This window comes from Mustela putorius, unplaced genomic scaffold (genome assembly GCF_011764305.1).
Source record: "Mustela putorius furo isolate JIRA1106 unplaced genomic scaffold, ASM1176430v1.1 tig00000151_pilon_pilon_pilon, whole genome shotgun sequence".
Lineage (NCBI taxonomy): Eukaryota > Metazoa > Chordata > Mammalia > Carnivora > Mustelidae > Mustela > Mustela putorius.
The window spans coordinates 2,759,629-2,903,807 of NW_025421296.1; the positions used below are offsets into that span (position 1 = coordinate 2,759,629).

The window sequence follows — 144,179 nt, forward strand, 5'->3', positions numbered from 1 at the left end:
AAGCGGGAATTAATATGTCAAACCCTATGTCAAAGTCCAGAAGGATGGTGTCTTCAGGATCCATGCAGACCTTCCGCAATAGTCATTGTCAACATCAACTGGGCATCAGATCCTTTGGTGGAGCTTTTTATGGATCCAGATGCCAGTGCCTCATCCCAGGAGATCTGGATTCGGTTGGTCTGGGGTAGAGCCTGGGAGGCTATGTTTTAGAGTCTTAAGTCTGTGGTGCCCCAAAATGTCAAACGTGGCTTATACGTTGATAATTAAAACTACTCAGTCCTCAACTGACAACACGGCCTGCCAGTGATCGTACTGTAAGTGACATTTCTAATGTGTTTCCCTAAGAATACATGGCCTCTCACACGGCACACCCACACCAATTTGATGAACTTTGCTAAACAATGTTCACTACTTTTTTTGGAGGGTCATGATGGACATTCGTACAGTAAAAGCTCTTAGTTATCCTAGACTAAAAGAATCTGTTTAACTCTTCCTCAGTCATATTCTCCAAATTTATGTGACCATTATACTGCCTCAGTATGTAATTTTAATTAAATATGCTGTACCATGAATGCTATCCAGGGTACACCTGCGAGGACATGAATCTAGAAAAACAGAGGTAATGAAGGCATTTGCCTTTTTTAGAAAGTACCAGTGGATGGGTGGGAATCTTGTAATTACCATCAGCACAAACACGATGCATCCATTCACATGAGAAACAATGGTCCCAGGATTTTCCAACCTAGAGAGTCCATTAAAAGTGTATATTTTAAGTCACAGAATCATAAAACTTCCATCCAGATGGTCTTTCTCGTATTGATCATGGGTGGGAGGTTGACGTTTGCAGAGTGCTCGCTGCTTCCCACATACTCTGCATGTTTCGTGTTGCTTCCATTTTATTGCTAGTCTACATATGATCACTACCACCATCAAGATGAAAAAGCCGAGACAAAGCAGTTAAATGGCTTGACTGCAGCCAGGTGCTTGTGAAGTCCACACCTAGTGTTTGGACAGTGCCGTGTGTTTGACAGGCAGTGTTTCATTTAATCCTCCCACAGAATTTAGAGGATCGACATTAATGTGGGTGAAATTGTCCAAAGTCCTTCAGCTCATATGTGACAAAGTGGGACTGTCTCCACAGACCATGGCCTTCCTAACTCCCAGGGCACCCCATTTTTATCTTCTCAGTGTAGAGCTTAAGGATATAAACGTTGACAAAGTATGAAATTGATGGGTTAGTACAGAAGCCAAATGGATGATTAAGGAAAAGAAGTTCAAGGAGTGAATGCTACCAGCAGGGAGAAGAATAGAAATATTAGAATTTGAGTCTTACTCAGGAACAAAGAGAAAAGTCATATCCCACTTAAAAAAGACATTTTGCCAGGGGATTCAGTTATCTCTGTTTTAATTAAAGTCTTTCTATGTGTTAAAAACACTGTCTTTTTTGAAGGGCCCTCTCTCTGAGTCATAGTTTCTCAAATTCAGTTGTTAGAGTCAATATATGAACAACTCATGAAACACAAGTGCTTGGTGACCACAGGGACAGCTGCCTGGAGTCTCCTTGTGACAGCAACATTGATTCAGAGCGAGGGGAGCAGCCAGCAAATGAAGTAGTTAATAGGAAGGCTAGACTCCAAAGTGAAAAAAGATCTCTACGAAGTACCAGAAATCCTGGCGTATTCTTTCCAGGGATCAGTGAATTTGTCATATAACTTTTATTCCACCATCACCCACCCCGCCCCCCAGCCATTCACAAGTGAAGTAATCACAAAAATCAGTAGCAGTGTTCACTTAGGAAAGGGAATATTTAAATAGGGACTGCTGGAGATTGGCAGAACCATCTTCTTTCTGCTTCTGAAATTATCCTGACGGGCACGCCTGGGTGGCTCAGTCAGTTAAGCCTCTGCCTTCAGCTCCAGTCATGATCCCAGGGTCCTGGGATTGGGCTCCCTGCTCAGCGGGGAGCCTGCTTCTCCCTCTCCTGCTGTAGCTCCCCCTGCTTGCACTCTCTTGCTTCCTCTCTCTCTGTCTCTCTTTCTCTGTCAAATAAATAGTAAATAAAATATTTTAAAAAAAGAAATAATCCCAATGTGTTCTGGTCCTCACAACTTCCCAAATTCCCCCAATTTTTTTTTGTTATAACTTTACTGAAGGATTACTTACAGATTAAACAAGCAGAAGATTTTCAGGGAGGCACCTGATACTTCCCTTCACCTGTAATTCGGGCTCACAATTGGGATTTTTTTGTTTTGTTTTGTTTTTGTTTTTTGTTGGTTAACATTACTGCTAAAGAGAGGAAAAAGAACAAGATTAGTATTTTTTGGTAGCAAAACCACTGAAGCTGAGATGCCTCCTTTCCTGACAAGAAGGGATTTTCAGGGATGCCTGGGTGGCTCAGTTGGTTAAGCAGCTTCCTTCAGCTCAGGTCATGATCCCAGGGTCCTGGGATCGAGTCCCACATCAGGCTTCTTGCTCGGCAGGGAGCCTGCTTCTCCCTCTGCCTCTGCCTGCCTCTCTGTCTGCCTGTGCTCGCTCGCTCTCTCTCCCTCTGTCTCTGACAAACAAATAAATAAAAATCTTAAATAAAAAAAAAAAAAGGGATTTTTGTACTCCTTGAGATTGGGTAACTCAGGGTTTCTCCTCCTATTTCTTTTATAATATGAGACAAAATCACTTCTTTTCTAAAATTAATTATTATTATTTTTTAACGTTATGTTAGTCACCATATTGTACATCATTAATTTTTGATGTAGTGTTCCAAGATTCATTGTTTGCGTATAACACCCACTATTCCCCGCAATACGTGCCCTCCTTAACACCCGTTAATAGGCTCACCCCATCCCCGTCCCTTCTAAAACCCTCAGTTTGTTTCTCAGAGTCCACAGTCTCTCATGGTTTGTCTCCCTCTCCGATTTCCCCCAAATCACTTTTCCTCTCCTTCACCCAATGTCCTCCATGTTATTCCTTATGCTCCACAAGTAAGTGAAACCATATGATAATTGAGAGAAAGATCACTTCTGAAAAATATTGTCCTTAGGTGTTTCCCTAATGTAAGACTGAGAGGACCCAGCGTGCACCCTCTTCACTGCTTTATGAATGACATGGTACAAACAAGTAACCCTCACGCATCAGGCACTCTGGGAGCAGATGACAGAGCCAGTAAATGAGAATTCTCACTCTGCTGTGGACTTTGTAGGGGGAGCAAGGCAGCTTTCCTGCTTTATCTCTATGTTAGCCTTTCTGCCTGTAAAATGAGGTCACACCATTAATCCAGCTCACAGAGCAGTTGTGAGAGAAGTGAATAAAAACAACACTACTGTTGAGTCTTTGTATGAAATGCCTGCATCCTAGGTGTTTAGCAAGATTTATTATTATTGTTAGAAACCATTGTACATTAACAGATTACCAGGCACATCTCACTAAAAGTTGGTAGGGAAATGAAAATATTTGTGTTTCTATCAATGGTGTTAAAACAACTGGGTATCCACATAAAAAAAACAAAATCTAGATACAGACCTTATATCCATCATAAAAATTAGCTCAAAAGGGACCACAGACCTAAATGTAAAATGCAAAACTGTAAAACTCCTAGAACATAATATGGGAGGAAAATCTAGGAGACCTTGAGTGGTGACTTTAGAGATAAAGCACTGAAGGCATGATCTATGAATGGAAGAATTGATAAGCTGGACTTCATTAAAATTAAAAATTTCTGCTCTGCAAAGGCATTGTTGAGAAAGGAAAAAAAAAAAAAGCCACAGACTAGAAGAAAATATTTGCAAAACACATCTGATGAAAGATTGTTGTCCAAAATATACAAAGAACCCATAAAACTCAACAATAAGAAAGTAAATAACCCAATTAAAAAATTGGCCAAAGACCTTAATAAGCACCTCACCAAAGAAGATATACAGATGGCAATTAAGCATACGAAAATATGCTCCACATCATATGTCATCAGAGAAATGCATATTAATACAACAAGATACCACACTATTAGAATATACCACTATTAGAATGGCCAAAATCCATAACACTGACAACACCAAAAGGTGTTGAGGATATGGGGCAGTAGGAAGTCTCATTTATTACTGGTGGAAATGCAAGATGGTATAGCAACCATGGAAGACAGTTTGGTGGTTTTTTATAAAAGCGAACATACTCTTATCATATGATCCAGTAATTGTAGTCTTTGGCATTTACGCAAAGGAATTGAAAACTTATGTCCACACAAAGACCCAAACATGGATGCTTATAACACTTGTATTCATAATTGTCAAAGTTTGGATGCAACCAAGCCATCCTTCAGTAGGTGAATGAATAAATATACTGTGGTACATCCAGACAGCAAACTGTTTTTCAGCACTAAAAAGAAATGAACTACTGGGGTGCCTGGGTGGCTCAGACATTAAGCATCTGACTTCGGCTCAGGCCATGTTCCAGGGTCCTGGGATCGTGCCCTGCATCAGGCTCCCTGCTCAGCCGGAAGCCTGCTTCTCCCTCTTTCACTCACTCCCCTTGCTTGAGTTCCCTCTCTTGCTGTCTCTCTTTGTCAAATAAATAAATAAAGTCTTTTAAAAAATAAATAGAAATGAACTATTAAGTTACAAAAAGATATGGAGGAAACTTAAACATGCATATTACTAAGTGAAAGCAGTCAATCTAAAAAACTACCTATTGTAGGGTTCCAACTATGTGACATTCTGCAAAAGCAAAACAATGGAGGACAGTAAAAAGCTCAGAGGTTGCCAGAGGGTTGGGGGAGGGATTATGAGCAGAACATAGAGGATTTTCAGGGCAGTGAAACTACATTTCTCCAAACCCATAAAATATGTAATACCAAGACTGGATAAACATAAACTATAGTCTTTGGGTGATACTGATGTGTTAACGTAGATTCATCAGTTCTAACACGTGTTCCACTGTGGTGGGCTATATTGATAATGGGAGAGGACATCTATTTGTGTGCAGGGGCAGGGAGTGTATGGGAACTGTGTGTCTTCTGCTTGGTTTTGCTGTCAACCCAAAACTGTTTTAAAAAATAAAGTCTGCTAAGAAACCCATCTTTTGTAAGTGATAGCTTCACTTTATTTATTTATTTATTTATTTATTTATTTCAGGTAAGCTCTTGGCCCAACATGGGGCTTGAACTCGAAACTCTGAGGTCAAGCCAGCCAGGCGTCCCCACGCCTTTTTAAAAATCACATTTTTCTTTAAAATAAGGCTCCAATATTCACCTGTATAAAGTTGTACATAATCAGAAAGAAATCCTGGTGAATGACAATGCTATCTTCATCTGTCATTTAATCTGTCAGTTCCCTAGTTGGTAGGAATACTTCAAAATCACTCAACAAAAATAAAAAATAAGTTAAATGATTGGTATGGGGGTTAGTGGGTACACCAGGAAACATAAAACTTAGCTTATCAGACAATTTCAGATTTCTTTTTTGTTTTAAATATTTTATTTATTTACTTAACAGAGAGAGAAATCACAAGTAAGCAGAGAGGCAGGCAGAGAGAGGGGGGAAGCAGGCTACCCGCAGAGCAGAGAGCCCCATGTGGGGCTCCATCCCAGGCCCCTGAGACCATGACCTGAACCGAAGGCAGAGGTTCAACCCACTGAACCACCCAGGCACCCCCAATTTCAGATTTCTTAAGGCACGTGTGTTGGACCATTTGCTGAGGTAGGAATCTGTTAGGCTCTGGCACTAAATCATTTGTCCCATGTAAATATATATCATAATCATCTATGTTGCCTATAAGTTCATACTCAATTAGATGAGTTATAAATGTAATTATACATTACAGTTATTCATTCCCACATGTTGCTATCAGTTTTCCAGAAGGACTGGGCTTTAGAAGTTATAACAACTATGTCCATTTCTATGTGACTTTCTTGTATCTTCTGTGTCTGATAATCTGCCTTATCCAAAACTCACTCACTGTTCACTACTAGCTCTTAATGTGTGAACAGCCTTTTCTTCTTAAGATTCCTCCATTCAGCTCCACCTCCTTGTAGTCTTTCTTCACTGTTCCTGCCAGAATACTTTTCTCTGTTTACCACTTTGATTTGACAGATATATTTGTTATCTATTGCTGTGTAACAAACTATCAAATGTAGATGCTTCAGACAGCACTGATCTATTACCTACAGATTTGGAGGTGAGAAGTCCAGCACAGTGGGGCTGGATTCTCTGTTTGGGATGAACTCAAGGCAGAAATCAAAGCATCGGCTGGATTGAGTTCTTGTGTGGAGACTCTGGGAAAAAATCAGCTTCTAAGCTCATGCTTATGGTTGGCAGAATTGCAGATATTTGCAGTTGCAGGGCTGTGACTTTTGCCTCCTTGCTGGGTGTCAGCTGGCAAGGGCTTTTAGCAACTAGACCCCGCCCATATTCCTTGCTTTGTGGCCCCTCCATCTTCAGGCTAGCAATGATGAATTGAGTCCTTCTCATGCTCCAGGTTTCTGATTTCCTCTTCTGCTGCCAGCCAGAGAAAACTCCAAGCTTTTAAAGGCTTCAGGCTGTTAAGTCGTCTACATCTTTTTTTTTTTTTTAAGTCATGTACATCTTGATAAGATTCCTTTCTTAAAGTCACCTGTGTCATATAATCTAAGCATGGAGTAAAAGCCATCAGATTCATAGTACTGAGGGTTATTCGGGGTGGGTGTGGGACTGAGGAGAGGAGGCATGACATCTTCAGGGCCAGTTAGAGTCGTACCTACACAGCACTCCTTTCCTCCCTAGAACTTTATGATGAATCCAGTCTGTGAGCTTTAAAAGCCTTCTGCAGAGTACCATGGACAACCTATATTCCCTTTTTGTCCCAGTCTGACTCTGTCACATGTCATTGTTCTCCTATTTTCAACCCTCCCTCAAGGCAGCATCTCATGGCGCAATTCCCAAATGTTCCCAAATGCTCACTGAGTTCCATTACACCAGTCCTCAGAAGCTCCAGCTGCTCAGAGCTTGATCCTTGGGGATCCTAGTCCTGTAAACAATCCATGTTGTCAGACACAGGGGGCACCCTGCTGGTTTTCTATGAGGATGGGCTATGAATATTAAGATATATTACAGTTATTTTAGTATATGTGCTGCCGAAGCGAGCACGATATATTACAGTTATTAAGAACAAAACCAACCAACAACAAAACCGAAGACAGCACAATTCCCAAACATTTAGTGCCTATAGTCACTTGACTGAATTACTTAAAATCTTAAGAGCTATGGTCCTAAAATTTCTACTAAGAGACCGGAAATTAAGTTTTTGCAGTCTGCCATCTGGGCCTTGAATGAAAGAGAATATTGTGTCTAATCCTCAGTTCCAGTTTTGTTCAGAGGCAAAATAAAAAAAAAAAAAGGAAAGAAAAAAATAAAAGAGGTCTTTTGTAGGCAGGCCCTGGGAAGTGGTATGTTGTCTTGTTCTAATTTATTACACTTGCTCATTTGTCACAGCACCTGGGTGGCCCAGGGATGGGTATTGTATAAAATTATAGACCAAAATGCTTTAATTCATTTTTGGCAAGGTGCTTCCTGATTTAGATTTTTAATAGACGTAATTCAATTTTTTCAGTACTTTTTTATTGTTGCAAATAACTGAAAACCTGTCTCAAACCACCTTAAGATTTAAAAAGATTGATTTTTTTCTGTCACTGAAAAATAGAATAATCCAGGCTTTGGGGTTTCATTTAGAGCTTATTAATGATATTAAGGATCAGTTTTCACCGTGTCTCCACTCTACCTTCTAAAATGTGATCTTTATGTCAGATCTGATGCCCTCTACTGGTTATAAGATGACTTGCAGTAACTCACAATGCAGTGTGCCGTTTCTGTTTACATCTAGTAGGAGGAAGCAGAGTTCTAAATAGGCAGAAGAACTATAATAAGTTATGAATAAGCCAGTTCTCCAAATGGCAAAATTATCCCATTCTTGATATAGATATGGAAGATGAGCTCTGTCTCTGCTCTCAGAATTCTCATAGCATGGAGATTTAAATTCTGTCATTGCTTGGAATGGATAATTCAATAAGAAAAAGGTCAATACCTGAAATAGAGTTGGAATAATATATATGGAAAAGACCTTTCCTGACAGCAGGTTTCTCTCTCTCTTTCTGATTTAGCACAGTTCCAGAAAGATTTATACTACTATTTGGCGACACCTGAGAGTGAGCAAGACCTTTTCTTCCTCTAAACCTTATCTGTCAATCCAAATCTTAAGAAAAAGTTCAAACCAGTCTCACCTTTGTGCCTTACAGAGCTCCAGTAATCAGGGAATTTTCTCACCAAATACCCAAGCTTTGACGTGGGTTTCCCCCTTCATTCCTCTACAGTGGCTCCAAAGGTCCCATCATGCTGCATGAAGCCCGTGCATCTTTGGCAGCTTCTGCTGAAAACCACTGGCCAACAAGGGCCATGGCCTCATACCCAGGCCTGATAAAACCATAGTGTCAAAGGTATGTATTCAACATAGGAAGACGATTTCTCAACATTTTGCCCTCAACTCCTAAGACTTCCTCTTCAAGACTTCTTGGAGGTCTTATAAAAGACTCTATCTCCTCTATTTCCTCCAGTGGGATATTTTACCTGGATTATTATCACAACTATTTTGCTACGTGCAATGAAATTAGTGGTGATTCCATTTGTTGAAATCATATGTAGACGGCAGTGCTCTCTGCCTTATTACCAAATGAGTACAGTGTGCCCTTCAATAATTCTTTAAACTCTCAAATGCCAAGGAAATAATATGCTGGAATATTACTGAGCTGTGACTGAAGAACCATTTGTGCTAAATATGACAGCGCACAAATGATATTTCTCTATAAAAGTTCAAACTACATTAATCTTTTAGGGAGGTTCATTGACTGAGAAGATGGCTTAGATATAAAATAAAGACACTGAGGGCTCACTGAGGAGAGCTTTTCTGGTCAGGATGTCTAGGAACAAGTGTAAGGTAAGGTCTGTAAGTTAACCCTTTATGATTAGAAATGTGAACAAGAGAATGCAGTTGTGAAGGGAAGAGATTCAAACGCTAATGCATGTATTTCAATATGAGGGAAAAACACGCTTCCAGGTCTGAGAAATACAGATTAAAAAACAGGGATTAAACAACCAAGACAAATAGACAATATTATTGTTGTGGGAATCTGGAGGAGACAAATGTGTTGAGAATTCCCAGGTTGATGCTTATGGTCCCAGCCCTTACCCATTTGCTGTTTAAAAGAATGGGAGGAGTTTCCTGCACAGTCTCTCCAATGCCATCTCGTCTTTCATTTTCCCTTATCTTAGGGCTGCACAAAGAGAAACAATCGCATGAACATCTTCTTTTCCTGGGTTTCTCGGAATGTCGGTGAGTCAGGAGGATAGCAGCACATATCAAGAGGTGAAAACGGGTTAGAGCTTTAATTAGCATTAACAAAAGTAGTTTCAATGTAAATACGAGATACTATTAGGTTCCTCGGTACTAGTTTTTCTAAAATGTATGGAACGTATAAAGAACAGCACGGCTATTTTTCTTAAATGATAAATGTAACATATATTTATTCAATGTATAAAACATGTTAACAGTATAGAAACACACAGAGGGAAAGTCACCTATCCTCACAGCGCCCAGAGAAAACCATCACTAACCTGCTGGCGGGTATCTTGCAGTCTCTATTCTGTACAGATAGAGACACAGTATCATTTCATTTTATTTTTTAAAGTTTTTATTTAAATTCCAGTTTGTTAACATACAGTGTCACATAAGTTTGAGGTGGGCAATATTCAATATTCAGCACTTGTGTATGACACCTGGTGCTCATCACAAGGGCACTCCTTAATCCCCACCACCCATTTCACCCATCCGCTCACCCACCTCCCTTCTGGTAACCATCAGTTTGTTCTCTGTAGTTAAGAGTCTATTTTTTGGTTTGCCTCTATCTCTTTTTTTTTTGTTAGAGTGTCATGATTGACTTTTACTCAATAATGTTTTCCCCTATGTCAGTAAATAAGTAAGGTAAGTCTCCCCGCACCAAATGAAGGAGCTTATTATTAATATTTTTATTATAAAAGTATCATATTATTTATTGTAAATGTAATATATACTTTTCCAAGGAAAAAGTAAGCACCACAAAAAGTTCTAAAAAGAAGTAAAGACCATTCGAAATCCCATCACCCAGTGATAAACCCAGTTAACATTTGGAAAAACATTCTTTGATATATCTTTATCATCGGAGTGATAAATGGGTCCTCCTCAATTTCTTTTTTTTTTTTAAGATGTTATTTATTTATTTGACAGATCACAAGTAGGCAGAGAGAGAGAGAGAGGAGGAAGCAGGCTCCCTGCTGAGCAGAGAGCCCGATATGGAGCTTGATCCCAGGGATCATGACCTGAGCTGAAGGCAGAGGCTTTAACCCACTGAGCCACCCAGGCGCCCCTCCTCCTCAATTTCTTAAGGTGACCAATCAGAGTCACTTCTGAGGCATTTCTGAAATTCATAGGAATGTAGTTGGAAAACCAGTAGATTGGAAGATAGCTAAGACCTACTTCAGTAATCTCTGTAAGGAATGATGGCAGCGCAAAATAAAGTCAAAAGAGACATCAGAAGGATATTGATGAGGGAAAAGCTACAGGATACAATGACGATGTGGGAGGAGGAGAGAAGTCTGTGGTAACTCTTAACATTTCTGACTTGAGTCCTACTGAGGAAGAGGGAAAAGAACCCATGCTCACATGAACTACTCACTCACCCGTTTTAGACAATGAGGCTTTTTTGTGTTTCTGGCCATGAGCTCTTATTCTGATTGTTTCCTCCACCTGGAACCCTTTCCCTATAGATCCTACTTCATCAGCATCTTCTCCTCTACCAGCTGGATCTCTGCTCAGACTTTATCTTCTCCATGAGGACTCCCTGAACAGATATCCTCTCTTACTTACCATATTGATTCCTCCTTACCTTACTTAGTCTTGTCTTTTTGTTTTTTTGGTAGCACTTAACGCCTGCTACCATTACTATATAACTTATTTATATATCATGTTTTGTATTTGTTTGTTTACCTCAGTAGAATGTAAACACCTTAAGGACAAGGAATTTTGTTTGCTTGGTTCCCAAGTACCCAGAATAGGGCCTGCTCAATTACTATATGTTGATGACATTAATTAAATAGCACTGGAGGGTACAATCATGAAAGTGGGTAAGAAGAGAGGAGAGGAAAGATTGGAGAGCTCTTATATGGATGGAATCCATAAAACTTAGAGAAAAAAAAAATGAACTAGAGATGTCCTTAAGATCCCATATGAAAGTGATTCCCTGCCTTTTCACTATTGAATTATCCTGTCAATTATTTTTAAGTCTTTTCCCAATAACTTACAACTTACTAATAGAGATTCATAGAACTGGGTCAAAAGAGTCTATTATTTTTAGGCTAAATATATATTGAGTACTTGAAGCCAGAACCAATTGACCTATTGATTTGAGAGCCATGACAGAAAGTCCATTTACCTGCCAAGTTCTGATTTTCCGTGTCAGAAAGAATCCCTGCACTATTGATTAGCTGCTTCTGGGTGCCATCAGTGTATTTTGTGACTGGATGTTTCTAAATAAGGATTAAGGTAGAGACCATGACTTTTAGATACCAATTAATGCAGTAACAGAGACCAGTATTGTAAATAAAGGTTTTCTATGACACGAGCCACAGGACAGTATGTTGACTTTGCCATTCAGCCTCACTTACTACAGGGAAGTCATTTAATTTTTTCCCCAAAACATTTCTGTTTGCCTTTGAGTCTTGCCTGTGGCATTAAGATGGTAAAGAATATCCCTGCCTAGACTCTTCACTGTCAGTGATTTGTGGTGTAACAGTGCTAATAAGCTACTTGATGATGGGTAAATATTTTGTAATCTTTTTCCTGGCTTGCATATCAAAGAATCTACTCAGCTTCAGTCTGCAAGCTTTGCTCTCTCCCTGCCCACCAAAACCCCTACTACTTGCACTTGGATGCTATAAAGCCAATAGATCAAAGCCCCAAATATTCGTGTCCATCCTGGACTAGTGAGTTCTGTACACCTGAATGCTGTAGTGCAGCTCAAATATTTGATACTCGACCTACCTTTTCTTACTTACATTTTCAGTCAAAAACACCCTTATGATAAAGTTTTCCTGAAGAGCCTTGCTTTTCCCTTAAACTTCTATTCACCAACTTTCCACTCCACAGTTAAAGACATCATGCACTTCTGATTACTTAAACCAGGAACATAGCAGTATCCATAATGCCATCACTATCTGCACCACCACATGCAGTCCAGTCAGAAACCCTCTCTTCAGATGTCTTAACATTAACCCCTTTACACCTTCACCTTCCTGCCTTTGAGAGAATCTTTCCTCTTTAACCTCTGATCCCCTCTGACTCATTGGCTGTAGGACAGCAAAGTCACCTTCTTAAAACATAAATTGGATCTGATCAACTCAGTTTGAGCCCTTCCATGACTTTTTTACATGTATCCGCTTTGGAATACGGGCCCACTGTATTTTTGGGACTTTGGACCATGCCTCATATGTAGTTTGTGCTCAGGAGGTACTCTCAGAATGAAGAAAGCTTGATGACCTAGACACGTTTCTAAAAAATGCAAGGTCCTCATCCATTTTTTTTTTTTTTTGAATGATCACAGTAAGAGTTGGAATGGACCTTAGAGATTATCTGGTTCAACCTCCTTTCATATCTAATTTCACAGTGTGTGCCTGGCTCAGCATTTTGGAGCTATTTTGTTGCTAGCCTCTGCTTCAAGTTCCTGTCTGATCAGTCTCTGGTCCTATGTATGCACTATCTACAGTGCCTCTTGGATTGGGTTCTTTTTCATTGCTTCTGCAGCTAGACCTCATCCTGTCTCTTTTCACTTTGTGTTCAGATTATTGAGACGCATAGTAGCTCAGTGTCTCTCTGATTTTCTTTCTTCCAGTATTTAAGCAGATGTATCTCCCCAGGTAATTATCAGTCTGCTGTTCTTCTACTTAAGAACATACCTGACTGATCAAATCTGAATTCCTTTGCTTGAAACGAAGGTGCAGGAACCATCTCATCTTCCCTCTACCTATTCATGCCACCTCACAGACACAACCTCTCTTTTCCTGGCAAGCCTTATGATAAAGAGGTGCTGGTTCCTAGATTTTTTCAAGGTATTACAACACTTTCCTCATGATCAAGGTCACGACTTTGTCTCAAAGACCTAATTCCTAATGAATCCATTTCACATAAGTTCTTAAAACATAGGTCATAATACTTAATATCACTTATTATTTACTTGCATTTTAAAGATATTTCTTATGCAACAAAGTAGCTTGAGGGGGACCCAATGGCAAGTGTACCTTTAAAAATCGGAGATAACTGTGTAAATACTAGAAAACTTATTTCCATAAGGAGCCTAAGTCTTCTACGGGATGTGGCAGAGAGAACTTTTGGATTTATTATTGGGTTACTGAGATACTGGGATAAACATGTCTCTATAGAGAGGAGAAGTAAACGTTATTTGTTTTTAAAAATGTTTATTGATTTATTTGTTTGAAGAAGAGAAGCAGGGGAGGTGCAGAGGGAGAGAGAATTGAAAGCAGACTCCACACTGAGCATGGAGCCTGACTTGGGGCTCCATCTTATGACCATGACATCACGACCTAAACTGAAACTGAGAGCCTGATGCTCAACTGACGGAGTCACCCAGGTGCCTCAAAGGTTATTTGGTTTAAAAAGAAAAACAAAACAGGGCACCTATATTGGCTCAGTTGGTTAAGTGTCTGCCCTTAGCCCAGGTCTTGATTCCAAGGTCCTGGACTCGAGCCCTTTGTGGGGCTCCCTGCTCAGCATGGAGTCTGCTTCCCCTCTCCTGCTGCCTCTCCCCCTTGCTCGTAATCTCTCTCTCTCTCAAATAAGTAATAACAAATCTTAAAAAAAAAATAAAAAAGCAGCTGTCCTGGTAAGAGAGGGAATTAAGGTAAAATGTGCTGTCTGAGATTCGGTCTTGGTTGACACCAGGGCAATGTATTTCTCGTATTTTCCCAAACAAGGAATAATTCAGGCAAGTTCATCATCTCTTTAAAAATTTTTAAAAAATATTTTAATATTTAATATTTTAAAAAATATTTTATTTATTTAGTTGTCAGAGAGAGAGAGAGAGAGCACTTGTGTGAGCACAGGCTGGGGGAGGGGCGGGCAGAGGGAGAAGCAGACTCCCACTGAGCAAGAGCCCAGGCAGGGACATGATCCCAAGATGTTGGGATCATGACCAGAGCTGAAGGCAGATGCTTAACTGACTGAGCCACTCAAGCATCCCTCTTTAAAAAATTTTTATATAAATGTGTGTAATTGGGGCACCTGGGTGGCTCAGTGGTTTAAGCCTCTGCCTTAGGCTCAGGTCCTGGGATTGAGCCCCGTGTTGGGCTCCCTGCTCAGCAGGGAACCTGCTTCTCCCTCTCTCTCTGCCTGCTTGTGATCTCTCTCTCTGTCAAATAAATACATAAAATCTTTTTTAAAAAGTGTGTAATTAATAAACTCTAATGTTTGCACTGGCAAATTTAACTTTTTTTTTTCACCTAAAAAAACGCAAGGCCAGAGCCCAATGTGGGGGCCTGAATACACTATTCCAAGATCAAGACCTGAGCTGAGATCAAGAGTCAGAAAGTCAACTATGTGCAAGTAACTCCTCAACCTATAGATTTGCTGAAGTGTGAATGGGAGTCAAGAACATTGTGGAACTAATTTGGAGGTGACTATCTGAGCTCTGAAAGAAAGAGCTTTCAATAAATATATCCTATGTGAATGAATTGACCTCAACCAAAGAGTAAATCTCTTGGAGTTTTGAGTGTTGTTACTTTGTGAAAATATCCCTTAAAACACTGTCCATTGCCAGTTCTGTGTTACTGTTCCTGAATGTTCTTAAGATTTGGAAGGTCAGGGGCGCCTGGGTGGCTCAGTGGGTTAAGCCGCTGCCTTCGGCTCAGGTCATGATCTCAGAGTCCTGGGATCGAGTCCCGCATCGGGCTCTCTGCTCGGCAGAGAGCCTGCTTCCCTCTCTCTCTCTCTGGCTGCCTCTCTGTCTACTTGTGATTTCTCTCTGTCAAATTAATAAATAAAATCTTAAAAAAAAAAAAAAGATTTGGAAGGTCACAGGACATATCCCTTAGGGACATCAAGACTCTATAGTGATGAGTTTGGTAGTTAGAGCTCCCCATGCCAATCAGCCAGTGGAGACATTTTGGCTTAAAGAAAAATTGATACTTGGTCTTCGTAAATATTTTGTTCTCATGGCCTTGGGACTTCCTGATCATATAGCTATTTTGAGGAACATTCCTGTTAAAACTCATAATAGTCCTCCAAAAAATGGAAACATGTTTTCCCTTCACCTTTCTTTTTATTTATTTTTTATTTTTTTAAAAATATTTTATTTATTTATTTGTCAGAGAGAGAGAGAGAGAGAGCAAGCGCACAGGCAGACAGGGTCAGAAGGAGAAGCAGCTCCTTGCCAAGCAAGAAGCCTGATGTGGGATTCCATCCCAGGATGCCGGGATCATGATCTGAGCCAAAGGCAGCTGCTTAACCAACTGAGCCACCCAGGCATCCCTCGTCTTTATTTTTAGAAGACCAGTATTTTTTTTTAAATTTTTTATTTTTTATAAACATATAATATATTTTTATCCCCAGGGGTACAGGTCTGTGAATCGCCAGGTTTACACACTTCACAACACTCACCAAAGCACATACCCTCCCCAATGCCCATAGCCCCACCCCCCTTCTCCCAACACCCCTCCGCCCAGCAACCCTCAGTTTGTTTTGTAAGATTAAGAGTCACTTATGGTTTGTCTTTTATTTTATTTATTTATTTATTTATTTATTTATTTTTTTAAAGATTTTATTTATTTATTTGTCAGAGAGAAAGCGAGCGAGATCAAGCACAGGCAGACAGAGTGGAAGGCAGAGTCAGAGGGAGAAGCAGGCTCCCTGCGGAGCAAGGAGCCCGATGTGGGACTCGATCCCAGGACGCTGGGATCATGACCTGAGCCGAAGGCAGCTGCTTAACCAACTGAGCCACCCAGGCGTCCCTGGTTTGTCTTTTAGAAGACCAGTATTATGGGAATAAAGGAAGCAGTTTATCCAGGAAGAAGCATATCCAGGAAGAATCTGAATCATTCTTTGTAATCAAATAATTTCCTGCTTTGATAACTCTATAATTTGGCTCTCACCAAATAAACAGCAATATAAAATTCCTGGTTCATATATTGCATTCTGGGTTGCCTCTTGAAATACTTCAAAATAGTCTTCTCCTATTGTAAGACTGGATTAAATTTTTCTAAACAGCATGAACTTATCCACCATATTTCATGGAAATGTATCTTAAAAATGCCAACATCTCAGCACATTTGGGTGGATCTGTCCACTGGCAGGGCAAAATAATCACTTTCTTTAATCTTTAAAACCAGCTGTTCACAGACATTAATTGCCATGTCACTTACACTCCTTGAAACAGTGTCATTTGACAAAGACACACATTTTAATTTGTTTGCTGCGTCTGGTCCTATTACACTTGATACCTAGCCATTGTCAGTAGTAAAAGATTCTCAGATGCTTAACTGACTGAGCTTTAGGTGGTTGGCATTGTTGTGCAAGATGTAATGATTCCAAATAGGGCATTTTGAGAATAATTGCATTCATATAGCATTAGTTTAGAACATAAACCTTTTTTAGTTGAAAACATCACATTTTCAATTAGAACACAAAATCAGTGCTTTTTTGTTTTTTGTTTGTTTTTTGAGGATAGATGCATTTATTTTTGAAGTCAGGCAGTGATGTAGAAGGCTGTGTATCTTCATTTAACTAGCCCTCGTAATGCATTGACATTTTCATAAGAAAATAAATAGTTGCATACTTAATGTCTGGGTCAGCATATTTTTCCACTTCTTTTTTTCTTTCACTACAATTTTGAGTATCATCCAATAAAGTAAAGAAGCTATTTCTCATTAATTATTATCTTTAGACACTTTTGCATAAAAATGCATAATGTATGTAAACCCATAGTTCCTTAAGTTACAACAGAATCCTAATGCCTGATTAATTGACTTATTTTTTTCATGTATTTATTTAATATACATTTACAGAAGAGTTACTCTTTTCCAGGCAGTGTGCTAGATTCCAGTAATATAAATAAAAATATAAGATTTCTGTGTACCTCACAATCTAGAAGGAGAGAAAAATTGTAAAGATGGAATTATAATACAACAGTAGTGAGACAGGGAACTATGGTTGAGGTATGCGGACCCAGAATATCTAATGATTAATTCTACCTGGAAAGCTCAAGGAATTACACAGTGATAACCTTAGCAGTCAGAGTTCGGTTTGCAACTTTTTCTGTCCTATCTTGGCCCTGCAGACAGAAAACATCTGAACACCAAGAGTCTAATGACCTTGGTTGAGTGGTAGAGATTTGGGGTGCCTGGGTGGCTCAGTGGGTTAAAGCCTCTGCCTTCGGCTCAGGTCATGATCCCAGGGTCCTGGGATGGAGTCCCGCATCGGGCTCTCTGCTCAGCAGGGAGCCTGCTTCCCTTCCTCTCTCTCTGCCTGCCTCTCTGCCTACTTGTGATCTCTGTCTGCCAAATAAATAAATAAAAATCTTAAAAAGAAAAAAAAAGAGAGAGAGGTAGAGATTTTATGACCCTGTTGACATGCCATAGCCAGGGCAGCTGGACTAGTGTGGAACGCAGGTAACCTCGCTGTCCCTGCTTACCGAGAAGCACTGACTTCCACTTCTGTGGCTTTGGGTCTCAAATCCCATCCTCCTCTGCATTCAGTGTCTACTGGCATTCTCATCTCCTGTCATTTTACTGGCCTATTTCTAGTCATTTGGGGTTTAAATATCTTCTTCAGCAGTCCTTTCCCTGGCCTTTTTTTTTTTTTTTTTAAGATTTTTATTTATTTGACAGAGATCACAAGTAGGCAGAGAGGTAGGCAGAAAGAGAGGGGGAAACAGGTTCCCTGGCGAGCAGAGAGCTTGATGTGGGGCTCGATCCCAGGACCCTGGGATCATGACCTGAGCCGGAGGCAGAGGCTTTAACCCACTGAGCCACCCAGGCGCCCCTCCCTGACCCTTTAATCTATATTAGTCACTTCTCAAAATGTTCACCAAACTCTTTGAACTTTCCACCATAACCTTTCTAGCAGTTTATAATCACAGCTTTATTTATATGTCTGTTGATTCATATGGCAAGGACAGTGTCTACCTGTTACTGTGACATTTTCAGTACCTAGCACACATAGTACCTACTTGGGGAATGATTGAAGTATTTGTGATTTATACAGCAGCACAATCTTGGATGTAATGTACCTTAAAAAAGGAGACCATACCCTTCTGAAGATGCCCCCCCCCCTACTTCTTAAATTCTTTAGTCTTTCTTATTTCTTGCCAATGGGTACTTTACCTTTGTGGTTGCTCTGAGCTGAATTAATTATGTACCTAATCAATTGTGAGGGTCCATACTGCAGGGACACCCACCGAAGAGCCCTCCCTGTTCTTTACCTAGCAGCTCCAGTCTTGGCTTGTGTGAATAATGACATCAGGACTGTTCATTATCCGTCACTTTATTCTTTTTCAGGATGGTATAGGCTTCTGATCCTCTGAAGGTTTGCCAAAGGTGTTTCAGCCTGTAAAGTTTCGAGGGGTGTGCTGGTTGGGCTGATGATACGAGTATTCTGGCATTTTATTTTCATTAACAGTAGTGATTGTAACTAACATTTGGTAGCAACGGATCATTTACAGGATTCAGTCTGTCGTACACTAGTTGCCTCAGGGAAAAAGTTTGGGGCAGGGAGTCTGATGCGTGGAGTTGAAAGGATTAAAGAAAGCATCAGTAGAGTAATACCCTCTTATCCGTGGTGTTGCTGCCCCTGGTTTCAGTTACCCATGGTCTGAAAATATTACCTGGAAAATTCCAGAATTAAACAATTCATAAATTCTAAGCTTCTCGAGCCCCTGGGAGCAGCGTTATGAATCTGCGGGGTGTGCTCCGGTCCCGCCCCGGACCTGCAGCCGCCCTTTCCCGGCGCATGCGTACTGTGTGGGCTGCTGCCCGCTTGGGTTTTCAGATCTCCTGCCTCGGGGACTGCAGGGCCTGTGTTTAGGTAACCTTTATTTTACTTAATAATGGTCCCAAAGCACAAGTCAGTGATGGTGGCAATTAGCATATGGCAGAGAGAAGCCTCAAAGTGCTTCCTTTAAGTGAAAAGGTGAAAGTTTTCAACTTGATAAGGAAAGAAAAAGAACCCTACGCCGCGGCTGCCAAGATTTACGGTAAGAACAAATCTTCGTGAAATTGTGAAGAGGGAAGCGGAAATTTGCGTTAGTTTTCTTGTTAATCTCTTACTGTGCCTAATTTATAAGTTAACTTTATCATAGGTATGTCTGTATGGGAAAAAGACGGTATATGTAGGGTTTGGTAAGAGTTCCTGTTTCAGACACCCATTGTGGGGTCTTGGAATGTATCCCCTACAGATAAGAGGGGACCACTGTACTAGGAACAATCGTGGGGGGGGGGAGATAGTCCTTGATAAAGATCAAATTAAAATGAAAGAGTCAGGATTTGGAAATGAGAATCTGAGAGAAGTCAGTGGTACGATAAGCCAATTCTTGTTATTTTTAAGGATTGATTTATTTGAGCGAGAGAGCGGGAGCACTTGAGCGCCAGGGCAGGGGAGGGGCGTGAAAGGTGCAGGGGAGAGGAAGAGAGGAGCTCAAGCCTACTCTGCGCTGTGGAGCCGGGGACTCCATCTCACGACCCTGAGATCACCACCAGAGCTGAAACCAAGAGTCAGCCACCCAACCAACTGCACTACCTAGGTGCCCCACAAGAAGCTGATTCTTTAACATGTGAGAGCGGCTCATAGCAGCAAGACTCGTTGTGTACTATGGTCACAAGAACGAGTCTTTCTGGAGGGAGAATGGGCCCCTCCCTCTGGGTTAGGATTGGGCTCCTGCCTCTTGGATGCAAAAGGTCCCTCCCTCCTTTTTTTTTTTTTTTTTTTTAATAGGAAGGATTTTTTTTTTTTTTTTTAAGATTTTATTTATTTATTTGACAGACAGAGGAGATCACAAGTAGGCAGAGCGGCAGGCAGAAAGAGAGAGAGAGAAAGAGAGAGAGAGAGGAGAAAACAGTCTCCCTGCACAGCAGAGAGCCGGGTGTGGGGCTGGATCCCAGGACCTGGAACCATGACCTGAGTTGAAGGCAGAGGCTTTAACCCACTGAGCCACCCAGGTGCCCCTGGTCCCTCCCTCTTTACATAAGGCAGGCGGTGCCTCTCACCAGCCACTACTTTCCCTACTACAATTGTTATACATTATTAGGAGCACAGTATGGAATGTCTGTTTTCCCTGCTAGACCTTGCAGAGAAGGGATGATTTTGTGCCTGAATATCTCTATATTCCTAAAGCCTAAACAGATTCTGAATAAAGGGTGATATCCAACCTATGTGGCCAATGACTGAATATGGACAGAGTCCCTTCCAAGCCCTAAAATGTGGTCACTGATTATGGCACTATGCAGAGAGACCCTCTTCTGGTGAGGAGGGGTGGACAGAAAATGGCGAATTACTTCTACACTCAGCATTTGGTAGGTTCCAACTCTTTGGCTTAGTCCCTTGGTGAGAACAGGTCATGGCTCATCTCCTTAACTCTGGCAACGTGCATCAGCTAGTCTGAACAGCCTTCTGCCCTCCGTCTGGTTCCCTGTCTCCACTGGAGTTCCTCCTGGAAAACTAGCTTTCAGTCTCTGTTAGCTCAGAGCTTTGCATAATGGTCTAGTTTACCTCAAATTTACCTATAACTCATGTGACCACCTCACTCTACCCTGTCCTCCTGACTTTGGCACTTAGCTGTCTGAGCTTGGGAAAGTTGCTTTACTTCTCTAAATTAAGTTCTTATCTCTAAAATGGGAACCATAATATCCACTTCATATGTTTTGTGTGAGGGTTAAATGAGTTAGTGTATGTAAATTATTTAGCACAAGGCTTGAGACGTAAAAAGATTCCAGGGGTGCCTGGGTGGCTCAGTCAGTTAAGTGTTTGCCTTTCCCTCAGAAAATGATTCCAGGGTCCTGGCATGGAGCCCACATCGAGTTCCTGCTCAGCAGGGAGTCTGCAACTCCCTCTCCCTCTTCCCTGCCATTCTCCCACCTGATTAGTGCTTGCTCTCTCTTGCTTTCTCTCAAATAAATACATAAATAAATAAAGATACCAGCTGACAGTGTTAGCACTGTACCGGTAGCAGAGGCTTCTCAAGGATCTGGTATGAGAAATGTTAAAGTCCTTGTGCCCAGACTGGGCAAACCTGGCATTCTCTAAGCCTAAATCTGAACTGGATGTGGCACAGACTATACTGCTAATCGACTCACACCCCATATCCATTCTCTCCTTCAGTTCTTCCTTCAGTTAAAGAATTCCCAAATTTCAATGGGTGCATGGCTGTCCAACTAGTGACTACATTCCCCAACCTCTGGCCAATGGGATAGAAGCAATAGAAGCAGAAGTCACATGTACTAGTCTACTTTCTCCTTCTTGCAGACTGTGGTGTGGTTAGTCATCTCTAAAAATGCAGATGAGGGCAACACTCTTGGATATAGAGGAACAAAAATAGAGAAGGGTTGTGTGTACCTGAATGATTTCATGGAGCAGAGCTGTCAACCCCCTGAATTGTCTATCTCCTAATTAGGTTGTTATGGGAGAGAGAGAAGTGTCTTCAGTATTGTTGTATTTGGGAGTCTCTATGGTAAACAGCTTGCTACAATATGACTAATACACCAGCCTGGTGAGAATGTGATTTGGTTGGACTCCAGGAGAAAGAAGAGGAAGTAGTGGGAGGGAACATAGGACAGCAATTAATATACTGAGCACCTATGTTTTATTCTCTTTTTTCCTCTTGTAGTCATGTTAGTGAAAGTAGACAGCATATACTAACACATTCATGTCATTTCTGCATAAATCAATGAGAAGTCATGTGGTATCCTGTGGAATACCACAGGAAAAGAACCATATACCTTGTGTGTTGTATGAGTTTTTATGACGTATGTGAGAAATGTGTGAAAGAAAAGCAAAGTATGTGGCAGCTTCCTTGAGGAGATAGCTTGGAATGCTCCCTCACTTGAACAGCCCAGACAGTCCCCTGGCTGAGATACTTTCTGAGAAGTGGGTATTCTGAGAGAGGTGGCAGTTCTTACTGCCTGAGAGGGAGATATGTCAGGATAGATTGGGGGGAGGGATAATTGACCTGAATGTGCCAGTTATAATTTTTAGCAGAAGCACACCTCTAAAGGAATTCACCTCCAAAGTCAATGGAGTGTCAACTGACGAAAACATTTTTGTGTTCTTGAGCCTGACTCCCACAAACTGAGTTACTGACTGAGGCAACTGAGAGGGAGCGAGAGGGAGAGCCTTGAAAAGCCCCCTGCAGGAAAACTCAGAGTGAGGACAGGTCTGGCCTCAAGGTTGATCTTAACAGAAAGAGAATGTCTCTAGCCTGGTTAAATTAATATAATCTTATGTAGGTTGAAGAGAAATAAGTGTTAGTGACAGAACTGATGCTCTGGAAGCTGTCAAAATCCTGTCCAGAGTTGACAGGGAGCTTTTGTGACCGAGCCAGCAAGTGACTGTAACTGACGGATAGGACAGTGTTTGGGTATGAAAGACAGCTTTAAAGAAGCTGGCTAACTAGAGTCCAGAAGAGTATACCTCACATAAAGTGCTTGCAGTTTCTGTCTGCAATTGCCATGTTGACTATTTCTTATTCCAGTAATGAATTTAATACTAAATTCCTTGTCGGTTTTAAAATAAAGATTTAACTTCTGATGGTTGGTAGAGTTCTGTTTCTTCTTTATTTACAATACCTCAGCACATCAACTTTACACAAACCTCAGTTGCGCACTTCCAGCTGCGAAATTAATTGGCACCTGGAACAACCTAGCAGAACTTAGGTCTCAGCTAAGCTGCTAAGAGCTTAAAGAGGTTTCTGGGGAAAATAATTACAAAAGAGGCGAGGTGGAGGCTAGGAAAAGAAAGGGGAGGAAAAAGAGTGTTGCATAGGTTATTGCAACCTTGGGAAGAGAAAGGTCGCTGAGGCAAAGTACATGCATTCAGGAGTTTGAGTTGTCTTGCCTCCCCCTTGGGAGGAGATGTCAGCCTCTGTGAGGAGGGCCAATGGGACTCCAGGGAGAGAGTTTGAGACCTCTCAGGAGCTGGGTAGAGCCAGGTCTGCTCATTGTTGTAAATATGCAGGGAATTTGAAAGTAACTCGGGAATGTACTTTGGGAGTTATCCTTAACTATGGGAGTAATTTAAATGAAGTTTACCACTGATTTTTCATATTTTAAACATCTGCAGTACTCCACTGCAGTGATAACATTTTAAAGTGTGCTGTTCTTATGGTTGCGTCTATTTGCTTCTACAGGTGGATAGATTTGTAAATAAGACAAGGTTTTTGCTTGCATGTTTGGGGCTGATCCCAAAGTCATCACAAGAGCAATAGCCATTGAAATCACAATATATAGATAGGCTTCACATTTATAAAAAAAATTCAAGCTGGAGAGAATTTAATACCATGACTACTAATACAAAATCATGTTATTTTTTAAATTGTTTTTTTTGTAAAAGACTTTATTTATTTGAGAGAGAGCGCGAATGAGTGAGTGCATACCTGAAGGTGGGGAGGGGTAGAGAGAGAAGCAGACTCCCTGCGAGCAGGATGGGTGGATGAGGCTCAATCCTAGGACCCTGGGGTCATGACTTTATGAGACTGACGCACTGCCTACTGCGCTAAGAAGGCACCGGGGTCATGACTTTAGCTGAAGGCAGCCGCTTAACTGACTGAGCCACCCTGGTGCCTCCAAAATCATGTTCTGTTACTTTATTTTTTAAAAAAATATTTTATTTATTTATTTGACAGAGATCACAAGCAGGTGGCGGCGGGGGTGGGGGAGGGTCCCTGCTGAGCAGAGAGAACCAACGTGGGGCTCCATCCCAGGACCCTGAGATCATGACCTGAGTCGAAGGCAAAGGCTTAACCCACTGAGACACCCAGGCACTCCTGTTACCTTATTTTTATATAGAACTTTTATAGAGATGATCTCCACTGATTATTATGGGAACCTAGCAGTTGGTATTATTATTGCCCAAATCCCCACTATTTCCTGGAGGTTGGGGTGTGGTCTTCATGGCTGTGGGCATAAGGAGCAGTGACAGGGTTGGTGGCTGGAGCAGAAAGTCCACATCAAAGACAAGGGTGAAGGAAATGGAATGAAACGGAATGAATGAGCCAAGCCAAGCTTGAGGGAGGCTAACGTCCAAAAATTCAACAGGGGTGTTGAAGCGTCCTCAAAACCCAAGGAGGCTGGAGCAGCAGATAGCATCAGGAAAGAAGGGTGCCCACCTATGAATGAATGGTGAGGTAAGAGCACGAGGACAGAGTCTAACACAGCAGGGCCCCTTACCTTGCACAGACAGACAAGACTCATGAGACCCTGAAAGCTTGAGTGAATTTTCCATTCACACAATAAGAAGCAAGTCTGGGGCGCCTGGGTGGCTCAGTCATTAAGCGTCTGCCTTCAGCTCAGGTCATGATCCCAGGGTCCTGGGATTGAGCCCCACATCAGGCTCCATGCTCGGCGGGAAGTCTGTTTCTCTTTCTCCCACTCCCCCTGCTTCTGTTCTCTCGCTTGCTGTGTCTCTGTCTGTCAAATAAACAAAATTTAAAAAAAAAAAAAAAAAAAGAAGAAGCAAGACTGGCATTGACATTTACTTTGGCTGATTCCCATGTCAGTGTTAACTTGCAATATGTGATAGGACGTATTTAAGATATTTTTTATGTCCTGATTTATATTTTTGCCCTTATTTAACTATAAGAGTTTTAATAAGATAATCACCATTTTTGTATAGTTTAAGTAAAATCCTTCCTCTTCTTAACTTCCTCTTCTGAACTTTGATTTCTTTCTAATTTTGGATTGGTCTACATATATAAGTGTACAATGACATAAAATTTTAAGATAAAAATGGGTATACGAGTTAGTAATTGTAATCAGAGTATCCCAAATCCTCCAACTTTCATGTTTTCTTTAACATCTGTTTCGAACAGAGCCATTGAAGCTTTCATCACATCAGATGTTGGAGGTCCAGTGATCTCACCAATACTTCTAAAGATTGCTGGTGGAACTCACATTCTCTCCGACTTTTTTCCTGTCACCTCACACCAACTCTTCATTTCCATGTTCCTCACCGCCTCCTCTCCTTGGGTTCCTGGCCCTTTCCCACTCCATAGCACTCTACCTGTGACCCAGCCCATGTATCTTCATTGCCCAAATCACCACTGTCAAGTTTCTGGGCACGACAGACTTATAGGAAGGTTTTTAAGGAAAATAGGAATAAGGAACAATTTTAATATCAGCGATGATTTTTTCACAAATTGCTTATTATTTATTTATTTATTTATTTATTCATTTTAAAAGATTTTATTTATTTATTTTACAGACAGAGATCACAAGGAGGTGGAGAGGCAGGCAGAGAGAGGAAGGGAAGCAGGCTCCCTGCTGAGCAGAGAGCCCGATGCAGGGCTCGATCCCAGGACCCTGGGATCATGACCCTAGCTGAAGGCAGAGGCTTTAACCTACTGAGCCATCCAGGTGCCCCACAAATCGTTTACTAACCACTTTCCAACCTGGATCACCTTTTACTGCCATAGCCTGCTTGTGGGTCTTAAACTGTTTAAATATTGTCAGCTTCTTTTCATAGCTCGTCGCCCCTCTTTTCCAAGTTTGAGCCCCTGAAACCTTGGAGCTACCCAGGGACAATGCCCCAAATTTCTACTCTTTTATTACATAATTTAGATTCCGTTCTGTCTCCCCATGTGGATAACTCCCGGCCTCACCTTTTATTGGGTTATTCTGTACAAAGGGAGAAATCCTGGCCCTAGGGTATGTGACACAAAGAACTGGTAAAAGCTTTGAATTGGTAGGCAGAGTATCCCTCTCTCCCCCTGCCCCCCACCAAAGGTCATTAGTGAAGAAAAGATTTATTTTCAGATTAAAATTTATTTTCATCATTTCAGGAGCGATGTTTCATCTTTGTTTTTGCTGCCATAGTTTTTCTTTCTATTAGGTGAAAATCATAGTAATACGTGTTGCTTATCACTACTCATTTTACATTGTGGGAGACACAGCCCTTAATGCCTTCTTTTCATTTATTGCGTTGAATCATCACGAATGGCACATGAAGCCAGTGCTGCTATCGCTCTGCATCTTACAGTGGCTGGAGCTGAAGCTCAGAGGTTCAGTGTCTTATCTGAGCTGTGCAGTTGCTGTGTGCAGAAAGCAGCATGGGAACTAAGCCTGCCTGACTGTGAGTCCTTACTCTGAGGTACTCTGTTAGCTGACATGCCGAGTACAGGTGCACTGCACCAGACATTTGTATCGTGTACACTGTACTCTTCCCAGCATCTTTTCCTGAACTTCTGTGTATGTATTTAAGAGATGATTTATGAATTAAAAAACTGTTATAAAGGGGTGCCTGGGTAGCTCAGTGGGTTAAAGCCTCTGCCTTCAGCTCAGGTCATGATCTCAGGGTCTTGGGATCGAGCTCCACATCGGGCTCTCTGCTCAGGGGGGAGCCTGCTTCCTCCTCTCTCTCTGCCTGCCACTCTGCCTACTTGTGATCTGTCTGTCAAATAAATAAAATCTTAAAAAAAAAACTGTTATAGGAAGAGAAGAGGAATATCATTCAAGGGAAAATACTCCTTGCTGGAAGACAAACAGAGATGCAGAGTTTGGTTACAGTGTCTCAGCATTCTCATTCCATTTATCTGGCATGCAGATTCCAGGAACACAGAATCTTGTAGAGGACAGCTGATAAATGGATTAGGATGGGTGGGGGGGAGACCATCTACTGTGCAGAATGATTTGTTGTGAAGTACCTGTAACATACAGAGTTGCAAAGTAGACTTTGGGTAAACAAGCTTCATTGCTCTGAAACTTTCTCGATAATGATATACAATTACTGAAAGTTATCTTTAGGGTTATTTGGAACATTTTTTTAAAAATTTTATTTGGAATAGCTTTAAAAGTCATTTGCCCAATTTGCTCTGAGTACTTTTTGATGTTTATCTGTGTTTTCTTACTTCTGTCTAATGATATTTACACTGATTTTTTTGGTAATGATGGGGTAACTTGAAAAAAAGATGAAAGGCAACTTTGTCCCCCAGAAATTTGGGGGGCTGGTATTGATGCAATTCTGCTCTATAAGGCAGAATATGAAAATCTTTTACCTGCCTCTGAGATAGGTATTTACGAAGGCTTATATAAAAAAGGTGATTATGCATCACAATGTGGATACACTGAATGCCACTGACCGTACACTTAAAAATAGTTAAAATGGTTAATTTTGTTATATATGTGCTTCCACAGTTAAAAAAAAAGTGGTGGGGGTGGGGAAGAAAGAGAAGAAGTGCATCCCTAATCTCGTCATTGTCATCTTCCCCTATTATTCAGATATATTTCTTCTGGGAGACTTCTAGGTGTGCCCAGGACTCTGAGCATTGCTGAATCTTGACGTTTTAAAACAGCTTAATGGGGGTGCTTGGGTGGCTCAGTGGGTTAAAGCCTCTGCCTTTGGCTCGGGTCATGATCTCAGGGTCTTGGAATTGAGTCCCGCATTGAGCTCTCTGTTCAGCAGGGAGCCTGCTTCCTCCTCTCTCTGCCTGCCTCTCTGCCTACTTGTGATCTCTGTCTGTCAAATAAATAAATAAAAATCTTAAAAAAAAACCCCCACATCTTAATGTTCTGGTCTCTCCCATACCCAGTTAAAACAAACCAACCACACATAAAACTACATTAATTCTTAGTGGTGGGTGTTGGGATATACAGAGAAGTATAAGATGAGGGTCATGTTATCAAAGAGATGACAAAGGGTTGGAAAAATAGTTGCAAGTTTAGCCACAAAAACACACGTATAGCTAATGTTCCATATAAGGCTTTTAAGTGGTAACTGATTAATGTTGATTGTAAGGGTTTAGGAGATGGGCAAGGAAGAGAATGCTAGAATAGTAGGACCATCAGAGAAGAATTCATTGAAAAGGTGAAACATGAATTGGTGCTTAAAAGATGAAGAATTAGGGGCGCCTGGGTGGCTCAGTGGGTTAAGCCTCTGCCTTTGGCTCAGGTCATGATCCCAGGGTCCTGGGGTTGAGCCCCACATCAGGCTGTCTGCTCAGCGGGGAGCCTGCTCCCCACCCCCCCACCCCCCCCCCCCGCCGCCTGCCTCTCTGACTACTTGTGATCTCTCTCTGTCAAATAAATAAATAAAATCTTAAAAGAAAAAAGATGAAGAATTAGATTGGTGCAGAATTCATCACAATGAGAGACAAATTGTAATTTTATCTAAGAACAAGTGCTCATTTTCTTCTTTATGTGAACTCCATTCTCTCCTTTGTTTTTTATTTTTAAAAAATATTTTATTTATTTATTTGACACAGAAAGAGAGAGAGAGAGAGAGAGAGAGAGAGAGAGAAAAATCAGGGGGAACAGCAGAGGGAGAAAGAGAAGCAAGCTCCTTGCTGAGCAGAAAGGCCATGGAGCTTAATCCCAGGACCCTGGGAAGGCAGACGTTTAACTGAGTCACCCAGGCACCCCTCTTCTTTGTTTTAATAACATCATCTGGATACCTTAATTTATTATGCATTTAAGAATTCATTTCTTAGCGCCATGTGTCTTGCATATAGCCTGATTCTTATCCATGTATTGGGGTACACTATAAACAAAGTAGAATCTCTGCTTTCATGGAACTTACATTCAAGTGAGGGAGACAGATGATAAAAAGTTTTGTGAATGAAATATAGTGATAGCTGTAGGAAAAAAGTATATTAGAGGAAAAGATATAAATTGTTAGGGGATATTGGAGTATAATGGGGTGGCCAAGGAAAGCCTCGCTGAATATCTGAATTTTGAATGAAGATCTGAACACAGTAAGGAAGTTACTTAGGGGAAGAGCATCCTGGACCAAGGGTCCAGCACACACAGAGGTCATGCTGTAGACGTGTTCCTGATGTGTTTGAGGAACTGCAGGAAGGCCAGTGTGGCTGGAGTAAGGAGCAGGTGAGAGTGTCAGAAGATGAGATAAGTGAGGCAATGTTGAGCCCAATCACGTAGGGTCTTTCATGTCATAGTAACAACTTTGAGTGAGTTAGGTCATCTTTGCAGGATTTGAGTACAGAAATAATATGATCTGACTGGGTTTAGAGTAGATTCTTCTGAAAAGGACTGAAGGAGAGACACTGGTTAGGAGGTCATTGAAGTAAACTAGAAGAGAGGTGCTCTTTGGTGAAGATTGGTCAAGATGGTGAGCAGTGTTCAAATTCTTGATGTATTTTGAAAGTAATGCTGATAGAGTTTGTTGAGAGACCAGATGTAGGAGGTGAAGGAAAAGAGGAGTTAAAGACCTCTTGCCTTGAGTGACCATAAGGATATAGTGTGGAGAAAAGATCTGAGCAAAAGAAATTTGGAGGATATAGAAAGTAAGGTTCAGACATGGAGTGGCTGGTGTTTGGGTCACTGGTGACTTTGAAAAAAGGAGTGTCAGTGCCATAGTTGGGATGAAAAACCCAAGTGACAAATTCAAGAGAAAATGGGAGAGGAGGAACTGGTAGTAACTGAGTATCATTTCAAGGAGTTTTGCTGTAAGAAGAAGGAAAGAAAAACAGAAGTATCAGAAGGAGAGAAGTCAGGTCGAAAGAAACTTAAAAAAATGATCTCAGAGTAATGTGTGCATGTTTGTATGCGAATGGGAATAATCTAGTAGAGAAGGAAAAATTGAAAATGCAGGAGAGAATATCATTGTGGGGGAAATTCCCTTGTCAAGCACGGCATTGGATATAAGGAATGGTTATAAGAATTTGAAGTAACCTGAGAGAAGGTAGTGTATATACACATACTTGAAGGTAAGTGGGAGGATGAGAAAGTGGCACATTTACTTCAACACATTTTATGTTTATTTCTTTGAGTCCTTTATGAACCTCCTTGAAGACAAAGACTACTACTTCATCTTTAGATGTGGCCCCATCGCTCAACAAATGTTTCTTGAATGAGTGAAAATGATAAATTCAACATTTCTGGCTTTAAATACAGATAAATGAAAAGCTGGGTTTTAAGCATTAAAAGAAACAAAGTGGAACCTAATATTTTTAGCCTTCCTCCATGAAGGCTAGGATGTTAGAGTTGGGAAGATATAATGAAATTTTTATTCTCAAAAGAAAAATTTTCATGATTATCATCTAAGTAGATATTACTAAGAAATGACTTTTAAAAATTAACTGCTTTATTGAGATATAATTCATATACCGTTAAGTTCACTCTTTTTTAAGTGTACAATTCAGTGTTTTTTAGAATATTCACAGAATTATACATCTATTACCACTAATTCCAGGAAGGAACCGCAGAAAAGAAACTGCATAGCCATAATAGTCATTTCTGTCTCCCAAATCAATGGCAATCTCTAATCTATTTTCTGTTTCTATGGATTTGCATATTCTGGACATTTCATTAAAAATGGAATCATAAAGGGATGCCTGGTCCACCCAGTTGTTTCAGTGTCTGCCTTCAGCTCAGGTCATGATTTCAAAGTCCTGGGATTGAGTCCCACATTGGGCTCCTTGCTCAGCAGGGAGCTTGTTTCTCCCTCTGCCTGCTGCTCCCCCTGCTTGTGCTCTCTGACAAATAAATAAATTAAAAAATATATTTAAAAAATGGAATCATACAACATGTGGCCTTTGTGTCTGACTTCTTTGACCTAGCACATTTTCAAAGTTCTTTTGTGTTGTAGCAGGTATCAAAACTTCATTTCTTTTTATGATCAAATAATATTCCATCATGTGAATATACCATGTTTTATTTGTCCATTCATCAGCTGGTAGACATTTGGATTGTTTCTACTTTTTGGTTGTCATCAATAATGTTGTTATGAACATTTATGTACAAGTTTCTGTGGGGACATACATCTTAAAGTCTCAACCTATTATAGCATCAACTCAAACTTCACAATCTATTCTAAATATTTTTATTTATTTATTTATTTATTTTTAAAAAATATTTTATTTATTTATTTGTCAGAGAGAGGGAGAGTGAGCGAGCATAGGCAGACAGAATGGCAGGCAGAGGCAGAGGGAGAAGCAGGCTCCCTGCCGAGCAAGGAGCCCGATGTGGGACTCCATCCCAGGACGCTGGGATCATGACCTGAGCCGAAGGCAGCCGCTTAACCAACTGAGCCACCCAGGCGTCCCTATTCTAAATATTTTTAGCTCAAAGGTTCAAATATCAGTTTAAATCATACAAATTAGGTATGGTGAGATTCTTGTAATAATCCATTTCAGGGCAAATTTTGTCTTCATCTGTGGATCTATGAAATTAAAAGCAGATTATCTGCACATAAATATAGTGGTGGGACAAACATAGCCTAACAGTTACAGACATTCCTGTATAAAAATGGAACAAAAAAAGGAGGCACTGGTCCCAAGCAATTTTTCTGGCTGGAAAACTCTATTAGGTTTCAAGTTGTGGGAATAATTCTCTGTAAATCTTGACTCTACCCTCTGGGCACTCAATTCTGCCCTCAGAATTATCCTTTCTTTTTTGTCAAAGGTAACATGTCTTGCAGCTGGGTTGACTCCTGCTTGTAAAATTTTGGGTGTCTTAACAGCCTTCTTTCATTTTGTAGTCTCTCTGTCCTTTGGGTCCAAGCTAGTCTTGCTTCTGCTAGTATTTAAAATTCTCAAGAACCTTGTAGGTCTCCTGTTATGTTATGGGATTCGCTCCATATTGGTGAGGATCCTCCAAGATATTTCTTAGATAATCCCATCTTTAGTTTTGGCCTCTACTGAGACAGCTGAAGGGATTTATGCGGCACAAACTTAATCTTTTTAAAGGGCCTTTTGTGTGATATGTGACTGAATATTCTGACCTTTTGATTGATCTGAGGCATTAGCAAAAGTTTATGCAGCCACAGACTCAGCTTTTTCTTTCCTGAAGGTACATCCCTTAAATTTTAGCATCTTTGGCAATCTGATAAAGCTGAAAATTCCCCCAAACCATCAAGTCCTGGTTCCTTTTTTGCTTAACTCTTTCTCCCGTCATTCTTCCAACAGTCTGTCGACACGATTTAGGTACTGTGTGAGGTGATACATGTTTTCCTTACCACACTTCCTCACTTCTTCCAAGGCTTCACCAGCAGAGTTGTTAGTACCCATATTTCTGCTTTTCCTATCCTGCATCTCAGAAACTTTCCAGCCTCTGCCAACTGTCCATTTCAAAAGTTACTGCCACACGTTTATGTATTTGTTGCATCAGAACCCCACTCTCATCGCTATAACCTCTGTTAGCTTTCCATCACTGCTGTAAAAACTTACTACACACTGAGTGGTATAAAGCAACACAAATCTATTACCTTGCAAATTTGTTAGAAGTCTGGCACAGATCTTACTGGGCTAAAGTCAAAGTGCCAGCAGGGCTGATTGGGTTAATGGGAGAATACTACTGCTGGCATTCTCTGGCTTCTAGAGGCTGCCTGTACTCCTTGGTGTTTGGCCTCCTCCTTTATCTTCGAAGCTGGCAACAGGGGTTTCAACCCTCCTCAGGTGGCATTCTCTGACATCCTTCTACTTCTGTTTTCCACTTTAAGCCCTCGTGATTAAATTGGGTCAGCCCAGATAATCCAGGATAATCTCCCTATTTTAAGGTCATTTTATTAGAAACCCTAATTCTCTATGCAACCTTAAATCTCTTTTGCTATGTAACCTAACATATTCACAGGTTTAGGGGATTAGGACATGGACATTGTTGGGGTGCCATTATTGTGACTACCATGCTCTTAAAATCTCTTTATTTGTTGTAGGTCTATTAAGATTTTTCTTTTCTTTTCTCTTTCTTCCTTTTATTTTTTTTAAATCAATTTTGGTAGTTTGTGTCTTGCTAGGAATTTGTCCATTGCATCTAGGTTGTCTAATTTCTTGGCATACATTTGTTCATACCATTCCCTTATATTCATTTTTATTTCTGTGAAGTTGACAGTGATGTAATTTACTTTTATTCCTGGCTTTAGCAATTTGAATTTTTTTTTTTTTGGCTTTGTCAGTGTATCTAAAGTTTTTCCAATTAAAAAAAAATCTTTTAAAATGGAACAAATGGGGTGCCTGGGTAGCTCAGTGGGTTAAGCCTCTGCCTTCAGCTCAGGTTGTGATCTCAGGGTCCTAGAATCAAGCTCCTCATTGGGCTCTCTGCTCAGTGGGGAGCCTGCTTCCCCCTCTCTCTCTGCATGCCTCTCTGCCTATTTGTGTCTCTCTCACTCTCTGACAAATAAATAAAATCTTTAAAAAAAATGGAACAAATAATCCTAAAATTTATATGGAACCAGAAAAGAACCTTAATAGCTAGAGGAATGTTCAAAAAGAAAGCCAAAGTTGGTGGCATCACAGTTCCAGACTTCAAGCTCTATTACAAAGCTGTATTCATCAAGACAGTGTGGTACTGGCACAAAAACAGACACATAGATCAATGGAACAGAATAGAGAGTCCAGAAATGGTCCCTCATCTCTGTGGTCAACTAATGTTTGACAAAGCAGGAAAGAATGTCCAATGGAATGTCAACTAATGTTTGACAAAGCAGGAAAGAATGTCCGATTTGTTGTCTCTTCAACAAATGGTGTTGGGAAAATTGGACAGTCACTTGCAGAAGAACAAAACTGGACCATTTCCTTACACCACACACAAAAACAGACTCAAAATGGATGAAAGACCTAAATGTGAGACAGGAATCCATCAAAATCCTTGAGGAGAACAGGCAGCAACCTCTTCAACCTCAGCTGCAGCAACCTCTTCTTAAAAATATCAGCAAAGGCAAGGGAAGCAAGGGCAAAAATGAACTATGGGGACTTCATTAAGATCAAAAGATTTTGCACAGCAAAGGAAACAGTCAACAAAACAAAAGATAGCCAGCAGAATGGGAGAAAATATTTGCAAATGACATATCATCTAAAGGGCTAGTATCCAAAATCTATAAAGAACTTAGTCAAACTCAACACCCAAAGAACAAATAATCCAATCAAGAAATGGGCAGAAGACATGAACAGACATGTCTGCAAAGAAGACATCCAAATGGCTAACAGACAAATGAAAAAGTTCTCAACATCACTCGGCATTAGGGAAATAAAAATCAAAACTACAGTGAGATACAGAGTCAGAATGGCTAAAATTAACAGGTCAGGAAATGACAGATGTTGGCGAGGTTGTGGAGAAAGGGGAACCCTCCTACTACACTGTTGGTGGGAATGCAAGCTGGTGCAGCCGCTCTGGGAAAGAGTGTGGAGCTTCCTCAGAATGTTGAAAATAGAGCTACCCTTTGACCCAGCGGATATTTACCCTAAATATACAAATGTAGTTGTCTGAAGGGGCACGTGCACCCGGATGTTTATAGCAGCAATGTTCACAATAGCCAAATGATAGAAAGAACCTAGATGTCCATCAGCAAATGAATGGATAAAGAAAATGTGAGAGATCTATCTATCTATCTATCTATCTATCTATCATCTATCTATCTATCTATCTATCTATCTATCTAAATACTATGCAGCCATCAAAAATACTGAAATCTTGCCATTGCAATTAAGTGGATGGAACTAGAGGGTATTATGCCGAGCGAAATAAGTCAATCAGAGAATGACAATTATATGATCTCTCTGATAGGAGGAATTTGAGAGATAGGGTGGGGGGTCGTGGGGGGCAGGGAGAAAAAAATGAAACAAGATGGGACTGAGGAGGGAGACAAGCCATAAGAGACTCTTAATCTCAGGAAAAAATGTGAGGGTTGCTGGGGGGTGGGATGGGGAGATAGGGTGGCTGGGTTATGGACATTGGGGAGGGTATGTGCTATGGTGAGTGCTGTGAATTGTGTAAGACTGATGGTTCACAGACCTGTACCCCTGAAGCAAATAATACATTATATGTTAATTTAAAAAATCTTTTCAAAGAAACAACTTTTGATTTTGTTGCTTTACTCTGTTGTTTTTCCATTCTTTATTCCATCTATTTCCACTCCAGTCTTTATTATTTCCTATCTCTTGTTTACTTAAAATTTAATTTTCTTTTCTTTTCCTAAAACTAGAGAAAAAAAAGGACTTTTTAAAGAGATTTTATTTATTTGAGAGAGATAGAGAGCACACAAGAGAGAGCACGAACTGGTGTGTGTGGGGGGAGTGGACAGATGGAGAGGGAGAAGCATACTCCCGCCTGAGCAGAGCACCCAATATGGAGTTCGATCCCAGGGCACTAGGATCAAGACCTGAGCTGAAGGCAGGTACTTAACCATTTGAGTTACCCAGGTGCCCCCAAACAAAATAGTTTCTTAAAGTGAAAGATTAGATTACTAATTTGAGATCATTTTTCTTAAAAAAAAAATATTTTCTCTTTTTTTTTTTTTTTAAGATTTTATTTATTTATTTATCAGAGAGAGAGAGGGAGAGAGAGTGAGCACAGGCAGACAGAATGGCAGGCAGAGGGAGAAGCAGGCTCCCTGCCGAGCAAGAAGCCCGATGTGGGACTCGATCCCAGGATGCTGGGATCATGACCTGAGCCGAAGGCCGCTGCTTAACGAACTGAGCCACCCAGGTGTCCCAAAAAATATTTTCAAATTTCTTTTGTAACTTCTTCTTTGACCCATTAGTTATTTAGGAGTATGTTGTTTAATTTCTACATATTTGTAAATTTCCCGTTTCTTTCTATTATTGATTTTGAATTTTATTCCATTGTTATCAGAGAATATACTTTGTATGATTTCACTCTATTTCCATTTTTCAGACTTGTGTTAATGACCTAAAACATGGACTATTCTTGAGGTTTTGTGTACACTTGAGAAGAATGTGTATTCTGTTGTTACTAGGTGGTGTTTTCTATAGATGTATATTCTAGTTTATAATTTTGTGATAGTATTGTTTATAGTATTGTTCAAATCTTCAGTTTCCTTGCTGATATTCTATTGGTTCTTCTATTCATTATTGAAAGTAGAATATTATATTTTCCAGCTATTATTGTTTAATTTTATATTTCTTTTTTTAGTTCTTCCCTTATTGCTTTGTGGATTTTGGGGCTTTGTTGTTAGGTATATATGTTTACAACTATTTTGTCTTCCTGACAGATTGATCTTTTTATCTTTATAAAATGTCCTTTCTCTATTGTAACAATTTTTGCCTTAATGTCTGTTTTGTCTGAAATACATAGTTAGGTCTTTAGGTTACTCTTTGCATGGTATATCTTTTTCCATTATTTTTTACTTATTTGTATTCTATTTCTTATTCATATCTAAAATGAGTCTTTTGTAGACAGCATATAATCAGATCACTTAAAAAGAATTCACCCTGCCAATTTCTGTATTTTGATTATTGTGGGTAGTTCATTACATTTAATGTAATTACCAGTAAGGTAGGATTTATGTCTGCCATTTTGCTGTTTGTTTTCTGTATATTCTGTTGTGTTAAGTAGATATTTCCTAGCATGACATTTTAATTCTGTTATTGTTTTTTTCACTATGTGCTTTGAGTTATTTTAGTAGTGGTTGTCTACTACTAAATTACAATTAACACCTTAATTTAAAACCATGTAGTTAGATTAATACCAACTTAGTTTTTTAAAAAAATTAAAAAAAATTAAGTAGATATTTCTTAGCATGATATTTTAATTCTGTTATTGTTTTTTTCACTGTGTGCTTTGATTTATTTTAGTAGTGGTTGTCCACTACTAAATTACAATTAACACCTTAATTTAAAACCATGTAGTTAGATTAATACCAACTTAGTTTTTAAAAAATTTTTTTAAAAAAATTTTTTTAATTTTTAATTTTTTATAAACATCTAATATATTTTTATCCCCAGGGGTATCCCCCAGGTCTGTGAATCACCAGGTTTACACACTTCACAGCACTCACCATAGCACATACCCTCCCCAATGTCCATAACCCCCACCCCCCTTCTCCCTACTCCCCTCCCCCCAGCAACCCTCAGTTTGTTTTGTGAGATTAAGAGTCACTTATGGTTTGTCTCCAACTTAGTTTTTGTAGCATACAAAAATTGCGCTCTAGTGAAGCCCTATTCTTACCTCCCTTTCTTGTACAATTCTTGTTATACAAACTACATCTTGACTTATTATAATATACCAATACAGTTTCATAATTATATTTATATCTAGTCTTTTTAATTAGGAGAGAGAAGGAGTTACAATCTAAAATACATTTATACCACTTTTTATATTTTCCTATTTATTTTTAAAGGTGCTTTTAAAATTTTCATGTGGATTTGAATAACTGTCTAGTGTCCTTTTATTTCAGCCTGAAGGACTTCTTTCAGTATTTCTTGCAGGGTTTGTTTTCTTGTGACAAATTCTCTGGTTTTGTTCATTTGGTGTTGAAGAGAAAAACTGTCCTGACAGCTTGGTAAAATAGTAAGAAAAACTTTACTCAAGACTATTGCGGTAGGGAAAGAATATTGCAATAGATGGAGAGATTGGGCTTAACTCTGAATACAACAAGGACGAATGGGGATTTATAACCAAAAAGCAGAGAGTAAGTGCCAATAGATAGAAAATTACTAAGAGGGGACATTAATAGTAGAGAGATTCTTGCTAAACTGACTTAGGATTCTTGCTAATTGCAGATCAAGATTTAGGCCTAATTGAGAAGAGGGCTCAGAGGTTTGGTCAAGGAGAGAGTCTTTGTCACTGGGAATCTTGTAATTTAGCTTTCATCTTTGAAGCATAGTTTTGCTGGATATGGAATTCTTGGTTGACAGTTTTTCTTTTAGAACCTTGAAACATCATTTCCTTGCCTTCTGGCCTCCATGGTTTCTGGTAAGTCAGGTTTTAATCTTATTAAGAATCCCATGTACATGATGAGTTATTTTTCTCTTGCTGTGTTCAAAACTCTTTCTTTGTCTTTTGCCAGTTTGATTATGATATGTTTAGGTGTGTATCTCTAAATTGATCTTACTTGGAATTCTTGAACTTCTTAGACATATAGATTAATATTTTTCATCAAATTTAGGAAGCTTCTAGCCATTATTTCTTCAGACATTCTTTCTGTACCTTTCTCTCCCTCCTTTTCTTCTAGGATTCTCATAATTTGGTATGATGTTATGCTTGAAGGCATCCCATAGGTCTCTGAGTCTTTGCTCATTTTTCTTCATTCCTTTTTCTTACCATTCCTCAGCTTGTATAATCTTCATCAATTTGTCTTCAAGTTTGTTTTCTTTCTTCTTCCAGACAAAATCTGTTGTTGAGTCTTTCTAGTGAAATTTTCATTTCCATTATAGTACTTTAAAACCACAGAATATTTATTTGGTTCTTTTTTCCTCCTCTTCTTCTTCTTTCATCTTCTTTTCCCTCCTCTCCCTCCTTCTTTGTTCTCTTCCTTCCTTCCTCCTCCTCCTTATTCCTTATGATTTCCATGTGTCATTGATGATCTCAGTTTGCTGAGATGTTATTCTTATAATTTTCTTCAACTTATGACACATGGTTTCTTTTAGCTCTTTGAATATATTTATGGTAGCTGCCTTAAAGTCTTTTCTTAGAAGTTCAACATTTAGACTTTCTTAAGGACAGTTTCTGTTACCCATGTTTTTCCTGTGTGTGGGTCATACTTTCCCTTTCTTTGCATATCTTGTTTTCTTTCTTTTTTTTTTTTTTTTTTGTTGTTGTTATCTGGACACTTAATATAATATTATGTGGCAAGTCTAGAAATCACATTCCTCTGTACACACCCATCGTGAGTTTTTGTTGTTGCCTTTTATGTGTTTATTTAGTGACATTTGACCTATTCTGTAAAGCCTGTAAAATTATATATAGCCACTGATGTTTCTGCTTGGTTACCTTTGTGACCATCTAATGAATGGACTGATTCCATAAATGCTTTGGAATCAGTAAGGCTTCCAACCTTTGCTAGTGTGTGTTTGTGTGTGTGTGTTGGGCATACTTTCAATGCTCTGGCAAGTTATTTACAACTCTGCCTTAGCCTTTACTTTTTACTTGGTTTGGGTCTCGTGATAAGCCAGGGGTATGAGATTCTGGCCTTCTTAGGTATTTTCTGAGCATATGCAGAGCCCTGGGTGTGTACACAGCCATGTTCATATACACAATCTTCTTGCTTGCCAGAAATATTTCAGAACTTTTCAAAGCCTGTATGGACATGTTATTCCCCAGGTTTTCATTTTAAGTATTTTGGTCAGCCTATTTGTTAGCCCCAATTGGTAATGCTCTCTCAGGCAGCAGCAATGTTATACCAGTTGCCATTGGTTGTCTTTGACAAGTGTCCTGTAGATAGGTCTGTTTGCACAGAGTGAGTTCTGAGTCATGTCAAATAAAGACAAGCCCTGTATAGAGCTTTTTTGGTAAGCAGCAAGACAGAGCAAATGGTGACAGTTTTGTGGGGACATATCTTTTTTTTTTTTTTAAGATTTTATTTATTTATTTGGCAGACAGAGATCACAAGTAGGCAGAGAGGCAGGCAGAGAGAGAGGAGGAAGCAGGCTCCCCACTGAGCAGAGAGCCTGATGTGGGACTCGATCCCAGGACCCTGAGATCATGACCTGAGCTGAAGGCAGAGGCTTTACCCACTGAGCCACCCAGATGCACCTGTGGGGACATATCTTTTGGGGGAGTTCCAAACCCATTCTGTTTCTTCCAGTGACTGCTAGACTACCATTTTTCACAGCTACCATAGAACTTTTATTCTTACAGTTTCTTTCTTTCTTTCTTTTTAAGATTTATTTGACACAGAGAGAGAGGGAGAGACAGTGAGAGAGGGAATACAAGTAGGTGGAGTGGGAGAGACAGAGAAGCAGACTCCCTGCTGTGTAGGGAGCCAGATGTGGGGCTCGATCCCAGGACCCTGGGATCATGACCCGAGCTGGAGGCAGACACCTAATGACTGAGCCCCCCAGGTGCCCCTACTCTTATGGTTTCTGACTTGCAGCTTTCTTTAAGAACTACACAGGAAATAAAAAATGAAGTTGTCATTTATTATATTAAGGAAGAAAAAAATAAAAGAAAGTATTATGTCTTTTTAAAAATGATGAGTCTTTAGAATAGGAAACAAATTGAAGGTTGATGGAGGGGAGGGGATGAAGGATGGGTAACTGGGTGATGAACATTGAGGAGGGCACATGATGTAATGAGCACCAGGCATTATATAAAACTGATGAATCATTGTCCTCTACCTTTGAAACTAATAATACACTATATGTTAATTGAACTTAGATAAAAATAAATAAATTTTAAAAAATGATTAACCTGTTCAACAAGGATTTTATTAAAGAAAAGTTAAATATCATCTTTCACCCACCACCAAAAATGATACTGATTTCTCCCCAGTGCTGGGTAAATGACTCTCCATGAATTGCAGAGAATCCTTGTTTAGAGAGATCTAATTCCCTTTTAATCGATTTAGGCATGGAGGAATCTAGAATCATACCATTTCATAGAAACATTTGAGTTTGTTCTATAATAGATAACTTAAATGCGTTCACCTGAGACTAATTTTCTATTTCTGAATTCTGAATATGTAAGAGTATTCTGAGTATGTAAGAGGATCACAACAATTGAAGATCTGGTTTTATAGCCAAGTAAATTTGATTAGGTTAACATCTAAGTTATAGGCTATAAGATGAAATTTCTAGTCGGCATCATCCTTGAATTTGCTCAACTCAGTAGACAACAAAAGCAACAACAAAGCTTGCAAAAGACCAATATATAAACAAACAGCCACAAGCATAAACATCTGAACTCTACTGGGATGAAGCCAGAATGATCAACAATTAATTTTATTTTATTTATTATTTTTTAATAATTTGGAAGTATTTTTTTAAAGTTTTTATTTATTTATTTGACAGCGAGAGATCACAAGTAGGCAGAGAGGCAGGCAGAGAGAGAGGAAGGGAAGCAGGCTCCCTGCCGAGCAGAGAGCCGGATGCGGGACTTGATCCCAGGACCCTGAGATCATGACCTGAGCCAAAGGCAGCGGCTTAACCCACTGAGCCACCCAGGTGCCCCAACAATTAATTTTATTCTGGAGCTTGGGGCTCCAGAATTTTTAAGGGGCTTGGAATTTAATTACAAATTGTATGATTTGGGGAACACCTAGCTGGCTTAGTCAGTAGAGCATAGGACTCTTGATCATGGAGTTGTGAGTTCGAGCCTCATGTTGGGTGTAGAGATTACTTAAAAATAAAATCTTAAAAAAATTGTATGATTTGGCCTTCTATTTTTTAAGTGTGACTAGTCCACTTACTTGAGTATAAGATGGTGTGTGTCATTGAGTGCCTAATATCTTGGGTTAACCTTTAATCAGTGACTAAACTTTTCAGTCAGTCAAATTCTTAATTTCCATATTCTTTTTTGCCTCTTTTAAACATGAGAAAAATAAACTAGTTGTTTTCCTTCTTTTTTCCCCTGCCTGTGCTTTTGGTAGTACTTTAGATCTTAATAATTCAAAGTCCGAGATTTAATAATAATTTTCCTTGATGGGAAAATGAATAATTAAATGATGAGTAGTTAAATGACAAAAAGTTATTTTTTTTTTAATTTTTATGTTTCTGTAGGAAAAAGTGACCACAAGCAATCTTATTCAACTTTCTAATCAAATCTGGTCCTGGGTTCTATTCAGATCTGGGTCCAGATATACTTTTTTGTCCTAGGTACCTTAGCGGACCAGAAGGTCAAGGTAGCTTTTCTCAAATTTGTTACTACACAGGGATTAGTCCCAGTGCAAATTGGAGTTTCTTTCTCATACTTGGTACAACTTTGTTTGTACTCACTTATTAACAGATCTGATAAATATTTATGTAAGCATTAAAGTGATCAGCACTTTAGAAATATATAGATCCACCTGATTACCTGTGAGAGTGAATTATAATCAGTGTTGTTGGTGAATGATAGTTTTGGTTATACAGAAAACCTTAAATACAAGTTTCCCTCCCCAGCCTCTCCATAGAAGCACATGAATGTGGCTGCTGGTTTATGGAGTGGGGAATATCCATTAGTCTCTGGTGGCTTGAGCCAACATAAATGATTCCTTAGAGCAGTGAGATGGAAAACTAGAAATCTAACTAGCTGTATGGCAGACAAGGACTAGACTTCCTCCTATAATTAACATGTGAGATGGAAGCATTGCTCCTTGTGAGGCTTGATGGCCTCTCTGCGTCATGTAGCTCACTGGGTGTGAATGATGTCTGCTTGTTTATCCGGAAATCTGAAAGTTTGCCTTTGTCTTATCTTTACAGCTCATTGATCCTCCATCTCCTTTTCAAATCTCATTTAAAAGGTATTTAGATATTTTTTCCTTGCCCATCTTTCTTAATTTTACTCTGCCTCTCTTATAGCCTCATGATTCCAATGTCTAACATTATTTTTTTCCAGGGTGTTTGCCAATCTTCTTCTTCAACTCAAACCTTCATATAAAATATCTGTAAATTTGGCCAATGAAACTTGACTAGGGCATGGAAATATAGTTGTCTAAATTTTAGTTCAGGACAGTAAACTTACATTTCTAAAATGTAAGTTGGTCACTTAGGACCTTGCATTACCACAGCCACTAATAGTTTCATAAGTTAAATTATTAATACAGTGTGCCAGTAACACACTGATGTTCTGAATAACACTTGTTATTCAAAAACTATTTATAGATTAAAATATGCAGATGTTTTGAGATGAAATTATCTTTTAAGAGCATGGCCCCTCTTTTTATAGTAAGGGGTTATTCTAGCCAGAAGAGGTGGTAGGCAGTAATGAATTTATGAGGTTATAAGGCAAGGTGGTAACTATGGAGAAGTGTGGAAAGGAGTTTGTAAAGTTCTCACTAGGATTTCCTGCCATTGAATTGAAGGGAGTATACTTTAGCAGTGCCTTCTAAAATTTTAATCTCTTGTAGCTTGTGTATGCTTGTTCTTTCCCTGTTAAAAAGGCTGGGGGATAGAGGTCTAGGAAGGGGATCATGAAAATCACCTGTGGTTGCATCCCTATTCATTTTAGTCTCGGGGCATTTGAAAGTGAGTGAGACAAACTTTGAGTTAATTTTACCAAATGTGTGCATTCTACTGGATATAGATTGAGGTCAGTTAATTAGTCATAGTGGACCTACTGGGGACCCTTGTCCCTGGTGTGTAACTTCAGTCACAAATAGAATAGAGACTCTGGCTGGATGATCCACTATCATTGGGAGGTATTATTCTAAATAGACTGGTTTTAACCCAAATATCCAAGTCTGGAGCATGAGCTGCTTTTTTTTTTTCCCTCAATGACTTATTATTTCTTGAGCTAGTCTTTGTTTACTAGTAGTGGACTAGCTAAATCTCTTAGGTATATGTTAGGTAATCCAGAGAAAGAAGTGAGGGTGCATGTCTTTTTCTGCTGTGAGCGGGCTGAACATCTCAGTTTCTGGGTTACTTTCAAAGTTTGTGAATGCCAACATGTTTGTCTGTATTATTCTTGGCAATATTGGTCCTGGAGAGACTATTTCTTGGATGGATGCTGCACTGCAGGAAATAAGGGTTTCTGGCCAATGTGGTACCATTCCAAAGGAGCTCTGCCTTTCAGGGAGAGGCTTTCTGTGAAATGTACTGTGCCATTGCTTTGAGAGATGTCTGTCAGCATCTCAAGGAGACTAATTGTGATCAAGTGCCTGGAAGTAGAGATTTAAGGGCAGGTGAGAAACCCCAATGGATTTTCCTCCATACCCATACCATTTGCAAAAACAAATCAGAATTTAGGATCTGGGAGCTTGAGTATCAGTTTTCCTCAGAGATGGAAGGCACAGCCTTAACTTATTCTTGCTCCAAAGTGTTATTTATTTGATGCATAGGTCATCTTTTTAATATCTCTGTGGGAGAAGTAAGACATAGGATTTAATTTGCTTACTTGTATTGGGGTTGAGGGGGAACTTGGAAAAGTAAAGAATCTCCAATTGTTTCTTCTTTGTAGAAGAGCCTAAAGAAAGGCAAACCCATTGAAATGGAAGAGATAGATATGTACCATGGTATGTTGACAAGGTTTTCTAAATTCAAACAGTTGAGTTCTAGGATCCTATGAGGCCTCCCTGAAGGTTTCTTGAAGGAAGGTTGGCCGTGGCTGATACTTAATCTCTGCCTGTTCTGTTACCTCCAGACTTTATCCTCATCAGTGTTTTTGGAGAAGAGATTTTTACATCCTAACTCCCTATGTTTAGAATAATGATGAATTGAGCTGCATGTATTCATCCCCGTATTCTTTTTTAAAAATATTGTCTTCATTTTTATGAATCTTTCTTTATCTCCTTATTCTTTTTGTCAACATTTATTGATACCTATTGTGTGAAAATAGATATATGTGAATTTTCCTCTGCCTCAGTGATAGACTGTTTTGTGCTTTTAGTAAGTCAGTCACCCACTGGTATCCGGTGCCTCTTCAGAAAGTGGAAGGTCACTTTTCTCAGAGCAATAGCATGAGGGCTAATTTTTTTTTAAAGAACTAGGTTGCCGGGCCATAGGTTCTTTCTCATGCTGCTTCATCTAGGTGTTTTTTCTTGTTCAGGATAAGCTTTCATGAGTTAAAATGATTTCCCAATGGTCTGCCTTGTCTCCTCAGAGTATCTTTCAGTTCAGTGCCCTCAGATGATGATGAGTATGCTGGATATGAAAGCTTTTGGCTGAGGCTGAATAAGCTCCCTCTAAGACAGATGTTCAGTCTGTAGAACTGTAATAGAAAATCTATTCAGTGTCTCATCAGCCCCAGGTTGATGATGTGATTCAACTTCAGGTGCTTTGTCTTCAGTGTAAACTTTTTCATCTCTTGCTTTGAAGATCGAATGATGGTTTCAAATTGGATTTAGGATGCTGATGGAAACCAGTGCCTACCTCATTGCTCCTGGTGGCCTATACGCTTGTCATTCTTGTCAGCCAGAGAAAAGGCCACTTTTTACTTCTTTAATCCCCTTTTTGTTTAACATTTCCCTTCTAGTTAATATTGCTTTCTTTCTGTAATGTCCACAGGACAACCCCTTTAGTTGCTGTGATAGGCTGTAGTTATCCCTCGACTCGTCTTCCTTCTTATTTTACTTCCTTTCCCTCTCACCTGGTCCATTTTGTTCTGGTAGGAAGAACTCAGTGCATTTTTTCAGCATCTACATTTTCAAGGTAAGTCCGTATTCTCTTTTTGAAATCCTTCTTCTTTAGGTTTAGTTGAGTATGACAGATGTTTCTTATAGGTAGGATCAAGGTCACTGTGAGTCAGTATACACAGATAGATCTATACTAGTTGTTGAAATATTGAAATATGTCTGAACTGGTCAAGAAGTGACCCCTTTCTTGAGACCCTGGATACTCCTCACATGTTTTGGCTTCCTTGGCCCCTCCTCTGGAATCATTCCTTGGAATTCCCCATGAAAGGGTATTTCAGACCCTACTTCAGTGCTGTGGCATCCGGGAGTTCATTCTGATTGGTTGGTGCCCATACTAACCAGTTATAAATACTTTGAGCATTATCCCTCAATATGAATAAAATAGAATTTATTGGCAGAGCTTTCCAGACTTTAACATAGATACCTCTTCTGAGGACTAAACCTTTTGTTGAGAAGCTTGACTTCCAGGATTAGATACCAAAATGGAGGTGAATGTCATATTAGAAAACAAACAATATTCATGTCAATCCAGTAGTAGTTTTAAAGCAGTTTCTCAGACCTAGGCTAGTGCTTTCATGGTTTTCTTGATAACATTCCAGTGTCCCATTTCCTAAGACAGTATTTGGAACTAACTTGACTTTTGAAGTTTTGGGACCATGGGAGATTACATGTTTAAGAATAGTCAACTCGACATCATTGAGAAAAAGTTCTGATCTTTCTGAGTGATTTTTGGAAAGCTGTTTAGTTACCACCTTTTTGTTTAGTGACTTGGCAGGACTTAACCAGCTTCCAGGAATTAAGATTTATCTTTTTCCAGTAAAAAACATTCCTCCTTTGTTTGGCATTTAAAAAATGTGATTCAATTTGCACTGTACACATAAGCTCTAGAGTTACATTTCAGAAACCTGCAAGCAAATGGAATGAACTCGCTTTGTGTGTCAATATGTGGTTTTATGGATGGGAAGAGATGGGCACATGCCCATTGCAGGCCCATTCATTCCTCTCATGTTTGAAAGCTTCACTCTGAAATGCCTTTAATGGAAGATGTTTGTGTAATATAGAGGTGGTTGTTCACTGTACCATCACTGATGTGCTGCATTTTGACCAAATGACTAACTTTGTAAATAGACTGTTTATGTCGAGTAGGAGAAAAGCTTCTCCACCGAAGTGCATTTTTAATGATCTACTTTAAGAGTAAGTGGGTTTAGAAGTAGCTGCCCAGGAATACGATTGGCTGGCACCAGTGCCACTTCCCATAATTACCCAATAAACCATAAGGGCTTTGTTGGCACATTTATTCATGCCTGTCATGTCAGACCAGCTGCCACCCAGCATCCTAAGTCCACTTATAATATCCTCTTTAAAATCTTTGTGGAGAAATTTGGTGCCTACATACCTTTGAAAAATCTTTGTGGAGAAATTTGGTATTGAAGCGCTACAGATTTCATGATGAAATGTCATGTTGTTTTAAAAATGAGTTAATTTTTTTTCTAAAACATTATGAAATTATGAAAATTATGATCTAGACTAAGCTGTTATATTGAGTTTTAAAAAATGTTTCGCTTTAGTACATTTAGGATAAGTACTAAAAATGTAGATGTAATTTAACCTAAAAGATGCAAATTGTAAATTCCAATTTGAAACCCATTCTTGGAAACTTGTGGGAACAATGTATTAAAAAATTAAAGGAATAAAAAGAAATTTAAATTGTATCCTGGAGGTAGGAAGTAACCTGCTCAGTTTCTATGGTTAAAAACAACAACAACAACAAAAAACCCCAAAGAAACTATAATGTAAGAAATCAGAAGAGCAACCTGTACACTAAGTATAATTAAAGTATTTTCTGATTTCTTTTTTTTTAAATTTTCTGATTTCTTGATGAAATATTTCAATTGTATGGTAGACCAAGTCTGTCGTAAATGATTCTTACACCATTTTTTGAGGAGTAACAGGAAAAATATTGAAACTATAATAAATATGGTACATTTAGAGGAAAAACATTTCATTTTCTGGGAGTATAGTGATTTTGGATCTTTCACTTACGCCTTCAGATCTTCCTACTAAGATCTCAGCTGTGTTTTTATTGATTGGCAGGTAAGTAAATGGCAGTCTGTGGGCTCTGCCATTCATTGTTGATATGTAGAGTAATTCAACCTATTTTCTCAGACTACTGGACAGTCTCTACATTATCATATAATTAAGTGGGACATGGGAACAGTGACATATTGAATAAAGAACATGGATATAAACTGAAAGATTAAGCTCTTACAATAGCTGAGTAGGCTTTCCAGAAAAGAATAGTTTTCACTTTAAGAAACTATCAGAGTGACTCTCTGTAGCAATACAAAGTGAAAATTCAGTATTTCCCCAGCAGAATATCCACTCCATGGAGATGAGGATATTGGCAATGTGCTAAAATGAAATAGAAGAAATTAAATGCACTTGACAATAATTGGCTTAAGAAAATTCAGGAGATGTGCAGTAGCAGCAGAGCACAACAAAATAACACAATTAGGGACATATTAGCCATATGTCTCTATTACATCGAGAACACAGCAATATAAATGACCAGGTGATGACCTTCACCCCAAACTGGAAGGTGGATGACAAAGTCCATGTTGGTTTGGAAACTTAAATGTGGAAAAAAAAAAAAAAGGACAAAAAATCAACAAAACATTGGAATGGCAGTGGTCTGCAGCTTAGAGCTGATGAAGACTTGATATCAAGTTCAGTAAAGGTTCAATACTAGAAAAAATTGTCTTGGTAGGTGCTGTGGATTAAATGAAATTAAAAGTAGTTTTTATTAGATCTCACCAGGACCCCTTGTAATTTAAACTTTATGTCAGGAAATATTTATATGTAGCATGTATTATTACATCAGAATAAGTTTGCCCTTGGTACTCATGGATGAACGACCTTCTGCAGCCACTGCATCTTGTGCATTTTACAATTAGAGCCATGATCAAATGGCCCTGTAATTGTTGGTTTGCACATTTCTCTTCTGACTAGCATCTGGTCTTCCATTAGGTGGGCACAGTGTCCTCAGAATCTAGCCTAGTGCCAAGTACACTGTGGTTACTGAATAAAGTCACTGAGTGAATGGTTTTAAGGTGACTTCAGTTATGAGGCTTGGTGTGTCTGCAAAGACAGTTGACTTGCTCTTTTGGAACCTTCTCTCTATCTCATATGCATTTTGTCTCTTTTTAAGGTTTGTCTTAAGGGAGGGCTTGGTCATAATACTGTGTGGTTTTCTCATATTCATTCTGTGGGTTGTTACCAAACTCCACACAGCTAAAGTAAATATGTGCTAAAGAAGTAAAGGAAGGAGGAAAAGATAAATTAATGAAACAGTTTAAAGAAATAAAATCTCCCAAATGTTTTATGAGTAGTGGCAGGGAGAAGAATTAAATTATAAATATACTTACTTATAAATATGTTTATAGAGTTATAGGTTAGATAAGTTCTGCAGAAAAACTTAAGAATATATAAGTGTGTGTACAATATCTAATATTTACAAATATATATACAAATACCTAATTTAACACAATTGGAAATAGAATCAGAGATCTGTCCTTCTGTCCCACATATTCCGTCTCAATTTTAATATGAGTACTGGTTGTACAAGTATTTCAGACGTGGGCAAAATTTCACATTTTATCTTACTCTTCATTTTTATGATTTCTGTTTTGTTTGCAAAAGAAATAAAGGTTTTTATCGACCTTTTAATAGATGCCAGGTGTAGCTTCAGAATACTTGGTTTTTGAGTATATATTGGGTTCTAGGTAAAAATTTTTTCATTCTTGTGTTTTGTGTTTAGTTTTCTTTATAGAAAAGGGTATTCAGGGCACCTGGGTGGCTCAGTCAGTTAAGCGGCTGCCTTCAGCTTCAGGTCATGATCCCAGACTCCTGGGATCGGGTCCCACATCAGGCTCCCTGCTCAGTGTAGAGCCTGCTTCTTCCTTTCCCTCTCCCTGCCACTCTGCCTACTTGTGCTCTCTCTCTGTCAAATAAATAAAATAAAACAAAATAAAAAAAGAAAAGGGTATTCAGGTTTGCATCGATATATTTTACTGTAATACTAGTTTCAGATTTAGTAACCTGGCTTAATAACTGCTGGGGCAATCATAAGCCAGAAGGGGAGGAAACAGGTTTTTGAGGCAGATGAGTCTTTATTTAGGTTCCAGATCTTCCCTTTACTACATGAGTGATCATAAGGAAACTACTTAATACTTCAAAGTTTCAGTTTTCTCCTTTGTGAAGACAAGATGATATATTCCTCATTGGGTTGTTGTGATGAATAAATAAAATAACATAAAATACGATGGAAGTATTCAATTAATAACAGATCTTAGTGGAGGAGAACACTTTTCTTCATTTTAGTGTTTGTCTTCCTAGTTACTGATAGGAGTGCTATTGTTTTACCTCTTGTTACCTGATGTTCTCTGTGACAGTGGTAATACTATAATATTAATAGATCATACTTTTTATTACATTGATTCATTATATGCTAGGACTCCCTCAGGTCCAGGTGCAATGTAATGCATTTAAAGTTAATGAATTCTGATTCTGTCAGAGTAAGGCTCCTGTTTTTGCTGAATTTTAAAATCTGATTTGAGGAAGAATGGAAGTACTGATGAAGAAAGTGATTTGAACCCTTTGAACATCAGGGTTATATTAAAATATATTATCATTATCACAAAAGAGTTGATAGATTGAAAGTTATTATGTTCTCAGGGAAGTACTATATACTTTAAGTAAGTTTAACTTTGAAATAACCTAAGAATATAAGTAAGTATTATCAACCCCATTTCATAGATAACAAAACTGAGGAACAGGTAGTCTAATCTTTTCCAAGGTCAGAGCTAGCTATAAACTGAGGTCAGTGTCACTTCAATACCTATCTTCTAAACCATTGAATGGCTGTTGTTGTTATTATTATTTTTAAATTTATATCATTCTTATGCCTCCTAAGAGTGTTTAAATCATTATCATAGAGCCCTAGAATTCTAGAAGTCCAAGAGATTTCTTGGGATGAGCTTATTCTCTTTTCCTATATATCACAAGCTACTATATGGTGTGTGTGTTTGTGTGTTTTATCTTTTTTTTAAATATTTTATTTATTTTTTGAGAGAGAGAGAGAGAGAGTGCACAAGTTGGTGGGGAGGGGAGGGAGAGGGAAAAGCAGACTTCCTGCTGAGCAGGGAGCCTGACTCAGGGATTGGTCTCAGGACCCTGAGATCATGACTTGAGGTGAAGACTGAGCCACTTAGGTGCCCAGGGCGTGTGTTTTACCTTAGTGGATGCTGCTTATATTCTATCAATTTAGACTCTTGCTTTAGCTCATCCATCCCTTGAATGTTGTCCTGGATGACAGAAAGGAAGTTTCTAGGTTATCCAGTTGTAATGGGGTTCTGACTTAGGGTTCTACTCTGGATGTAACTATCTTATGAGGACTATGTCTCAGATGTTCCTCATCCTAATGGCTTTCCTGACTTCTTCAGCCAGGCTCAGCCCTTAGTACTTGGCAGTAGTTAGCCAATCTCATATATTTTTTTATCTAACCCATCATTCTTCTTTGTCATATTCCCTAATCCAGTCTTCTAGAATCCTGTTCCAGGTCCCCAGTCCTGGCCTGATCCCTCTCTTCACTTATCTTCTGGTCATAATTTTGGCATCTTTCTGATGAATTACTGTATTGGCTTCTCATTTCTCAGCCTGATAAGTTCTTACTCCTTTGTTCATATCAAACAAATCAGCAGTCAAACTTGGCCTCTGCTACCAAGGGCCTGGTCTTGGTGCAGTCACCATCATCAGTGTCACCATCATCATCGTCATTGTCAATGTCATTATTTTTATTCCTCCTTTTCTCCCTTTTAAAATTTTCCTCTATTTTTTTTTAAGACAAAAACACTCCCTAAGTCCCATTAAGGAAAAAAATACAGAAGTTTCCTTCTAGTTTCTTCACCCTGGTAAATATACAAAAGGAAGGGCTAGAGAAGGGAATGGAACCACCTGGGATTTCTCTATTTCAAGAGGAAGAAGTGCCCTTGAATGATTTCATTGTCCATGGAGTTGTTTAGAATCTTCCCACTGGCTAGTTATACTATTAATATTTACTTCCAGTAGCATATATCAGTTTCTGTTTCATGTAGAGATCTAAGGCACTTTGGGTTAGGTTCATTGTTTTGGACTTCAGTCCCTGAAGTCAGGTTAAAATGAATATTGGAGATAGTTTTGGGAGACAAAAAGGCATTTTTTCTTGCCCCTTCCTTTCAGACAGCTTCAAATGGTTGGAGGCTAGGGAGCAAGGGGGAGTTAAAAAAATAACAACAACAAAAAAGAAACACTGCAGTTCTACTGTGTCTTTCTTCTTTACTTTCACTTGGAATACTTCACTTATGATCAGTCTGGTTATGAAATGTGTTTTTTTCCCCCACATCAAGCAATTTCATAACACCAGGTAGAATTTAACAAATTTTTTTTTAGAGTAGGCTCTATGCCCAGTATGAAGCCTAATGCAGGGCTTGAACTTACGACCCTGAGATCAAGACCTGAGCTGAGATCAAAAGTTAGACAGTTAACCCACTGAGCCACCCAGGTGCCCCTAGAATTTAACAGTTAAGCTCAACAATTCTCTCAGTTTTGGAGATCATGTCAGATCCCACAGGTTAAATGGTTCAGTCCCATGGGACTGCTACCCACTTGAGAAGCCATTCACAAGTATTAAGTTCCCAGGTTACCCACAACTTCTTTCTGACATGGCTTCTTTCATGACATGAATCGTTTAAGTTCCCATGACCTCCACCCCCTTGCATTCAATTATTTGCTAGAATGCATTAGCTCACAGAACTCCCAGAAAGACTTATTTACATTTACCAGTTTATTAAAGTATTCAGATGTATAGCAAGATGAAGAGATACACAGGGTGAGGTCCGGGAGGATCTTGGGGCATGGAAGCTTTTGTCCATGCAGAGTTGAAGTGTGTCACCCTCCCAGAATGTGGATGTGTTCACCAATCTGGATGTTCTTGGAACCCCATACTTTTAGGATTCTATAGGGATTTCATCATGTCTGCATGATCAATTATTAATTCCATTTCTAGTCCCTCTCTCTTCTCCAGAGAAGTTGGGGTAGGGTGGTTTTGAAAATTCTAGTCGTGGCTTGATATTTTTGGTGACCTGCCTTCATGTGGGAACTCATGAAGAACAAAAGATGCTTCTTGTGCTTTGATTTATCATTAGAAAACTACAAGGGTTTTAGGAGCTCTGTGCCAGGAACTGAGGGCAAAGACCATTATATATGCTTTTTCTTATCTCACAGTGGGGTCTTGGATAAAGCAATGCCCACGTCATTTGTTCTAGTTGAAATGTGGCTGAGGTTTTTGGGCTGTAGTGTACTGTTCAGCCAAATGGGCAGAAGAGCTGATCAGCTGCTTCAAATTGAAGACCAGAGTGAGTAATTACATCTGAGTGTCTGTAATCCTGGAACATGATCTGTCAGTCATGTGAAGCTGGAGAGGGATTTGGTTGGCATTTGTCTCAGCTTACACAAAATATCTTTATTCACTTTAAAATACCTTAACTCACTTACACAAATATCTTTTTTAACTGAATTAAGTCTGAGTTAATGAATGGAAGTTGAGTTTGGTTTCAGGGTTAAGGTAAGATATTTGAAAGTAGAATTTCATATATGGCAGAGGAGTTTAATTTTTCTACGGAGTTGCACTTCATATGAATGTATATTTCTTGCCTCTGAAAGATCTGAAGCCATACTGGGACACTCTGATGCTCAGGATTTATCCATTAGATTAGGTGGAAGGGTCATAAAACATTCTGCAGAAGCCAGCACTGATATATCACTCTTGAAAGGTGTTAATTTGGTTCTCCAGCTCTGATTTGTTTAGTAGAACATATTAATTGCTTGGTGGACAGAACTAAACCATTTTAGGCTTCAAAAAATTGGAAGCTTTCAAAAATAAATAGCTTGATCATTGTAGAACATTCATTTTGATTACAGCAGCTTATTTGATCAAAGGCAGTATAAGTTTATTCTCAGAATTTTTAACAATTGCTTTTAAAATGGGATTTGATACTGATACTATTCAAATGAAATACATCTTCCTTCAACAGCTAAATAAAAATGGTAAGAATAAAATGCTGTCACTCTGTCTCTGAGGGCATTATCACATGAAAGCATAGCAGTCAGGAAGAAGGAAGATGTTTTGGCCCACAATGTATATCAACTGAATATTATAGTGATTAATTTTTAATATAGATACCTGCCCTTTATTGAGTTTTTACCTATTTTATACCTGTACAGTACCTTGTGTGTCTTTAGTGAGTCTTTACATGCCTTAAGTTATTTAATCCCCAAAAGACTCACCTATAAATATAATTCTCATAATACAAGTGAAGGGACTCTAGGGTAGGGAGGTATGCCTTGTCAAATGTCAGATATAGCAAGTGGTGGGTCTTTCTGATTCCAAAACCTGTGCTTTCAACCCCATGACTTAATCATCTTTAAATTATTCCACCTCCCTAGGAGGATCTCATTGTAATGAAATAGTAAACAAGTGTTGGAGAGGATATGGAGAAAGGGGAACCCTCTTATACTGTTGGTGGGAACACAAGTTGGTGCAACCACTTTGGAAAACAGTGTGGAGATTCCTTAAGAAATTAAAAATAGAGCTTCCCTATGATCCTGCAATTGCACTACTGGGTATTTACCCCAAAGATACAGATGTAGTGAAAAGAAGGGCCATCTGTACCCCAGTGTTCATAGCAGCAATGGCCACAGTCACCAAACTGTGGAAAGAGCCAAGATGTCCATCAACAGACAAATGGATAAAAAGACATGGTCCGGAGTGCCTGGGTGGCTCAGTGGGTTAAGCCTCTGCCTTCAGCTTAGGTCATGATCCCAGGGTCCTGGGATCGAGCCCCACGTTAGGGCTTTCTGCACGGCAGGGAGCCTGCTTCCTCCTCTCTCTCTGCCTGCCTCTCTGCCTACTTGTGATCTCTCTCCCTCTGTTAAATAAATAAATAAAATCTTAAAAAAAAAACATGGTCCATATATACAATGGAATATTATGCCTCCTTCAGAAAGGATGAATACACAACTTTTGTATCAACATGGATGGGACTGGAGGAGATTATGCTGAGTGAAATAAGTCAAGCAGAGAGAGTCAATTATCGTATGGTTTCACTTACTTGTGGAGCATAAGGAATAACATGGAGGACATTAGGAGAAGGAAAGGAAGAGTGAATGGGGGAACACCAGAGGGGTAGACAAACCATGAGAGACTGAGGACTCTGAGAAACAAACTGAGGGTTTTGGAGGGGAGGAGAGTGGGGGGGTTGGGTGACCCTGGTGGTGGGTATTAAGGAGGGCATGTATTGCATGCAGCGCTGGGTGTGGTGCATAAACAATGAATCTTGGAACACTAAAAAAAAAAAAATAGCTTCATAAATATACAGTACTTAAGATACAGAAAAAATACCACTTCTACCATCTAACAAATTTTAAATTAAATTTTAAAATAACTAAAAATATTGTTGAGATATAGGAAATGCTCTGTATCAGTCAGTTAATTATACCTTTACTGAGGTATAATTGACAACATTGTTATTTCAAGTGTACAGTGTGATACTTTGATACACGTATACATCATGAAGAGCTTCACTATCGAGTTAATTAGTACATCCATCACCTCACATATTAATTTTTGTTTTTATTTTTGTTTTTTGGTGAGAACTCTTAAGTTCTGCTCTCTTAGAAAATTTCAGTTAAATAATACAATATTATCAACTATAGTTACTATGTTATACATTAGATCCTCAACCTTATTCATCTTATAATTGAACTCTCTTACCAGCCTCTATCTTCCCCACTCCTAACTCCTGATAACCACCATTTCCCTCTCTATTTCTGTGAGGTTTGTTTGTTTGTTTGTTTGTTTTTGTTTTTTTAGATTCTACATATAGATGGTACCATGAAGTATTTGTCTTTCTTAATCTGGATTACTTCACTTAGCATAGTGCCCTCTAGAATCATCCACATTGCAAATGGTAAGCTTTATCCTTCTTTTTTTAAGACTGAATAACATTCTATTGCATGCATATCTATCTATTTATCTATCTCACATTTCCTTATCCAGTCATCTATCTGCATATACTTAGGTTGTTTTTTTTCTTTCTTTCTTTTTTTTTTTTAATAAAACACAAGTCTGGTTCAAGTTTTTGTTTTTGTTTGTTTTTTAAAGATTTTATTTATTTATTTGTCATAGAGCATGAGCACAGGCAGACAGAGTGGCAGGCAGAGGCAGAGGGAGAAGCAGGCTCCCCGCTGAGCAAGGAGCCCGATGTGGAACTCGATCCCAGGACACTGGGATCATGACCTGAGCCGAAGGCAGCCGCTTAACCAACTGAGCCACCCAGGCGTCCCACTTAGGTTATTATAAATAATGCTGCAGTGAACACAGGAGTACAGACACCTCTTTGAGATAATAATTTTGTTTGCTTTAGGTATAGTCCTAGAAATGGAATTGCTGGATCATACAGTAGTTCTATTTTTAATTTCTTGAGGTTACTCATTACTACTTTCCATAGTGGCTATACCAGTTTACATTCCCACCAATAATATGTAAGTGTTCCTTTTTTCCCCCCAGGTCCTTGCCAGTATTTGTTATCCCTTGTCTTTTTGATAGTAGGCAACCTAGTAGGTTGATATCTCATTGTGGTTTTGATTTATATTTCCTTGATGACTAGGTATTGAACTTTTCATTTACCTGTTGGCCATCTGTATGTTGTCTTTGGAAGAATGTCTATTCAGGTCCTTTGCCCATTTTTTTTTTAAAGATTTTAGTTATTTGATAGAGATCACAAGTGGGCAGAGACGCAAGCAGAGAGAGAGAGAGAGAGGAGGAAGCAGGCTCCCTGCAGAGCAGGAAGCCTGATGTGGGACTCGATCCCAGCACCCTAAGATCATGACCTGAGCTGAAGGCAGAGGCTTAACCCACTGAGCCACCCAGGTGCCCCCCTTTGCCCATTTTTTAAACTTGGTTATTTTATATCTTTTTTAATTTTTTGCTATTGAGTTATATGAATTACTGGTCTATTTTGGATATTAATCTCTTATTGGATATGTGGTTTGCAGATTTTTTATCCCATCTCATAGGTTGTTTTTTATTTTGTTGATGGTTTCTTTTGTTGTACAGAAGCTTTTTAGTTTGATGTAGTCCTAGTTGCTTAGTTTTTATTTTATTGCCTTTGCTTTTTGTGTCAAATACAAAACAAATTCTTAAATCTAATGTTAAGGAGCTTACCCCTTATATTTTCCTGTAGGAGTTTGATAGTTTCAGATATTATGTTCAAATCTTTAATCTTTAATGCACTTGAGGTGACTTTTGTTTACGGTATAACTAGGGATCTAGTTTCCTTCTTTGGCATGTGGCTACCCTGTTTTCCCAGTACCATTTACTGAAGAGACTATCCTTTCCTTATCATCTAGTAGAGTATCTTGGTTGGCAGCTTTTTGTTTTTTGTGTTTTTAAATTTCAGCCCTTAATATATCATTCCACTCCCTTCTTACTTCAAAGGCTTATGCTAAAAAAATCCATAGATTGTCTTATGGGGATTCCCTTTGTGTGTAACAGTTGCTTTTCTCTTGTTACTTTTAAGATTCTCCCTTTGTCTTTTTTTTTTTTTTAAGATTTATTTATTTATTTATTTGAGAGAGAGACAGTGAGAGAGAGCATGAGCAAGGAGAAGGTCAGAGGGAGAAGTAGACTCCCCACGGAGCTGGGAGCCCGATGCGGGACTCGATCCCGGGACTCCAGGATCATGACCTGAGCCGAAGGCAGTCGTCCAACCAACTGAGCCACCCAGGCGTCCCTCTCCCTTTGTCTTTGATTGTAATGTGCCTTGGTATGGTTCCCTTTAGATTTACCTTTTTTTTTTTTTTTGTACTCTTTGGGCTTCCTGAACCTAGGTATCTGTTTCTTTCTTCAGGTTAGGAAGTTTTTAGCCATTATTTCTTTCAATAAGCTCTCTGCCCTTTTCTCTCTCTTCTCCTTCTAGGACCTCTGTAATGTGTATATTGGTCTGTTTGGTAGTTTCCATAAGTCCCTTGAGCTCTCTTGACTTTTTTTCATTCCTTTTATTTTTTACTCCTTTAATGGATGAATTCCTCTGTTCTGTCTGAGTTCACTGATCCTTTCTTCTGCTTGACTTAATCTGCTATCGAACCTCTGTATTAAAATTTTCAGTTCAGTTATTCTACTTTACAGCTCTACTTTTTTTTTTTTGTATTTCTTAATAATTTCTCTTTGTTGAAATTCTCATTTTGTTCATATATTGCTCTCCTAACCTCAGTGAGCATCTTTAAGATTGAATTTCAACTTTTTATCTGGTAAATCACTTAATATCTGTTTCATTAAGATTAGTTTCTAGACGGGCCCCTTGGTGGCTCAGTCAGTTAAGCATCTGCCTTCAGCTCGGGTCATGATCCTTGAATCCCAAGATCAAGCCCTGTGTCAGGCTCCCTGCTAAATGGGGAGTCTGCTTCTCCCTCTCCCTCTGTTCCTCCCCTGCTCATGCTCACTCCTCTCTCAAATAAATGAATATATAAAATCTTTAAAAAAATACAATTAGTTTCTAAAGATGTGTTTTATTCTTTTGTTTGAAACATACTCCTCTGTTTATTTTCTTTGACTCTCTGTGTTGGCTTAGGCACATTACATAAAATGGCCACTTCTTCGAGTCTTGACAGACTGATTTTGTGTAGATGAACCTCATCAATCAGCCTGTCCTGAGCTGGTTGCCTTTCAAACCTCTGTGACTCTACACCTTGCTGTCTTTGTTCTTAGTGGCTCCCAGTAGTTGAGGGTATGCTAAGGCCCATCAGTATCCTAAAGGGGAGGATCACAGTCAGCACCTATGTGCAGGCTGATTAAAAACTGGACCCTCAGGCAGTAGCTATGAAGGTAGTTAAGACCCTTCATGGAAAAACTGGGAGCTAGGCATTTTTTTTGCCTGCTCCGTCTGCACTGAACTTGAGTGTTATAGCCTCTGGGTGGGTTCGTCTGTGACAGTTTAAAAACTGTTTCTTTGTTTGCTATAGTCCTGTGAGATTCATGAATGTAAACCCACTGGGTATCAAAGCTAGGTGATGGGGCACCTGGGTGGCTCAGTAGGTTAAAGTCTCTGCCTTCAGCTCAGGTCATGATCTGAAGGTCCTCGGATTGAGCCCCACATCGGGCTCTCTCTGCTCAGCAGGGACTCTGCTTCCCACCCCCTCTCTGCCTGCCTCTCTGCTTACTTGTGATCTCTCTCTGTCAAATAAATAAATAAAATCTTAAAAAAAAAAAAAAAGCTAGGTGATTTGGAGTCCCAGCTTTTAGGTGATAACCAAAAAATTCTGTTCAGTAAGTGGATAAACTCCTTGCAGGGAGACATCGGTGACTTGGTCTGATTGTTGGAGTGAGTCAGAGGGAGAAGGCAAAGAAAGTGTCCACCAGCTCTTTCAGACTCCAGCCAAATGCGTGCTAATTAGCAGCTAGATCCTCAGACCACAGCTTAGAAAGTATATAGTCAAATCCCTTCTCGTGAAAGACTGGGAGATGGGTGTTCTGTGTGCTGCTTCTGCACTGGCCCCTGGGGGGATAGCCATGGGGAATGCTCACATGCTTGTTAAGGACTGCTACTTTTTTGGTACAGTCCTGTGGGACTTGTGGATCAAGCCCCACTGGATTTTTTGGGGTCTGTCCCTTCAGTCTTCAGGGAGAAGCTGGCAGTTGGGAGGTTTGCTTCTGATTGTATGGTGGTGTGCTGGGCTGGGTTTATGGTGAGTGTGTGTTTCAGACTTTCCTAATTTCATTTGCTAATGCGTAGAAGTCACTCAGTTTCTGGTTTTTGTCTCAGAGAGAATTGCTCCATATGTAGCTGTATATCTGGTGTGTCTATGGGAGGAGGAAAGTTCAGGGGCCTCCTACATTTCCATTTTGATCCCGCCCTGCCAAGTGATCTATATCTTGATCTGGATGTGGTTCCTTGCATATAGAATTGTATAAAACTTCATCGAGCTGTACACTTTGAACTTGTGTGTTTTACTGTATGTAAGTCGTACCTCAGTAAAAATGTCAAAACAAAATAACTAATTTGATGTGCTTAGTATATTATTTATTCAACACTGATCATGTATACATCATGTGTTTGACTAGCCATGGCTTATAGTGCGATATTTCTCAAAGTCTGACCATCTAAGGGATGAAATTGCCCACTCTGAGAACGAGAGGGGAGAGTTAAATTCAGGAAGTTATGGCCCTGGTGTCTTCTTGCAGACTTTAGGCTAGGATTCATTACACTCCTGCTTCTTTTATTTTCTCCCTTTCCTTTCCTTGGAAATAGGTTGATATGAGACTCATATTCAGAGTGACTATTCTTTATTTCTGTAGTGTTTTCTCTCAAGAAACAAGATAGGGTTTCTGTTAAGAGAGAAATTATAAGGAATATGTTCCTTTTGTACTGTCTTCATCCTGCCTCTATAGTCTGTGCTGTCTGATAAGCTCAAGGACTAGCTTTTCACAGCAAGGGAAATGGAGAGCTCGGTGGAGCAGTGTTATTCAGCATTTCTTCTTTCCTACTACGAGAAAATTCAGACAACAATTTGAAATGACAGAATTGTCATGACTATGCACTTTACAAAATAATTTAATGTTCTATAAATACTTGGATCTCTAGAGATAATTGCATATGTGATTGATTATGAATCCTTTGACAGACTGGTGGTTGAAAAATTGTAAAGATTTAGCAGTCACTGTTAATTGAAATTTAGTTAAACATGAAGATAATAAAGTATCTCTGAAAGAAAATGTCCTCAAATGGGAAAGTATGACTTATTTTATAAATATTTCAACTTATACCTAATTTTTGGGAAGCTGTTCTTTTAAGGGAGATATAAATGTGTTGTGAAACATTATTAAAAGAAAGAACAAACTATTCTTTATTTACATTGTAATTTCTATTGTTATAAGTTAATCTTATAAATATCTAATTACTATAATAAGTGACTACCATTTATTGAACACATACTGTAGGTCAGGCTCTGCTGAAGCATTTCATCTAAGTTTTCTCAATCCTCTGAAATCTCTTGAGGTACACTTTATTATTATTTCTATTTTATGGTTGCTGATCCTGAAATTCTTCAAAGTGTTGATATATTTTCTGAATCAGTAAAGAAAAGTGAAATTAGTTATCATTCTACTGCTATGTGGTTTTTATATTGTGACTTAGAAAATTATTGCAGAATTGCATGAAATAATTCTTTGTTAAGCATAATGCTGGCTTAACAAGAGAGGAAGTATGGAGTAAATGTGACTCCAGGACCAATGCCATTGCGTAAGTCCTAGATTGCCACAGGCCAAGATAAGAAACCCCTGTGTGCTGTTGTTCCTTGTTAGTTGAGGGTAATATTCACCTTCTCTACTTCACAAAGGTATTCTGATGGTACAATAAATTAATACGTCTATAGCTTGTAGAACAGTGGCTGCACAAAGTCATCTCAATAAATACTCATTTTTATTGTTATTCAATTACCTAAAAATACCAGTTAATGGCAAGTTGATGTAGTTTGTTAATGCCTGGGATATTATCTGTTCTTTAAAGGGGGACTGAGAATTTGAGTGTAGTATAAGGACACATGAATGATATAAAGATATGAACCAGAAAAATACTATTTAGTTACATTTTGATTTGTTAAACATCAAGTTTCTCTTGATGGCTAGATCTGTTGGTATATTTTTTCTTTCTTTTTTTAAAAAAGATTTTAAAAAAAAGATTTTATTTATTTATTTGAGAGAGAGATAGTGAGAGAGAGCATAAGAGGCGAGAAGGTCAGAGGGAGAAGCAGACTCCCTATGGAGCTGGGAGCCTGATGCGGGACTCAATCCCAGGACTCCGGGACCGTGAGCTGAGCCTAAGGCAGTTGCTTAACCAACTGAGCCACCCAGCCACCCAAAAAAGATTTTTATTTATGTAACAGACAGAGATCACAAGTAGGCAGAAAGGTAGGCAGAGAGAGAGGAAGGGAAGCAGGGAGCCTGATGTGGGGCTCAATCCCAGGACCCTGGGATCCTGAACTGAGCTGAGGGCAGAGGCTTTAACCCACTGAGCCACCCAGGTGCCCCTCTTTCTTTCTTTGTAGGAAGTAGGAGGAAGACAGGAGGGAGTTAGAATGTTGAACTCCACAGCTATAATACAACTATAAAATGAAAAAAAAGTGATTTGGAGTCCAGACCAGATTTTACTATTTTCTTACAGTAGTAGATAAACGTGGTACCCATAAATTTGCCTCTATGAACTTCATTTGTAAATGGGATAATGATAATCTTAAAGCCATTTAGGATTTTATCGAAATAGTGAATAATTCATGTTTGTGATGTGCTTTGAGCATTATGAATGCCTTTGCCTAAAATAAACTAAAATGTAGAATTCTAGTAAATATAAAAGGGCCCATTTATTTATAAATTAATCACTTTTGCGTGTCCCTTTTTGTCCTCTAAAGATCCAAAGAGTAATATTTTCTCTCTTGGTTTGGCACAATAGAAGAATGTGTTATTCAAAATTCTAGTTGTGTAAGTTGGGAGAAAAAGTGACATTTATCATTTAATTAGTTCTTTTGACTCAGGATCCAAAATTACAGTCCAAGTTTCCTAATAAGCTGAAGAATGTGAGCAAATGATAACATCTTGCTAATAATAATAATAAAAAAATCCTTAAGGGATACCAGCAGCTTGTGTTCTGATTTAATTATTAGTAGGATATTTTCTCATATGTTTATATTTATATACAGTAGCCCCTTTGATGCTTCACGATTTTATTTAAGATATAGAAGGTTCTGTGGGTAAGAACAGGCTAAAGCTATAGATTGAGAAACTTATTTTTAAAAATTTGGCTGTTGAGACCTGTACCCCTGGGGATAAAAATATATTATATGTTTATAAAAAATAAATAAAAAATGAAAAAAAAAAAAGAAAGCTCTTCAAGGCAGAAGAACATGAAAAAAAATTTTGGCTGTTGTTTCTTTGTCCATCTTTTTTTGGGTGGGGGGACAGACGTTAGTCTCTAAGTCTCCTTTAAGATTAAAAAAGTCATGATTTCTATGATTCTATTGCTTATGTACAGGGTATTTGTTTAAAGTAGGAGAGAAGATGAATTAAATGGTGTGAGGTTGGTGATTGGTATTTGGGTCAATTATTTCAGAAGGGAGATAAAGTCTGAAGAGATTATTAAGAATTTCTGTATAGATGCTATTTTGGGAAATGTAAATAAAATAAATATTAAATACATCTGTAGGATTAGCTGAATTCCAAGGATTTTTAATTAAAAAGATCTGAGATCTTTTCTGTTTGTTTTCTTTTTGGTCACAGTTCACGTGGTGCTTTTTAGGATAAGGCAGAGTGAGAGAGAGAGTCCCTGCATGTACTTTGGTGCCAATATAAGCCATGTGAAATAGCAGTCAATGCTGGTACAATTTCAAAGAATAGCCTAGTGCCTAACCTCACTGGTAGTACTTGGTTTAATCATCTCTATTATTTTATTTTGTGATTTTAGGGTGTTTTAACCACAGAATGTTGTGTGTGTGTGTGTGTGTGTGTTTCCTTTTAAAGTTTTATTTAAGTAATCTCTATTCCCCTGCACAGGGCTTGAATTCCCAAGTCTGAGATCAAAATAGTTGCATATTCTTCCAACTGAGCCAGCCAGGCACTCTACCGGTAGTATCTGGCTTACAGCTCAACTCCCTGGACTTTGAATTGCTTCCTCTTTGATATCTGGCTTTGTAGCTAACTCTGAACTCTGCAGTGCCCCATGAGGCTTGCTATATGTGTATGCGTGGATGACCCTGATTCCTATCCCATAAGATAGTCACGGGGTTGTCATAGAAGGTTTGACATATACCTCTTACTTCTTTTGGGGACTTGACATTCCCTGCACCATTTCTGCTAAGTGTTTCAAAACTGAGGAATAAGACTGAAGTTAGATATTTAGAGACCATGGATTATAGGCCAAGTGTATAATGAAGGCATTAGTAGGGGTAACAAAGATCCCCCAGACCTCAGTAGATTACATCAGGGGAAAAAAAAAAAAAGACTGCTCATGGGTTGCTGGGACTCTGTTCATACCTTGATTTCACTTATCTTATGATTCCACCAGTCAGAATGATGCTTCAAAATTTACTATGGCTGAGAAAATGTAGAGATGAAAGCGTCACTCTAGCAGTTAAATGCTGGAGCTCAGAAACGACGCATTCTCATAGTTCATTGGCTAGAACGATCTGCATTGCCCCATGTAAGCACAGTGGCGGTAGGGAAGTGTAATTCTCCCATATTCTAGAAGCAGAGCAGAGCTGGGTTTGAGTGAATCTTGGATGTCTCTACCTCACCATTCTTCATTATTAATAATATTGTATATTCACACACAGTACATTTTATACATTGCCTAGGACTTATTCAGAATATCTGTAATGTAAACATTTGCCATGACATATCTGTGCCCAAAACACATACATCGTTATGTGTTATTGACCCATGTTTGATATAGCAGATGCTTTAAATGGATTTTGTATTGGCGCTGGATTTGCATGGATCCAATTACATTCTATAAATATGCAATTTATTACATCATTTCTGATCATGGGTAAATCTGCGAGGTGAGCAACTTCAGTTGTGAAGAGGCAGCTGCCTGAAGCTCGTTGCCAGCCTGAGAAATGAACCAGTTCTTGGTTTCATTTGGATTATGTTCTAATGAAATGCATCCACCCTTTGCCCCAGCCCAGTCCTAGGAATCTCAGGATGATATGTGAACATGAGTCGAGTTCCCTAGTCTTCCTTCTTCTTACTGAAGTGAGGAGGTAGGAGCACGTTTCTAGACTTTTCACATAAGGAGACCGAGGTAGGCTGATGGCTAGGGGTGGTGTCTAGCGCTCCAGAGAATGGTATGAGCTTTTACTCCTGTGTCTGAAGCCACAATATGGAATTTGTAAATTGGAGAGAATCTTGCTGGCAAATGGAAGTTTTGCTCTTCAAATTTTTTATAACTTTTGGGGTATAATAAAGGTCATCCAATTTTTCAGATTCATCCATCTAAACTTTTTTGGTCCATCTGTTTTTGTCCTGGCACGCACAGTAGTAAATTCTTCATTTCAGAGCTGCTTCACTGCTCTTCCAGAACAGAGAAAAGAGAGCACTCAGAATTATTATTAATTTCTAAATAAAATGGGCCAGGTCTTATGCTCTCCTAAAAATGGAAACAGTTTTTTTTTTTTTTTTTCACAAACCATACAGGGGGTAAGATTTTAGTGTGGTTTGTGGGAGAGTGGCTGTCAAACTCTTTGTATGAAAAGGCAATTAACTGTTTTTAAGCTGGCAGTGGGGCCCTGGAGAAGGGGGAGGAGTGGGAGATGAGAGGGTCAGGTTCTGATTCCCTTCGGCAGTCCATGTGGCTCTTTCCTGGCAGAGCGCCCCTTGATGTCAAAGTGAGCGGTGTGCGCCAGAAATGAGGCAGTGTGAGCAGAATTAGATACCAGGTCTGAGCGGTTTGCATTTTTCTTTCTTTTCCTACCCCCATGCCCCCCCACCCCAGTGTTTTGTACAATGCCAGTTTTCAGAATAAAGGAAGTTTGCTTTCTGCACAGACTACCTCTTACAAAATTATTTTGAAAATGCTGCATTAAGCCCTAGGGGACAGTATTTTTGGACATGGAGCTGAGTGCAAAGTTCAAGTTGAAAAGGGACAAATTGAACTAGGGTTTCTATTATTAAACTTGGCTAAGTTGGAGCCTTATCCTTAAATTTGGTAAGTTTAGCTGGTCATTTGGAACCAGCAGGGGAAGCAAGGTCAGTGACTCTCTAGATATTTGATTTTGTCTCTCCCGTCAACCCACTCGGTGTCCTTGGAGGAGACTCTTCAAATCGAGTTCTTCATTTACGAAGTCAGAGTGGGTAGGGGTACAAAAAGAGCCCGGAAAAATGCAATATTTAATCAAGACGTTATAATGCTTTGGTAACGTGGTATACATTGTACTGTGCCTAATAAATGATTTTTAATCAGGAAGATGCTTATGAAAAGGCTGAGGAAATATGGTAATTAGCATTATGGGACCAGACATAATTAAGTACAAATGGTGCCTCAAGGTCATCTGGTCCTAACATTTGCTTCATGGCGGGAGCAGTTCCAACCATCATATTGAGTCCTTTCATTTGACTCTGCTGATCATATTCTTTCCTGGTGGGATGAGGAGTGTGTGCATTTGTAATTTAATATTGTGATATACTGTAATATATATAGCTGTATTTTTAAGGTCTTCCCCTGTACCAGGCATTGTGCAATGAATGCTTTGTAGATGTTAACTCATTTGATTGTCACAACAGCCTTATGAGTAGAATTTAAAAATAGAACAGTGTTTACTGTTCTCATAATAAATAATTGATTATAATAAAAAATTGAAACAATTTCACACTTACTTAGAAGAGTAGTACAAAGAATTTTTTTTCTCAAACCATTTGAGAGCAAGTGGCTGACATGATGCTCCATAATCCTGAATGCCATGTGTATTACCTGACTTCCATTGACATGGATGATACATTATAGCCATGGAACTCACAGACCCATTTAAGTCTGCCATCCTTTACAGTGAAGGGATTCAATCCCACGACTGAATGTTGCACTTGGTGGTCATGTCTTTATAGATTCCTTTAATCTGGAACAGTTCTTCCTTCTTTTCTTGAGTTTTTGTGATCTTGACACTTGTAAAGATTTTTGGCTACTTATTTTGTAGGATGCCCTAGTTTGTGTTTTTCTGATAATTGCTCATGATTAGATTCAAACTCTACTTTTTTTTAGAAGGAATATCACAGAATTGATGCTGCGTTCTTATTGTATTCTATCAGACGGCACACAATTTAATTTGTCTCATTGCCAGCAATAACCTTGATCCCTTGATTAAAATACTTGTCAGGTCCATCATTGAGTTACTCTGTGATCCCCTTTGTAATCAAAAGTATTTTGTGGGGAGGTGCTTTGAGATTACGTAAATATTCCATTCCTCATCCAACTTTCACCCAATAGTTTTAGCATTCTTTGTTTTCTCAGGTGAATTAATTACTCTCATGATTACCAAATGATGATTTTCTGATTCTGTAATTCCCCCCACATTCATCAGATGGCATTCCATTGTAAGGAAAAGCTATCTCATCTATGTATGTAAGTATGTATGTATTGTGTATGTCAGTATAGACTCATGGATTCTTTCTTTATTTAATGGTTTATAATCTACTGGTATCATTATTTATTTTTACACTCACACAGTTCCAAATGGGCCAGTGGGAGCCTCTTTAAGCTGGCTTCTATGTCCTTCTGATGTATGCCCATCACTCTGAAAGCACTTCTTTACCATCTGAGACAAGATATTGCAGGTTCAGCTTATATTTTCCCCACCTCAGCCCTGGAATCAGTCATTTCTACAAGGAACCCCAGGTTTGTTTTAGTGGAGAATAATATGTAGTGATCAGGATCTGGGTGTTAGGTGTGTTCATTACTATTGAGGTGTCGGGATTTTAGTCCTCTCAGTTCATGGAGCTCTGGAGTATGTGTATATATGTATATACACACAGCTACTAGACTTGCTTCTAAAAGTATTTATCTATATTGAAAATCTTGAGTTCACATCAACACTTAAAATCCAAATTCATCAATATCATAGCATTATAGTTTTCCCCCTGGTTCCCATTTTCTTCTATATGTTTACATATTTGACCAGTCTCTCCTGTATGTACAAATCTTGCCAGTTAGCATGTCCCTTCCCTCCCTCAGATTTCTACTTTACTCTTTCAGTCTAATGTCTTTTAAATTATTTTATCATCATCATCATCATCATTATTATTTTTTTTTTTTTTGAGAGAAAGAGAGAGAGGGAGAGTGAGAAAGCATGCATGAGTGGTAAGGAGGGGCAGAGGGAAAGGGAGAGAGAGAATTTTAAGCAGGCTCAATCTCGCAACCCTGCAATCATGACCCGAGCTGAAATCAAGAGTCAGATGCTTCACCAACTGAGTCACCCAGGTGCCCCCAATCTAATGTCTTTTATTTATTTATTTATTAAAAACTTATTTATTTATTTGACAGACAGAGATCACAAATAGAGAGAAAGAGAGAGGGTAGCAGGCTCCCTGCAGAGCAGAGAGCCTGATGTGGGGCTCAATCCCAGGACCCTGAGATCATGACCCAAGCTGAAGGCAGAGGCTTAACCCGCTGAGCCAGGCTCCCCTCTAATGCCTTTTAGATTGAATTATTCATAAAAGGAAAGAGGGAGGCAAAGAAGGAAGAAAAATTGCTAATTTTCAATTTAAAGCCAATACTGTAGAACTTGTTACTAATTCTTTCTTTGGTGTCTCTTCCATGTATGAGAAATAAAGTTATATTTTCTCCTAGCACATATTCATGTTAGTATAAGCATGTTGCTCTAATTAGGTTGCTTGTCTCTATGTGGTAAACCAAATAATGGTGGTTTAGATGAGACAGAATGTTTTTCCAGCTTATACACTAAGCATTTATTGGTTAGGCACTGTCATAAATACCCTATGATAGTACCCATTCTTGATAATGCTAGCTTTTTAAACAAATTCAGACATGTTATCTACTTTAGACACCAAAACTCAGGGTTTGCTTATATGCTTTATATAAATTATGGCTCATTCTGGCTCAGTAGTGCTAAACTCACTTAAATTGATATTTTAAAAAGATAAAAAACAAACATATTCATCAAATGTTAATTTTGCACAATGGCTACATTTTACATAATTTAGCCTGGCAAAACTGTGGATTGTGAGTTTTCTGTGTCAAGTAGCATTTGTGGATTTTTCTTTCTTTTTTTTTTTTTTTTTGTGGTTCATCAAACTGTAGTTTAAGATGCAGTCATATAATAACAGGAACCCAAACTGAGAAGAGGGTGGGGCAGTTCAGAGGAAGCCAAACGTGGAAGAAAAAGCTCCTAAACTCCAAACATTACTGCAAGCATTTATGTATGCTTTTTATGTAAGATGACTTTATTAACACCACATCATGTACCTGTATGCTTATTGTGACACCACCAAATCACCTGATAGAATTCTTTCCTAATATAAAGGCCTTTCAGATTTATGGAAATATGAACTCTGGCTTGATAGTCAACAGACTTCAATGCTAGTCTTGAAATTTTTGTTAGTGAGAATTTCCTTTGATTTTTTTGTGCTTGTTTCTACCTTGCAAGATGGAAGCAACAGTACCAGCTTACACTTTTTGTTCAAGTATATTACTAACTTAAAAGGGATTTGTGACAGATGCGAGGGACACCAGAGATTGTGTAGCCTATGGTTGTATAGCTTTTTGAAATCAATAGGTCTCTTTTTTTCTAAACAATCTGTGCATGAGAGTCTTTTTAATAGCTATAGCTAAAAGGTTAGGGTGCATTTATTTTGCTAATAACATGCTCAGGCTGGGGGCCTGAGGTTTGACAGGTCTGGCCTCACCTTTCCTTTAGGACCCCTGAGGTCTGTAGGGTACTGTTTGAAACGCCCTGAGGTCTTCCACTTCACTTCCATTTTATAGTTGAGAAAAACCCAAACCCAGATGCAAAGTGATTTATCAGAAGTTGGACAGAGAATTTGCACTGAAGCTGAGATCCAATCTCTGGTCTTTTGACTCCCAATCAAATATTCCTTCCATTAAACAAAGTTTTATTGTTATTCTCCCTTTTTAATCTTTTTAGAAAGCTCTAAAATTCTTTATCTATATGTAGCTGGCATCATGATTTTTAATCTATCATTCTCTTCTCTTTTTTTAAATTACAATTTAGTTATCTGAGAGAAAGCATGAACATGTGGGAGTGTGGGAAGGGGCAGGGGGAAGGAATCTTCAAGTAGCCCCCCCTGCTGAGTGCGTGGGGGTGGTGGTGGGGGTGGTGTGGGGATGGGGGGTGGGATTGGCGGGGGTGCGCATGGGGCTTGATCCCACCACCCATGAGATCATGACTCCAGCCAAAACCACGAGTCTGATGCTTAACCAAATGAGTCACAGAGGCACTCTTCTATCATTATTTTCTGCTTGCTGAAGTACATAACCATTTATTGTCACAAGAATGCTCATTCTTGGTTGAATTGCTGCCACTCAAAACAATATGGCAAAGAACTTTGTAGTTATAGCTGCTCACTACTAAGCTTCCTAGTTCAAAACACTATTCTCCTCCTGTTTTCTTTTCTTTCTTTTTTTAATTTTAAGATTTTATTTATTTATTTGACAGACAGAGATCACAAGAAGGCAGAGAGGCAGGCAGAGAGAGAGGAAGGGAAGCAGGCTTCCCGCTGAGCAGAGCCCGATGCGGGGCTCGATCCCAGGACCCTGAGATCATGACCTGAACCGAAGGCAGAGGCTTAACCCACTGAGCCACCCAGGCGCCCCTCTCCTTCTGTTTTCTATTACTAATATTTGGGGTGATATTTGATGCCTCCTTTTACTCATTTACAAAATCTAAGTCACTATAAATTATTTCAGATGGATGTTGTACTTCTTTCTAACAACAAACTTAAACTGAATGTCAGCCGCATGTCCTGTTTGCGTTGCACACTGAGAAAACAGATGAATAAGACCCAAGATTCAGGCAGTCTCTCCTCCTCCTTTCTCTCCTCTCTACCCCCAGCTGTCCTCTTGATGAGTTCACAAACTACGGGGAAAGTGAGGTCCCGATGATAGAGGCAAACTCAGCTAGACGATGAAATCTTCCTCACGTAGGAATCTTTTATTCCTGATTTTACTCCTTCAGTTATTTGTGGGTTTCAGTTAGAATGGTTCACCAACCCTGCTCTCATATTATATTGTTGATCTCTTCTGCTATTATTTTCCAGTGAATCAAAAGCCAAGTACTGATACGAGGGCTTAAGGACTTTCCATTATGTTTCTGCCACCCCTCCCATGCCAATAAGAGCATGTAGCTTCTGTGGCCTTCTCCCTTCCTTTTGTCCCTTAATCAGACTCTCCTATCAAGCCCTACTTTCTTCTTAAAGGAAATTTTTTAGTCATTCCCCACCCTCCCCCAATCAGTGGTTCTCATATATTTTCCATCATGTTTTGTTTAGAAACATTGGTTTGTACATCTACCACCTTGAATCCTTTCTGACCTTCACAAAATCAATTCTGTAAAAGCTTTTATTAATCCAGTTCCACCTACCCCTACAAATAAAGGCATCATAATGTTGGCATTGCCCAAGAGTTTGCACGCATTAGAAAGTAATATGACCTTTTATTTTGACATTTGTCCTATTAGGTCTTTAACATTTTTTTATATTGATGGAGGTTGATATAAATAGCCCTGGGAAATTATTGTATTTTGTGTATGGATATTTAGGACATTGTTCACAATATTATAGTCATAAACTTTGTAAATTATGTGACTGATCATGTTTCTCTTTTTGCACTTGTTGCCCGTAAGCTCAGAGTAAAATGTGTGGCTAATCAGAAAGTGGCTAGAACTTCACAGTTTGCTGCTTTTTTCAACCTTACCTAGTGGCTTTACCTTTATTTTTCTTCCCCATTATCCTTAGCTTCCTAATATCCTATGTATTTTTTTTTTTAAGATTTTATTTATTTGACAGACGGAGATCATGAGTAAGCAGAGAGGCAGGCAGAGAGAGAGAGAGAGAGGAGGAAGCAGGCTCCCTGCTGAGCAGAGAGTGCAGTGTGGGACTCCATCCCAGGATGCTGGGATCATGACCTGAGCCGAAGGCAGAGGCATAACCCACTGAGACACTCAGGTGCCCCTCCTCTGTATTTTTTTAAGATTTTATTTATTTATTTATGAGAGAGAGAGAAAGATAGTGAGATGGGGATGGGGAGCCGGGAGAGGGAGAGGCAGGCTCCCTGCTGAGCAGGGGTCCCCTGTGGTTTGATCCCAGGACCCTGGGATCATGACCTGAGCTGGAGGCAAAGTGACTGAGCCACCCAGGTGCCCCAGCATCTGTGTTTTTGTTTAATCTCACCACAAATAATTTTTTGTACATTTAAACCACCTTAATTCCCGTTTGAAAAAAGATGTAACAAAACAAAACATGATTGCTTATTAGACTATGGATTTAAGTAGCTAACTAACTGGGGAGCAAGCCTGTAATTCTTGACATTCTGTGTAGCTTCATCTCAGGCATGGGACTCCAGTGTGCACTTGGGTATGTTGGCCAAAGAGCCAAAGAGAAGACATTTCACATACAAATTAATACTATTTATTTGAAAAGATTTTAGAGAATTTTTGGAATGTGTGTAAGGAGGCTGCTTGTTTCTATTTGGAGCTTTAGATTTTTATGTTTTTTTTGTTTGTTTTCCTTAAAAATCTGCCCTAATTACCTTTCCTCTGGAAGAACTAGTTGTATTACTTAGAGAGTTATGTTGGATGATCAATACGCAAATTTGCTTTGAAGTTGTCTTAGAGGTATACATTATCTAAAACCTTCTTACCAGTGCTGTAGTCTAGGCTGTTGTAAATTCAAGTGTGCTGTCTCATGATGTTGAGGAAACTGCAGTTGGAAAAGTGGATGTGTTCTGTTGATGCTAATCAAAGTGACAAATAGCATTTCACTGACAAAAGCATCTGGTAAGCAAAACTTTTAGGAAATGACTAGGAAACTTGAGACTGAAAAAAAAAAAAAAAGAACCCAAACCCTTGATCAGTCAACAGGCACTTACAGAGCGTGCCTGGTATGTAAGGAGCTTCTTGCTACACATGTGATTTATAGCAAATAAGTTATATCAGATGGTATCTCTAAGAGGATTTTCTACATTTGCATGCACAAGAGCAACTGGAAATAATGACTTTAATTATTCAATAAATGATAGGCATTAAAAAGTCTAACCTTATCCAATGAAAACTGTTCGGAGCCAGAAAAAAATTATCAATATCCACAAGCTCTGCTATTAGACTGCATGGGTCAGATATTGGGTCTTGGGGGGATGCTGCCCAGTGAGCACTGTCAAAAAATTATTTATGGAACCCTGGGCTGCTTTAAGAAATATAGAAATTTTTTCAGTTAATAGGTGAGAGATCATGATGATGGCAACATCAAGTGACCACCATTTCTATAGCCTTACTCTGTGCCAAACACGGTGCGTTAGCACTGTACATTTATCACCCCAGTTAATCCTAACAATAACCCTACGAAGTGTGTTTTATTATTTTCATTTTTATGGATGAAGAAATAAAAGATTAGGGGGTTTAACAGACAGGGTAGGTTAATACCTTAAAATTGTGTTGTTATATAACACAATCAAGGTCTATTTCCCTTCAGTGAAATGAAGGCTCAGGAGAGGACTGTTTTGCTCCATGCAGTCTTTTTTTTTTTTTTTTTTTTTTAAAGATTTTATTTATTTATTTGTCAGAGAGAGAGAGCGAGCAAAAGCGAGCACAGGCAGACAGAGTGGAAGGCAGAGTCAGAGGGAGAAGCAGGCTCCCCGTGGAGCAAGGAGCCCGATGTGGGACTCGATCCCAGGACGCTGGGATCATGACCTGAGCCGAAGGCAGCTGCTTAACCAACTGAGCCACCCAGGTGTCCCGCTCCATGCAGTCTTTGGAGTGCAGGCTCTGTCCATTCATAGCGGCACCATCTGAGGGTTCCAGGACCCACCCTTGGATCCTCTGCACCTGGCTGGGACAGATTAGTGAGTGTGTGGAGCAGGAGTGCTCCTTTTTAACTGCTGCATCTGGGGGTGACACACAGCACTTTCCTCGTATTTCCTGGGCAAGGACTACACCTAATGTCAAGGGAACTGGGTACTTATGTGGCTCCAGGAAGAAGAAGAAATAGGCGTGATGAGCATCTAGCCGGGGTTTGTCACAAGAGATGGGACTGAGGTCATAGAGCTGCTAAGGCATAGAGCTGAGATGCAGAATCAGTGCCTTCTCTCTTCAGGAAAGCATGCTACAAGACCCACAAAGCAAACATCCTTCTAGTCAAGCAACAAAATGACATCATTGAGCTTAAGATTTATGTTATAATTTGAACTAAGAAAGTGACCTAAATCTATAGGTTAAGTTTATTGCTGCTAGGATGAGAACATTAATTGCTTCTGTGAAATGGGCTTGAAAATGTCAAACAGGATTTCGAGAAGGGCTTCGTAGTGTCACCAAGAGTCTGACAGGCTGTAGCCAGCGTGGGATAGACTTTCTGCCTTAAATATTGAACTCTAAGACCCCCTGCTGTATTAGTGGCAAGAAGGCATTTTATAGAAGGCATTGACTGGTTTCATTCACAATGAGACACATGTCTCCCATGGTAATTCACTCATAAATGGTAAAAGAAATGGGTAGATTTTGTTAACAAAACCACAAAATAGTTATGTCTGTATTATAGATAAGTACAGTGTGTATTAGATTGAAACAAAAGAAAAGGCCAATATTGGCTTATTTTTGACCTACAGGAAGGCCATTTCACATGGTCCAAACTAATACTTACAGGAAGTGAGTGTCTACATTAACTGGTAATCTGTAAATATATTCTTTCATCATGTGGACTCAGTGCTTATCAAGCAGTCGTAGTTTGTCCACGGGAAATTCCAAGTTAAAGTGACCCCCAGATATTCTAAGTAGGGAGCCTGCCCAGGTGATGAGTAGCATTCTTCACGAACAGTTGGATCAGGACCCCTTGAGGTGGGAGTGTGCTCGCCCCTCCTTTCATTTCTATGGGGATGCTTCCTCACTGTTCCAAAAACGCCCTACTTCATTCACTTTAGTCGTTCTTTTTTTTTTTTTTTTTTTTAAATTTGACAGACAGATCACAAGTAGGCACAGAGGCAGGCAAAGAGAGGAGGAAGCAGGCTTCCCGCTGAGCAGAAAGCCCGATGTGGGGCTTGGTCCTAGGACCCTGAGCCGAAGGCAGAGGCTTAACCCACTGAGCCACTCAGGCACCCCAGTTTGGTTGTTTGGAAAGCAGCTTTTAAGTGTGAATGTTTCAAAGAGAAATTGTCCAATGAATCACTATCAGAAAATAGCACCTTTGTGTGCCAGCAGAGTGCAAGGCTGTGATGTCCTCAGAGAGACAAACAAAAAGTTTCGATGAAGAAGAGTGACGTGTTAGAAGTTTGGGGCTTCAAAAGTACGAGGCAGTGGTCAGTTTGAGGATGCTGTGTACCTTCTATGATTGAAGATTCAGAGTGACTGGATGGGAGAAGGGATAGAGAAAGGGAACCGGAGTGATGTTGGAGAGAAATTCAGCTTGGTTGCAGTTTGGCGCAGGGCTGATTTTACAATGACTGTGGTGTTCACAGAAGAACTTATTTTCCATCTCTACTGCATGATTCTGAAGATCTCCCATGTGTTCTAAAAAATTTTTGAATTTTGCATACTGATAGTCCCAGCCTAAAAAGCTAAACTTGCATCTACTTCTAACTCCAACAAAGTAAAAGAGCTGTGTGGAAAGAGGTAAAGTATCTGCCAAGGAGTGGTTAGAAAGGTAAACAATCGGCTACATTTCCCGTGTTTTCCTAATTTTGTATATTTTCTCCTGTTCTCCTCAAATGTGCTCTTACTGCCCACCACTCAGCTTTTCCTTTCAGTGCTCCAAAATCAATATATATGAATGATAGTTGGACCTCTTAATGTTTGAGTGCTCTTTTATTCCTTATTTTTGTTCCTTAGGGAATCTCATTAAGTCTCATGGCTTTAAATATAAACTATTAGCTTAAGTGTCTCAAGTTTATATATCCATTTTGAATTTCTCACCTTTATCTCCCCACTGGAATATCCGACTTGGACGTCTATCTCCATGGTCAAGTAGACATATCAAACTCAGCAGAAACTGCATTTCTAACTTTCTAGGTTCTACACGTTGCCTTTCCCTTTTCAGAAGATGGCAATTCCATCTTTCTGGTTGCTCAGGCCAAAAATCTTGGAAAATATACTTGTATCCTCTTTTTTTCCCCTCTTACTCCTCATCTAGTCTGTCAAAATGTCATTGATGTCATCTTGAAAATACATCCAGAGTTATATTGAGACAGCATGATCTGTGTTACTGCAGTGAGCTCCTATCTGGCTTCCAGTTCTTTCCACACACTCCCAGCACCCCAGCCAGAATGGTCCAACCCCTTTTCTCCCCAGTACAGTGCTCAAGATGGCACTCAAAGTAAAAGCTGAAGTTCTCATAATGGTCTCCTGACCCCTCCATGATCTCTCATAACTATCCTCCTCATCCTTCTTTTACTCCATTCTAGCCATGTGGTTTTCCTGATGTTCCATGATCAGGATGGGCATAATCCTAGCCTAGGGTCTTCCTGCTGGCTGTTCCCTCTGCCCCCAGACAGACATACACATGGGTAACTTCCTCACCACCTTCACGTTTTTGCTAAAATATCTATTTCATCTTTTCAATGAAGTCCATTCTGGTTACGTTGAAGAAAGTTGTAACTCTTTTCCCTGTCCCGACCCTACAGATCTACTTAGCTTTACTGTTTTCGGTAATATGTGCCTCCTTCCAATATGATGTACAAATATATACGATGTAATTTACCTTTTTATATATTTAAGCCTTTGTAATCTGTCTAATCACTAGAATATAAGCACTGTAAGGATGAGGAGGTTCTTTGTTTCTTTCTCTGATGCACCTAAAATGAGACTGGCACATCGTACATGCTCAATAAATATCTGTTGACTGATTATTATTACTTATTATATGGAGGTTAATTATTTAATACACATTTGAATAAAATAATCATACAATTTGTATGAAACTCATTGAATACTTTCTTTTGGAATTAGATATAAGTAAAGAAAACAATGACATATATTAGTTGTCCAATAGGAAACTTAAAAAAAAAATGATATATGCCACCTTCAGCAGGAGTTTAAACTTGAACTGTGATTGGACTTCTGTCCCCTTTAGTGATAAACCAGATAATTTGCACCAACACTGCTGTTTACATTGACTGGAAAAGCTTAACAAAATATTTAAAAATCTTCTAAAATCGCCTAAGAACGGACAAAAGAGTAAAGAATTACTTTGCGGAGACCTGTGAGAAGACAGTTATACAGAACAGGAGCCTGGCATTTGGGATCACTTTTGCATGTAGGGAATATTTGCCAATCCAGAACAGGTGGATGAAAGGATGAGCACTGCTTGGGAAAGCCTCAGAGGACGGGGCAGGTCGGGGGGGACCTAAACTAGAGTTTAATGATACCAAGAGTGGAGGGTCCGTGGGACCGCCAATTGTGGATGGGGCACCAAAATTCTGCACCCTTGCAATGAGACATAGAGCAACACTTGCATGGATTCCTGGCAGCCTTCTGGTTATCCGTGAGCCCTAAAACTTCAAACCTCGGAGTTTGATCAAATGGAGCCTAGATTGCCAGTGCAACCTGAGCTCTAGCGGAAGCTAGGAGTCTTCTTTTAGAGGAGGACAAGTCATTCTCAGCCTCAAATTATAACTCTAAGGCCCCCCCCCGCCAACTGTAAAGTCCACTACATTGTTAAAGATAAGAAAAAGAGACAAGAACACATAATGAGAACAGAACATTTAAAGAGATGCATGGGATATCTGCAGAGTAGAATTACCAGAGGCAGACCGACATAAACCATGTTCATTATGCTTATGGAGATAAAACTCAGTGTTAAATATTTCATGAAGAAACTTGAAACTATAAAAAGTGATACTTCAAATTTGAAAGAGAGTGACCTAGAAATTCTAATAGAAAAAATATGATAATCAAACTGGAAGTGTCCCCCATCACTGTTATTCTCTTACCATGAAATATTCTGTGTCGAAGTGAGGCAGTGTTGGTGAATATTTCTCTTTTATTTTCACTCTTTCTGGTTATGCTTTTATCTAACCTTGGATTTTTTCCTGATATTTTTCTGGCTTATCAAGTTTAAAGTGAGATATAAAGTAATTGTTAAATATGATTATACTTTCTTTCTTAATGTTACATTTTCATTCTAAATGCTCCTTTGTGACAACTAAGTGATAGTTACCCTGTTTAGGATACTTTATGTTTTGTTTTTGGTTTTGGGAACGGTTCTGTAGTTGCTCCTTTTATATGTAGATGTAAGAGGATTTTTATTTTTGCCATTTCTTTATTCTTTTATCGCAGCATTTCCTGTTAGATAACCAAATTTAAACATCCATGAGCCCTACACATAGTACTTTTGGAACAAGTTTTCTTGTCATCTTATATTTTCTCCTTTGATAATTGGTTAACTTAGCTATGAGAATTTCAAGAATAATGGGATTGTAGAGTGAGAAGAGGAGTGAGGCCAAAATTTAAGCCCCTTACTTCTCATTTTAGAGAATCCTATGGCTTTGGAGATGCTGAATGTTCCAGACTGGTCTCATTGTTGATATCAGACTCACAGCTGACTCATGTTACTGATACCAGAAGGTTTAGCAAAGCAATTCTCTTGTCCTTTGAAGGCGTTTAACTGTGGTATTGGTTATTACATTTTCAGAGAGTTTTATAACCCTGAGATTGCATATTTGAAAGAGACTGTACTGGAAGAAGACACACCAGATGGCATAAAGGGGGAAAAAGCCAATCTAATCTAAAATGTGGTAATAAATGAATTTTTATTTAATTAGTATGCTAATGATTAATAGGAAAGTCAATACAACTGACACCAAAGATATATTAGACATGTATTATAATAAACACTCTGATTTGTGCTGCTATAGTCTGTCAGATTGACATATCCCTGCTTGTGTTTTATGTGACACAGGAGTAAAGAAAGAAAAGTATCTATTATTGCCAGGCATACACTGAATGGTGGCTTTATTTGAACAACTCCCATCTTCCTTTCTGAGGAGCAGCATTCAAGTAGCCAAGTGTCCTAAAGGATCTGATACAACAGCAGGAGTTTCCACGTAGAGCCAGTGATTGAGTCAGGTGAGTGGCACCTTTGTGATTGTAGGTGTTCTGTATGTTTGCAGGATCACATTCCCCACCAGAGGCTGAGGCTTAAAGGACAGAGTCATGCTGTCAGGGGTGGGGAAGGGATTTGAAAGAAAATAAATTAAGTTTTAGGGGTCCAGATGAATGGCTTGGGATTCAGGACCCTGGGGTCATGACCTGAGCCAAAGGCAGACGCTTAACTGACTGAGCCACCCAGGAGCCCTCATTCTTTACTTTTCTATGAGACTTTTTAACAACTAGCAAAATATCATTTATATACTTGATAATATGATCTTTTATTCTTTTGGATTTTAGCAGCTTATCAGAAATACACAAATCTCTTTAGACATCTTTTCTGTCAGAAAGTGCATTTTAATATTTTTCTAGATTATTAGCACAAAATAAATAGTCACATTATAATTATTTAAAAAAAACTCAAAATGATAATTTTTTCAGTTTTATTAAGAAAAAATTGACCTACATCACTGGATAAACTTCAGGCATATAGCATGATAGTTTAATTTACATATGTTGTGAAATGATCTGCAGTAGGTTCAGCTAACATCCATCTTCTTATACAGATACAATAAAAAGAAAAGAGAGAAAAAAGAAAAAAAATATTCTTGTGATGAAAGTTCAGGTTTACTTTCTTAGTAACTTTTCTGTATATCATGCAACAGTGTTAATTATAGTCATCCTACTATATATTACACCCCTAGTAGTTACTTATCTTATAAATGGAAATTGGTACCTTTTGACCACACTTCCTCCAATTTCCTCTCTGCCCTCCACCTCTGGTAACCACAAGCCTTTTTCTATGAATTTTTTTTTTTTTTTTAAGATTCCACATGTAAGTGATGGGGCACCTGGGTGGCTTAGTGGGTTAAAGCCTCTGCCTTCGGTTCAGGTCATGATCCCAGATCGAGCCCCGCATCGGGCTGTTTGCTCAGCAGGGAGCCTGCTTCCCCCTCTCTCTGCCTGCCTCTCTGCCTACTTGTGATCTCTGTCTGTCAAATAAATAAATAAAATCTTAAAAAAAAAAAATTAAAAAAGATTCCACATTTAAGTGAGATCATAGTATTTGTCTTCCTTTGTCTGTCTTATTTCACTTAGCATAATGCCTTCAGGGTCCATCCATCTTGTTGCAAAGAGTAGAATTTCCTTGCTTTTTAATGGCTGAATAATATTCCACTATTTGTATGCCACACTTCTTCTTTTTTTTTTTTTTTAAAGATTTTATTTATTTATTTGACAGAGATCACAAGTAGGCAGAGAGGCAGGCAGAGAAAGAGGGGAAAGCAGGCTCCCCGCTGAGCAGAGAGCCCGATGTGGGGCTCAATCCCAGGATCCTGAGATCATGACCTGAGCTGAAGGCAGAGGCTTAAACCACTGAGCCACCCAGGCGCCCCAATGCCACACTTCTTTATCCATTCATGCATTGATGGACACTTAGGTTGTTTCCATGTCTTGGATATTGTAAATAATCCTGCTATGAATGTGGGGGTGCAGGTATCTTATCCAGTTAGTGTTTTCCTTTGGATATATTCTCAGAAGTAGAAGTGCAGGATCATATGGTAGTTCTGTTTTTAGTTATTTGAGGATCCTCCGTACAGTTTTCCAGAGTGGCTGTAGCAATTTACATTTTCTCCTGCAATGCACAAGTGTTCCCTTTTCTCCACATCCTTGGCAGAATTTTTCCTCTCATGTCTTTTTGATCATGACCATTTTAATAGGCATGGGGTGTTATCTCATGATGGTTTTAATTTACATTAATGACTAGAGATGTTGAGATCTTTTCATGTACTTGTTGGCCTTTCATGTGTTATCTGGAGAAATGTCTGTTCTAGTCTTTTGCCCATTTTTCAACTGGGTTATTCTTTTTTTTGTTATGAGTTGTGTGAATTTTAGCCTATTTTAGATATTAACATCTTACCAGATACATAGTTTGCAAATACTTTTTCTATTCTGTAGGTTGTCTTTTCATTTTGTTGATGGTTTCTTTTACTGTATAGAACTTTTTAGTTTGATCTAGTCCCATTTGTTTATTTTTTATTTTGTTGCTTGTGCTTTAAGTGTCATATCAAAAAATCATTACCAAGACCTATGTCAAAGAGATTTGTTCCTATGTTTTCTTTTAGGTGTTTCATGGTTTCAGGTCTTACAGGTAAGTCTTTAATCCATTTCAAGTCAATTTTTGTGAGTGGTGTAAGCTTTGGGTCCAGTTTCATTCTTTAATGTGAATATCCATCTATCCCCACCACCATTTTTTGAAACAGCTGTCTCTTCTTCATTGAGTATTTTTGGTTCCCTTGTCAAATATTAGTTGATGATATGCTTGGCTTTATTTGGGCTCTTGGTTTGGTTTCATTGGTCTATTTGTTTTTATGCTGGTATCATGCTGTTTTGAGAGCTATAGCTGTATAATATAGATTGAAATCAAAGTGTGGTGTCTCCTGATTTGTTCTTCTTTCTCAGGATTGTGTTGGCTATTTAGGGTCTTTTGTGGTTTTGTACACATTTTAGAAGTTTTTTTTCACTTCTAAAGAAAATATCATTGAATCTTGGTGGGAGGAGGGTATTAAATCTACAGATGGCTTTTGGCTCTATTGACATTTTCACAATATTAATATTTCTAATCCATGAACACAGGATACCTCTCCATTTATTTGTGTCTTCTTTGATTTTTTTTAATCAACATCTTGTAGGTTTCAGAGTAGAGATCTTTTACCTTGTTAGTTAAATTTATTCCTAAATAGTTTACTGTTTTTGATGCTCTGTAGATGTGACTGTGTCTTTCTTTCCTTATCAGAAAATTCATCGTTAGTGACAATGACTATTTTTAACTTACTGTTACTTTAACCATTGTTAAAATTGCCAGTCTAATTTAGACTTTTATACCTTGAGCTCTGAGCCAACAGCTTTTATCTTTTCTTTATCTATCCTTATGTCTGGTGTGTGCAATCTAGATAATGAAACAGCATCATTCTGGCAATCAGAGACTGGAACTTCAGGATGCAGACTGAGTAAGGCTCAGGGAGATAAAATTAGCCTTTATTTACAGTACATGAGAATAAACTAGACTGTCAGAATATAGCAACACTGTGTCATGCTACATTCAGTAAGTGTTTACTGAGTACCTCTTACAGGCTAGGCGTTGTGCCAGCTGCTGCAGAAGTTGAGGGGGAAGATACAGGGCAATATAAGATATGTTATTGGATCTTAAGAAGCCTACAATGTGCTGGGGGTGATAAACCATACACATATACAAAGGTAAGTAACAGTTATAAGTGCCAAATATGTATTACAGACAGTAAGATTTTAAGAGCTCACGAGAAACACGAGTCTTTTTTTCCCCTTTTGTTTTCTTCCTTTAATCTCCCTGCACTTTTTCAAATTTGTTCATATTTGCTTAGATGATTTGATGTGGATGATTACAATGCTTATACAAAAGGACAGATAAATTTAGCTATAGACAAACCTAATTATTGCATTTGGTTTCTTTCATCCATCCATTCATCCTTCAGTCATCCATCCATCACTGAACATTTATAAAACCCTTTTTGTGTACCAGGCAACATGCTAAGTGATAGGATTACAAAGTGCATTACTAAGGATACAAAGGCATCCTCAATTCATATTTGCTGATGAAAAAGTCTACTTCGACCACAAATGAGTGATTTGGGGATACTAATAAATCATATATTCAGCCCAAGGATCATATTCATTCATTCTCTTGCTGACTTATACATATATTAAATGTTTATTCTTGTGTACCAGGCACCATGTTCAGTGATGGGGATAGAGTTATAAAAAGGCAAGGCATGGACTCAGCTTGTACAGTAAAACTGGTTCTAGTTTTCATAGTCCTTATAATTTTTTTTTTAGTCCTTACAGTTTAACAGAAGAAGCAGACATTAAACAAATACAGCTGGTCCTTGTACAACATGGATTTGAACCACACAGATACCAATTAAATGCAGATTTTATATAGAACCATAAATATATTTTCTCTGCCTTATGATTTTCTTAATATTTTCTTTTCTATAGCTTACTTTATTGTAAGAATATGATATATAACACATATAACACAAATATGTGTTAACTATTTATGTTATCAATAAGGCTTCCGGCTAATAGTAGGCTATTAGTATTTATATTTTGGGGAGTCAAAAGGTATATACAGATTTTTAACATGTGTGGGGGCATCAGTGCCCTTAACCTCCATGTTGATGAAGAGTTAACTCTAATTACTGAATCATAATTGTGAGAAATGGTGTGTAAGAGCAAAACGAGGGCTATGGGAGCATGTAAAAGGAGAACTAATCTCTCTTTGACAAATGGTGTTGGAAAAACTGGACAGCAGCATGCAAAATAATGGAATCAGAACACTTTCTTACATCATATACACACACACAAATTCAAAATGGATTAAATGTGAGACCTGAAACCATAAAAATCCCAGATGAGAGCACAAGCAGTAATTTCTCTGACATCAGCTATAGCAGCTTTTTCCTAGATAGGTCCCCAGAGGTATGGGAAAGAAAAGCAAAAATAAACTATTGGGAGGGACAATGTCAAAATAAAAAGCTTTTGCACAGTGAAGGAAGTAATCAAACTAAAAGGCAACCTACAGAATGGGAGAAGATATTTGCAAATGACATGTCAGAGTTAGTATTGAAAATATGATGTAGATGTTATAAAACTCAACACCCAAAAACCAAGTAATCCAATTTAAAAATAGGCAGAAGACATAAACAGACATTTCTCTAAAGAAGGCATTTGAAAGGCCAACAGACAACTGAAAAGATGCTCATCATCACTTATCATCAGGGAAGTGCTAATCAAAACCACAGTGAGATATCACGTCACACTTACCAGAATGGCTAAAATAAAAAACACAAGAAACAACAGGTGTTGATTTCATTCTTTTTTTGTGACTGAGTAATATTCCATTATATATATATATATATATATATATATATATATATATATATATAAAATGGAATACTTTACACACACACACACACACACACACCACATCTTTTGTATCCACTCATCAATCAGTGAATACTTGGGCTGCTTCCCTATCTTGGCTATTGTAGATAATGCTGCTATAAACATCAAGGTGCATGTATCCATTTGAATTTGTGTTTTTGTAAACTTTGAGTAAATACTCAAGTATGACTGCTGGATTGTAGGGCATTCTATTTTTAACTTTTTAAAGACACTCCATACTGTTTTCCACCATGGCTGCTCCAGTTTGCATTCCCACCAACAGTGCACAAGACTTCCTTTTTGTCTACATCCTCATTGGCCATTTGCAGTGACATGAAAATGTCAGACAAAACACATTTCAAAGTTGCTTGCATCTCTACTGGTGTTAGGAAATATAGAAAATAGTTCAATAGCACTGATGTTGAATGAATAGGTAGAAAGCCTCTTGTGTCCAGGATTTAGAATTGTGTGTGGCACATGGTAGGTATACAACATTGGTGAGTGAACCAATGATGATAGAATTTCTGCATAGCAACCAGGCACATTATAGGTAATGGAAAATTACTGGCTGAATTCAGTGGAATCTCTTGGAAACTGAAGAAGAATGTTAAATTGATGATTTAGAATAAATGTGTTAATATTATGCATATTTAACACTTAATATTGAATGTTTCCATAGAGCCAAATTAAATGTAAAACTCTTGACATGTTTTTATCTGTTTCACTTAGTTTTTCTACACCTCAAAAAATGTTTTTGTTTGTTTGTTTGAAACTAAACCCAATGGATTAAACCATCTGCCTGCTGTTTTCAAAATGAAAAAATTATTTTTTCCCAAGTGAATGAGCTATCCTAGAATATAAACCCTTAGAGGGCAAGAGTTAATATTTTCATGTTATTTAATATTCTTCAAAGGCAAATGCTAAACCCATGCACTCAGGAGACACTCATAACACCAGCTAATTATGATCAAGCCTCTTGAAACCAGGCTTAAAATAGTTCTTTTTTCAGTTTGTCAAAATATTATCTATATTTAGCAACACAAAATTTTTTAAAAAAGCAGATAGTTCTTTGTTTTTCAGATTGTCAAAATATTATCTGTATTTAACACAAAATTAAACAGAAATCCAAACATCTTTAAATATTTTTTTAAACGTGTAGGTAAAAATCAAACAATGTTTCTTAATCTCTAGGATTTCACAATTGTTTCCAGTGGTTTTGTTTTATCATTAGTTTATTTATAATCTCAGTCATAGTTAGACTAAATTTCTAGCTTCTTACAAGAATTTCAAGATAAATGTAAAGTTGCTTGTAGTATAAATCCCATTCGACAAGAAAACTGCTCTAAATGCTCATGAAGAATTTTTGAAGAAATAGAATAATGATAGGCAGTAAGAATGGGAATTTGGATATCCCTACTGTATTACTGATCCTTCTTTAAAAATTTTTTTATTGTGTTATGTTAGTGATTTTTTTTAAAGGTTTATTTTATTTATTTATTTGACAAACAGAGATCACAAGTCAGCGAGAGGCAGGCAGAGAGAGAGGAGGAAGCAGGATCCCCGCAGAGCAGAGAGCCCGATGCGGGGCTCGATCTCAGGACCCTGGGATCATGACCTGAGCTGAAGGCAGCAGCTTAATCCACTGAGTCACCCAGGCGCCCCAGTCATTGGTTTTTGATGTAATGTTCCATGATTCACTGTTCGTATATAACACCCAGTGCTCCATGCAGTCCGTGCCCTCAATACCCATAATCTCAGATTCTAGCTTTTGGCTAATTCTAAACATATTCACAGCAGTGGGATATAGGACTTCATTTCCACTAAAGGGAATGGCTGGGGAAGGCAACAGCTTTTCTGAAGCATCTGCTAAGAGTTGGGTGCTTTGTATATTGGCTCATTTAGCCCTCAGAACAACTCCATGAAATTAGAAAACCAAAGCAAGGTGAGATTGCACCAGTTTCTTAAGGACTCACAGATGGTAAGTGGAGGAATGGGATGCTACCTTCTTTTCTTCTTTTTGGTAGGGTGTAAGGTTGATATTTGCTTTCTTTTTTTTTTTTTTTTTTTTTTTTAATCCCCAGAATACCTGTTAGCATCACATCACTTACTGGAAATCCATTCCCCACCAATCTGCATAGCCAGTTCTAAACCACATATATGTAGATTTCCTTCTAGCTTTTCTATTCTATTCTGCTGGTCAGATCTGCTTATTTCTTGTCTGTCTCTTCACTAATACTACCTGGTCTTAATATTTAAGTTTTGATATCTGTTAAGGCAAAGCCTCCTTAAGGAACGATAGTTCCTTTTAAGGAGTACTTGGGGTCCTTAATCTTTCATATACATTTTGCAGTTGACTTATCAATTTTCAGTTATATACATGGACACAAAAACATGCTGAAATTTTGACTGGAATTGTATTAAATTTATATGTCAATTTAGGCAATTAGGAAGATTTGGCTTGTATATGATATTAAGGTTTTCAATTTTTGAATATGGCATATTTCTCCATTTATTTAGCTTTTTAAAGATATATTTCAGTAAAGGTTGTGATTTTTCACCATAAAAAGTTTTATTCATTGTTGAGAAAGCTTAGTAACTTCCAAGCAGGGGTATTTCCCAATACCCAGTACTGATAGGACTGGGAAGAACAGTGGTCATGGAGGCACCTTTCAGAAGGAGGAACTGCTAAGATGAAGGAAAAAAATGCCAAGGGAACTCTTTTGTATGCACAGAAGAGTTCAGTCAAAGATCTTCCATTTTCCATCCCCCATCCACCTCAGGGTACAGAATTTATATGGATTCTGCAACAGGATTTAATGATTGGTGATTTCTGATGTTTCTTATTCTTCCCCTTTCTAAATGGAGTTTTTGCTATAGTTATCCTGATCCAATTCCACTGTTGTATTTTGAATGTTAGGAATGTCAGTGTCCTGTGTTCCTTGTTCACAGGTCACTGTCCTTGAGGAGCCATATCAACATTTGACTGAGAGGACTGTATATGATATTAAAATCAGAAATGAATAAAACAATCAAAAAGGCTATGTTTTGTCCCTTTTGGGGTAGCAGTGAATGTATCCTATGTGTGAGAAGAGTAAAAAAGGTTATCAGATCTCTGCCTCAAACTATATAAAATTTTTGACTCAAAATGGATCACAGAATTAAATATAAGAGCTAGGACAATAAAACTATTAGAAGAAAATATAGGTGTAAATCTTTGTGACCTTGGGTTAGTTAGGTGATGGTTTCTTTGATATGACTTGGAAAGCACTTGTAGCAAAAGAAAAAAGGCCATTAGACTTCAAAAATTAAAAAAACAAAAAAACTACCAAGTATGCAGAACTGATTTAACATTTGAAAATCAATGAATGTAATAATCACATCAACATGCTAGAGAAGAAAAATTACATGATCATATAAATAGATGCAGAAAAAGCATTTGACAAATTCCAACACCTTTTCATTATAAAACCTCTCAGTGACTAGAAAGAGAGGGGAATTTTTCAGCTCAATAATCTAAAAAATTTATTATAGCTAGCATCATATGTAATGGCGAGAAGCTCAAAACTATCTCATAAAGATCAGGAACAAGGCAAGAATGGACTCTGTCATCACTGCTTTTCAACATCATACTGGAAATTCTAGCCAATGTAATAACACAAGAAAAGGAAATGAAAGGTATACACTGGGAAGGAAGAAATAAAGCTGTCCTTGTTTGCAGATGACATGATTATCTATGTAGAAAATATGAAAGAATCAACAAAAACCTGCTGGAACTAATAAGTGATTATAACAAGATTGCAGGATACAAGGTTAATATATAAAAGTCAGTTACTTTTTCTATACCAAAAATGAAAAAGTAGCATTTGAAATAAGAAAATTTATATTAGCACCTCCCAAAATGAAATACTTAAATATAAGTCTAACAAAATGTGCACAAGATCTATATGTACAATGAAATATTATCACACACTTTTAAGAGGAAGATTACAAAACTCTGATCAAAGATATCAAAAAAGTAAACAAATGGAGAGATATCTCATATTCATGGATAAGAACTCAGTAATGTCAAGATATTAATTCTTCCAACTTCATCTATAAGTTCAGTGACATCCCAATCAAAATATGAACAAGTTATTTTGTTGCTATCAACAAGCTGATTCTAAAGTTCATATGAAGAGGCAAAAGACCCATAATAGCTAATATTGAATATTGAAGAACAAATCTGGTGAGCTAACATTACCTGACTATAGGACTTACTCTAAAGATATAGAGATTAATGACAGTATGGTATTGGTGGAAGAACAGACAAATATATAGAACAGAAAAGAGAACCCAGAAATAGACCCATATAATTATATCCAATGATCTTTGACAAAGGAACAAAGGCAATACAATGGAGAAAATACAGTCTTTTCAACAAGTGCTGCACAACTAAACATCCACATGCAAAAAAAAAAAAAAAAAATTAAACACAGACCTTCACATTTCACAAAAATTAACTCAAAATGGATCATAGTCCTAAATGTACAGTGAAAAACTATGAAATTATTAAAAGATAACATAGGAGAGAACTTAAATGACCTTGGTTATGATGACAACTTTTTAGGTAAAGCTCTGAAGTCATAATCCATGAAAGAAATAGTTGGTAACCTGGAATTTATTAAAATTAGAAAACTTCTCTGCAAAGACAAAAGAGTGAGAAGAAAAGCCATAGACTGGGAGAAAATATTTGCAAAGGAAATATCTGATAAAAAATTGTTATTAAAAATACACAAAGTATTTTGTCGAAGATTATTTGACCATAGAGTTGAGGGCCCATATCTGGGCTCTCTACTCTGTTCCACTGGTCTATGTGTCTGGTTTTATGCCAGTACCATGCTGTCTTGATGATCACAGCTTTATAGTAAAGCTTGAAATCAGGTAACGTGATGCCCCCAGTTTTATTTTTGTTTTTCAACATTTTCGTAGCAATTCAGGGTCTCTTCTGATTCCATACAAATTTTTGGATTATTTGCTCTAGCTCTTTGAAAAATACCAGTGGAATTTTGATCGGAATGGCATTAAAAGTACAGATTGCTCTAGGCAGTATAGACATTTTAACAATGTTTATTCTTCCAATCCAAGAGCATGGAATGGTCTTCCATCTTTTTTTGTCTTCTTCAATTTCTTTCATGAGTGTTCTGTAGTTCCTCGAGTACAGTTCCTTTACCTCTTTGGTTAGGTTTATTCCCAGGTATCTTATGGTTCTTGGTGCTATAGTAAGTGGAATCGATTCTCTAATTTCCCTTTCTTTATTTTCATTGTTAGTGTATAAGAAAGCCACTGATTTCTGTACATTGACTTTGTATTCTGCCACATTGCTGAATTGCTATATGGGTTCTAGTAGTTTGGGGGTGGAGTCTTTTGGGTTTTCCATATAAAGAATCATGTCATCTGCAAAGAGAGAGAGTTTGACTTCTTCATTGCCAATTTGGATACCTTTTATTTCTCTTTGTTTTCTGATTGCTGTTCCTAAGACTTCTAATACTAGGTTGAACAAGAGTGATGAGAGTGGGCATCCTTGTTGTGTTCCTGATCTCAAAGGGAAGGCTGTGAGCTTTTTCCCATTGAGGATGATATTTGCTGTGGGTCTTTCATAGATAGATTTTATGAAGTTGAGGAATGTTCCCTCTATCCCTATACTTTGAAGTGTTGTAATCAGGAACGAATGCTGGATTTTGTCAAATGCTTTTTCTGCATCAATTGAGAGGACCATGTAGTTCTTCTCTCTTCTCTTATTAATTTGATCTATCACATTGATTGATTTTCGGATGTTGAACCACGCTTGCAGCCCAGGGATGAATCCCACCTGGTCATGGTGGATAATCTTTTTAATGTGCTGTTGGATCCTGTTTGCTAGGATCTTGTTGAGAATCTTAGTATCCATATTCATCAGTGATATTGATCTGAAATTCTCCTTTTGGTAGGGTCTTTGCCTGGTTTGGGGATCAGGGTAATGCTGGCTTCATAGAAAGAGTCTGGAAGTTTTTTTCTGCTTCAATTTTTTGAAACAGCTTCAGGAGAATAGGGTTATTTCTTCTTTGAAAGTTTGGTAGAGGGACACCTGGGTGGCTCAGTGGGTTAAAGCCTCTGCCTTCGGCTCGGGTCATGATCCCAGGGTCCTGGGATCGAGCCTCACATCGGGCTCTCTGCTCTGCAGGGAGCCTGCTTCCTGCTCTCTCTCTCTCTCTCTCTCTCTCTGCCTGCCTCTCTGCCTACTTGTGATCTCTGTCAAATAAATAAATAAAATCTTAAAAAAAAAAAAAAAAGAAAGTTTGGTAGAATTCCCCAGGGAATCCATCAGGTCCTGGGCTCTTGTGTTTTGGGAGGTTTTTGATCACTGCTTCAATTTCATTACTAGATATCGGTCTATTCAGGTTGTCAATTTCTTCCTAGTTCAATTTTGGGAGTTTATAGTTTTCCAGGAATGCATCCATTTCATCTAGGTTGCTTAGCTTATTGGCATATAACTGTTGATAATAACTTCTGATGATTGTTTCTACTTCCTTGGTGTTAGTTGTGATCTCTCCCTTTTCATTCATAATTTTACTAATTTGGGCTTTCTCTCTTTTCTTTTGGATTAGTGTGGCCATTGGTTTATTGATCTTATTGATTCTTTCAAAAAACCAACTTCTAGTTTCATTGATATGTTCCACTGTATCTCTGGTTTCTACCTTGTTGATCTCTGCTCTAATCTTGATTATTTCACTTCTTATGTGTGGAGTTGGTTTGACAAAACAGGAAAAAATACACAGTGAAAAAAAGACAGTCTCTTCAATAAATGATGCTGGGAAAACTGGATAGCTATATGTAGAAGAATGAAACTTGACCATTCTCTTACACCGTACACAAAGATAAACTCAAAATGGATAAAAGGCCTCAACGTGAGACAGGAATCCATCAGAATTCTAGAGGAGAAAATAGGCAGTAACCTCTTCGATATCACCCACAGCAACTTCTTTCAAGATATGTTTCCAAAGGCAACGGAAACAAAAGGGAAGATGAACTTTTGGGACTTCATCAAGATTAAAAGCTTCTTCACAGCAAAGGAAATAGTCAACAAAACGAAGAGGCAACCCACAGAATGGGAGAAAATATTTGCAAATGACAGACAAAGGTTGATATCCAGGATCTATAAAGAACTCCTCAAACTCAACACACACAAAACAATCATATCAAAAAATGGGCAGAAAATATGAACAGACACTTCTCCAATGAAGACATACAAATGGCTATCAGACACATGAAAAAATGTTCATCATCATTAGCCATCGGGGAGATTCAAATTAAAACCACATTGAGATACCACCTTACACCAGTTAGAATGGCCACAATTAGCAAGACAGGAAACAACATGTGTTGGAGAGGATGTGGAGAAAGGGGAACCCTCTTACACTGTTGGTGGGAATGCAAGTTGGTACAGCCACTTAGGAAAACAGTGTGGAGATTCCTTAAGAAATTAAAAATAGAGCTTCCCTATGACCCTGCAATTGCACTACTGGGTATTTAACCCAAAGATACAGATGTAGTGAAAAGAAGGGCCATCTGTACCCCAATGTTTATAGCAGCAATGGCCATGGTCGCCAAACTGTGGAAAGAACCAAGATGCCCTACAACAGACAAATGGATAAAGAAGATGTGGTCCATATATACTATGGAGTATTATGCCTCCATCAGAAAGGATGAATACCCAGTTTTTGTAGCAACATGGACGGGACTGGAAGAGATTATGCTGAGTGAAATAAGTCAAGCAGAGAGTCAATTATCATTTGGTTTCACTTATTTGTGGAGCATAGCAAATAGCATGGAGGACAAGGGGAGATGGAGAGGAGAAGGGAGTTGAGGGAAATTGGAAGGGGAGGTGAACCATGAGAGACTATAAACTCTGAAAAACAGTCTGAGGGTTTTGAAGGGGCAGGGGTAGGAGGTTGGGGGGACCAGGTAGTGGGTACTAGAGAGGGCACGGATTGCATGGAGCACTGGGTGTGGTGCAAAAACAATGAATACTGTTACGCTGAAAAGAAATAAAAAAATTTTTTTTAAAAATCTTTTTTTTTTTTAGTTAAATGAAATAAAAAAAATACACAAAGCGCTCTTAAAACTCAACAATAAGAAAACAACCCATCTAAAAAACTGACCGAATATCTTTAATAAATAGCCCCCAAAGATATACATATGATAAGCATATGAAAGATGCATCATATGTCATCAGGAAAATGCAAATTAACACAACAATGAACTATCACTGCACACCTATTTAGAATGATTAAAATCCAGAACACTGAAAACAGCAAATGTTGGCAAGGATTTGAATTTTATGTATACCACACTGGGTTAATAACTGTATCTTTATAGTAAGTCTTGAAGTCAAGGAATGTTAGTCCTCTAACTTCTCCATCAATATTAAATGATGAATGAATATGGGAACTTTCATTGATTGCTTGTGGGAACATAAAATGGTACAGCTACATTGGAAGATATTTTGGTAGTTTTTTATAAAAGTAAGCATACTCTTACCATATAAGCTAGCAATCATACTTATTGGTATTTAAGCAAAAGTGTTGAAAACTTATGTCCACACCAAAATCTGAACATGGATGTTTCTAGCATCTGTATTCATAATTGTCAAAACTTGAAGCGATGAAGATGTTAAAATTTGAAGCAATCAAGATGCCCTATTTACCTTTAGTAGGTGGATAGGTCAATAAATTGTGGTACAACCAAACAGTGAATTTTTTTTTTCTAATTAACATATAATGTTTTATTTGCTTCAGGGGTAGAGGTCTGTGACTCATCAGTCTTACACAATTCACAGCACTCACCATAGCACATATGCTCCCAAATGTCCATAACCCAGCCACCCTATCCCTACCCCCTGCTCCCAGCAACCCTGAGATTAAGAGATTAATACTGAGATTAAGAGTCTCTTATGGTTTGTCGTCCTCCCAATCCCGTCTTGTTTCATTTTTTCCCTCCCTACCCCCCATGACTTCCTGCCCTACCTCTCAAGTTCCTCATATCAGGGAGATCATATGATAATTGTCTTTCTCTGATTGACTTATTTCACTTGGCATAGTATCTTCTAGTTCCATCCGTGTCATTGCAAATGGCAGGATTTCAGCTTTTTGGTGGCTGCATAGCATTCCAATGTGTATAAATAACATACCTTTATCCATCATCTGTTGATGGACATCTAGGTTCTTTCCATAGTTTAGCTATTGTGGACATCAAGCAGTGGATTTTTATTCAACACTAAAAAGAAATGAGCTATCAAGCCATGAAAAGATATGGAGTAAAATTAAATATATGCTACTAAGTGAAAGAAGCCAATCTGGAAATACTATATATTGTAAGATTCCAAGTATGTGATGTTCTGGAAAAGGGAAAACTATGGAGACAGTAAAAAGATCAGTGGTTGCCAGGATTTAAGGGGAAGGAAAGATGAACAGTAGGAGCACTGAGGATTTTTAGGGTAGCAAAATTACTCTGTATGATACTGTAATGGTGAACATGTTATTATGCATTTGTCAAAACCAGTAGACTGTACAACACCAGGAGTGAACTGTAATGTAACTTATGGATTTTGGTGATAATGGTGTCATTGCAAGTGTATCAGTTTTAATAAATGTACTACTCTGATGAGGCGTTGTTAATAATGAAGGAGGCTATGCATGAGTGGGGGCAGGATGGGAAATCTCTGTAGCATCTAGTCAATTTTGCTGCAAACCTAAATTGCTCTAAAGAGTAAAATCTGTTTAAAATTCAAAAACTTATGGGCCTCAACAGATATTATAAAAAAAGTGAAAATATAATCCACAAAATGAAAAAAATTATGTGTAAGTAATACATTTGATTACAGACTTGTGTTCAGAATATGTAAAGAACTTTTATAAATGAACAACAAAACTGGTACATTTAGTACAATTTAAAAAATGGGCCAGTGATTTGGGTAGACATTTATCCATAGGAGAGAAACAAATGGCCAATAAGCACATTAAAAGATGCTCCATATCATAAGCCATTAGAGAAAAGATAAAACCAGAGTGCCATACCACTTCACACCCACTAGGATTGCTAAAACAAGATAGACAATAATGAATGTTGGCAAGTATGTGGTGAAATTGGCAGTTATATGCATTGCTGGTGGGAATGTAAAATTTTGTAACCACTTTGAAAAACAGTTTGGCAGTTCCTTAAAATATGATACATAGAGTTACTATGTGACCCTTGATTGACCAGCTTGAGGCTGTATTTCTAAAGGGAGATTTTATATTTGGTTGGTTCTTTTAGGTATTTTAGAGGAGTATTACAAGTTAGGTACTACTTTTTATATTGATATCTCAAATTTCTGGACCATGCATGATACAGGCCTGTATTTCCATATTCTCCAACATTAGAGCTGGTATTTTTTTTTAAATTTAAATTCAATTAATTAACATATAGTGCATTATTAGTTTCAGAGGTAGAGTTTAGTGATTCATCAGTCTTATATAATACCCAGTGTTCATTGCATCAATGTGCCCTCCTAGAGCTGGTGTTTTTTTTTTTTTAATTCCTTTTTTTTTTTTAAAGGATTTATTTATTTATTTGAGAGCGGGAACTTGAGAATGTGGGGGGAGAGGCGGAGGGATCAAATCCTTTAAGCAGACTCCCTGCTGAGCAAAGAACTCAATGCAGGGCTTGATCTTAAGACCCATGAGATCATGACTTGAGCAAAAAATGAGTTGGTCATCCAACCTACTGAGCCTCCCAGGGGCCCCTAATTTTTTTTTTTTTTAAGATTTATTTGAGAGAGACAGAGAAGGAGGAGGGGCAGAAAGCCAGGGAAAGAGAGAATCTTAAGCAGACTCCCCTGCTGAGGGTGGAGCCTAGTGCAGGGCTGGATCCCAAGACTCAGAGCATGACCTGAGCTGAAATTGAATCGGTTGCTTAACTGACTCAGCCTCCCAGGTGCATCCGTTTTTTGTTATTTATTTATTTATTTATATTTATTTATTTTTTAAAGATTTTATTTATTTATTTGACAGAGATCACAAGCAGGTAGAGAGGCAAGCAGAGAGAGAGAGAGAGGAGGAAGCAGGCTCCCTATCGAGCAGAGAGCCCGATGCGGGACTCGATTCCAGGACCCTGAGATCATGACCTGAGCTGAAGGCAGAGGCTTAATCCACTGAGCCACCCAGGTGCCCCTGTTTTTTGTTTTTTAAACCTGAATATAGTCTGGGATTGAAAATATATACTATTATGATTAACAGTTGGAGATTTGATATTTTTTTAGTTTCCTCTTTCTCTGAAAAACTTTTTTTTTTTTTTTAAGAAAGGCAGCCTTCCACATGTGGAGCCTCATTTGGTTGTGTCTGCCGTCTTGGAAGTTTGACTTCCCTACGTTCTCCTACAAATGGACCTTGGGAGTGTGTTTGGAGGTACTAGCAGGGGCGCACAGCTCTTTCTATACATTTGACGCACAAGTGGTCCTTCTCCATTGGGGAAGGTTGTTCTCTGACCCAGCCTCAGCTTGGAGTAACACACATGGAGAGTTGAGGGAGGTTGGGGATACCTGCCTCATGAGCCAGATCTGCTGACTTACCCCTGGTGATCAATGAGGTGACAGATGTAGCAAGATTGCCCTCACAAGGCACCTGGGTGGCTCAGTCAGTCAAGTGTCTGCCTTCAGCTCAGGTCATGTTCCCGGGGTCCTGGGATTGATTTCCGCGTTGGGCTCCCTGCTCAGTGGGGATTCGGCTTTGCCCTCTGTTCCTACCCGCTGCTCACGTGAGTTCGCTCTCTCAAATAAATGAATAAAGTCTTTTTCTTTAAAAGAAGATTGTCCTCACATCCTCTTTCTCTGAAATTTTTGAAAATTTCTGATTATCAGGGGACTCCATTATAACTCCCTACATTTAGGCCCAAGGCCATATGTCCTGTTCTTATTTGGCCATTAAAACAGAGCCTTGCTTTTGGTGAATAATGAGTGTTTTCAATGCAGTGAAAAGCTCAGAGATGGCTCGCCACTCTGGTTTTTAGTTTCCTTTTTATTTTTGGCCCCCAGAGATTTTGCTTACTTTTTTTGGATCATATATTCATTTAAAAGAATTTTAAAAAATGGTCCATATTTCTAGGTGTTTTATAGTGGCAGGTTTTCTTAGGAAATATAAGTAAGCCACTGTCCTGATAAAGAAGGAAGTTAAGTTAGCATTCCGTATGAGATTCCACATCACTGATGTTATCTATGATAGTCCATCAATGGATATATGATAAATAAAATCTAATAGGTCTAAGTTTTCACTAGAATATTATTTTGGCCCTGTTTATCCAGATTTCTAAGTATGACATAAAGTTGAGTGGATTATATAACCCTGGGTTTGAAAAAGAAAAGTTAAAAATGGATAAGGCATAGCATGAGATGAGAACTAAGTACACTTTACTGAAAAGTTATATTAAATAAAATTATGTACACTATATTATCCTATATGGATACCATATTATGTACTAGATATTATATATCTAATATGTATATCATGATATATAACACGTACACACAGTAATGCTGGTTTTAATCTACCAGTTTCTCTTCATCAAGGAACTGGTGAAAACCCTTCACCGAATATACTGAGTGAATAATTTTTGTTCACACTCAGCTGGGGCTCCCCTTCTTCCATTGTCCCAGTGTAGCTGACCTTTCCCTAAGTTCTCCCCTTCATTTATGCCTCTGGCCCTTCTGTGCTGGGAGTTCACTTCTTATACCAGGGACCTGAAGGCCCCAGGAAATCCAAAGATAAAGTTCTCATAAATTCTTTTATTCATTGTATTTCTGAGGGGATTGGCCCTCTGCATTATGCTCTGTAGAATATGGTGTTGAGTACTTGATCATCTCGGAATACACTCCTTCTCTATTTGCTTATCTCTGAAGCTTTCTGGTCTTTTCTGAATCTTTGCCAGGTGTGATCTCTGTCCAGCTGTTTCTCACCTTATTGGTAGAAGGGGTATTTGAAACACCTTATCTTTGACAGGTAGAGACACTCCTTGACCAGGATCTGACCTAAAATTACATTTTCTATCTGGCAGAATGAGGGACATACAGGCCTTTCATTTATAGAACAAGTTAACATGCTCCTTATTTGCAGAGGCTCAGAGGAGTACTGGATGACCTATTTTATTATCCGCAGTGGGCAACACAAGTTCTCAGCCTGTAGGTTCCGATGGCTTATTCAGGTCCTGGAAGCCCAGTTATTCACACAGGAGGGAATTGATATGTTTCCTGCTGTTAATGTTTGAGAAAATCAATGCTCTGTAGCATATATACCTACCTTAAAAAGCACAGTGAACCAAACATCTTTGCCTCTAGCTTTGACCACAGAGGGAGAACTAATTATTAGTCCTGCTATGACTTTAAGCAACAACGTTTCTCCTGTAATAGAGGGAGGATGGCAATGAAATTTACATTTCAACCAAAAGCAAAAAGAGCAATATTTAGTCTCAGCTAACAGACTTTTTTGAAGCCCTATTGTAACTTAAGCACACTGGTGGCAGCTTTTTACTCATAAAAAATACTTGTTACAGAGCACATACCACTAAATGAACCAAATGTACAAAGTGGGGTTTTCTGTTTAAATAAATAAGCACCATTTGACATCTGGTGAAAATATCTCCGCAGCACCCTTTGTTCTCTTTAGCTTACATTGACGGGGTTTTAAAGTTGAGAAACTGCCCTGTTAGGAAAGGAAGCACATGAAGAAACATGACTATTAGTTTTCCTTCACTGCAAATGTCTGAAAATTTCACATCTAGAGTCTGTAGTTATTATGGGGTTTGGCGTGTGGGTGGCTGAAAATATGGTACTTGGCCTTTTGGTGCCAAACTTTCACGCAGCTTCAGCTGTCTGTATACAAAAGACATGGCAGAACGTGTTGCTTTACTTTTAATATTCGGAATTGTTCGCCTTGCCAGTGGAATAGTGAGTATGTGGATGGTACTGCTGATCTCGGAGCCTGCCAGTCTCATAGAATCTTAATTGATGAAGATGCTGTTAGGAACCGAGGGAGCATGTGGGTGGGGGGTGGCTCAGGGAAAGTCTGCACACTAGAAAATGCTGCCCTGGATGCCGTTGCCTCTTGTATCCCCTCTTTTCCCTCCACATACCGATTTGCTATGTTTCCCCTTTCCTGCCTCAGATTAATGTCTTTGATTTACTCTGGCCCCTAATCCTCCTGTAGAAAGAAAGTATAAGTCATATTTCAAAGATCCTAAATGGCTTCTTTGATGGATATTTCTTTCTATTTTCTTAGGTTCTGGGAAATGAAAATAAGTGATCTGGAAGCCCTCAGCTTCTGGACAACCTTCTCTGGAAGTTGGATATCGTAAAGGTCCTGCACCCGAAGAGAGCTGTGAGTTACGAGTCGTGATCCGCGGTGGCTGTTTTGCTTTCTGACTGTCTGCGTGTCTGTCTTCCTTGCTAAGCTTTCAGTTTCCTTTCCTCATGATTTTCTTCCAACTCTGTTCCCTTTCTCCATATTTCTGTCTTCTTAAATGGAGAACTATTAAAGCCTCATGTCCTAGGGAAATTGTGAAGAATAATGCAGTGGCTAAGTTGTGTTACCTAAGGGAGCTGTGAAAATCACATCTCTGGAGAGTTTTAAAAAACAGTGTCAATATGAGAAGAATCTGTACAAGGTTCTGTCTTGAAGAGGCTGGAGCCTGGGGTACAACCACTCGAGCTCTGGCTGCAACAAACAGCCCATTCTTCACATCAAAGGTGAATCCTATGTGTGGATTCCAACCTAGGAAAGATTAAGGGGCACGGTGTCCTCTTTATTCTTGGTCACGACCATAAACCTTCCTTTCATCCATGAAGCCTGTCCTTCCTGTTTGTGCGGGCTTTTTCTGGAGCAGGTTTGATATGTGATCTTGAAGAAGGGATACTTAGAACTGTGAAAACAAGGGCTTCCTATAGTTTCCTTCATTGTTTGTGCAACAAATATTTTTTGACTCTTTCCATGGACTTGCCTTTCAGGCACTGGGGTTGGGACTGGTGATTCAAAGAAAAGTTAGATGGGTTTCTTTCCCCAGAGATGATCACTGTCTAGGGGAGGTAAGACCAACCACATAATTTGCGAGTTTGCAGGATTTGTGTGGTTCAAAATGAAAATCCGGAGCTCTTCGTGAAGAAGTTATTAAGAAATTCACTGTTTCACAGTAGAACACTAAGCCAAGCTCCCTTCTGAGCATGAGGCTCTGCGAGGTAGAATGCTCACGAGGCTGGCTGGGAGTAGGGGAGAGAAGTGACGCGTTTTGATACTGGGCTGGGCGAAAGGGTCCAGGGGAGCTCTGTACGAAGTCTCCTCGTGGCCCTGGGGACGGAGGGGTCCCTCCAAGTCAAGGAGGAGTGAGAAGGAAGTCTTCCCTCTCAGAGGTTTCCCTTCGTATCTCAGTGTCCCTAATGGACTTCAGAAATATGTATTTCTCACTCCTTCTCTGGGACACAATCACCAACAGCTTTGTCATGCTAGACTGAGTGCACTTTAATATGGAAATCCTTCCTTGTTCTGCCAAAAAAAATTTTTAAGTCATGGTACTATAAAAACCAACATACAACAATAAAATAATATTTTAAAAGAGTTGGTGAGGAAAATAAAGCAAAGATAATGTAAACGTAGGAAGAAGAAATAAAGGCAGTAATGAGACAAATATGTATTCTATACTTGTGCTAGAGATTTACTGCAAAGTTAATTTTTTAAAAATAGTTTGCATTTTAAAGATTTTATTTATTTATTTGACAGAGGAGAAATCACAAGTACATGGAGAGGCAGAGAGAGAGAGAGGGAAGCGGGCTCCCTGCTGAGCAGAGAGCCCGATGCGGGACTCGATCCCAGGACCCTGAGATCATGACCTGAGCCGAAGGCAGCGGCTTAACCCACTGAGCCACCCAGGCGCCCCTGCAAAGTTAATTTTTTAAAAATTGTGGTAAAATAGGGGCGCCTGGGTAGCTCAGTGGGTTAAGTCTCTGCCTTCAGCTCAGGTCATGGTCTCGGGGTCCTGGGATCAAGCCCCGCATCAGGCTCTCTGCTCTGCGGGGAGTCTGCTTCTCCCTTTCTTTCTGCCTGCCTCTCTGCCTTCTTGTGATCTCTCTCTCTCTTCAGATAAATAGATAAAATCTTTAAAAAAATAAAATAAAATTGTGGTAAAATAAACATACCATACAATTTATCATTTTAAGTATTTTAAAGTGTGTCGTTCAGTGACACTAAGGACATTCACATTGTTCTGCAACCATCACTGCCGTCCATGTCCAGAACTTCTTCATCATCCCAAACCGAACTCTGTACCCATTAAACAATAACTTCCCATTTCTCTCTCTTTCCAGGCCCCCCCTGGCAATTACCATTCTACTTCTCTCTATAAAATTGACTACTTTAGATATCTTATGGAAGTGGAGTCATGCCGTGCTTGTGTCCTTCTGTGACTGGCTTGCTTCACTTAGCATTAGTTCGTCAAGGTTCATCCGTGTTGTAGCCTGTGTGAGAATTTCGCTCCTTTTCAAGGCCGAGTAGCATTCTATTGTACATACATGCTGCACTTTGTTTATTCATTCATCCATCAATGGACACTTAAGTTACTTCCACCTCTTGTGTTATGAATGATACTATTATGAACATGGTATCTATATCTGTTTGGGTCCTTGTTCTCAATTCTTTTAAATGTATACCCAGCGTGGAGTTTCCAGATCATAGGGTAGTTCTATGTTTAATATTTTGAGGAATAGAAAATTTAGTTTTGAGGTTTCTAGCAGTCTTCTTCTTCTTCTTCTTCTTTTTTTTTTTTAAGATTTTATTTATTTATTTAACGGACAGAGATCACAAGCAGGCAGAGAGGCAGGCAGAGAGAGGAGGAAGCAGGCTCCCTGCTGAGCAGAGAGCCCGATGTGGGGCTCGATCCCAGGACCCTGAGATCATGACCTGAGCTGAAGGCAGAGGCTTTAACCCACTGAGCCACCCAGGCGCCCCTTCTAGCAGTCTTCTCAAGAAAAGGAAGTGTAATAAAGTATATAATTCCCAGTGCCCTCAAGGTAAACATGGATCAGTTGTTTGTGAGACTAGAACAAACTTTCTCCCACAGGTACTTAGAAAGAAGGTGCCTTGAGTTTTGATGAGCGACAGTCTCTGTAATCACCTCAGAGTAAAGATGACAGCGCGTTTCTAGAGGCTGTTCCGTGCGGATGATGGCACAGTGCCAGAGCACAGGTCGGTGATGCAGACCATGCGGACCAGGCTTCGAGTGGGGGCTGGATCCTCTTAGGATGGAAATTCAAAAGGAGAAAATGGTCCACAGGGGAGAGAGAAATTAAGAAACACATCTAAGGGAAAAGGGAGTTTTCTTTAAGAAAGCGTTCTGAGCACTTTGCAATTTAGAAAGGAGCGTTGCCCCTCCACCCCGCCCCGATAAACTGTTCTTTATTTCTCTCTGTAGCAAACCATATTGCTGATTAACCACTGCTTTCATAAACTTCAAGTGGGCCATTCACGCTGCCTCACTGCTGCTTAATGTCCTGTACTGAGCTTGCTCTTCCCGCAGTGCCGGCCTCGTGTTTTGTTTTTATTAGAAATTCACCTCGCCTTGTCTACTGAGGGGAAGGAGAGGGGAAATCACACCCCAGAGCTCCACAAGCCCATAAAATGGCAGAGCTTCCTGGAGAAGGCTGTCCTGAACCCCAAGGCCCTGGCTGCCTGCGCCGTAATGAAATGCATGACTACGGAAGACAATAATAATTGCAGCGAAGGCTCGTTCCAGCTCCCGGATGATTTGGTGCTGTCAGGAGTGCGCTGTCCTCTGACAGCCCAGGAGGCGAACAGCACCAGTGACTGCAGGCCCTGATTGGGGCAGTGAAATATTGCTGGCAAAAATTAAAAGGTCCCCGTGTCAAAATAATTCATGATATGCATATCTTCCATTCTGATGAAACGGCTGATATCCGGATTAGCAAGATAATAAAACTGATCAGGCTACAGTTAAACAATTTAAGTTGGAGAGCTGTTCATTTTGTAGGTGTCACTTGTCAGATCAAGGGGTCAAAGCAGAATGAAAGGCTCTCCCCGGTAACCTTCCGACGATGTGGATCTGGAATGTTCTTCATGATTTGTCCAAAGTTTTCATCATCGGGCTGCCGACTAGCATTACCGCGGCAGGCTGTGTTCTGACATTCAAATCCCCGGAATGACAGGTTATTAGGAGAGGAGGACTGGCTCTACATACATTAAGCGCCGTATCTCTGACCTGTAATGTGAACTGATAGTGATATTGTAATTGAGTGAGTCTGAAAAAAAAAAGAGGGGGGAGTCTTTATTAAAACATGGGAATAGAAAGGAAAGCATTTATATTTCTGATGATTTGTGGGTTTGTAAAATAAGCTTTTTGGTGATGATTTATTTTCCGATTCTACAAGGCTGAGTGCTGTGCATAGTGTTTATTTGGTGTAACAGTTATTAAACTAAGATAACACAAACTCTCTCATCCTCTTTCCACATGCTGAGCAGGCACAGATCAAAAGAGATTTGTTCTATTAAAGGCAGTAGCTTTAAAAGGAACAAAATGGACCCAAGTACAACCCGGGGCCAGGACTGCTCTTTAGGATGTTTGCCTTACAGCTCTGGCATCACGAGCTGCTCCGCTTGAGGCTGAGATTTCTCTCCTCCAGGAGCCCGGCTGAGGACGCTGGGCAGCCTCCTTTATTGGTGTCAGTGACTCCACTGTGGGGTGGCATCGTGCACTGGGAAACTAATTTAATGTGTGTTAACGGGGTCTTAGGTGATACCTTTCAGCTTTCTCATGAAATACCCTTGTTATTAGGGAGCGAGGCAGGCAAATCACTGAATTCATCGGTGGTTGTGGGCCTCCTGAAAGAGCCTGACTCTTTGGTGACCATAAAGAAGCTCAGTGGGGGCACTTGGGTGGGCTTGGTTGTTGAGCGTCTGACTCTTGCTTTCAGCTTAGGTCATGATCTCAGGGTCATGGGATCAAGTTCCACACTGGGCTCTGTGTTCGGTGGGGAGTCTTCTTGGGATCCCCTCTCTCTCTCTTCCTTCGTTCCTCCCTTCTCCTCTCTACAATGAATAAATAAATCTTTAAAAGTAAAAAGAAACTCAGTATGGGAGTATATGTGTGTGTGTATGTGTGTGCACATGTGTGTGTGTAGGTGCACACATGTCTAGTGCATGTGTGTGAATACATACATGTTTGGGATCTTCTACTGATTTCATAGGGTAAGGATTGCTCAGAGAAAGTTCTAATAGCATGAGCACTGTACCAGGCATTGGGAAACTGAGGTTCTTAGATGAATTTCAGCAATGACACACTAAGTGACCTTGGGCAAGTTAACCAGCACATCTATCTGTAAAATGCAGTCATAGTTGTCAAGGTGCTATAGTAAGGGAGAAATGACATGAGCGGCATGAAAGCCATTATAAACTACAATATGATCATAAAATATTATTGTTAAACTAAGATAGGACCGACACATGTTTAGCCTCATGCAGGGTTGTTATATCTACATTTTTTGGATATAATTATAGGAGATTATATGCAGGATTATATAGGAGATTAATGCAGATGCTTCAATATTTGAAGTATATTCTATAAAAATACCCCCCCCCCCCATGAAATACAGTAACTTAGAATATTTTGGAAACTGTTCTTATCTTCAGTCTCTGTTTAGTTCTCACTATTACTATTTTTCATTTTATGAATTTTTCTGGGGTGTGTATGTGTGTGTAAAATCTTCACATGCAAAAGAGGCATTGCAGCCTGCCCCAAAATTGAAGCTAGTGATTATTGCTCTTCTCGTTTTACAGATGGTGGTCTAACAAGGGTGTTCAGAAATGCCAGTAGTGAGTCAGCAGGAGAGAGTAAAGGCAAGGATGATCCAGAATTTCCTGCTTAAGAAACTGGGTGAATGATGGAGACATTTTTAGAGACAATGAATGCTGAGAGAGGGAGAGTTTCTGGGATTAAAAAATAAGAGTTTTATTTGGGACAGATCAAGTTTGAAATGCCTATTATGTTACGTCATTTCCTGCTATAAGTTGAAGGATAGTATCCCTGAATGGTTTACTTTTATATTCACATAGGAGAAATGTTATAAATTAATTAACTTACAAATGTTATAAATGGATTTTAGTTAAGTAGATAAATTACAAAAATAAATCAAGGCATTTCTTCAATCCAATAAACACAATGATGTTTAAGGCCTTGTGTATAAAGAATACATAAGTAGCTTCTCCATGTGAGAAAAAAAAATACAACAGTAGAGAGTAGTGGTCATTGTGGGTGAGGGTAATCAACGAATGCTTCCTGGAGGAGGTTAGTTTAAAAGGAGACCAAAGGAAGCTGGGTTGATGGATGAGAAATACAAGGGCATTTCGGAGGGGAAAACACCACGAGTAACTGCTTCAAATAAACATCTGGATGGAGGCCTATCAAAATATAAATCTCATTTAATAAGAGTGTAAGTAAATGTTAAGTAGAGACAGAAGTAAAGAAAAATTGAAATAATGGAAGAGCAAGAAGAGCTAGTATTTCAGGAATAGCTGTGTGGAGTGATGTCTGTGTGAATTCATGTATACTGTATACTTTTTCAGCAACTATCAGGGACTGTGAGTCAAGGACAGGTGAAGGAAGCCAGGTTTCAGTTCAATGAGCAAACTTACACTTACACACATACAGAAACTGATCAAATATAAGTTACCAATGGATTTCTGGATGGAGAGTAATCCCAGGTACTGGGATCTTGGACAGCCAGAGGCCGACTCTCCATACCTGTTCATGAAGATGTGTATGCACGGCTCGTGTTTGGCCACTGGGGTGCTTCCTGGTCTGGTGATTTAGGAGACAGAAGAACTAAGAGTGAAAGTGTTTGGATAAACACTTCTGGTAAATAAAATATTTTGTGCCACTTACAAATTTGTCTAAGGCTACTGGCTAGCTGGACGTAGTTTTGCTATGTCCTAGGCTAAGTCACTCATTGGAAAGATCTGGCTGAGTCTAAGCTACTTATATCAGTATAGATATTTTGATTTATTAAGCCAAAGGACTTGTTAGTAGCAGGTATTAGAGGGTCAGTATGTCCAATGAGTATGATCCCACTATACTTGTATTTTGAAAAATAATACATAAAAGTTGGTTTTTGTACGTTTAGGAAGTGTTGCCAATGTCTATTGTGCAGGGCATTGTAAGAGAGTAAAAGAAGGGAGGAACAGATGACTCGTGATGTCACCCAACCTTGCTGTGGCTGAGATGCTTCCATGGGAAGACCTGATTGGTGTTTTTCAAAAGAAGTGGTTAGTCTCGTTAACCACCTATAACAGCTCAGTTGAGACCAGAAACCTTCCTAAATTGATATACTCCAGTGCTTATTTACAGATAATCATAATTCCATAAAAGGTGAAAGCGAAGTTGAAAATAAGGTGCTGAATCAAATTTGGTCAACTTTCTGTTTATGTTGGAAGTATACATAGAAGAAAACTTCAACTTAAATGTTTTACCAGGATCAGCACAGAAAATATTGTCTTATATAGGGTCTATAGTGTTATTTGCCTACTTGCATACTGAAATTATTTTTCGTTTTCAAAATCATATTTTCTCCCTTGGAAGTCTTTGATTTAATAAATACACATGGCTTCTGGTTCAGAGGTGTAATATTTAATCAGATGTTCATTGTAGATCAGAGACTTTCGGGTTATACCGATAAAGTGTTTATAAACTCCTGTATCATAGATCTAAAATGTTTCAGGATTTCCCAGTATGGGTAGCAAAAGTGGAGAGCATCCTGAATTTAGTTCTAAGGAATTCCCTTATACCAGACCTGTGGGCTTATTTTTTCACCTTTCATCTTTTGTCGACACAGTATTCTTGGCCTTTATTTTTAAAATTTCTTTACCTTTATTATAATTACTCTATTGTATTTAGTCCCATAATAGAAGGGAACACTTCTCAATATGTAGCCTCCACTTATCAGAAAGAGTGAGAGAGAGAGCTGGGGCTGTTTAGGATTATGGTTTGTAATGGTCTCAGGGGTGATATGGTCTAACTTAAGTTCATAGAGATATCTTCCTTCTTACAGTTCTTGACTAAAGAATTTGTAACATTTCAAACAAAAAAAAATGAGGTACCTTTGCTGCCTTCCTAAAGGGAGGCATCACATTTTGGTGGAATGGAGCACGTGCTCTGAACCCAAATCTCTGCACCGTAGCTGTGTGATTTTTGGAAGGGATGCTTACATCTCTCTGTGCTTCAATTCTCCATCTGTGAAATGAGGAACGGTAATAAATGGTAAATTATCTCATAGGGTTAGTGCAAGGGTTAAATTAGTTTATTTATTTATTTATTTGTATTTTATTTATTTACATGTTTATAAATTATTTACTCACAGCACTGACTAACGTAGGCTAATACTATAATTCACCATTTTCCACTGTGGGCTCATTACCCTCATTGGCTTTTGGTGAGATAGGACTTAGCTTTTTCCTCTCATTCCTTTGAAATTTAGGGGCCCATGCCAACTATTATCTTTATTGTGTGTTTGGAGCTTTATAATTTAGTTCATTATTTAGCAGCACTGCTAACCATCTTCTTAAGGCACTAAAATAGAAGCTTTCTTATTGGTCAAACTCTAGAAGGGGCAGGGGAAATGGCCCCCCCAGGGGAGGAGGAAGCCAGTGGGAGAGTTAGGGCCTGGAGACGGACTTCAAAGGGGGCTGCCCCCTTGCTGTGCTCTGCCCCCTTGCTGTGCTGTGCTAGGTGTCTGTCCCTACAGTGCTCAGATCTGGCGAAGTTGCTTGCTGGGCCCTTCTTCAGGAGCAAGCGGACATTGTGTGCTGTGGTTCTGCGTCTCGCCTACAGGGGGCAACACCGCAACTCTGGTCATTCGTCTGTATCCTCATGTCCCCTCCTATTTCCTTTCTGAAATACATTGTTTTTACAGCCCATCTAATTTGGGTGTAAGCTTGGCCAGCCTCGTTGTCATTTTAATATATATTATTTCAGTTTTTCACACAATCTGTAATTTATTTTATTGACTTCCTAATAAATGGGGGGGCAAAGCTCTTATTTCCATATGGACTGTGCATTTTGGAGAAGCTTCTCATGGCTTGATACTAGAGCAAATCCACTCTGGCTCATTTTCATCCCTCCCACTTGAGGTTTATGTGTCTCTCCTCTCCTAATTTTTCATTAGAATATAGTAATAGTCTGAGGAAAGGGTGATCCGATATGTGATATATTTCATTATGTTCTTATGGTAAGGGCAGCGTCTACAGTGGGAGAGCATCACTAAGTTTTCGGCACGGTAATTTATTCCGCAGCATTTAAATGCTGTAATTTTCACACGGAGGCACATGCTGCCACATCTATCTTCCCCTGGACCAGTCTGTCTTGCTCTTTCCTTTTCATCTGTTTTGTTTTTGCATATTTTTTTCATAAATTCGACAGATGGCCTCTTGATGAATCCTTGATAATACTGTCATGTAAAGCAGCTAAGACTAGAAATCATCTCGCAACAATTTTTCATTGCAAAGGGAAAATTGAACAGAGACAAACATCGCTAAGTCCATAACAACAGCCACAAAATATCCACTATGTGTAAATAAAGAGGACAGGCTTGCCTCCTCATGCTTCCACACAAATGCCAACGTCCTTTGAAAGTCCTCTGAATATTTCATGTTGTGTTTCGATCCCCCTTCAAGCCTCAGGTTGGTTGAGGTTTGTGGGTTTTCACATTCTGAACATTTGCCCAGCCTCACGTCCTCTCTCTTCTCCCTGAGCCCCTCCTCCCAGGGCTTGGTAATTGTGGATCAGGTGAAGTTTGCGTCCCCTCATTTCAAGGTCATGCACCAGTAGGACCATTTTCCTGACTCAGAGGGCACGTAATTTCACAGCCGTGTACTCCTCATTAATCCCCCCGAGTGGGGGCTTGGGAAGTTCCAGATCACAGGTTTGTTTTTGTCTTGTTCTCTGACTCAGTGCCTCACAAAGGGATTAGATTAACCCCTTTGATTGTATTTGTGTCTCACTGCCTCCTGTTCGAAATAAAGTGATTTCTGCCACCCTCCCTCCAGTCCCCCTACCCCACCCCTTCCCATTTCCTGTCCTCATATTTTTTTCCTCTCATTTAATGAATAGGATGCAGTTCATTAAAGAGAGATTTGTGGCAAATACAGGGAATTGTTCATTTATGGTAGTAATTACAGCTTTCTTTTCAGATAGACACATATATATGTATGTATATATTTCCCCATTCTCTTTCAGAAGCCCATTTATAGCGTCACAGAGATGAAAATGTCCTGTCCAGTGGGTGTGAAGTGAAACCCCTCTGGGTCTGAATTCTTATAGTTCCTAAAAATTAGAGTGTCCTGAAACTAGAACATTATTAATTTGTTTCTCTGTGCTGTTGGCTTCTAGGATGAGGAGGCACAGTATCTCGGGCAAGATCTTACCTCATTTTAAAATGGCTGCTTTCTCCTTGCCTTCCCTTTCCTGCCTCATTCCTAATCCTGCTGGCTTCTGTGACTCTCAGAGACCACAAAAAGGGCCCTTTGGGGCCTTTTACAGTTCCCTCTTTGCAGGTACCGATATTTCCCATTTTCCACGAGGGGTGGGGAAGGGAGGTGTTAAGTAACTCACCTAAAGTCCACATTATTAGAAGGGTTTTAGTCAGACTGAACTCAGCGCTCCTAGATCTCACAGTCCACCCTGTCTCCTTCCTCTATTCTATCCTGCTTCCTCATCTGAGAAGCTGTTCAAGGGTCCAAATTAGTTAACTAATTAATTAATTTGAGAGAGAGCATGCCCGTGCGCATGGAAGGGGGTGCAGAGGAAGAGGGAGAGAGAAGATCTTAAGCAGGCTCCACGTTCAGTGTGGAGTCCAATGTGGGGCTCACTCACAAGACCCTGAGATCATGATCTGAGCCAAAATCAAGAGTCGGATGCTTAACCGACAGGGCCACCCAGGTGCCTGTAAGCTCCAAACTCAAGACCAATAGCCCCATTTTCAAGCTTATGTATTTGCAAATGCAATGTGAAACTGTACTCCATTTGAAGCGATGATGCATTTCCTTTTTCTCTTTCTTATCCCTTTGACAATAAACATGAGCTCAGAAATAATCAAACAGAATTGGAGTGTGCTGGGCTCCATTCCAACTTAAGAGACAGGATATCAAGCCTGCCTAGACAACTGCCTGCCCTCTCTTCAGGGAAGCAGGAGAATGCAGGGACGGAGAGCATCAGCTGTCAGACAGACCGGGTTTGAATCCTGACTTCTCTGCTTCCTTACGTTATTTTACTTTTCTCTAGGCAGGAACACAGATTGTTGTGAGGATTCAAAGTTAACACATGTATAGCAACTTTGGAAGGTCTCTGGCTCAGAGCAAACACTCAATAAGTAAGAGCAATTGGTTTTGTTGTTGTTAGGAGCGTTATTCTGCGGTCCACTATGGGGCACCTGGCTGGCTCAGTTAGTAGAGCATGAGACTCGACCTCAAGGTTGTGAGTTCAAGGCCCACGTTGGGCATGGAGCCTACCTAAAAAACAAAACAACAAGAAGAACACATACTCTATGGTCCACCAGACAGAGAACCCCAGGAACACACCTAGAGCCAAACCTAAGTTAGGTTTGCTTATTTGCTGCCATCAGGGATGATGTCCCTCAGGGAACTTTAGGGCAAATTGCTAAGAACCACTTGGAAGGCCTTATTGTAGGATATAGGCTTGAGCCGGGTAATCCTAAGGAGCATTTAAAGAAACAGAAGCCAGTGTTGGGTGGGTAGTGGTAGCCTGATGACTGGATAACCCGGTAGTGTTTTATCCAGGGGAGGAGGGGGATTAAAATGGGACCATAGTTGTCACTGGTAAAGTGGCAGAAGCTATCCATTTAGTCACAGGATGAGGGATGTTTAGTATCCTTGTCTCTGCCTCATGCAACATGTGAGCTTGGACAGGCTTTGTCTCCGCCTTGATCCCCTGCATCTACGGAATGACTTAGGTATGTGTTTATTCTTGTGAGCATTGTTTATGTGCTGTTGTGACTGTTGTGGCTTAGGAGGCAACTGCCAAGACTTTTTTTTTTTTTTTTTAACCACTTTATCATTGATTAGAAGCCTTCTTTGACATATTTTGAAAGAAACCAGATACTTAATAGAACTTATTGAATGCCTTCTCTTAAGTGTCTTAAAAGATAACCCTCACTTTATCCTCATAAGAACCTTATGAGGAGGGTACTATTATCTTGATTTTAAGATGAGGAACTTGAGACAGAGAGCATTTCAGTAACTTGTCCAGAGTCCCAGCTAGTAAGTGACCTGTGATTGCTTTTCTCTGGTGTGCTCCATTTCCTCATGGAAGGAAGACTCATTCCTTTTAGGTTCAGAGAATTCTGATAACCTCTCTTGTGACTGAGGCATCATTAAAGGTGGGAGTTCCTTTTTCCTCTCTGCTATGTGGCATTTCTGTTATTTAAGTGTGCAGATGGATTCTGGGAGAGGAAACATAAATTTAATTTGTGGACCTGGGTCAAGAGGTTGGGAGGACTCAGATGCTCTTGGAACTTTTATGGGACTGGTTGCATAATATGGTAGGAGCTCAGGGAGGTGGGTTGTTACGGTGAAAAGACTTGAGAGACAAATAGGGAGACAGCTGGATGAAATATATTGTTATGGACAGTTTGGTAATATTGGTATGACAATAAAGTTTTAGAAAGTACTGAGAGTCAGTTAGGGTCTGGATTTTGTATTTCACTACAGAGAGGTCATAACTGGTATAATGGAAGAGGGCCCTGTAGTGAAAATGGAATTCAGAAAGGTAATATAAAAATGTAATAGGGAAAAAAAACCTTGAAAAGTTCTTATTTTAAAAGCTAATACTGGGGTGCCTGGGTGGCTCAGTGGGTTAAGCCGCTGCCTTTGGCTCAGGTCATGATCTCTGGGTCCTGGGATCGAGTCCCACATCGGGCTCTCTGCTCAGCAGGGAGCCTGCTTCCCCTTCTCTCTCTGCCTGCTTCTCTGCCTACTTGTGATCTCTCTCTGCTGTCAAATAAATAATAAAATCTTTAAAAAAAAATAAAAGCTAATACTTGGAAATACAACAAATATTCATTGAAAAATAATATATGCATGGCATTGTAATAAATCCTGGGAATACAATATATCACAGGGAAGACAAGCACCCTGACCAAATTCCTCCCTTTTAAAATTACATTCAACAAATACTGGGCACCTAATATGTGGTAGGCCCCACACACACACCAGAAAAATGAAACCAAACCAACCAACCAACAAAAATAAAAACCAGCCCCAAACCAAAATTCAGATGAAAAACAGGCACATACTCCAATGAAATGAAATGAAATAAAATAAAATAAAATAAAAGTAGCCTTTGCCTTCAAGTTACTCATTCTTTGCCAGCCAGCAAATGAGGAAGAGTTTTTCCTGCCGACAATATTTTGAGATAAAGGACTCTTATTCAAAGCTGCCTCTCTGACTGCTTTGCTGTCTACAAAATACATTTCTTTTTGGCTCCCAGATTAATGTTCAACTCACTTTCATTGAGTGCAGCAGGCGCGATGTGCGGATGTTTTGCTACTGCCTTTTCTCTCTCCGCAAGAATGTGCCCTGGGCATTTTTCCCTCCGCCACACAGTGAGGATGCTAAGGTACAGAGTGGGCAAGTGAGTTGCCGGGCTTCATACGGCTAGAAATGATAGAGATGGAATTTAAAGTCAGGTCTCCTCCCTTAATAGAAAGCATAATATCAGGCAGTTGCAGAATCTTTACACTTGTTTTTTCATTTGCTTCAGCCCTCAAACAAATTCCTCACTAATTTTCACCTTTACTCACTCCATGTACCTACTCTCTTTTATTTTTTTAAGATTTTATTAATTTATTTGACGGAGAGAGAGACAGAGAGAGAAGGAACACAAGCAGGGGGAGTGGGGAGGGCTTCCCTTGGAGGAGGGAGCCTAATGAGGGGCCCCACTAGATCCCATGATCCTGAGATCATGACCGAGCTACCCAGGTGCCCTGCTACTCTCTTTTAGAAGATAAACTAAGCCATCCTTTTTTTGTTTGTTTATTTTTGTCAGATAGGCAAGGTTTATATGTAATTCTGTACTTTATCTATGGCAATGAGATGGTAAAAAGACAAGTGTGGGGGCGCCTGGGTGGCTCAGTGGGTTAAAGTCTCTGCCTTCAGCTCAGATCATGATCTCAGGGTCTTGGGATCGAGCCCCGAATCAGGCTCTCTGCTCTGTGGGGAGCCTGCTTCCTCCTCTCTCTCTGTCTGCCTCTCTGCCTACTTGTGATCTCTGTCTGTCAAATAAATAAATAAAATCTTAAAAAAAAAAAGGCAAGTGTGAATGAAAACCTTTGTCTTGGCTTTGGGGGATCTCAGACTCTCGTGCCTTTTTATAAGTTTGGGTCTAGACTTCTATTTTCTCTTCAAGCTCTTCATCATCAAATATGAAGAAATGTTTTGCTTATGTTCTGTTGCCTCAAACTGGCAATTTTGATGAACTCAAGTGTTTGTGTTTTTGTTAAGGCAAGTCATTGAATCTTTCTGTGCCTCTGTTTCAAAATTTTTTAATAGGATAACAAGCATCGATATTTGATGTGAGAAATAACTACTAACCCTTTTGGAGGGGAATTTGCAGATATAGGTGGCAAAGACCACAGTCTCTCCTGTTGGACTTGACACTGCCCTCCGCTCTGTGACCCATGCGGGAATTTGTTGGGCTGAGATCATGGGTCTTACTCATATAATGGTACTACACGCAGTGTTCTTCATTTGTGAATTCACATCTGGAGATATCTATTTGGAGAAGTTATCTTTTGTAACAGCCTTTGTGGTTTTTTCTTTTCTTTTTCTTGGAGTGAGATGAGGGGCATGGAGCTTGTTTTTTTTTTTTTTTAAAGATTTGTTTATTTATTTATTTGACACACAGAGAGAGATCACAAGTAGGCAGAGTGAGAGAGGGAAGCAGACTCCCCGCCTAGCAGAGAGCTAGACTCAGGATGCGATCCCAGGACCCCGAAATCATGACCAGAGCTGAAGGCAGAGGCTCAACCCACTGAGCCACCCAGGCACCCTGGAGCTTGTTTTTATAGCCCTTGTATGTGAACAGTATTACCCTGGTAGGTATGCAAATTAGAATTCACATCTTTCCATTATCAGGAATTTATTCTGCATTTTCTCTATTCTTTAGGGACTAGGTTATTCCATTTATAATTAAAATTTTTTTTAATGATATATTGCTCAGATGCAATTTTGTCTTACAGAAAAGCACCTCACCAGCCTCTTGCCATTCCAACCCATATACCCCTGCACTGTTTTTTAAACATTACGAAGCCCCTGCTTCTCAAGTGCAATATGCCTAGAGATTTTTCCAGTAGAAAACAAGAAAAATTCCCACATTCTGCAGCAATTTCAGTACCAGCAGAGGCATCAGCTGTTTGCAGCTCTCCCTTTGGGACCACAAAATCAAACAGTAATATTCCTGATATGGACAAAGCCTGGGCTTCAATTATTCAGCAAGAATCACAGTTGTGCAGGGAAAGCAGCATGCCAAAGTGGACCCATACAGGCCTGGGAGTGAGAAGCTCCACATTTAATTTAAATTCTGCCCTGATGCATCGCACTCCTGGGTGAGACTCTGCACCTTTCTGTGTCAAGGCCTTCAGGTGCTAGATCCATTGCCTGCAGCTGTCCGTCGTGTTGTGGTGAGAAAATAATCTCTCTCCCGTGTGCCTTTCCCTAGATCTCCTTTCAAACCTTTCAACTGTTAGGCGTGGAAGCTCATCTTCCCCTAGGGCAGGCAAAACTTGATCCTTCTCATCCAGGTGGATGGTCAAAAATGTCACTTTTTCTTCAAAGCCACTCAGCCTTTGGAATCAGCAGTACCCATTAATCTGCCCGGATCCAAACTCTGGTTTCTCTCTGACTTCAGCGAGGTAGGTGCTTGCTTTGCACTGAGCTCAAAGGAGGAACAGACCAATGTTCAAGTCCCAGCTCCACCACTTGTCCTCTTTAACCAATTTGAAGACCCATTTTTTAACTTGTCTGAAACGAAGACGTACTCTAAAATCAAGAACATTTTTACATATTGTCATAGTTTAACTTTCAGCATTTTTTCTTTCTGGGAACATAAAATAATGGTGAGTGATCAAGTGGACTTAGACTCAGTAAAAGGCTACAATAGCCGTGTGGCTGCCTGCAAGTCAGGTAGCATCTCTAAACCTCTTCTGTTTATAGAATGGGATGATAATGGCAGTGATGCTGTGTGTTTGTTGCGAATATAAGACAAGATACATTATGAAACATACCAGAGAACTGGACGGTAGACGTCGTTCGATGAAGGTTCCTTGACAGAATCTTTAGATCCAGAAGCTCTGGAGGTAAATGGAAGCCACTATTTAATATTTATTTTCTCTTTTCTCATACATAGTTGGGCCTGCTCTCTTCTAAATGATGTCTATGTTGACACACAGTCCAGCTGTTATTACTAAACTGTAGCACCCTTTTCTCCTCTTCCCTCCTTTTCCAGTGCCTTCTCCAATCCCATTTCTGACTATGTGAAATGGATAGGGGAGGAAGAATTATTTAGAATTTGAAGCCTAAAATACCTCAATATTAATTCTGACCTCTTTTTGTTTGCTTGTTTCGTAATGATGGGTTCTGTAGTACTTATGAGCGTGTGTTTTTTTTTTAAAGATTATATTTATTTATTCAACAGACAGAGATCACAAGTAGGCAGAGAGGCAGACAGGCAGAGAAAGAGGAGGAAGCAGGCTCCCTGCCGAAGCAGAGAGCCTGATGCGGGACTTGATCTCAGGACCCTGGGATCATGACCCGAGCCGAAAGCAGAGGCTTTAACCCACTGAGCCACCCAGGTGCCCCAAGGATGTGTTCTTACCCTTCACATGCCTTCAAAAAATATTAGTTTAAGAATGTAGCTGGTTTTATGGCAGTAGCAGGTAGATTGAGCAGAGGTTGGAAGGATTTTTAACTAAAAATAAATAAACAGACTGAAATTCTATGGTGAGTGTATAATCATGTAGTATGTCTAATTAATGTAACAGACAAGGAATACAATATTTAAGTTGTCTACAAACTAAACATACATCAGTGATAAAGTGCTTTGGGTAAAGAAACAAAAAAGCAAACCAATATATGTAATGCATTCATTTCATTCACTCAGAAAATATTTTACAAGTGTCTGCTAGTCCTTGGCACTGTACTAGGCACTGGGGACACATAAATAGGTAAACCTAGTTTCTGGCCTTCAGCATGTCATGGTCTGATAGGAGAGAAGATGGAAAGGAAATTAACTGGACTATGACACATGACACTAAAATTATAGAACCAGTAAAATGATCAGGAAGGAAGGGGAGACAGTAAATGTTTCCCTGAAGATATCACATATGAGCTAGATTTCAAAAATTTAAATATCAATTCTGTTAGTTAATGGTACTATATCAATTTTTAAACTAAGTTATTTAAAAATTGAAGTTACAATTTTGCATGTAACATTGTACCAGCTTTAGGTGTACAACATAGTGATTTGGTATTTTTATATCTTATAAAATGACCACCACAATAAGTCTCATTTTTACCACACATACTTACAAGTTATTTTCTTGTGATGAGAACTTTTAAGATCTAGTCTGTTAGCAATTTTCAAATATACTATATGTGCAGTATACAATATTAGTGCATCAAGTTTAAATTTCCTGAATTTGATAATCACATTGTGGACACGTAAGAAAATTTCCTTGTTTTTAGGAGATAAAACTGAGATATTTAGGGGTAAATAGTGATGATGTCTGTACTTTATTCTCAAAAGGCTCAGCAGAGTAACAACTACTACACATGCATGCACGTATTTGTGTGTGTGTGTCTCCCCACACACGTAGGGAGAGAGAATATATAGCAAACGTTAGAAATTAAAGAATCACTTCAAGCAGTTTCCTCATTTTATTCATGCAATTTTTCTGTAGGTTGCCTGTTAGTGAAGTTTTCCAAAATAAAAAATAAGACTCTCTTCTCAAATGTTTAAACATTTAATTCTAAAATTCCCTAAAGAAAAAAATTAAAAACTTTTTGTAATTAAAGTTAAATTTGCATTGGGGAAAGACTATTTAGCAATCATGTAATTACCTTTGAAGCATTAATATTGGATTATAAAATTGGACTCAAATATCTGGAGCAGTAGTTTACTTTGAACTAATACCATGTCAGCCTCTGAGTGCTTTAAAGTTAGCTAAATATGAAAAAAAGAGACTTCTTGTTTTGATGAAGTAATTAAAATCTGTAAATGGTCACCATGCGATAATGAACTTCCTCTAAATTCTTATTATGTATAAGTCAGTTGTTTGAACACAGTGTAAATTCTATTGATGTAATACCTTATCTTAATAAGGGAGTTTTTTTTTTTAAGGCAAATCATGTAATATTGATTTCAACTCATATTGTGCCTTCATGGAGAGAACTTTTAATGTCTATTCTGTGGACCAATAATTGGCACAATTGCAAACTAGCCACATCCCCCTTTATACATCTTCTGACAGGCTTTCATCCTGGTTCCTCAGGAAACTGGTAATTACACTCACAATCATATTAATTACAGCTTCTACCACCAGCTCCTTTTCAGGGACACCATATGCCAGGCATCATGCTAAGCATTTTATATATAAGGTATATCTCTTTGTAAACACATAGTTAGAAAAAATCCATTCTGACACTGTTTTAATTGGCATATTTCGTCCATTTGTATTTGATGTTATTGCTGAAATACTTGGGTTTGTAGCTACCATCTTATTATTTGTTTTCTGTTTGACCCACCTGTTAGATATGTCCTTTTCTCCCATTTTTGCCTTCCTTTGGATTAATCGAACATTTTTCACTATAGCATGTTTTCCCTGAATTGTTAGTTATACATCCTATCATTTTTTTAAAGTAGTTACTACAGAGATTATAGCATGTCTTCTTAGGCAGTCTAATACGAAACTTAATTTTATTACTTCTATAGTAATCCTAGGATCTTAAAACATTTTACCTCTTACTTTGTACTGTTATTGCATTTTAATTCTGAACACTTTTTTAACCCCCATAAGTCTTATTTATTTGTTTTGAACAGTCAGTATTCATTTAGCCTTACCCACTGTCTTAGTCTGCTCAAGCAGTGCTAACAAAATGTCATAGATTGGGTAGCAAAGATTTTATTTTTTAAGTAATCTCTATAGCCCATATAAAGTTTGAACTTAACAACCTCAAAATCAAGAGTTGCATGCTTTACCAACTGAGCCAGCCAAGCACCCCAATAGAAATGTATTTTTTTTTTTCAGTTCAGGAGGCTGGAGGTTCAAGATCAAAGATTGGTTTCCTTTGAGGCTTCTCTGGTTAGTCTGCAAATAGTCACTCTTGCTACCTCTTCACATGGTTGTACCTCTGTGTACATGTGTCCTTGCTGTGTCTCTGTAAGTCCTAATCTTTTTTTCTATGGAGTCATTGGTCAGATTGGATTAGGGCTCACCCTAACAGCTGCATTTTAATTACCATTTTAAAGGCCTATCTCCAATATATTCTGTGGTACAATATTATACAGCCTTTCTAGTTCAACTTACAGTCTTCTGTTTTTTCTCATTGTCAAATGTTCTCATTTTACACCATATCCAGGTCTTTTATTTTTAGGGAGATTCCTCACCCAGAAAGCCAGCAGATCTCAGGTGACTGCAACAAGAGAAACAGTTGGGTTAGTTGATTTATATTAAGTGTGAATGATTCTATAGCCAGATGTTTTATCGTTTCCAGAAATATTTATTTTTATAGAGTTATATATTGTCTTAAAGAAACGTGCCTTACTCTGCGCTGGGCTTGGAACCTGCCTAGGATTCTTTCTCTCTCCCTCTGTCCCTTACCCGCCTCTGTCCCTTCCCCGGAGTTAGAAAAAAAAAAATGTGCCTTAAAAATAAAATTTTGAGATAATCCTCTGTACTAATTCTTCCTCTCCATTCTTTTTCAGCTCTATTAATAATACCTTATTATGTTAGGTATGTGTATATGTGTACATGCTTATATTAGTGTCACCTATACAACTTTATATAGTTATGTGGAACTTTATATACTTAGCTATTGTTTTCTATATTTCTTTCTAGGTGGTAAGGTTTTAAGAGAGAGATTTCTTGTCTATTTCATTTCGTATACTTCTTTACAACTGTGTATAGTTCCTGATTCTTAATAGGTCCTATATTAGCATTTGTGGAACAAGTTTAATATAGTTTCGATGTGGTGGGATGACTTCTTAGAATTTTAAAAATAATATCACACAGGTAGTTTTTGATCTGAAATGTATTTGATACTGAAGATCAAAAGAAGAAAAGGGAAGTATGAGATATTAGAGTCTTATAACCTGACCAAGGAGGGACACCATGGGAAAATAATCTATTTGCAAAGGGGTGTTCCATTTTGCATACTTCTTTATGAGTGATGTTCTTTCTCATAATAAGAGAAATTCATGGGGCACCTGGATGGCTCTGTCAGTTAAGCATCTGCCTTTGGCTCAGGTCATGATCTCAGGGTCCTGAGATCAAGTCCTGCATTGGGTTCTCTGCTCAGTGGGGAGACTGCTTCTCCCTTTCCCTCTGCCTCTCCCCCAACTTGTGCTTTCTCTTGCTCTCTGTCAAACAAATAAATTTAAAAAAAAAAAGAGAGAGAAATTCACATCTAGACTACATGGAGAAACCATTTCTCACCAATCAAACTGGCAAAAATACAGACATTGCTAGTGTACTTTGTTGGTGACTCTGTAGAGAAATAGGCAGTCACACATGACTGGTGTAACTGCTAATTGGGAAAACTTTCAGGAGGGAAATTTGGTAATATTCAGCAACATTATGTATGCTTTTACCTTCTGACCCAGGAATACCATTCCTAAAAAGTTAATCACAAAAGTTTCTGGCAAAAATATAAGAGGGTCTTTTGGAAGCCTATTGAAAGTACTATTGGCAATAGCAAAACATTAAAAAGATCCTACCTTATGACCAAAAGAGAACTAACTAGTTGAGTGACCTAAGGTGTATTATACAAACTGGAGTGCTGTGCAGCTCTAGAAAGGTATGAGGAATGTCTTTATATACTATTATGAATAATCTTCAGGATATATATTTTAGGTAAAAAACAAACAAACAAACAAGATGGAGAAAAATGTGTGTAATATGGTACTACTAATCTAAGAACATGGGGTGGGGGTGTGTGGATGTGTATGTTTCCTAGGGCTTCTATCCAAAATATCAGTAAGTAAGTCTGGGTGGCTTGAACAACAGAAATTTATTCTTTCACAGTTCTGGAGGCTAAAAATCCACAATCAAGGTGCTAGCAGGACCGTGCTCCGTCTGGAGGCCCTATGGGAGAATCCTTACTTGTCCCCTGTCTCCGGTGGTGCTGGCTAGCTCCTTGGTATTCATTGGCTTGTAGTTGCTTCACTACAATCTCTGCTTCCATAGTCACCCAACCATCTTGTGTGTGTCTATGTCTCTGATTCCACATCTCCCTCTCTGTCCTTTTATAAATATATTGGTCACTGAATTAGGATCCATTCTAATCCCGTATGACCTCATCTTAACTTGCTTTCTACAAAGATCCTATTTCCAAATAAGGTCATATTTACAGGTACTGAAGTTATGACTTTAACATATCTTTTTTGGGGGGGGACACAAATCAGTCCAAAACAGAGCATATACAAATGAGTGTGTATGTGTGTGTGATGGAAAAGACAAGGGTAGAAATGTGTGTTTCTCTGAATAAATACTGTTTTGTAGATTTCATTTTGGAATAATATAAATATTCACATAATTATAAAGCAAAATTAAATTGAGATTCTATAAATTAAAAGCCAAATGAAATAAATGAATCACCAGAGTATTGAATTTGTGGCACAACCATGTTGAAAGAAACTATTTTAAGTGACTTTGCAACATGCTACTTTTTTTTTTAAAGATTTTTTTTTTTTTTAAGATTTTATTTATTTATTTGACAGAGAGAGATCACAAGTAGGCAGAGAGGCAGGCAGAGAGAGAGGAGGAAGCAGGCTCCCTGCTGAGCAGAGAGCCTGATGCGGGGCTCTATCCCAGGACCCTGGGATCATGACCTGAGCCGAAGGCAGAGGCTTTAACCCACTGAGCCACCCAGGCGCCCCTGCAACATGCTACTTTGACCATATTTCCAGAGTGGAATATGCCTTAAAGAAAATAAAGCTGAAAAAAGAAAAAAAACACCCCTTAAACTTTTCCCAGGGATCATATTGTAGTTGGTAGTGTTGGCATTTTAATTTTAAGGCTGTTGGATATTGTGTGAATGAAGTGAATAGTTATGTTTATACAATTGGGACACAGGATTTTGGGTTAGGAGAAAGGACGAAAGATATAAATGAGGCAAGGTAAAAGCTTTGTAGTTCTGAATTTACATTAGAAATATAAATTTGATTTCATGATATATCTTACCTAAAAAAGTTATATCTTACCTAAAATGACAACATTTTTCTAGCCCTATTCACTGAAAAGGCCTGGAAGAAAGGCCTCTATTCTGTTCCATTGATCTATGTGTCTATCTTTGTGCCATTACAATACTGTTTTGATGACTGTAGCTTTGTAGTATATCTTGAAATCTGGAATTGTGATGCTTCCAGTTTTTTTTTTTTTTCTTTTTCAAGACTGCTTTGGCTATTTGAGGTCTTCATGGTTCCATTCAAAGTTTATAGGATTATTTGTCCTAGCTCTGTGAAAACTGCTGTTGGTATTTTGATAAGGATTGCATTAAACCTGTAGATTGCTTTAGAAATTATGGGGCATTTTAATAATATTTCTTCTGCCAATCCATGAGCATGGAGTATATTTGATGTTTATGTCATCTTCAATTTCTTTCACCAGTTTTTTAAAGTTTTTTGAGTACAGAACTTTCACTTCATTGGTTAAGTTTCTTCCTAAGTATTTTAATATTTTTGGTGCAATTGCAAATGGGACTGTTTTTTAAATTTCTCTTTCTACTACTTCATTTTTAATGTATAGAAATGCAATGGATTTTCATATATTGATTTTGTATATTGATTCTGTATCCTGAATTCATTTATCAGTTCTTTGAAGTTTTTGTTTTTGTTTTTTTTGGTGGAGTCTTTAGGGTTTTCTGTATATAGTATCATGTCATCTGCAAATAGTGAAAGTTTTACTTCTTCTTTACTAATTAGGATGTCTTATTTCTTTTTCTTGTCTGATTGGTGTGGATAGAACTTCTAGTACTATGTTGAATTAAAGTTATGAGACATCCTTGTCTTATTCCTGATCTTAGTGGAAAAGCTTCCAGTGTTTCACCATTGAGTATGATGTTAGCTGTGGGTTTTCATATATGGCCCTTATTATGTTGAGGTATGTTCCTTCCAAATCTACTTTGTTTAGGATTTTAATCATCAATAGATACTGTATATTATTATCAAATGCTTTTTCTGATTGTCTGAGGGGTAAAGCTCAGGGGCAGAGCATTTGACTGCAAAGGCTTTTTCTGCATCTATTGAAATGATCATATCATTTAAAATCCTTTCTCTTGCTGATGTGATGATCATGTTGATTGATCTGCAAATATTGAATCACACTTGCATCCCAGGGATAAATCCCACTTGATCATGGTGCATGATTTTTTTTAATGTATTGTTGGATTTGGTTTGCTAATACTTATTGAGGATTTTTGTATCTATGTTCATCAGAGATATTGGCCTGTAGTTCTTTCTTCCTCTTTTTTTTTTTTTTTTTTTTGTGGAATCTATCTGGTTTTGGTATCAGGGTAATGCTGGCTGGGCTCATGGAATGAATTTGGAAGATTTCCTACCTCTTCTATTTTCTAAGAATACTTTGAAGAGAATAGTATTAGCTCCTTCAATGTTTGGTAGAGTTAACCTGTAAAGCTGTCTGGTCCTGGACTTCTGTTTGTTGGGAGTTTTTTGATTACTGACTCAATTTCATTGCTGGTAATTGGTCTGTTCAAATTTTCTATTCCTGATGCAGTTTGTGAGGTTATATGTTTCTAGATATTTATTCATTTCTTCTGGGTTGTCCAATTTGTTGGCATGTAATTTTTCATAATATTCTTATAATCCTTTATATTTCTATGGTGTTGGTTTCATTTATTATCTTTCATTTTTGATTTTGCTTATTTGAGTCCCCCCTCTCTCTCTCTTTGATATGTCTGGCTAAAGGTTTATCAATTTCATTGGTTTTAGAGAACCAGCTCCTGGTTTCATTGATCTGTTTTATTATTTTTTAGTTTCTATTTTATTTCTTCCCTAATTTTTATTATTTTCTTCCTTCCTGGTTTTAGGTTTTGTTTGTTACATCTTTTAGATGTGAGATTAAGTTGCTTTTTTGAGATTTTTCTGCTTTTTGAGGTAGGCCCGTAATGTTATCAACTTCCCTCTTAGAAGAACTTTTGCTGCATCCCAAAGATTTTGGACTGTTTTGTTTTTATTTTAATTGTCTGCCTGTATTTTTTAATATCTTGATTTCTTGGCTGACCCATTCATTATTTAGTAGCATGTTATTTAACCACCATGTATTTGTACTATTTCTAGATTTTTCTTGTGGTTAATTTTTAGTTTCATAGTGTCTTCAGAAAAGAGGCAAAGTATGACTTCAGTCTTTTTGAATTTATTGGCACTTGTTTTATGACTTAATATGTGATCTATTCTAGAGAATGTTCCATGTGCATTTGAAAAAAATATATATATTCTGCTGTTTTAGGATGAGATGTTCTGAATATATCTGTTAGATCCCTCTGGTCCAAAATGTCATTGAAAGAGACTGTTTCTTTTTTCTAAAGATTTTATTTATTTATTTGACAGACAGAGATCACAAGTAGGCAGAGAAGGGGGTGGGAAGCAAGATTCCTGCTGAGCAGAGAGCCCAATGCGGGGCTCGATCCCAGGACCCTGGGATCATGACCTGAGTCAATGGCAGAGACTTAACCCGCTGAGCCACCCAGGCACCCTCCCCGCCCTTAACATTTCTTATAGGTATGGTTTAGTGGTCATGAATTCCTTTGAACTCTCTCTTTCTATTCTAAATGATAGCCTTGCTGGAGAAAGTATTTGCAGTTGCAGATTTTTTTTTCTTCCAGCCCTTCGAATATATCATGCCACTTACTTCTGGACTGTAAACTTTCTGCTGAATGATCAGCTGATAGCCTTATGCGGTTTCCCTTGTATGTAACTGTTTTCTTCTCTGTTATTGCTTTTAAAATTCTCTCTTTATCACTACTTTTTGCCATTTTAATTATTATGTGTCTTGGTGTGGATCTGCTTGGGTTGATTTTGTTGGTGGTTCTCTATGCCTCCGGGAGCTGATTTCTTTCTTTCCTTTTTTTTTTTTTGCAAAATTTGGGAAATTTTCAGCTATTATTTCTTCAAATAAAATTTCTGCCTCCTTTTCTTTCTCTTTTCCTTTGAAGATCCCTAGAATGCAAATGTTATTCTGCTTGATTGTGTCACAAAATTCCCTAAGTCTATTTTCATTTTGTATTTTTTTTTCTCTCACAAGTTCAGCTTGCTTGCTTTCAATTACTCTGTCCTCCAGGTCACTGATCCATTCTTCTGCTTCCAGTAGTTTCTACCTAGTGTATTTTTTATTTCATTTATTGAGTTCATCTCTGATTGGTTTTTTCTTATGTTTTCTATCTCTTTGCTTATTGAGCTCCTCCAATCTTAAGGCTTGTGGGGTATCTTCTATGTATATTATGTACACCCTGCTATTATGGCTGAGCCACTTTTTCCTTTAGTCCAGTCATCTGCAATGGCTCTCTTGCCAGTTTTGGGTCAGGTTTGGTCCATCCTTGTATTGTTAGTGGGGCAGTTTGGGGCTGCCTTGGGCTTGAGCAGAGTCTGACCAGGCATTTGCCAGAGATGCAGCAGCACCAAACTGCAGGGCACTTTTCCTGTTTTGTCTCCTGAGAGGCTTTTGTTGGTGGGTGGGACCTACAGTCAGACCAGCTGTATATCCCTCTTCTACTGCTGGGGCCACAGTCTGATTGTTGTGTGTGGTTATCTGTCCCTCTTCCCTGGGGCAGGAGTCACTTTGGAGTGGCTAGGCTCTGTCAGGGCTGCTTGCACACTGCTAAGCTTGTGACACCACTCTGGATATTCTCTGGCCAAGATCATATTGGAGGGGGTAGATCCACAGAAGTGCAAGGGTGGGGGTGTGCCCAGTGTTAGCAAGGTTTGAACAGGTCCGCTGGTGGAGGGAACCTATAGTTGAGGCCTGGCTGGATACATTGTGTCCACAGAGGAACATGGGTGTGGGACATACCATTAGCAAGTTAGGTAGTGAATGTTGATGCCTAGTTCTTTGGTGGAAATTTCTTATTTTGTGTTGTAAGCTTTCTCTTGTAAAACAGTTGCTTCATAGGGTATGATCTTTCCTCTGACTTTATCCACCTTGATATCATTCCCTCTTCTCTCTTCCTTATCCATCCTGGTCCATTTTTGAACACCCAGATCGTGCCAACTTAGTAAAATATTTTCCTACAACCCCAGCCTATCAAGATTTTTTCCACTTCTGGATTCTTATTTTACTATTAATTAAGGAGGAAGTTAATTATGTGCTGACCTGTGACATCTTTCATAGTACTATCTTGAAATGCTATTAAAATACTTAATTGTTTAATTTTACTTGTTCAAGTCTGGTATCTCCAACTAGATTTTTAAACATCCTGAGGGCATAAACAGTGTCTTACTTTGTATCACTCACCACTGTTGACATAGTACCTTGTATGATAAATTTATGCTAATTAATGGAAACTGGAGACTTGATAATTAGTGGTGAGCACAATAACTTCCTTTATGCCAATTCCAGAGAGTACATCTATATGTAAGGAGAGAATTGGAAAATTTAATATATTAAATCCTCCATATAAAAGCCCATGTTCAGGGGAGACATGTATTTCCACTCTTCTTGTTGCCTTGTGAAGTGACATCCTACCACTTCCAGTTTCTCCTCCTATTTTTACTCACTCGTTCTGGAGGGAGGAGAAGTAAGCAGAGCAAGAGGAATTTGACAGATGAGTTTGAGAAGAAGAAATAGGGTATCCTCATTTCTTAATTCCAGTCTCAGGTTTCCCCGCTTGCGTTGAACATGTGTACTTGTCTGCTCATGGATATCTAGTAACTTAGCAGGACTATTTCTGCCTACTGTGGGGTATCGGTGGGGAAGGCCTGTAATTGTAGCACTGCAGTACTTCTTTGACATAGTGCATAATTTTAATTCTGTCACACATTGTTAGCAAGCCCATTGTGCCCTTCCATCTGAAGCAAACTCTTCAACAGCTTTTTCAGGAACAAAGGTGATATTTTATTTTCATTTTCCTGGCTCTGTGTGTCAATTCTGAACTTGGTTGGTGAAAAAAAAGTGTGTTATTTATAAACCTTTCAATCCTCAAACATGTAAAGAAAGTGTATTTTAGAATTAGTTCTATTAATAGCAGCAATTAACTTTGGAAAAAGGCAGGGGTTCTTGAGAACTAGATTTGGTAAGTTAGTTTTATCTAAAACAGAAACTGCAATGGGTTTCTGAGGCCTCCATGGCACCTGTTCACTCTGCTGATCTGATGCTGTGATGGAGGAGGCTGGTGATAGATGGGAAAGAAGATGATTAGAGCTTGAAGGATGTGATTTCCCTTTAGCCATCCACCACTGGTGGGAGGAAGAAAATGAAGGTGGACAAGTCAAATAGGGGATAAGCCCATGTAAACAAAGTTATGGCAATAAAGAACAGTATTGATGGAGTGAGAAATGGAAGAAAGATACCAGATATCACGGTCAAAGGGCAATTAAGAAAAATTAAGTTCATGAGAGAAAGTGGGAAGTAGAGTTGAATTTAGACTTGAATCTAGACATTACCATCCATAGTTAGGTTGGGATCATTCTTTTGAGCAACTCAGTTTGTAATCAAGACTTTTATAATGCAAAAAAGAAAAGTGAGGTCCCAAAAGATACTTCTTTGAGGTCACAGTTCTTTTCAGAACTCATTTTGCCAAAGTTGAGAACTTCTATTCTCTGGACATTGGATGGGGATTGGGAGAGTCAGAGTTAAGTTTGGAGAGGCCAGATGAATGAGACTACACACACACCCACATGCACACATACTCGCATACACCCAAGCACATATGTGTACATACCACACATGTACACACACACCACACCAAATACACCACACACACATGCACATACACCTGCACATGAACAACACACACAAGCACATACATGTTCGCACATGCCCATATGCCAGACACATGCAAATATATCACACTCATAGGACACACACAATACATATACATGCACACACATGTACAAACACACTTAATTCAAACAATTCCACTTTTATGTTCTTTATAGACTAGAATTCTGAGTAAAATATCTTAGAATGAATGGTTCCTTTTACTAAACTAAGTTTAGAAAACTACTGCACCAGTGTGGTAGCCCTTATTTTGATATCCGGTTGACTGCTGGGTATAAAACTTACTAATACTATACTAAGGGAAGAGGAGATTTTTTGCTTATCTTGTGAAATCTCATGCCTTTTCCACACTTTTTTTCTCCCAGAGGGGCTGACGAGGGCATATCTAACAAATAGGGCTTTGTCATTTAAAGGATGGTCCACAGACCGACTCCATCAACATGACTTGAGAGCTTGTTAGGAATGGAGACTCTCAGGACCCATTCTGGAACCCTAGATTTAGAATCTGTATTTTAACAAAATCAGGTTGATAAGTTCCCATCTAGTTGATCTGTATGATTTTCCCAATTTCTGAAATGTTATGAATTTTGAATATTTAACTGTAACATATTCTTTTTATAATTCTATAATCAAAGGAGTAATTTCAGCTTTGGAAGTTAACTGTGATGTCTTCACTCTTATGAATCCATCCATTACACATTGCACACATGAACACAGTGGTTATTGCATTATCATGAGTGTTAACACCATTTCCCATCAAGAAACTGATTAAACTTAAAATCTACCATCAAATTTTTTACTTAAAAATGTATTTTCAAAAAAGTATTGAAACTGTGAATGGGAGAAACGATTTAAGATGGGTCATTATAGCTCCTCAGTGTATCATGATGAACATGTTTGGATTTTGTGGAATAATGTCATGTGGAGGGGAAGAAACCCTTTCTTAATTAGCTCATTAGCTCTGATTTTACTTTACAGTGTAAACAGTCTTTTGCAGAAGTCATAATTACTTATAGATGCTAATGCTGACTGTACTTTAAAATCTAAAAATTACTGTCATTGGAGTTGTGTCTTGAAAATATGTTTATCTATCCTTGTGCAAATGCTTTCTAGAATCCTGGAAAGCACTTAAAATTTTTTTTTGAGGCACTTAAGCTCAACAGCTAATGGAAGATCATGTATTTAAATAATTTACGCTTCCATCTGGTTTGAAGAACACCAGGTGGAAGTGGCTGATCAGGATGAGTCTGTTACGTGGAAGGAAATGTTTGCTCAAAATAAATGAAAGGCAAACATTTACATGAGCCCCATCTTTTTGTCTGTGTGGGTGACTCCTGTTTCCTGCTGTAATATTCTCTGGTCTTGGATTCTGTCTTTTACATTCACTGTGTATTGATGAGATTCCAGAAGGAGCATGATGAACTGAGTGATTTCCACTGTTTTATTTTCTTCTTCACAATCTTTTGATCATAAGCAATTATTGTGTCTTTTTCTTGTCCTTCCTGCATGCCAACCTGAAATCAAAAGGGGCTGTCCCCTTGCTGTAGGAGAGAGAAAGCAGAGCTTCCTGGATGTGCTTCTCCTTGTTGCTGGGCCAACTGGCAAATTTTACGTTTCCCACTGAGCATCACAGTGTGTTGTCAAAAGCGTGGTTTTGTGAGTTGACTTTTGATAGGCACTTACTGTATCTTACCTGTCAACACCGCAGTGGACTTCCTCATTTACAGCATGTGGCTTGCAAGCACAGACCAAACCCTTCAAGCCAAGAAGAGTCCTACAGAGCACATAGCTCCACTTTCCAGCTCTCTTCTGTTCATTGTGCTTGTCAGACACATTCTCCCATGCGTGGACTTTTTGGGTGTGTGTCAGTGTCTGTGTGTCTGTGTGTGTCATTTTAGGGTAGATAAAAGGAACAGAACCATTCCTGCTGTTAATGCTACAAAGACGAAAATGGAACTTTTTGTTCTGGCATCATAAGTAGGAATTACTGGCTATGGAGGGCATTTGTTCCCAGGGTTATAAACCAACTCACCTAATGATTTCTCAGCTTACATGGGAGAGTATGAAAATGATTACCACAAACTGAGTTAACACTGAGAAACACAGCCTTTTTAGTCCACATATTTTGAAATATCATGGCCTCCATACTCTACCAGTAGAACACTAAAGTTTACTTCCCTAGCCTCTAAGACTCTCCAGGGAAAAAGATCACAAAATCTGCAGCAGCTTCAAATTCATCTTTTCCAGAGCCAAATGAAATACAAATTCCAAATGTTTCGAGTTTTATTCTAGGTTTAGAAATAACACTTTTTCAAGTCAGTTCTAAATTTGACAACATCCCCTCTCTCATTGCTAGAAACAAGGCTGGGCTGGGCTGGGCTAGGGATAGGGTACCCTGAGTATTACCCGGAATGACTGCTTCTCCAGCCATCACAACTACGTGAGAATTTCTGAGGGAGGGGCCCTTTCATTTATTGTAAAATAAATTGATAATGGGGTCCTTAAAAATTGTTTGATGGAATTGTTTGGGGCATTCGTAGATCTTGTTAGCCACTCCACTTGAAACAATCAGTAGTCATTCCTGTCATCACTTCCCTTGTTTAGCCCTTGGCTACACTTTTGGGTGTGGACTGCAAAGGAGGCTCCGTAGGAAACATAGGCATTGAGACAGCCCTGTGGCCTCCTCTCCTCTTTCCCAGGATGGCTTAGAAGCCTCAGGGGTGGTTGAGTCTAGTATATATGGAACTGGGGGGCTCTCAGTAGTCCTCATGTTCCCCTCAACTGGTGCCAGTCCTGGTGTCACTGTGGGTAGCTGCTCCTGCCTTACCAAAGGTAGAAGGCATATGGCAGAACCGATTTAGTAAGCTTAGCAAGAATGCTGTTTAATAACTTAGTCATTGGGGGTGCCGGGGTGGCTCAGTGGGTTAAAGCCTCTGCCTTCAGCTCGGGTCATGATCCTGGGGTCCTGGGATCGAGCCCCGCATTGGGCTCTCTGCTCTGCGGGGAGCCTGCTTCCTCCTCTCTCTCTGCCTGTCTCTGCCTGCTTGTGATCTCTCTCTGTCAAATAAATAAATAAAATCTTAAAAAAATAACTTAGTCATTGTGTTGGACAAGTGGGTTTATGAGGCATACTTGAAAATACCTTTGTTCATCTTCCCCACTGCTTGTTTTTCTCCTGCCCTAAGGGCCAGTTCTTGATTTTCTGATTACCTCCAGATAACAAAAGATCCTCTGATTGTCATCAGTAACTGATTTCAGTTCAGTAGTTAATACGTCAAACTAGTGTAGTAAGTAAAACACCTGTTTCCATTTAATGGCAAACTTTTTCCTTAGCTTGGGCTAGTTACAAGCAGCCCCCCGGTAGGCTTGTGGGGGCTGCTGGGGTGCTAGTGCTGGTGCCACTTGCCCCGTACAGTGCTCTGTCTCGCCAGGGCCGTAGTTAGAGATGGTATGGAAGAGGAGAGGGAGGCAGGAAGCTCACACTGTTGGCATGGGTGCTCCCTGGATTTGGGAGATTGGTAAAACTACATTTCTCTTGTAGGACATGCATACACGTACACACACACACACACACACATACATACCTGCGAGTGTGTCTCCCCTGGTTGGTCACATATATGGTCCTCAGCCCTGGGGATTCAGCAGTTCACACTGATGGGGTCTCTTCATCTGTTTAGGTAGGTCCTATGTTAGTATTATGCTGGCTTGCTTATATGAGAGGCCACATCTGGGGATACTCAGGAATCCTTTGCTGCAACAAACCCTGGAGGCATATGCAAGGCATGACAACAAATTCTACTTCACTATCAGAGGAGCTGGCCATCATCTTTCTCCCTTTGGAAATTCCAGGGTCAGACACCAGTCCATGGTGTCTCCCAGCTCTGGGGGATGTATGCCAGGCTTTCAGAGGGATCCCACCGAAGTCTTTTCCTTAAATGTGAAGGGAAGGGCATGCACTGACTTTATACTCCAAGCTCCTCAATCTTGGGGAGGGTTGGCACTCACAGCATATAGTAGAGTGGCTCTGCAAAAAGTCCTTTAATAATCAAACTGCTTTTTCAGTCCCCCCCAGTTCTTTCTAGGCTGAGGATGAGTAGTGAGCAAAGTGTTGAATAATGGTTTTTAACCAAGTCCCGTGCATGTTCTGACTGGTGGCCTTGTGTCTCGTTCTGTAATATATTTACTGTCTTGGAGCCTCTGCTGAAATTAAAGTCAAAATGGTTTGTTTAGCATCTGGCTACATTAAATCAAAGTTTGAGTTTGAAAATCCAGGTTTTATGTTCGTACAGATATGTGAATATCTATGCATCCTCAGTTGAACAACTTAAAATTTAAAGTTTCTCTTCTGCTTTCTCTTTAATTACATGTGCATTTGAATGAAGAGCTTACAGGGGAAACAAAATCTTTCCAAAGTAGAGAAGTTCTATTGCTCATTTCTAACCAGATGATATTGTGGGGAAACCCCTAAATAGTTCTATGATGTAGACAGAAGAATTATTGTTCAATCTGGACCCCTATTTCTAACAGCATGATCTTCTTCAGCAGCAAGGTGCAATAGTATTCAAAATGAAAGAGGTGATATCATGGAGCGCCTGGGTGGCTCAGTCAGTTAGGCATCTTCCTTTGGCTCAGGTCATGATCCCAGGGTCCTGGGATCAAGCCCCATCTTGAGCTCCCTGCTTGGCCAGGAGCCTGCTTCTCCCTCTCCTTTTGTCTACTGTTCCCCCTGCGTACTTTCTCTCTCTGTCAAATAAATAAGTAAAATCTTAAAAAAAAGAAGTGATCCACAACACAAGCAGTAATTAACCAAAGAGCTAGCAGTTATGGAATATGCACTCTGTTTCAGATGTTAAGCCAAGATCTTGGAGGAGTTTGGTCTTCAGACCCTCACAATAGCCCCGTGTGAGGGGGCTGCTATTATTCTCCTTTGATGGAGTTTTAATGACTTGCAGAGGTTCATATAGACTTCAGTCCAGGATATCTAACCTCATAGCATATTTTCTTAAAAAGATTGAAAAGAGAATTAGGAGGGATTTGGAGTTCTGAGAAATATTTTCTTGTGAAATGGGATTGTAGAGTTTTATATGCTGTCATATTCCCTTGACTTCACTTAGTTTCAGCCATTTTATTGAATTTATTTTAAATAATCTTGCTCACTGAACATGACCTATTTTTGTGGGCATGGGAATATCAGGACAAAAGGGCAAGTTTGGGGGCACCTGAGTGGCTCAGTGGGTTAAGGCCTCTGCCTTCTGCTCAGGTCATGATCCCAGGGTCCTGGGATTGAGACCCACCTCGGGCTCTCTGTTCATCTCTGTTCAGCGGGGAGCCTGTTTCCTCCTCTCTCTCTCTGCCTGCCTCTCTGCCTACTTGTGATCTCTGTCTGTCAAATAAATAAATAAATATTTAAAAAGAAAGGGCAAGTTTTTTTTTTTTTTTTGTAAACTACTTTACTGAGGTATGATTGTCATGTAAAACGTGGTATGTATTAAATGTATACAATTTGATGAATTTGTGGTAAGTATACATCTCTGAAACCATCACCACCATCAGATGTATTTGCCATAGATGTATTTATTATCTCCTAAAATTCCCTCCAGCCTCTCTTGTTAATTAATTATTTTTTTTGTGATAAGAACACTTAACCTAAGATTTACTCTTTTAGCAAATTTTAAGTATACAATATAGTGATAGCTATAGGAACTGTGTGTTTGGTAGATCTCCAGAATTTTCTTATCTTGCATAACTGAGATTTCACGTGACCATCATCTTTACATTGTCTTCTTCCCTGAGCCAAAGGAGCAGGTTTTATAAGAACAGTGCTAAAGGGTCTCCTAGGAACTTTTTTTGCCCCTTTTATCAATGTTTAAGAAACTTCCATTTAGCTCATTTATTTTAATGAAAAGTATGGGTGGCCATTTTTCATTGCTACTTCCTGACTCATCTGATTGTTATTTTCTTAAAGTCAAGGATTTCTTTACTTAAAATGGTTTTAAGACATGGCATGGACAATGTAGTAATCATGTTTTTTTGATTCCCTAAATAAAGGGAAAGGCCATGGAGAACGCAAGTGTACCCATACCCACTGCACACTGATGACTTTCTTTTTCTTCACAGGCATGTGAAAGGACTAGCGTAGACTTAGCCTGTGCCCCTTTCCTTCCTCGATGAGGGAAGATGTGTTTAGGTCAGGCTGTATCTTTCACAGTGTTTCTTTTCTTTTTTTTTTTTTTTAAGATTTTATTTATTTATTTGATAGAGAGAGAGATCACAAGTAGGCAGAGAAGCAGGCAGGGGGTGGGGGGGTGGCGGGAAGCCAGATATGGGGCTTGATCCCAGGACCCCAGGATCATAACCTGAGCTGAAGGCAGAGGCATTGACCCACCGAGCCACCCAGGTATCCCTTTCACAGTGATTCTTAACCACGCAGGTTAAGAATCTTGCTGGCTGGTTGTGTGTGTGAGTTTTAGAAAACATAGGGAAACAGTAGACAGAGTAAGAGAACACATGAGTGGAAAGATTTGGACAATGTGAAAATGGTGCCTCAATAGCATTCCTTTAGTCATTTTGAGTACCTTTGTTCTAAAAGTACTCTGGCTTACGAATTTCCTGAAATGAGAATGATTTTAAAATAGACCAAGATAGGCTTTCCAGATTGGTGGTGGGATTTTCTTCCTTTCTGCCCTCAGCCACCTAAAATTTTAAATTTTAGTTTTCTTTTCTTTTCTTTTTTTTTTTTTTAAAGATTTTATTTATTTATTTGACAGAGATCACAAGGAGGCAGAGAGGCAGGCAGAGAGAGAGAGAGGAGGAAGCAGGCTCCCTGCTGAGCATGAGCCCCGGCCAGGTGCCCCTTAAATTTTAGTTTTCTTAAAGGTTATGAATCTTATGACCAGTGTGAATAAAAGGAAAGCTCTCCAGAAAACCATGGCATTTTATTGTTGTGTTGAATGTAATCCACATGAAAACAATCTGTCAGATTCAGGACAAGTCCTCTAGACCTCCTATGGACATATTGTTTCCCTTAAGAATTTACTATATAGAATGATTTACTTATTCCTTTGTTCAATAACAATTTGTTGAGCACCTGCTACGTCTCAGTTGCTGTCTAGGTGTGGGAGTAAAGGGAACAAAATGAGACAAAATCTATGCTCGAATTGAACTTACAGTCTCATGAGTGGAGACAGAAAATGAGCAAAAAAATTAGTAACATATATATGTATTAAAGATACATGCTATGGAGAAAAATAGGGAGTGGGGATATAAAAGCTGGGGTTAAGGGGGGTGGTTTAATATCAAGTAAGAACATTAAGGAGCACTTACTGGGAAGGCGATTTTTGAGAAGATGAGAAGAAAAGCAGGAAGTGAGCTGTGTGAAGATTGGGGAAGGTGCTAGAAACACCATGACTTTTAGGCGATTTGCTGTTTGGGAGGACTCCTTTGGCTTGATCTGCTCTGGCATTGTATCTCTGGAATCAGTTTAGAGCTCAACTAACCTCTCAAAGTAAGGGGAGAGTAAAGCAGTAGGACTTTCAGGGAAAAAAAAAAAAAAAAAGATGGGAAGGAAAAGCCTTCATGTAGCCTGGTGGTGGGTTTAAGGGCCCACCCTTTCTCTGCCAAGGCGATGCTATTCTATTTCATTTCTCAGGTATAGGCTCTGGTGTCTCCTTGAGTTGACTACTTACGCAAAATTTAGCTAACTCTAACACGAGACAGGGTACAGTTCTTAAAGGCCTGCCCTCCATTTTGATGTCAAGTGCAAGTTTGGGGGATTCCCCAAACCACCCTCAGGTTTGAGAATTCTTTAGCACTTGCAGAACTCACTGAAAACTGTTATACTTATGGTTATGGATTATAGCAGATTAAAATCAGCTAAGGGAAGAGATGCATAGGGCAGACTCCAGAGAGGTCTAAATGTTAAGCTTCCAATTGTCCTCTCCCTGTGGAGACACAGATAGCATTAACTCTTCCTGGCATCCATGTGTGGCAGTGTGCATGGAGCTTTGCCAACAGGGGAAGCTCATCCGAGCCTGGGTGTCCAGAGTTTTTATTGGCACTCAGTCACTTCTCATCTGCATGTCCTTTAGTTTCCAGCTCTTCTGGACATTAGGTTGACACCCTTAGACTCTAGTTCCTCCTGAGAGCAACAGAAATTGCTTGGCCTAACATAAATCACATCGTTGAACTCCTTGGTGGCCAAAGCCCCCAGGCAAACAAAGACAGTCCTGCTAGTCATGACATTTCAGGAGTTGAGAGATCAACTCTCAGTAGCTAAAGGCAAAGGCCAGACCTCTCTTTTGGATAAGGTTAATTTTTCACTATACGGTTTGTAATATGCAGTTATTTTTCTCCGACATTTTTGTTTTTAGAACATCACTCATTACCTCTCTTCATTTAAAAATCCACATGAGAGGTGAGGAGGCAGAAGTAGAGCTGGGGGCTCTTCATCTGCACACATGAGGGGACCACATATTTCACATTTGCATCTTAAGTTTCTTTACTATTGAATATAGAGTAGATGGCTTTAAATAACATTCTTCCCATTGTCTTTTGTCCCTTTTTGGGGCAAGAGGAAAAACACGAATTCATGGACGAAAATATGTATATATTCCGCACAAAATCATTGAAGGTAAGTAAACTAATAGCACATAGATTTAAATGTTTACTGGTTTGTGTCAGTGTCTGGTTATACAATGAATAATTCATATCAAACTAGTAGAATGTAACATTTACATAAAATAATACTTTGCAAATTTATGGTAAGTACTAATTACTTGCCTTATTTGCCATGACTATGATATTAAATATTCATAAAAATGTGATTATTTCTTTGATTTGGCAGGCATTTAGATTTCTCTACAGCTTTTCACACTGCTAATTTTAATCCAGTAAATTATCTGGAAGAAAACAGTATGCAGCCTAAAAACTGTTCAAAATTCACTCCAACATTGAGCACATTATGGACGTAATGATCCATTACAACCAAACTTCAAGAAGGTCTTAGAAGAAAACTGAGAATTAAACAAAGAAATATGGAGGCTATCATCATGATTTGTCAGATATGTTTATTAGGAGATTTTTTTACATATATGATGGACAATTTTTACAAGTACTATCCTGATCTATAATAAACACATTTTGAGATGTTTTGCTCCCGCCGGGGGCCAGTTTAAGAGAATTTACCAGGACTCTGCCAGTGTTCATTTCCCAGCTTGATGTTCAGTGAGATTATTTGTGAAGGCACATTAATGCAAGAATCTGAGCTGTCGGTAAGTGTGCTCGAAATGCTCCTTATGGGATCAGAGGGGACACCTCCTCCCTTCCTCCCCTGCTCCTGTTTAAGTTGTGGGTTCTCATCTTCTATAAAACAAAACCAGAGTTCAATGGCACAAAACTCATATCAGAGGAGACTGTATGGCATTACCTGATTGTTTCAGATTCTGTTAACTTATAAGCATTCTGGTAATAATTTGCCAGCTTTTTTTTTTTTTAAATTCAGTGAACACAAAATGAATCTCTCTCATGGCTATTTGGCATTCTGTAGTCAAAAAATTCAGAGAGGGAAAGGAGGATTTCTCTTGGGATCCAAAGGCTTAAGGACATACAAGAAAAAGGGAGGTAGTAGTGGAAGGGGGTGGAGAATGTCAAGTGTGAGTTTGCTCATCAGAAAGTAGTTGGAGGGAGATGTCAGAGAGGGACCAGACACAGTGCCTCTCTTGTTTACACCACAGCTTCTGTCACTGAATCTCTATGAGCCAAAGACATTATAGAACCCAGAGTTCCTTTGAGAGCTAGTATTCAACAGGGTGAGTTTTATTAATTCAGTACCTGGAGCTAGAGCTAGGAAGCGCTCCCAGATTTGTTCTTACCTATTTATGAAAGGTGCTTGAATCAGGTCAGGGCTATGATACTGAATAACAATAAAGTTAACTCTGAAAAGTGTTGTGTTTAAAATATAACCCCCCCAAATCAGAGGTTTGTAACTTGAGACTAACAGAAGAGGACAGGTGGTGTGATGTACAGACAAAAGAGGGCCCTTCTTTCACAAACAGTAAGGAAAACATGAAATGAAGATTAAGACTGGAGATTTAAATGGGTAGCAACTCAACAAAGTTTATAAACCTGTAAGTATGAATGCTCTGCTTTGTTTGTCCTTAAAAGTGACAATGACCGGGGTGCCTGGGTGGCTCAGTTGGTTGAATGGCTGCCTTCTGCTTGGGTCATAATCCCAGGGTCCTGGGATGGAGCCCTACATCAGGCTCCCTGCTTAGCGGGGAGTCTGCTTCTCCTTTTCCCTCTGTTGCTCCCCTTGTTTGTGCGCTTTCTGTCAAATAAGTAAATAAAATCTTTAAAAAAAAAAGTGATTATGACCTGATAACCAATGCTAACATCATGGATGCTTAACAGCAGGTTCTGAAGAAAGATAACTTGGTTTGTTTATCATGCCAGGAGGCAACACAGCTTAGTAGTAAGGTTGGGAACAGACAGATGGGGGCACCAGTTCTGTCTGCTCCCGACTTCTAAAAAGTATGACTTCTAATAAGTTATTCAACTTCTCTCTGCCTCAGTTTCCTCATCTGAACTGGGGAGGAACAATATTCATCTCATAGGATTGTTGGGAGGATATACTAGGAATGTTTCTATAAAGGCTTAGCATAGTGTCTGACATGTGGTGAGCGCTTAGTAAATTTTAGCTTGTATTATTATGCCTATTACATTTAGGAAACTAAAACAGAAAAAAAATCAATTACTTAAATGTCTGTTCATATGAAGAGAGACTTCAGATATTTGATATTTGCCAAAATGTTTGAATTGACTGTACTGCATGATTTTGTGATAGTAGAAAACTAGCATAATCTAGATAAGTCAAAGATGGCCACTGAAGGCCTCCCAACTCAGTCTTGGGTTTAAGCAGGAATTAACAAAGTAGACATTTCAGTATGAGATTCAGGATAAACCTTGGTTCTAGAACACTTCTGATTCTGGTTGGTCTGGATATATTCTAGACCAGGAATTCATGATCTGGAATCCATGAGTAACTAGAGTTTAGGATTATTACTTATAGATTTTTTAAGGAATGCTTGTTAATGCCTGGAAATGGGATACAAAACTGAAGGTATACGCATTTTTCTGGGCAGAAGGTCCATAACTTTGATCAGATTATTAAAGGGTTTATGACTCTTCAGATGTTCAGAATAATTGGTCCAGATCATGTGGGCTTTTAATGAGCACTACCTAGAAGCAAATAAGGTTCCAGATTCCCAGTGAGTCTGAGCGGTGATTAGGAGAGCAGGAATCTTGTCTTTGTTCTGGAATTAGGAGGCTATCTATGATGTGTTAGCTTTTTTGGCAAGCACTTCACAATGAGCTTGTACTAAACAAAATTGATATGGTCATCTCCCAAATGTCACTCTTTCGCTATAGCCACCTCATCCTTCCTTATGTAATTGTTATTTTGAGTTCCAGTACCAGACTTTCCATTTATAACAAATGTTACAATCATGCTATATAATCATGTTAGATCTTCCCATAATTTTACTACATTTAAATAATTTTGAATCCTGACTCTGTCATTCAATTCATTTTATGACACTTGCAATTTCCTTTTAGTCATAAATTTGATAATCATGCCACCTAAATAAATATGGAAAATCCTGTGTCCATTTAAGAAAATTCTTTTTCTTTTTTGGAAAAAAATATATTCAGGCTTGATAAACTTTTTCAACACAAAACACTGTAATCATCTTTCTGGCAAAATACGAATGATATTTACAGAACAATTTTTGAGTCCCTTGTTACAATGTTGAACTGATAAATTAGGGAAAAGCAAGAATAGATTGAAATATGTTACTCCTTTTTAGCCAAAGCCTTCTTGTGTCATTGTTTTGAAAATTAGCAATGATACATGAATATGATTTGCCTAAATTGAGGCTATAAAAAAAACAACGCAAAGAACGTTGTAGTAGAGTGTGAAACTATTCTGACCCAATTTTTACTTCCCTAACAAACCCACACAAAGTCCTCAGAAAATCTGCTGCAAGATGGCACAGTATAAAAAAGCTATGTATAAGTTAACCCCACCCACATCCCTCTCCCCACCTAGGTTGCTATCGGTTCTTCTTACAATGAAAAAAAAATGTAAACCGTGTGCTTGCTTGCTTTCTCTGAAGTCTATGCACCACCTACTGAATTGCTTTTCCAAGCTATGACCAACCTTCTCAAGAGCCTGCTCACCAGGTTTGAGACACAAAGCTGCCTTGAAATCGAAGATTCGGTCTGATGGAGCCTCTCCAGTTCCTGATGCTAATCATAGAACTGGAGGCTGCTCTTTCAGGAAAGCAGAACCTTCACGTTTTAAAGAGGGGAAAATCCTACCTTCCAAGAAAACTGCAGAGTATATACCTCTTCCCTTTCCACTAGTCAGCTCCCCCAAGCTGATTTATTATTATTATTAATTACCCTGACGAGGACTTGTGGATTCACCACAAGCATCTCCTTACTATGGGCAGAGAGTCATAGAGAGCCTCTACTTCCCAGGAAGTTTCTGACTCAGGGAGGGGTCAGAGTGGTGTGCGGCGGCTGTTAGCAGCTGTGGGCACCATCTGACTGATCCGAGCATGTCCTCCGAGCTGCCTCAACAATATGTGGAGCTTATGGGAGATCCAGGCCCGGCTGCCGGGTGTCATTTCCTATAAGGGAACCGGCTGAATTGGCGCCGGTTCTGTCCTCGGCAAATGTGCCTAGTGGAACAAGTGGGGTCTTCATTTACCCAGAGTCTCTGAAAGGAACACAAAGGGCCGAGAAGATGGTTTCCTTTGTTAACACGGAGATAACATTGTTTGCCTATGTTAATTTAAAAGGAGGACCCAAAACATGAGACATCTGGTTTTTAAAAGTCAAATCTGTGCCCTCTTCTTGGGGTTTTTCGTTTAATTGGGGTATAATTAAAAACATTGAAAAAAAAATGGGAGAAATCAGCTAGAGAGTTTCCATTCCTGGGACTTTCACCCCACCTGAGATCAAACAGACCCTTGATTGTGTTTAAAAAGCCCAACTTTTGTTTTGCAGATGGTGCAGTTGACCAATGCTGCCATTCTTTGGCTGGATGAAGAGAGGTCAGCCCTCTGGAGTCTGGGATAGTTTTTCTGACAGTGTAGAGAGTATTAGCCTGAGCTGCTTGAAATATGTGATGTCTAGAAACAGAGGGAATAGTATTTATTGTAGCTTATGTGCACATTGTGTGGGCTTTTAGCTGTTGAATCAGAGGTCCCGCTCTTTAAATGTCATTGCACTGCCCTGTCGTGTTGTTGCTGCTGGGAAAGAAACTACAGAAACTTTAAAGAAAAGGCATCCATGAGTCCATTGGCACCCAAGAGCACCATTGAGTTTCAGGAAGAAGGAACTTAAGACCATGCAAAGCAGTGCATTGACACATTATTTGCCTAGCACTGTTTAGAGGAGAGTTTACCTTCTGCATCTGGAGGATAAGCATAGATTAAGAGTGTATTAGTGTCCTAGGGCTGTCCTAAATACCAAAAATACCAAAAAGGGTGGCTTAAAACAACAGGCATTTATTGTCTCCCCATTTTAGAGGCCATAAGTCTAAAGTCAGGTGTTACCAGGATTATACCCCCTCTAAAGCCCTCCAGGGAGGATCCTTCCTTGACTCTTCCAGCTTCTGGAGCCTCAGATGTTCTTTGGCTTGTGGCAGCAGATCTCCAGTCATTGCCTCTGTCTTCACATGGCCTTCTCTCTGTGTCTCTGTGTCTTCATGTGGCTGTCCTCTTTTTGTCTCTCTTTTTCCTTTTAAGGACCCGGTTATATTGGATTAATGACCACATCTTAACTAACTGCAACCGGAACTACTCCAATTCCAAGTAAGGTCACATTCCGAGGTGCTGGGAATTAGGACTTCAATGTACCTTTTTTGGGGTACACAATTCAAACACGAAGACCTAGCATTAAAGGAAGGTAGACTGAAGGGGAATTAAGAAATGAACTCGGTTACTCTTCATTTCGTGTTAGGTTTAAAGTTGGTTAGGAATTAGGATAGGTGATGGAGGTGCTGCTGTGGGATTTGGCAGTACCGACTGAAGGCAGAAATTTAATGCTTAGAGTTGCCAGGAACTGTGGAAAGGAGCAGTATTAGAATTAACAAGATTTATAAATGAAGGCCATGCCAAGACAAAATTTGTTGGCACCATAGATTGTCTTTGGATCTGATGAATTGGAAAAACTCTTTGTGAGAATGCTCCATCACAGAAAGATAGTGGCTTTGTGATGGGTGTCATGTATTTTTAGAGGTGACAAAGCCTACTTTTTCAGTCAAAAGTAAATACAAAGCCCTGGCTTAGTGTCATGTTCTATATTTTGGATACACAAAAGTAACATATGATACTCCCTTATAGTTAAAGAAATCTAACCAGAAGGGTTTGGGAAGAAGGTTTTTACGGAGAACTGAAGTTCTACTTTTATCAGGAGTCTCATTTTATCACCATTCTTATTTCTTATTGTGGGACCCTTAGAGGAAGTGATACAGTTACTCTGGGATATTTTCTAGCTTACTGGTAGCTGAAAGGTTGCAAATGACAAAATCTTCCCCTTAGGGTCCAATGATTAGTTTTTCTACCTTGACAGTTACTTTTCCTGGGTTCCATGGGTAAAAGGAACAACTCAGTCACCTTATCTCAAACAAAACCAAACTCAAAAGACATTTATTTATTAGTAGTCTGAAGGAAACAGTAGTAGAAGATACAGTACTGATTGTGTTCCCGAGACTGTATCGGTTGTGTCTTGGACATTCTTCACTGTGCTCCTGGGCCCACTTCTTCAGCAAAGTTGGGGAATGATCACGCAGGAGGACACTGAGCCAAAAGCTCATAGCGATGCAGAAGTCAAGTGGAGTGTGTCAGACTCAAACCTCCCTTTGTCTGAATTCAGAGTCTAAATACCTATTGCCTGCTCTTTAGGAACCAATGGTTAAGGAGGGAGCAGAACTTTTCAGGGCTGTACAAATAGTATGAACAGAAGCAAAAAATAGTCTACCCAAAAACACTTCTTATTGGGTGCCAACTATGTGCCACGTGCTTTGAAGATAGACATTTTTACTCATTATGTAATTAATCTAGACACTTGTATGTGCTATCTCTTCTCCCAAAAACCATACAAAATGTTATTCCCCATTTTCCAACCGAGATGGTTTTCCAAAGGCAATACAGATAGTAGTTGTTGGAGGTGGGCTTTGCACAACTGCAACTGGTAAATAGAGAATGGCGATCATTTTGAATTATCTGGAACAGAAGCACCTTGTTAGTGAGCGTGAGAGATAAAATTGGAAGTGTGTGGGCAATTGATGGAGGGTTCTGAATGTAAGCCTGAGGACTATATCTATGACAGCGATATTACCAAGCAACTGCAGTTTTTGAGCAGCTGGGTAAAGTGATGAAAACAATATTGAAGAAGAGGAATCCAACATTTATGAGAGGAGAAAATAGAGGCAAGGAAACCAGCCAGAAGGTTTTTACAGTAATTGAGGCATAAGTTGAATTAAGCCTTCTGTGTGTGGGGGCTGTGGAAAAGAAAAGAAAGGGAGTTTGTTTGTTTACACCTTGTCTCGCTCCAAAGAAGACTTTAAGGTAGTTTGCAAGAATCTTTGAAATACAGCAAAGGAATGCAATGAGTGGCATGGGGGAAAAACATAAAAACAAACAAAGGTAATGAACTAGAAGTAAGGCCAGTGCATTTCTGATGTGGAAGGTGTCCTGCTCATCTACAACATAATTGAATAAGGGAATAAATCTGTATGTTCCAGAAATACAACTCTGTTCCTCTGGCTTAATGCAGGGGTGAATTTTAAAGTATATAGAAGAATTTGGGGGGCTACATACTCTTTAGGCAATCCAAAACTTGCACAACTTTTGATAAATATTACATGGCATTAAGTTGAAGTAATAGGACTGTGTTTATTGAATGCCAGAGATAAAAACCAGAAACCTATTCCTTAATCAAAGTCAAGCTGGTTAACATTGTTTTTGACATCTCCTTTTCAGAAAGGAGATGTGCCTGGGTAGACTACCCTAACTTCACTCATGGAGGAGTCAAGAATATGCTTGGGAGGGATAAAGATTCTCATGAGAAAAAAAAAAAAATGCATTAACTAAGTGGCGATACTGGCCTCCAGTTTCAACTTCATGTAACACATCCATTTGAGAAATTTTTAAGGCAAATGGAAAACTAATATCACAAACATAAATATCTACATAAACCATAGAATTTTAGTTTTTCTAGTTTAACGCAAAACTTCCCGGATGTCCTTCAAATAGATTAACTCTATTAGGATGCGTATTTGGAATGAGCTAACTTTCTGCATGGTATGGAATAGGGATTAACGGAGAGGCATTAAGTGATGAATCACAGGGGTTAGAGCACAGTAGGGAGAAGAGAATGAGGCTGTACCCTTAGTCTATTCCTGTTAGACACTATCAGGGACTCTTAGTTGCAAACAACAAAATCCTTACTCCTACTAGTTATAGCAGAAAAAGAATTTGTTAAAAAAATTTTTGACTGGTTCCCTCAGCATGAAGTACATTTTACCTTGTGGCATTCACATATCCATTTCATATATACATAAAACAAAGTTTGAGTGGAGCAATACCTCTTGCTTTATGAGATTTAAACGTTCTTCTTGTTCTATTCTGTTGCATTTTAAGAAATTGCTGGTTGTAATTTGCTAAATGGATTTTACATCTTACTAATTGGTTGTGAACAATAGTTTAAAAAAAACCCCCACCATACTAAGGATTGTCAGATAGCTCTGGAATTTCTGGGATTGGCAAATTAGGTTGGATGTAATGCAGCCAGTCACAATAGTAAATGCACACCATAACTCAGCTTGAGTGAGTCACTGCTTCTTGTACCACCTGAGCTCATAGCCTTGATATGGAACACCAAGTACCAGAAATTCCACTACTCTTTTCCACAGAAGCTGGATGCATCCTTTGCCACCCTACTCTGAAAATGGATTCTGCCACAGCCCTGCTTCCTTGGGTTGTTTAATTCCAAACTCAAAGCTCCCATGAGTGTGTCTGTTGCTAGAGCCTGATGGACTGGTGCCTCAGCTGCAAGAATACATTTTCTGTCTTCTTTCCTGGGAAGGCAGAGCTTATACGGTGGGGAAACCCCAAACACTGAGTATTTGTTGTGGAGGTGTTGGGCAGGTAAAAAAAAATGGCAGGTGCTCATTGCATCCCAGATAAATGGTGGCTTACACTCAGTTGATTCCAGAAAATAATTCATATTGAGTGCTTGGTATTCTTCATGATTATAAAATTGAGGGTATAGTAAAGTAGAAGTAGAGAGTACCAAGGTCAGTGTTGAGAGCCACAACAGAAGGCTGAAGTGAGCTATATATTTTGAGCAATAATACATAATAGTTGCTCTTGCTGGTTTTGAACAGAGAGCATTTTTTTCCAGAAACAGTACCAGTCTTATCTTCTAGGGCTTGAAAGAGAATATTTCACATGACAGACAAAGCTAGTATATGGTAATCATACAATCTTCTCTTACAGGAGAGCTCCAGACTTGCAAATTGACAGAATCCTTGATCACTCGTAGTACTCTGATGTGAAGATCTTTCTTAGGCCTAGATGCCAGATGATTACAGAGAAATCTCAAATAGCTAATTATAGGAGGCAATGGTTAGATGAAGGATTAGACACATTTTCGTTCTCTTAGACATGGGCCTTGTAGCATTTAGATGGCTCTTAACAAATGTGATTCTGGCAAATATTGTCAGTTATGGTAATAAACTGGGATATGAGAAGCTGAGAGAATGCAGATATGACTTTTGTTGTTATAATTGTCATCACGACTGTGCATAACAGCCGGAAGGCAGAACAAGTGACTTAACTAAGGCATAATTGTTCATGGTAGTAGTATTGATAATTTATTGTTTGTGTTATGCTGATTTGATTTGGTGGGGGGGGAGCTATCCTAGTTAAATAAAGATATTAACATTTTATTTTATTCAGAATTTTTTGAGCTCCTGTTAATAGTACTTAGGTTCTGTTCCTTATTAAGTCAATTGTTCAGGAAGAGAGAATAGCTTGAATGATTAATAAACCTAAGGATGGTCATCATTTATCTAAGTTAATTGTTGGTTGCTTTAAAGGATAAAGGAAGAGAAAGAGAAATCATGAAATATGTGCCCAAATGGGCCAAATACCATTATTCTAAATCTCAGAGCTCAGTTCAGAGTTGAGAAGAATTTTAGGATGTGTGGTCTTAATTGAGTATTGCTAGTTGAGTACAGCTGGAGGAAAACACACAACTCTGTTGTCTGATCTCACTTTAAATTTATGACTCCTAAGTTCCTGTGAGCCCTTAGTGCAATCCTGTGATCCTACTACATTTCACTAGCCAGTTCATTTTCTTGATCTCCTACATGATTATTTCCTGCCTTCTTTTCTCCAACAGATCTCCAACATTACCTCTCCATTCATTACTCTATACTGATAACCTCCCATCATTGACAACATAGAAGCAATCTGAAGAGAGCCTCCATACAGTGCCGTTCCCAAATCTATCAACTCACTTGTATTTGTCCCCACATCCACTTCCTTCTGGCCTACAATAATTAAAGAACTGTCCATACTTCTTTTTTAGTATGTTGGATCCCATTCCTTCTTGCCTACTCAAAGACACGACA

At 38.9% G+C, this 144,179-nt stretch overlaps 1 long non-coding RNA gene across 2 annotated transcripts; it reads left to right on the top strand.

The window, feature by feature from the left end:
• The first annotated feature begins 19,077 nt into the window (after positions 1–19,077).
• LOC101688263 lies at positions 19,078–101,193 on the top strand. 2 transcript variants are annotated; one of them, XR_200858.3, is made up of 4 exons: positions 19,078–19,303; positions 77,975–78,141; positions 97,464–97,562; positions 100,291–101,193. It is a non-coding gene; the product is annotated as an uncharacterized LOC101688263 (long non-coding RNA). The 2 variants fall into 2 exon arrangements; XR_006605483.1 differs by having other exon boundaries at positions 100,775–101,193.
• Positions 101,194–144,179: the final 42,986 nt, after the last annotated feature.